Source organism: Lycium barbarum, chromosome 1 (assembly GCF_019175385.1).
Source record: "Lycium barbarum isolate Lr01 chromosome 1, ASM1917538v2, whole genome shotgun sequence".
Classification (NCBI taxonomy): domain Eukaryota; kingdom Viridiplantae; phylum Streptophyta; class Magnoliopsida; order Solanales; family Solanaceae; genus Lycium; species Lycium barbarum.
In genome coordinates this window covers 116,742,796-116,886,974 of record NC_083337.1, presented here as the reverse complement: position 1 = coordinate 116,886,974, position 144,179 = coordinate 116,742,796, and positions in this window count along the sequence as shown.

Below are 144,179 nucleotides of genomic sequence, written 5' to 3'. Positions count from 1 at the left end.
ACATATGACCACCGAACAGTGTTTATACACTAGTCTTGCTAAAACAAAATCCCCTACTGGTGTAGCTACCTCGAATGGTTTTATAGATTCATATTTTATCCCCATTTTACTAGCAACAAAAGGGGAAATATATGATAATGTGGAGCCTGGGTCTATCAATGCATATACGTCTCGGGAGAAAATCGATAGTATACCTGTAACCACATTTGGCGACGCTTCCTGATCCTGTTTGCTGGCTAAAGCATATATGCGGTTTGAAGGACCGCCAGAACTGGAAGCCCCTCCACAGCCTCTGCCACGGCCTACTGGTGTCGGAATACCTTGCCCCATACGGCACATAGCCACCGAAGAGGAAGAACCAGCAACTGATCCCGTAGGCTGAGCTGCGCCACCTGCACCACCCCCAAATCGACACTCCCTCATAGTATGGCCCTGACGGCCGCAAGAGAAACAAGCACCAGTAATAAAACGACATTCCCCTGGATGGCGTCTGCCACATCGAGGACACGGAGGTATAGGTGGTCTCATCTGGCCTGTATTCCTGTGCATCTGGGAACCTGAAGTCATGGAGCTTTGACCAGCTCCCGAATACCCCGTGCTATCACACCTCCTACCAGTAAATTGTGGAGGTGCACTCTGTGTCGGCTGGGAAGGATATCTACTATACTTCTGTTGGGGCTGCCTGCCCCGAAAGTCACCAGAAAAGTACCCAGCTGATCTAACTCTCTTACGCTGACCCCTGTCCTGCCTCCTATCAAATCGACGCCCTCTCTGTCGATCCTCAACCCCCTGGGCGTATGCCTGCACTCGAGCGATATCCATACCGGGCTGAGAAGCCATTGCCATACAACTATCAATCAAGTAATTATCCAGCCCCATTACGTAACGATGCACCCTATCTGCCATGTCAGCTACAATAGTGGGCGCGTACCTAGCCAGTGAATCAAACTCGAGGCTATAATATCGAACACTTCTGCCATTCTGCCTCAGGTGTAGAAATCTGTCAACTCTGGCTCGCCTCATCTCCGGAGGCAGAACGTGACCCAGAAAAGCCTCCACGAACTCATCCCATACTGCTGGTGGAGCATCCTCACCCCTGGACAACTCCCAGGACTCATACCAATTAACTGCCACATCACGCAACCGATATGAAGCCAATTCAACCGACTCAGTCTCGGAAGCTTTAGTCACCCGCAACGTACGCAACATCTGTCGAATAAACTCCTGTGGATCCTCCGCGGGCTTCGACCCAAAAAATTCTGGGGGGTTACAAGTCAAGAAATCACGGACCCTCAAACTATCGTGTCTGTCCGCATAATGACCTCCTAACCCGCGTCTGCGAGCCTGTCCCGATACCAACCTGGTCCATAACTGTACTGCGTCACGCATAGCCCTATCCTCCGCCCCTGGCTGGGGAGCTGGAGGCTCAGGTGCTGGAACCTCAGGAGCTGGTGGTAAATCTGTCTCCTGACCTGCAGCTGCTGCTACCCTAGGCTCCTCTGATAATGGTGGTGTAGCGGAGCTCGCTGACTGAAGCCTAATCTCAGGCACATATTGGGAATAAGCCCTAGAAACCCTCCAAGTCTGACTGGTCTCTCCAACTACCGACTTGCCCTTCTGGGCGGCTGTCGCCTTCTTTGGAGGCATCGCTGTAAACATAACAATCTATTAGGGAAAGATTATCCTGATAATACAGCTCTATCGCACGATCTAGAATGAGAAGGAAAGATGACATCCTAAATGTCCTGTAGCTTCCTGTTTATAAATGTGGTGCACAACACATCGATAAACAAGACTCTACTCGACACGGTCTGTAGACACTCCGAGGAATGAACCGCTCTAATACCACTTTTGTCACGACCCAACCCCGTAGGCCGTGACTAGTGCCCGAGTTGGACACTCATATCCCCTGTTAACTATAATCTTTTATAACCAGCATATTATGAACTTATTTGTATAAAAAGACAGGACGTTATTTTAAAGCTGTCACAATTCTGTATGTCGTAGGCACCTGTCTCCTGAGGAGTTACGATCTTCAACAACAACATATATATATATATCTACGCCAGCCGAAAAGGCTGCCACTACACGCAACATCCCAAACATATATATATATGCAAGCCGACAAGGCTGCCATTACGAATGGGTACGCCCCAAGCATAAGTCGTATTCATACAACGCAATATCAACTATATACAGACCCACACATATGTCCACAGACCTCTAAGAGTAATGACAGTATCATATGACGGGACAGGGCCCTGCCGTACCCCGAACAAACACTATATATACAACAAAAGGGAGTTATACCACAAGCTAGGCTCCGGAACAAAGGAGCACTCCAAAGTAGCTGAATAGATATCCTAGGCTGGCGGATCTCCGAAACGAGCGTTTGTACCTGCGGGCATGAACGCAGCCCCCCGAAGAAAAGGGGGTCAGTACGGAATATGTACTGAGCATGTAAAGCATGAAATATAGTAATAGACTCATACTGAGACAAGGTGTGTAGGACCCAATGCAACAAACAAAATTTCATAAAACTTGCCTTTGAACATATTTCATCTGTATCGTTCTCATACCAATATCAGCATAGAGTTTTGTAACCAAGGCTGAATAATCATTCTGTATATAACATATATAACGTGTCCCAGCCCTTTAGTGAGGGACTCGGTAATTATAATCATAGCATCATAACATAAACATATACGTGTCCCGGCCCTCTAGTGAGGGACTCGGTAATAAGGAATATATGCCCTCCTGGCCGCCATCTCCATATCATCATGTCAGCATATCATCATATCATCATCATATCATCATATATATATAACGTGTCCCGGCCCTCTAGTGAGGGGCTCGGTGAGTAATATAGTAAATATGCGCACGAAAACGTGTCCTGGCCCGGGACTCAGTAAAGGATATAGCGGTAAGCACGAGCAGAATAATAAGCAACCACATACATGCAAATCATCTTTTGAGACTCAATAGATAAGTAACTAACCAGCTCTAAGGTGTCAGGATAATAATCATATTCAGTTCTTTTTAAATCTCATTACAAGTTATAGCAAGGAACGTTTCAGATTTCATGTACATGTATCAACTTGACATGGTGTAACTTTTGATAGTCAAGTATGCCTCTAATTATGCAATTCTTTAAGAGTAGGAACTTCTATACATCATTCATTAGTCAATCATATAGTAGACTCGTGACCATAACATTACGGAATGAATAGAATCATAAGTCATGCTTGGAACTAGAGAGTAGAATTTACCCCAAGGATCATATCATTTCTTACTTACGTCTAGGACATGCCAAAAGAAAGAAGGAATAGGCTTTACATACCTTTAGCGTTTAGTCGTATTATAACTTGTACTTGCTGCCCAATAGTACTTATCCTATATCAAGATATCAAGAGCTACAATTAGTCTACGAGGGAATTCAATATGTATTTTAACGTTAGCAATCCCTTTCCAACATTTAGACGACGTTTCGTTCGCATTCAAACCAACTAGTACTACAAGCTAATATTGTTAGTCATTCTTTCATGTATCATTCCGAACTTGTTTAAACATGACTTAAGGGAACTTTGGACAGTCCGTACATTACTTAAAACAGGCCCTTATCAACGGCCAAACAGCACACACAACATTACCATCTTCGCTTCGCAATTTTCCAACTTCAACTACAACGACAACAACACGTTTACAACATTGCTTATACGATTATTGGAACTGTTTTAGCATCATATTAACTCTTACAACAGCCCACAAACCATTTCAATTTCAACTTGAATCATTAAACTTCACTTTCACTATACGTTCATAACAATAATCAACATTCAACATACACTAATTCACTCCCAACATCAAAACAGTCCACGGTTTGGACTGTTTTCCCCCTTCAACATGATTCATTTCTTTAACACCTCAATTCACATATTCATAATGCATACAATACACCACAATGTCCATAACAACAACAATTAAAACATGAGACAAAACAGTCCACAAATTCCTCTAAAATAGCCCCCTACACGGCTTCACCACCACTACAACAACTTCATGATTTTCATTCATTTATCCACACTACAACACATTCAATTCATTCCCAATACATGTACAAGAAGATTAAGCATGATTCCATTTAAGTCTACAACACACGGCCCACTTCAACTTCAAGAAAAACAGTCCAATACCAACATGCAACATCATAAACATTCAATTCACCACAAAACACATGAGAAGGCATCAATTCTTACCTTGTAACTCAACACTTCAATCGGCTAGCCCTTCACTTTCACTTCTTGAATTTTAACACTTGTTCTTGCTACCCCAATGAATGCTACACGTTATTATGCACCTATAAGGGAGTTGAATTGCTTGAAAACTGAGTTTTTTGGATCAACTTGGAGGAGGGTGTTCTCGGCCAGCTTGTAGCCGAGAGCCTCTCTCTCTATCACTATATTTTCTACACTTTGTAAATGTTGAAATGAGCTAGTTAGTTGATAATGAATCAGAATTTTGCCTTATATATGAGTTGCAAGGGTTGGACAAGTGTCCCACTCAATATTTGGGTCAAATATTCTTTGACCATCCCACTAAACCACACGGCCAACTATGGCTATTTTTAATGGACTGATTTAGTTTTCCAATCCCACTTAATAATCTAATCATGGTTAATTTAGTCCCAATTATCCATTAATGCTTCTATACCAAACGAAATTTGTAGGTAACTTGTGACTTAAAACGAAACCGGAAGTTAAAGTCTCCACTTCGTATCTTAAATAATCTTGTCTTTAACTTGTCGCGTTTAGTTTAAAATGTCCCAAAGTATGAAAATGTGCGATATAACACGCACGATCTAGAGTAAGAAGGAAAAGTAACATCCTAAATGTCCTGTAGCTTCCTGTTTATAGATGTGGTGCACAACACACCGATAAACAAGACTCTACTAGACACGGTCTGCAGACACTCCGAGGATGAACTGCTCTGATACCACTTTTGTCACGACCCAACCCCGTGGGCCATGACTAGTGCCCGAGCTGGACACTCCTATACGTACCTGTTAGCTATAATCAACCCGAAACTAAACATCATATGGAAACTTATAAAAACAAAACGTCGTCTCAGAACTGTTACATATATACATCAAGGTAACTTGTCTCCTGGGGAGTCACAATTAATCAAGCATGACATAATACGCAAGCCGACAAGGCTGCTTCTACATACGGGAACATCCCAAAATATATATATGCAAGCCGACAAGGCTGCTACTACATACAACATCCCTATATATATATATATATATGCAAGCCGACAAGGCTGCCACTACGTATAGGAACGTCCCAAATATAAGTCATGTTAACACAGCCGAACAACATCTGTACACAACCCACACATATCTCTACAGAGCTCTAAGAGTATCAACAGTGACATATGACGGGACAGGGCCCCGCCGTACCCCTGGATAAACTTATATATACATCAAAAGGATCTGTACCAAAATTCTAGGCTCCGGAACAATGGAGCACTCCAAGACAGCTGAGTAGAAGTCCTAAGCTGGAGGATCACCAAAGCGAGTATCTGCACCTGCGGGCATGAAACGCAGCCCCCCCCCCCCCCCCCGGAAGAAAGGGGGTCAGTACTGAGTATATAAAGCATGAAATACATTAAGGAAGATCACAATTGAAGTAGAGATTCCAGGAGACAAGTATGATAATCAAGAAATCACTGTACCTGTGCCTTACGAAGCAAAATCATGCATATCATTATCATATACCATACCCGGCCCATTATGGGACTCGGTGAATAAAGTCGTGTACACGTATACCATACCCGGCCCATCATGGGACTCGGTACCATAATCATATCATCATATCATCATATACCGTACCCGACCCTCTAGTGAGCGACTCGGTGAACAATGCAGTGAAACTGTGCACGAATACATACCCGGCCCATCAGAGGACTCGGTGAAAGATATAATAACAGCGTGCACGAGCAGAGTAGTAAGTAACCATATGCAAATCAAATCGTCATCTAAGACTCGATAGAATAGATAGAATGAACTAACACTTGAATATCAGGACAATAATCATATCAAGCATCCTTCGAATGTCACAGTGGATTATATCAAAATAAAACTTCAGGAATTATAGACATGTACCAAGATAATGTGAAATAGCTTATGGAAGTTAAGAACATTAGTTATCGTAGAGTCTCTAAGGATAGGAGCTTATACATACCGACTACTAACCAACAAATAGAAGACTTGAGAGGCAGTAGCTCAATCACCTTAAGAGTTCTAACATCAAGAAGTGAATAAGGATCATGAATCACACTCGAAACTTATGAGTGGAATTATCCCAAAGTTCATATTATACGTCACTTATATCTAAGACATGCCAAAAGAAAGAAGGGATAGCTTTACATACCTGTTATAGGTTAACCGTAACCAAGTTCGCTGTGTCGCCCCTTTAGCCTATTTAATATGAAAGTAACGCTATCGTTAGTAAACTATACTTTCTAGATTATAAACCTACAACCAATCACTTATAGGAATCATTCTTTAGTTCACACTTTCTTGGTTAGGATTTTTGTTAGTTAAGAACTTAACGGAAATCAGGCAGCATTTCCCCTATATGACTCGCCTAACCCGAGCTTCCAATTAATCTCCTGTTATCACAGCAATACCAACAACAATAGTAATAGAATATTCATATCAAATCCAGCCCACAAAATAATTCATAACAACCACCAAACAACCCACATGATAACAATAATAATTTATCCGATTTCCCGCAATTAATTTCGTAGTTCCCGTCTCACAATTTAACTATGCCCTGGACGAATTTAAATATATCTAGTAGAGGAGAATTCTTACCTTATTCTCCAAGAAATAATCTTCTTCCACTTTAATTCATATTGAAGGAAGCCCGAATTCAACCACGCGACAAACGGAACAACGAGATCGAAGCGATGCTCAAAACTCGAATATTGTTCTTGAGAAAAAATTATACATTTCATCTGTAAAATGCAACATCAAGTTGCTGCATATGAAAATAGCAGTACATTGCTGCTATAAAGGGAAATCATCATTGTTGCTACTAAGTATTTGGATGCTGCACATCAAGGGTTACTAAAAGAGAAAGAGGAAAAAGATCCTTCATTGTTTTCTCCGTATAGTTGCAGCCAACTTTTCTTATGAACTCTTTTAATTCTAGACAATTTTTGTATATGTTTATATCTAATAAGAGAAATGATCTCTCAAATGATGCCATATAATTATTGACCGTGGGGTCCACATCCTAGCAAGTTAAATCTCATCCTTTCCAATATGCCACTTACTGTCCATTAAATGCATAGTCACTTTGTTACTTTTCTCACATGGTGACACGTGGACATGTTGTCCCCTCACCAATTATCCAAACATAGCTTTAATTAACTCTTCTATCTCCCACTATAATTCTCCATTTAACTAACTACGCGCATAATTAATTTCTTGATCTCAATTCACTTAAATAGTGATAATTTTTAACACACTTCCGATACCCAATATCATAATCATGTGGTATAACTTTAGTCCATAGCCTCTTTATACGCACCAAAAATATATAATTTCCAATCACCGTAACCACAATTTTAAATCTTAAATCATTTTAGGACCCTCATCCTTTTATTCACCGATCTCTTTATTTGCATAGTTGTGTATGATCAAAACTCTCCGGTGCCAGCGGTTCGAACCATAGCTCAAAAGTACGAGTATAACATTGATAAACTTATACTCTCTAATTAGCTTAACCTCTAACCTTCACAACACTTACTTATCATTCGTTAAGCGTCACATAAATACTTATAACCTCAAAAATTAACCTTGCCCTTGAACTTATGTCGATTAACTTACGACAAATCAACGTACAAAAGTATAGGATGTAACAAAAAACATCTATAAACTCCTGCCAAATCGGGGGAGGTGTATTTTTCTTTCTCGAAGATATCCATTATACCATAAAACGGCGACATCCCGCAACCTATAGGAGGCAACTCTACTGAATCCATATCGGAAGCATGTATTATTCCCAACGTTCTCAACATTTCATCTATAAAACCTTGCGAGTCTTCATTCGGCTTTGACTCGAAAAAATCAGGAAGATTCAAACTCATAAAATCTCGAGCCCTTGCACTAGCCGCTCACTCACCTGGACCCGCACCCTGCCACTGAGCTTGAGTAGCAACTAGCTAGGGCAATAACTAAATAGCTTCGGTCATCTGCTAGCCCGAAGCACCCGGTGGAGGAACTAAAGGCTTTGGAGCTTGAGCTGAGGCCCCTTCATGCTCCTCTAAAACAGGTAGAGTGTGAGAAGTCCGAGATGGAGCCTCATTATAGGACTCACCCTCCTCTCTATTTATCGGTGGTTCTTGTTCAATCTGCCTTCCTGTCGCAGTCTTGCCCTTCTGGGCGGCTGTTGCTTTCCTTTTCATTAGCATCGCTGAAATCATAACGCACCATTAAGGAAAAGAGAAATCTTAAAATATAGGTCTATCGCACGATCTATGAAGAAGAAAGACGATCAATATTCCTAAATGCCCCGCAGCCTCTTGTTTATAAGTGTGGCGCGCTTCACACCCATAAACAAGACTCTACTGGACCCGGCTTGTAGACACACCCTAGGACAGAACTGCTCTGATACCACTTTTGTCACGACCCAACTAGAGGGCCATGATGGGTACCCGGAGCTGGCTACCAAGCACCACTTATCATGCTAACTATCACACCCATCCTGAACAGATATAGCTTCTCAAAGACATACTTACTATGAAATGATCACCAAACATCTCCCAAGAACATGCATATATACATAGGCCCATAAAGCTACAAAATGATGTACAAGGTATATGCTAAAGAGGTCATATAATATCTATTACCCACACATGAGTATCTACGAGCCTCTAACTGAAATACTGATATCATAAGGACGGGACAGGACCTCGCCATACCCATTATGTACACAAATGAATATACAATGAAGTGCCCAACTCCAGAGTAGTGGAGTGCTCCTGCAAATCTGCTGAATAAAGCTCCTAAGCATCTGTGTGGTCTCCCTGTCTACCTGTAGGCACGAACACAGCGTCCATAAAAGAAAAGGAAGTCAGTACGAACAATGTACTGAGTATGTAAGGCATGTAAAATAACATAATAGAGAACTAAGAGATCATAAGATAAAGAGATAACCTGCAACTGATTGCCTCTTAAGGCGGAGTCAGGCATGCTACTTTTATAACAAACATCATCATATCATGTATACATATATATAAGCTGCCTGACCGTATAGGTACGGTGTGATCATCACTAGCCCGCGTCCGGGGTAAACATCTTAAGCCGCCCACTAGTGGTGTCTGCCCGACCAATTAGGCACGGTGTAATCATCACCATAGCTACCCACTACGCTTATCATAGTGGTGACTGCCCGGCCAACTAGGCATGGTGTAATCTTACATATAAATAATATGAAGCATTCATGAGTGCTCAAGTAAAAGCTATAACTCCATCGGAGTGACGTAAGGTCGGGAACCTCCGATTATATTATGGATCTAACATCGTCGCTAGGTCTCACCTTGAAGGAACCAATATCATAAGGTGATACAACAACAAGAAATAACATCAATAAGATCGTGAAATAAGATTATCAACTCATAATAATCATTATCATAGGACATGTCTTATCTCTAGCTCATAAGGAACTCTTGATAATCTTAGACTTTCAACTTTGGAATATAAGAAGGTCATGGAAATGTTAGAAAGAAAATCATAGTAGAGGAGTCATGCCTTTGAATGGAAAGGGACTAGCCTTACATACCTTTACGTCTCCTTAACGACTAAGCATTCTCCTTCCAAGCTCACAACTCTACATTCAAAAGAATTCGTACTACATTAGATCATTTGAATCATGCTTAAATCTAATCTAAAGCGACTAACAGTTAACGAAAATAGGGCAGCATTTCCTTTGTTTCCACAATTTCTTCCATTTAATAAACAACTCCCAAACATCAATAACGACACCCATGATATCTTAATCAATAAAATTCTTCAAGTTAAACATTATTCAATCCTAACAATTCCCTTTCAAATCATCCAAAACCATAGCTACAACACAACACCATATTCGTTCTCATATAATACTTCCTCAACGTTATTAGTATAATTCAAAACAAGATTATACTCATCTCAGTCTAAGAATCATGACTCAAATTAACTTACTACTCAGAATACCATTATTTCCATATTTGAGCCCATATTCTACTTTCTTCTCTAATCCAAGTCTTTCAACCACTCAATACTTTTAATAACATGAAATAGATGTAATACTCACCTTTGATTATATAGGAATGACCTTTGGATGAAGATACTTCACTTGAGAAAACCCCAACTTCAATTCCAAAGGGAACCTTGACCTCCACAAACCCTAGTGATCTTCTCTACACTTGATTCTCTTGGTGTTTGATGTTAAATCTTTGATCTCTATTGAATTTGTGTTGATATGGTGTGTGGTATATTCTAGAGGTCTCAAGAAGTGTGGAGAAAGTGAAAAATGAGAAATAAGGACTTGGGTCTTATATTTATAAAAAGAGGACAAGGCTGCCCACTATGGATTATATGGACACTTATATGGTCCGTATAATTTTATACGATCCGTAAAAGTGACCGTATAATCTCTCCAATGATGACCCTTCATTGTGACCATTATATGGACCATTATACGGACTTTATAAAGTTATACGGACCGTATAATTGGTCGTATAACTCACCCTCTTCCCGAAATTGTTCTCGTTGCGTCGTTTGACCTCCAAACCTTATGGAACCTTCTTGGCACTTGTATAATACTTCATTAACCATCTAGGGAGCCTTATAGCTCCTCCTCAAAATGTTACTAAATCAACATTATCTTGGTTGTTACAAAACCCTTCTGAACACAACTTATACTTCACCTTCTTCAACGAACTTAGATTCACTGATTCATATAGCTTCAAAATCATGTAGTACGCACCTAAGGCTATCAATGTCACACCCTAATCTCGCTAGGGTGTGATGGGCACCCGACCCTTACTTAGGGCCGAGCGAACCCGCTAACTCTTACTACACACATAATCATTTTGGACTCTTAAATCAAATAAAATGAAATACATAGTAAGGCTTTCAGAACCATTCTCTTCATCATGTTCAAGTCAAATAAAATCTGTCATCACATGAAACATAATGACACATCGGCTGGTGGAGCCATTTACAATACTGACATTCTATACCCACGACTCTGTCTGCAAAGTCTCTAACATTAATCAGAAATCATAACACATATACTCCGACTCGGCAATACTACGGAAGGAAATGGAGCTTGCCAATTGTTATATCCCGCATTTTGTATGTTCGGATAGTTCAAGATAATTGCGGGAAGCTAAGAGTAAGGCTATGTTTTGATTTTGTTTAATATATATAAGTTGCTCATGAAAATATTGATGTGGAAATATTGAGGAAGGCTAAGGGAAAAATTGGAATTACAAAAATTAGTTTCATGAATTATAAAATACCAACCATAAGTAATTGGGCTCAAAAAAAAAAAGGCCCAACATTTGAAGGGTGGCCGGCCATGGCAAGTAAAAGGAAAAATAAAATTTGCCCAAGCCCATGTAATTTAAATCATGTGTTAAATAAGAAAAAGGGTCCATGAATTTCTTCATTTTTCAAGAAGTTTCAAGAAAACAAAATGAAGAGCAAACCAAAGGGGCCATTCGGCCAACCCATGGAAAAATTAGTCCTTGGAAATCTTGTTCCAAAAATTTGTTTCTTCATGCATTCTTACTAATTTGAAAGCCCTCTTCAACATGGTATAATTGTTGAAGAAAGAGAATCACTCTTTGTTGCAAACTTACAACCTTAGCCAAGAGGGAAGTTGAAGGAAAAAGGTAAGAATTCAACCTTCCTTTCTATGTTATGGATGCTTGTGAATGTTGTGGTGTGTAGAAATGAATGAAAATCATGAAGATAATGTGTGTTGGGTGTGTGGTCGTATGGTATGTTGCGGCCGTGTGCATGTGTGGTTGTAAGAACCATGATTCAATTATTTTATTTAGTGTTTTGGTTGTTGTTGTTGTGAATTCTATGTTGATAATAAGAGTTTAATGATTCAAGTTGAAATTGTAAGTATTGGGGAGTCGTTTTAGAAGTTGTGGTGAATTGTATATAGTGTTCTTGTGATTACGGAAGATCATGTTGTTAGTGTGAATTGTTGGTGTAATTCATGAAGTTGAAAGAAAGAAATGTGTTGTCTTTGTTCTTGTTGAGTTTGGAAGATTTTAGGTAGTATGTTGGTTTGGCCGTTGGAAATGTTGTGCGGGTTGTTGGAGTGTTCTTGAATATTGTTAAATGGTTTCGGATTCGTATCTGAATATGTGAACAATCATGAATTGAGTATAAAGGAAATGTTATTAAATTATGTAACGTAGCTATTAATGTTGTAATGTATTTTGAATAAATCGTGGAAGTCGGAAGATATGATTGTTGGTATTGTTGTTGGTAATGTTGTCAATACATTGGCCGAGTTCCATTCTCGGGTTTATTGTTGTGTTTTTGGCCGAGTTGAAATCTCGGGGATGGTATATTTACAGGGGAGATGCTGCCGAAATTTCGGCAGAATATAAGTGGATTTACTTGAGAAATTAAGACAAGTGTTGATTCAAGATTAAATTCCTGAAGGCTTATAATCATGTTTGGTATTTGTGACCAATTGTAGTTTTGAAGAATTTGGAACTTGAATTTGGAGAAGCTTAAGAAGCGGAAAAGGTATGTAAGGCTTCACTTTTCTTCTTTTGGCATGTCTTAGACATATTAGGTTTGGATACGAGCCTCGGGGACGATGCAATTCCTAGAAATCCAAGTTTGAATTTGACCCTTTTTCATTCAATAGAATTGAACTAAGTTCTACGTGCCTTGTTGAAACAATTGCATAAGCATCCATAACTTGCCCAAATGGAACTGAATGACACTAAGACATTCATAAATGACTTCATAAGGCCAAGTGTTCATAATTTAGGTACGCCACCTCAACTTGATCCGAGGTGGGCCCACAATCCCCGAGACCTATTTGTATTGCCCTATTTGACTCATTTCTGTACAATAAGTAAGGGAAACTTTTGGCTATTGTTCCGAGTTTGTTGTGATTCATATGCATCCTGTGAAATAAGCATCTAGAAACTCCGATATAAGTATTCTGATTTGACTATTCTGATATAAATAGTCTGATACAAGTCATTTGATATGAGTATTTGAATATAAGTATCCTGATATGAATATTTTGATACGAGTATTTCGATATGAATATTTTGATATAAGTATCTTGATATAAGTGCTCTAATATGAATATTCTGATATGGGTATGTAATCTGATATAAATAATCCGTTATGAGTATTCTGATACAAGAATTCTGACATAAGTATTGAGATACAAATATTTGGTTACCAGTATTTTGATATAAGTATTCTGACATACGTATTCTGATATAAGTATTCTGACATAAGTATTCTGATATAAATATGTTGGTATAAGTATTCTGTTATAAGTAATCTGCTACGAACATTCTGATGATACGTCGATTATTCTATCGAATCTTGATTTATTTGCATTTAGTTTCTCACTACTCTGCTCGTGCATATGTCATGGTTTCCTTCGCCGAGTCCCGGGCCGGTATGTATCGTGCGGATGGTTCGCCGAGTCCCTTGTTTGAGGGCCGGGTTCCATATATATAATTTCGGAGTATGAAGTGTTCGGTTCCAGGGTACTGTGGTATATGTCCGTCCCCGGTTACCGTGTATATGGAGTATGATGTGTTCGGTTCCGGAGTACTGTGGTATATGTCCGTCTCCGGTTACCGTGTATATGGATACCGGTCCCCGGGTTCTCGTGGTATCTGTCCGGTTCCCGGGGTACCGTGGATTCGGTTCTCGGGTTCTCGTGGTATCTGTCCGGTTCCCGGGATACCGTGTATATGTTATGATGTGTGACGGAGATGTTCGGAGATATGAAATCTTCTGCAGTATGATGTATTATGGCGCCAGAGACGGGAGTGGCGACCATGCTCCTGTGCCCTATGCATGACTTTGATATGCATCATTTGTGATTGAAAAGTAAGTATTCTGATATTCTGGATAAGCTACTTACCTTCTGTATTTCTCCTGATATATGATTTTGGCATACATGATTTGTGTTCTGAAAGTAAGCATTTTGATGTCTCGGATAAGGTACTTACCTTCTGTACTTCTGATTCTGATTATGGTTCTGTCTGTTATGCTTCTGTGCTCCTGACTCCGATTATGACTCTGTTAACTGCACTTCTTGCCTTACATACTCAGTACATATTCCGTACTGACCCCCTTTCTCTGGGGGCTGCATTTCATGTCGCGCAGGTACTCCCAGATGAGTTGAAGACATTATAGGAGATGTTCCAACGGAGATGGCAGGCTCCATTTTCTCCTGGAGGACTGCCGAGTCAGATTATATGTACTATAATTTCTAGATTGATGTTAGAGACTTTGCAGACAGAGTCGTGGGTATGGTATGTCGGGTTAGTAAGCGGCTCCATCAGCCGTTATGTCGTTTTGTATTATGTTATAAAGTCCGTGTGATTACAGATTTGTTTGATTTGAAAGCTACAAAAAAAAATATACAATATGTATATACATATTTCTGTGAGTTTTACTATGTATTACATTCTATTTGGTTTAAAAGTCCGAAAGCAGTATGTATGTAGTAAGAGTCCGTGGGTTCGCTCGGCTCCGGATATGGGGTTGGGTGCCCATCACACCCTAGTAAGGTTAGGGTGTGACAAAGTGGTATCAGAGCAGGTTTGTCCTAGGGGTTGTCTGCAAAGTCGTGTCCGGTAGAGTCCTGTTTATGGTGTGAAGCGCGCCACATTTATAAACAGGAGGCTACGGGGCATCTAGGGATTGTTGACCTTCTTTCCGTCACAGATCGTGCGATAGAGCCAAGTCATGGGAAAATGAAATTCCATGTGTAAGCCTTACATACGATGGAAGGAGGTAAGTAATAATATGGAAAGGTCATAAGGATAAATTTGGATATATTTGTTCTGCTACCTGAAACGGAAAACTCTGGATGGTTGGAATGTGATATATAGCTATATGTTCTGTGAGATATTGTTGGTATTTGCCATGTACAGACTCTGAATAGCAGGAATGGTAAAGGAGATTGTTATGTAAGAATAGTGAGTAAAAGTCTGAACGGGCCGACACTCGAAATATTCATAAGTAACGTGATGAAGGTATGTTCGCCACCATCGGGAATCTGGAAGCCCAGGACAGGCAATAATCATACACATAAGTGAAGAGTGAACATTGGGAATTGGAAAGGGTAAAAGAGTAATTGTACAAAGGACATGTTACGAGAATGTCTCGAAATCTGTAAGACCTCGACTAGCCCCAAATCATGTAATAAGGGTCATACGAGGAAGTGGACGCGATTATATCAGCATTAAGGCACTGAATCCCACTAAGGTTTCAGGGTTAAGCGTGCTAAGGTGGGAGGATGGGTGACCCCACTGGAAAGTATGCAAGAATTCTATATATTCAGACATAAGAGACGAATGGAAAGCTAGAATAGCCTGAGTGAACTTAGAATATACGAGATGGTTGGAGACCATAAAAGGCTACATAGAACGCGATAGGTTAGACTAGAGGAGACACAGAAAGTACATCACGGCTTTGGAATTTGGATAGGCGTGAATAGCGTTTCGAAGTATTTTGTGGGTTAGTTGGTAATAATTATATATATATATATATATATATATATATATATATATATATATATATGGATACGTGTCTCATCTGTGATTGTATCAGTGGACACGTGTGTCCCAACAACCTGTGCGACGGTAAGGGAAGGCCTCAATCGAGCAAAGGATACCGAAATCTGAGTAGTAGTGAGAAAATAAATGGTGCAAGTGTTATAAGATAAGCCGCTATTTTCACTACAGGTTAAGGATAGAAAAGTCTTAACAGTATGATATTTGAAAAAGACGTGAGTGAGTAAATGGGAGGTAAGGAGATCAAAATATCGGAAAAAGGTGAGAGGCAAGAAAACCTCGGTGAATGGAACCCTGAGAGAAAATTATCGGCAAGGTACGAGACTATTTGGATAAGTATTCAAAGGCAGACATGGGGAGAGGATAGAGTACGGTAATATGGAACAAGAGAGGAGTGTGTGAAATACGAGAACTAATTTCAATAAGTAAGGATGAAAGGATATGGAAATGTGGACAAAACGATGATATAAGCAAGAAGTAAAAGGGAAACTTGAGATGAGAAGTTTCGATATGTGATGCATAGAGTTGGAAAAAAAATGAGGGATGAAGGATAATTAAAGATGAGAGTACTCGAAGATCGTGGCATGTAAGGAATCCCTTAAGAAGGGGGGGAGAATATATTATATTAGGCCTCAAGTCCAAGAAGGAAATCTATTAGCTCGAGGCCGGAGCTCGAATATATCGGAATATCAATAGAATACATGGAAGAAAGAAAGAACGCAGCATCGGTGCAGGAGCAAGAAGGATTCGTCAAACACTAGAAAATAGTTCATGGGCCAGTAATTGTGCGGGATATGAGCATATACACTGTGAAAGTACATGAATCATTGGCGTGAAGCGATACTCAATTATATTGTAAAGAATTTACATCGAAGACAAGCATGCTTGCATCGATAGATGACCTGGGAAGGACAAGGAAAATAAGTTGGCACAATAGGTCAAGAACACCTACGATTCGGAATGAGGATTTATGTAAAGATCAAAGAATTCGACTATAAAGGGAGGACAAGCATGAAGAAAAAGATAACTATGCGAAGGAACCCTCCCGAACTACTACGACACCCCATAAGATCAGTTGAACATTCGAGGACGAATGTTCTAAAGGGGGGGAGGATGTTATATCCCGCATTTTGTATGTTCGGATAGTTCAAGATAATTATGGGAAGCTAAGAGTAAGGCTATGTTTTGATCTTGTTTAATATATATAAGTTGCTCATGAAAATATTGATGCGGAAATATTGAGGACGGCTAAGGGAAAAATTGGAATTTCAAAAATTAGTTTCATGAATTATAAATACCAACCATAAGTAATTGGGCTCAAAAACAAAGAAAAAGAGAGGCCCAACATTTGAAGGGTGGCCGGCCGTGGCTAGTAAAAGGGAAAAAAAATTGGCCCAAGCCCATGTAATTTAAATCATGTGTTAAATAAGAAAACGGGTCCATGAATTTCTTCATTTTTCAAGAAGTTTCAAGAAAACAAAATGAAGAGCAAACCAAAGGGGCCATTCGGCCAACCCATGGAAAAATTAGGCCTTGGAAATCTTGTTCCAAAAATTTGTTTCTTCATGTATTCTTACTAATTTGAAGGCCCTCTTCAACATGGTATAATTGTTGAAGCAAGAGAATCACTCTTTGTTGCAAACTTACAACCTTAGCCAAGAGGGAAGTTGAAGGAAAAAGGTAAGAATTCAACCTTCCTTTCTATGTTATGGATGCTTGTGAATGTTGTGGTGTGTAGAAATGAATGAAAATCATGAAGATAATGTGTGTTGGGTGTGTGTCCGTGTGGTATGTTGTGGCCGTGTGCATGTGTGGTTGTAAGAACCATGATTCAATTATTTTATTTAGTGTTTTGGTTGTTGTTGTTGTGAATTCTATTTTGATAATAAGAGTTTAATGATTCAAGTTGAAATTGTAAGTATTGGGGAGTCGTTTTAGAAGTTGTGGTGAATTGTATATAGTGTTCTTGTGATTACGGAAGATAATGTTGTTAGTGTGAATTGTTGGTGTAATTCATGAAGTTGAAAGAAAGAAATGTGTTGTCTTTGTTCTTGTTGAGTTTGGAAGATTTTAGGTAGTATGTTGGTTTGGCCGTTGGAAATGTTGTGCGGGTTGTTGGAGTGTTCTTGAATATTGTTAAATGGTTTCGGATTCGTATCTGAATATGTGAACAATCATGAATTGAGTATAAAGGAAATGTTATTAAATTATGTAACGTAGCTATTAATGTTGTAATGTATTTTGAATAAATCGTGGAAGTCGGAAGATATGATTGTTGGTGTTGTTGTTGGTAATGTTGTCAATACTTTGGCCGAGTTCCATTCTCGGGTTTATTGTTGTGTTTTTGGCCGAGTTGAAATCTCGGAGATGGTATATTTACAGGGGAGATGCTGCCGAAATTTCGGCAGAATATAAGTGGATTTACTTGAGAAATTAAGACAAGTGTTGATTCAAGATTAAATTCCTAAAGGCTTATAATCATGTTTGGTATTTGTGACCAATTGTAGATTTTGAAGAATTTGGAACTTGAATTTGGAGAAGCTTAAGAAGCGAAAAAGGTATGTAAGGCTTCACTTTCCTTCTTTTGGCATGTCTTAGACATACTAGGTTTGGATACGAGCCTCGGGGACGATTCTATTCCTAGAAATCCAAGTTTGAATTTGACCCTTTTTCATTCAATAGAATTGAACTAAGTTCTACGTGCCTTGTTGAAAGAATTGCATAAGCATCTATAACTTGCCCAAATGGAACTGAATGACACTAAGACATTTATAAATGACTTCATAAGGCCAAGTGTTCAAAATTTCGGTACGCCACCTGAACTTGATCCGAGGTGGGCCCACAATCCCCGAGACCTATTTGTATTGCCCTATTTGACTCATTTCCGTACAATAAGTAAGGGAAACTTTTGGCTATTGTTCCGAGTTTGTTGTGGTTCGTATGCATCCTCTGAAATAAGCATCTAGAAACTCCGATATAAGTATTCTGATTTGACTATTCTGATATAAATAGTCCGATACAAGTCATTTGCTATGAGTATTTGAATATAAGTATCCTGATATGAATATTTTGATACGAGTATTTCGATATGAATATTTTGATATAAGTATCTTGATATAAGTGCTCTAATATGAATATTCGGATATGGGTATGTAATCTGATATAAATAATCCGTTATGAGTATTCTTGTTATATCCCGTATTTTTGAACGTCAGATTAATTGCTGAGGTGGGACCCACACATCAAGATTTTTTTGGGACATCTGAAAATTAATATGAATCACATATGAGAAGTTAAACACAACTCAAGAAGGACCCTTGGGCCAAATCAAAGTGGAAGTCCTCCAAACGAATATTTTAAGAAAACGTTTTCGGGTGATCTGACTTCAAGGGGCAAAAACGGTATTATAAGTTTGGAATTTGGAAACGTTCCAAGAACTAGAAGTTGTAGATAATTGAATTAGCTTTCCAACCATAGGTCGTGGGTACCCAGGTGACTTCGGTACAAGGAGATATGAACGTTTTAAGGTCGAAAGGTCAGTGGGCTAGGCCCAACTCGGGACCAAACCGAGTTGGCCCAAAAAAATCAAAAAACAATAATAAGGCCCAAATTTGTGAGGCCCAACCGGCCATGGTTATGGCCCAAGCCCATATTAAATAAAGTTTGGTTAATAAATAAGATGACTAAGTCATCTTATTCCACATAATGTTCTAGAAATTTCAAGAAAAGCAAGAACAAGAGAGAGAGGAGAAAAACTTAAGGCCATTTCGGCCAAGAGCAATTTTCACAAGAAAAATTTGCAAAAATTCTCCAAAAATCATTTTCTACCAAGTAAAGGGTGATTAACAAGGTGGAGTTGTTGTTGGAGCAAGAAAAATTCAAAATCATACAAGTTGTCAAGTTGTAGTCAAGTGAGAAGTTGAAGAAGAAAGGTGAGTTTTGATCTTGTTTTATGTGTTATATATGGTTTATATGTTGTGTAGTATGCTAAAATGGATGAAATTCATGAAGGAGAGAAATATAGTACATGGCCGTGTGTATGTGTATATGTGTAGGAGTCATGCTTCAATTATTTTAATTAGTGTTTGGTTATTATTGTTGTGAATGATATGTGGAAAATGGAAGTTGAATGAATTTTGAGAAGTTGTAGTGTGTATGTTGGTGTTGGTCGTGTGGTTATGGTAAAAAAAAAATGGAAGAGAATGAGTTAATTTTATTTAGTATGATGTTGTTGGAATATAGATTATGAGGTTGTCATTGTTTTCATTAAAGTTAGAAAGTTTTTGGAAGAAGTAGTAAGTTGATTGAATATGGAAGTTGTTAGTATTGTTGTTGTTGGAATTGTGGTTGATATTTTGGCCGGGTTTGAATTCCCGGGATTGTTGTTGATTGAAATTAGCCAAGTTGAACTTGGTGGGATGGAGTATTTATAGGGGAAGTGCTGCCGAAATTTCGGTAGCCAAATGTTTCCTTAAGAATTCAACTCTATGTACCTTAATAAGAGTTTTGGTAAACATGACCAATTTGCAGATTTTGACGAGATTGCGACGTGAATTTGGAATAGCAAAAGGAGCGGAAAGAGGTATGTAAGGCTTCACTCTTCTTTCTATGGCATGTCTTAGATGTAATAAGTCGGGTACGAGCCTCGGGGACAACCCTAGCCCCCAGAATCCGCACCTAAATTTTTCCACTTTTTGTTCAATAGAATTGAACTAGAAAGTGTGCAAATGATGGAAAGACCTCTTAAACCCTTAGAACTTGTATAAATGGGACCCGATTACCCTAAGACCCTCACAAGTAACGCTATGACACGTAACATACGTAAATCGTATACGCTACCTCATCCGGCCCGAGGTGGGCCCGCTACTCTCGGATTGTTCCTTACAGTCTTGCTTGACTTACTTGTAGTGAATCCAAAGGGAACCTTTGATCCCGATTTCGATACCAAATGATAAATACTATGACTCCTCTAACGAGGGCACTTCCATGACGATAATGATAACAATGACGTTAGATAAGAGAATATGCCTATGATACGTACTACCGGAACGACTCTATGACTAAGATGACTAAGCTAAGTATCTTATGTAAACATGAAAATGATAAACTAATTTTTGAATCTTATTTATATTTCCTAGCTATGACTTTATTTTCTAAAAGATTTCAAAGTCTATGAACAGTCATCTATGATGCCCCGATTTCATTCTACGTTTACTTTAATATTATTCCCCGTTGGTAGTCTCACCTTAAAATACTCGTTCCTTCAAGGTGAGACAAAGCGATCATGAGTATTCTATAATATAATTGGAGGTCACCGACCTTACGTCACTCCGATGACTACATGATTCTTCTTTGGGCTTTCCTGCGTGCCTATGAGACATATGTATATAGGATACGTAAATGCATATAAGACATGTAAATGTATGTAAGATATGTGTATATATTTTTTTAAAACATGCACATGACGAAAGAGCTAGAGCGCTATAGACGCTGATGTACCTACACGACACACGTATATGATAAAAGAGCTAGAGCGCTATAGACGCTGATATATGTACATGATATATGCATGTGTATACGGGGAAAATGGAGGTAAAGGCAGAGCGTTATGAACGCATATCCACCTGATCAGTTGGCATTACATGATATGATATCGTCCCGGACGCGGGATGCCCGGACGCGGGATGCCCGGACGCGGGATGTGTATATTTATGGTTAAATGGATCGGCTGCCGACGCCTCGGCAATATGAGATGTCCTATATTATATGTATATGTATATGAACAAGGAAAGATTCTTAAAGGAAAGCTAAGTACACATAGCACCTGCCAAGGGTATATATATATATACAGGTTATGTTTCTATCCCAGGACATGTGTTGTAACTCTCTTATGTCATTATACATGATTCATATTTTCTGTATATTACTATTCATGCCTTACATACTCGGTACACTATTCGTACTGACGTCCCTTCTTGTGGACGCTGCGTTTCATGCCGCGCAGGTCAGCAGACAGGCGGATTTGATCCTTAGAAGCTCTACCAGCAGTGTTGACAGTGCTCCAGTTATTCCGGAGCCTCACTTCATTGGTACTATTTTGTGTATATATATTCGGGCATGGCAGTACTCAGCCCTTTCTATGTATAAGTGTACTACGTCTAGAGGCTCGTAGACATATATGTACAGTCAGTTAAGTATAGTTAGGTATATGGTGTTTTGGCATGCTAATGTTGATGTATAAGTGATAACGAAGTTTATTAGTCTATGTTCAGAATGACGCCGCTAGTGTTAATGTTCAAAAAAAAAATGGCTCTGTTTACATGGCTTGCTAAGAGGTAAAGGTAAAACGATAGACAAGGGGTGCTCGGTACAAGTATCGGGTACTCGTCACGGCCCCCTAGACGGGTCGTGACAGAAGTGGTATCAGAGCAGTTCGGTCCTAGGAGTTTGTCTAAGAGCCGTGTCCAGTAGAGTCTTGTTTGTGGGTGTGTTGCGCGCCACACTTATAAACAGGAGGCTACAGGGCATTTAGGAAATGTGACCTTCTTTGCATTCTGAAATCGTGCGATAGAGCTAAGTTGCCAGGCTTCCATATTCCTTTTCCTAAACCTGTGCTATGGTTTCAGTAATGCCGCCGAAGAAAAAGGCTACGATGGCCGAGAAAGCCAAGGGGGTGGCGGCCAGCAGAGTTGAACGAGAGCTAGAAGAAGAAGAATCTCATAATGAGGCTCCCCCTCAGACTGTTCCTGCTCCCCCTACACCAGCAGAGCAGGAAAGAGTTCCAGCTCCAGCCCCCGCACCTCCAGTTCCACCGCCAGCAGTTCCGGGCCAGCAGATGGCAGAGGCCATCCAGTTATTAACCCAGCTCGTTTCCGCACAGGCTCAGCGGCAAGATGTAGACCTGGGAGGCAGAGCGATAAGTGCAAGGGCCCGCGACTTTATCACCCTGAAGCCTCCAGAGTTTTATGGATCAAAACCAGAGGAGGACCCGCAGAGTTTTATAGATGAGATGCTGAGGACTCTGGGGATCATACATGCTTCGGATACGGAGTCCGTAGAGTTGGCTTCATACAGGCTGCGGCATGTGGCAGTTCTGTGGTACAGTAGCTGGATATCATCGAGGGGAGCAAATGCACCCCCTCCAGTTTGGCAGGAGTTCACTGAGGCGTTCCTGCGACATTTCCTACCGCCAGAGGTTCGACGGGCTCGAGCCGATATGTTCTTGAACTTGAGACAGGAAAATATGAGCGTTCGAGAATACAGCCTCCGTTTTAATTCATTATCCAGGTATGCCCCAGCCATGATAGCGGATAAGGGAGATCATGTACACCGATTTGTGAGTGGGCTAGGGCCACATTTGGTTAAGGAATGTTTGACAGCTTCACTCCAGGACGGGATGACTATTACTCGAATCCAGGCCCACGCCCAAAATTTGGAGGAACAATATCAGCCACGGCGAGAGGAGCTTTACCCAGATAGGGGTTCCAGAAAAAGGGGCAGGTTTTCCAGGACTAGAAGCGAGTACAGAGGGGGACAGGCACAAGAGCTATTCAGGCATTCAGAACAACCGGTGGCCAGTGCACCGCCTCGATTTACGGATAGGGGACTTGACCGTTCTACTCACTCACGACCAGATCAGGGTACTAAGGCGTCAGGATCCCAGTATAGAGCTGATTCTAGCAGGATGATGCCACCCCCGCCACGGTGTGCGCGATGTGGTAGACCACATTCTGGAGAGTGTCGCGCAGGTACAGGTGCATGTTATACTTGTGGGCGGGTTGGCCATTTGATGCGTGATTGCCCACTGAGGTATGAGGTAGACCAAGCCCAGCCCGTCGGGTCCGCGGTTGGTTCATCGTCGACCGTACGCCCTCTTGGACAGACCTCCCAAGCTCCAGCGGGCCACGACCGAGGTAGAGGAGGGACACCTAGTTCAGCTGGTCCTCCGCACCGCCTATATGCATTGACAGGACGACAGGACCCTGAACCTTCCGCAGACGCGGCCACAGGTACTTTTTCGGCACCTTCTATGATGTGTATGTTAATTGATTCGGATTCTATCCTATACTACGTTGCCTTTATATTGCTGATCATATTAAGAATTGAGAAATTAGGACGAAAGGTAGCCATACGCACAGGTAAAAAGACGAATACTAGAGATTGCGGAGGTTAGAACCGTAAATAAAAGAAGAGATGTGTTACGCGGCGTTTCGAAAACTGCTAAGACCCCAACTCGTTCCATAAAATGTGATATAAGTAGTGCGAGGGAGTGCGGGCGAAAATACTAACGCTAAGACGCTGAAATGCACTAAAGTTTCAAGGTTAAGCGTCCTAGGGTGAGAGTAATTTCATGATGGGTGACCCCCTGGGAAATATGCTGAAATTTTCACAAATGTGGGAACAAGAGACGAATGTGAAGCTAGGTAGTCCAATGTAAATTAGAGTGTGTGGAGTGGTTACAAACCCTATAAAAGTCATGTAGGCTGAGACGGACAAGACTAACGGAAGAGGAGAAAGCGTGACAGAAAGGGGACTTATTAACGTAGGGCCAACGTTCAGAGCTTACTCAATGGACTTACGACATAAAAGCGACCTAAGCGACATGTGAGATGTCTACGAAGGAGACCTCCCCGAAGTATTATGATACACTATGAGGCCAGTTTAACATTCGAGGACGAATGTTCTAAAGGGGGGGGGGGGGAGAATGTTATATCCCGTATTTTTGAACGTCAGATTAAATGCTGAGGTGGGACCCACACATCGAGATTTTTTTGGGACATCTGAAAATTCATATGAATCACATATGAGAAGTTAAACACAACTCAAGAAGGACCCTTGGGCCAAATCAAAGTGGAAGTCCTCCAAACGAATATTTTAAGAAAACGTTTTCGGGTGATCTGACTTCAAGGGGCAAACACGGTATTATAAGTTTGGAATTTGGAAAGGTACCAAGAACTCGAAGTTGTAGATAATTGAATTAGCTTTCCAACCATAGGTCGTGGGTGCCCAGGTGACTTCGGTACAAGGAGATATGAACGTTTTAAGGTCGAAAGGTCAGTGGGCTAGGCCCAACTCGGGACCAAACCGAGTTGGCCCAAAAAAATCAAAAAAAAATAATAAGGCCCAAATTTGTGAGGCCCAACCGGCCATGGTTATGGCCCAAGCCCATATTAAATAAAATTTGGTCAATAAATAAGATGACTAAGTCATCTTATTCCACATAATGTTCTAGAAATTTCAAGAAAAGCAAGAACAAGAGAGAGGAGAAAAACTTAAGGCCATTTCGGCCAAGAGCAATTTTCACAAGAAAAATTTGCAAAAATTCTCCAAAAATCATTTTCTACCAAGTAAAGGGTGATTAACAAGGTGGAGTTGTTGTTGGAGCAAGAAAAATTCAAAATCATACAAGTTGTCAAGTTGTAGTCAAGTGAGAAGTTGAAGAAGAAAGGTGAGTTTCGATCTTGTTTTATGTGTTATATATGGTTTATATGTGTTGTAGTATGCTAAAATGGATGAAATTCATGAAGGAGAGAAATATAGTACATGGCCGTGTGTATGTATATATGTGTAGGAGTCATGCTTCAATTATTTTAATTAGTGTTTGGTTGTTATTGTTGTGAATGATATGTGGAAAATGGAAGTTGAATGAATTTTGAGAAGTTGTAGTGTGTATGTTGGTGTTGGCCGTGTGGTTATGGTGAAAAAATGGAAGAGAATGAGTTAATTTTATTTAGTATGATGTTGTTGGAATATAGATTATGAGGTTGTCATTGTTTTCATTAAAGTTAGAAAGTTTTTGGAAGAAGTAGTAAGTTGATTGAATATGGAAGTTGTTAGTATTGTTGTTGTTGGAATTGTGGTTGATATTTTGGCCGGGTTTGAATTCCCGGGATTGTTGTTGATTGAAATTAGCCAAGTTGAACTTGGTGGGATGGAGTATTTATAGGGGAAGTGCTGCCGAACTTTCGGTAGCCAAATGTTTCCTTAAGAATTCAACTCTAAGTACCCTAATAAGAGTTTTGGTAAACATGACCAATTTGCAGATTTTGACGAGATTGCGACGTGAATTTGGAATAGCAAAAGGAGCGGAAAGAGGTATGTAAGGCTTCACTCTTCTTTCTATGGCATGTCTTAGATGTAATAAGTCGGGTACGAGCCTCGGGGACAACCCTAGCCCCCAGAATCCGCACCTAAAGTTTTCCACTTTTTGTTCAATATAATTGAACTAGAAAGTGTGCAAATGATGGAAAGACCTCTTAAACCCTTAGAACTTGTATAAATGGGACCCGATTACCCTAAGACCCTCACAAGTAACGCTATGACACGTAACATACGTAAATCGTATACGCTACCTCATCCGGCCCGAGGTGGGCCCGCTACTCTCGGATTTTTCCTTACAGTCTTGCTTGACTTACTTGAAGTGAATCCAAAGGGAACCTTTGATCCCGATTTCAATACCAAATGATAAATACTATGAATCCTCCAACGAGGGCACTTCCATGACGATAATGATAACAATGACGTTAGATAAGAGAATATGCCTATGATACGTACTACCGGAACGACTCTATGACTAAGATGACTAAGCTAAGTATCTTATGTAAACATGAAAATGATAAACTAATTTTTGAATCTTATTTATATTTCCTAGCTATGACTTTATTTTCTAAAAGATTTCAGAGTCTATGAACCGTCATCTATGATGCCCCGATTTCATTCTACGTTTACTTTAATATTATTCCCCGTTGGTAGTCTCACCTTAAAATACTCGTTCCTTCAAGGTGAGACAAAGCGATCACGAGTATTCTATAATATAATTGGAGGTCACCAACCTTACGTCACTTCGATGACTACATGATTCTTCTTTGGGCTTTCCTGCGTGCCTATGAGACATATGTATATAGGATACATAAATGCATATAAGACATGTAAATGTATGTAAGATATGTGTATATATTTTTTTTAAAACATGCACATGACGAAAGAGCTAGAGCGCTATAGACGCTGATGTACCTACACGACACACGTATATGTATATGATAAAAGAGCTAGAGCGCTATAGACGTTGATATATGTACATGATATATGCATGTGTATACGGGGAAAATGGAGGTAAGGGCAGAGCGTTATGAACGCATATCCACCTGATCAGTTGGCATTACATGATATAATATCGTCCCGGACGCGGGATGTGTATATTTATGGTTAAATGGATCGGCTGCTGACGCCTCGGCAATATGAGATGTCCTATTTTATATGTATATGTATATGAACAAGGAAAGATTCTTAAAGGAAAGCTAAGTACACATAGCACCTGCCAAGGGTATATATATATACAGGTTATGTTTCTATCCCAGGACATGTGTTGTAACTCTCTTATGTCATTATACATGATTCATATTTTTTGTATATTACTATTCATGCCTTACATACTCGGTACACTATTCGTACTGACGTCCCTTCTTGTGGACGCTACGTTTCATGCCGCGCAGGTCAACAGACAAGCGGATTTGATCCTTAGAAGCTCTACCAGCAGTGTTGACAGTGCTCCAGTTATTCCGGAGCTTCACTTCCTTGGTACTATTTTGTGTATATATATTCGGGCATGGCAGTACTCAGCCCTTTCTATGTATAAGTGTACTACGTCTAGAGGCTCGTAGACAGATATGTACAGTCAGTTAAGTATAGTTAGGTATATGGTGTTTTGGCATGCTAATGTTGATGTATAAGTGATAACGAAGTTTATTAGTCTATGTTCAGAATGACGCCGCTAGTGTTAATGTTAAAAAAAAAATGGCTCTGTTTACATGGCTTGCTAAGAGGTAAAGGTAAAACGATAGACAAGGGGTGTTCGGTACAAGTATCGGGTACTCGTCACGGCCCCCTAGACGGGTCGTGACAGAAGTGGTATCAGAGCAGTTCGGTCCTAGGATTTTGTCTACGAGCCGTGTCCAGTAGAGTCTTGTTTATGGGTGTGTTGCGCGCCACACTTATAAACAGGAGGCTATAGGGCATTTAGGAAATGTGACCTTCTTTGCATTCTGAAATCGTGCGATAGAGCTAAGTTGCCTGGCTTCCATATTCCTTTTCCTAAACCTATGTTATGGTTTCAGTAATGCCGCCGAAGAAAAAGGCTACGATGGCCGAGAAAGCCAAGGGGGTGGCGGCCAGAAGAGTTCAACGGGAGCTAGAAGAAGAAGAATCTAATAATGAGGCTCCCCCTCAGACTGTTCCTGCTCCCCCTACACCAGCAGAGAAGGAAAGAGTTCCAGCTCCAGCCCCCGCACCTCCAGCTCCACCGCCAGCAGTTCCGGGCCAGCAGATGGCAGAGGCCATCCAGTTATTAACCCAGCTCGTTGCCGCACAGGATCAGCGGCAAGATGTAGACCTGGGAGGCAGAGCGATAAGTGCAAGGGCCCGCGACTTTATCACCCTGAAGCCTCCAGAGTTTTATGGATCAAAACCAGAGGAGGACCCGCAAAGTTTTATAGATGAGATGCTGAGGACTCTGGGGATCATACATGCTTCGGATACGGAGTCCGTAGAGTTGGCTTCATACAGGCTGCGGGATGTGGCAGTTCTGTGGTACAGTAGCTGGATATCATCGAGGGGAGCAAATGCACCCCCTCCGGTTTGGCAGGAGTTCACTGAGGCGTTCCTGCGACATTTCCTACCGCCAGAGGTTCGACGGGCTCGAGCCGATATGTTCTTGAACCTGAGACAGGAAAATATGAGCGTTCGAGAATACAGCCTCCGTTTTAATTCATTAGCCAGGTATGCCCCAGCCATGATAGCAGATAAGGGAGATCATGTTCACCGATTTGTGAGTGGGCTAGGGCCACATTTGGTTAAGGAATGTTTGACAACTTCACTCCAGGACGAGATGACTATTACTCGAATCCAGGCCCACGCCCAAAATCTGGAGGAACAATATCAGCCACGGCGAGAGGAGCGTTACCCAGATAGGGGTTCCAGAAAAAGGGGCAGGTTTTCCAGGACTAGAAGCGAGTACAGAGGGGGACAGGCACAAGAGCTATTCAGGCATTCAGAACAACCGGCGGCCAGTGCACCGCCTCGATTTACGGATAGGGGACTTGACCGTTCTACTCACTCACGACCAGATCAGGGTACTAAGGCGTCAGGATCCCAGTATAGAGCTGATTCTAGCAGGATGATGCCACCCCCGCCACGGTGTGCGCGATGTGGTAGACCACATTCTGGAGAGTGTCGCGCAGGTACAGGTGCATGTTATACTTGTGGGCGGGTTGGCCATTTGATGCGTGATTTCCCACTGAGGTATGAGGGAGACCAAGCCCAGCCCGTCGGGTCCGCGGTTGGTTCATCGTCGACCGTACGCCCTCTTGGACAGACCTCCCAAGCTCCAGCGGGCTGCGACCGAGGTTGTTATACCCCGTACTTTCGCATATTCGGAAAATTCGAAATAAGTATGATTTGTGAGAAATAAGGTCATGTGTTGATTTGAATTTATATATGTGTGTTCTTCATGAAAAATATTGGTGTGAAAATACGGAGGATGGCCAAGGGAAAAATTGGAATTTTAGAAATTTGTTTCGGGAATTACAAACAAGATCTATAACCAATTGGGCTCAAAAAAAATGAATGAGGAATTAAGGCCCAAAAGAGATGGGGTGGCCGGCCAAGGCCTAGCCCAAATCCATGACTTAGTCATGTGATCAACTATTATAAAGGGACCAAATATTCATTAGGTTCTCTAGAAATTTCAAGACAAAGTGAGAAAGAGAAAAACAAAAGAAAACAAGAAGAACAAGAGAGGAAGGGTTCAGCCTAGTCCAAGAAAAAAACCAACCTTCAAAATCTTGATTCCAAAATTATTTTCTTGTGATTTTCATACCAATTCAAGGTCCCTTAACAACTTGGTGCAATTGGTTTGGAAGAATAAGCATTGATTTCTTCAATTCAACACTTGAGACAAGTGAAGAAGTTGGAAGGAAAAGGTAAGAATTCATCCCTTCTATTTATATTATGAAGGTTTGTTTGTGTTGTAGAGTATGTAAATAAGTAGAATATATGGGAATATGGAAGTTTGCATGGTGGTAGTGTAAGAGTGCATGTGGCCGTGTGTGTGCCTTAATGTGTAGTGTGGTTATGTTGAATTTTATGTTGTATTATGGTTGTAGTTGTTGTGGAATTCACATTGGGAATGAAAGTTGAATGAAAATGGAATGTAGTTGGAATTTGGCCTATGGCCGTGTGGTATATGGTAGGAGGAAACATGTCGAATTTATTTTGTTTAATGTGTTAGTTGCGTCGTCATAATCGTTACAATGTAAAGGCAGCATGTATAGGTTAAGATTCCATGAAAATGAGATGTAGAGAATTGTGTCGCATTACAGTGATTTTATGATATTAAGATAATGAGGTTGCTTGAGTGTAGATTATTGTTGTTGGTAATGAATTAGTGTGTAGAAAATGTGTCGGAAGGATTTGGTTGCATATATAAGAAGTTTAGATAGGATATAGAGGTATTGAATATTGGATTGTAAGATTTGAAATGTTCTTGGCTTGTGTTTGAATGATTGTAAATTAGTATGTGTGTATGGAAATATTGATATTGATTTGGAATTGTGAAGTCGGAATGGAAACCGTCGCATTATGTCGGAAAGTAAACTAGTTGTGTTATGTTGTGGCTTGTGGTGAATGCTGATGTTTTTGGTGTGGTCGTTGGGTTGTTGTTAGCTGTATTAAGCCGAGTTGAATCTCGGGGGTGTCATATTTATAGGGGAAGTGCTGCCGAAATTTCGGTAGCCAAATAGTAACCAAAGATTAAAATGTCAATTTGCATGAATAGTAACTGGTAAGGATGACCATTTGCAGATTTTTGACGAAACGGGATCGGAGTTTCGACGAGCCTGACAAGTGCGGAAGGTATGTAAAGCTTGCCTATTTCTTCTCTTGGCATGTCTTAGAGTATTAGGCTCGACTTTGGACCTCGGGGATATTCCTACTCCTCGGAATCTACGTCCGAAATCTTCCCCTTTTCTTTCAGTAGAATTGAATTGGTTAGGTTCCAAACGACTAGAAAAGTGATCTAAACCTCCACAACTTTTGCAAATGAAACCCGATTATCTTAAAACCCTCGTAAATGATATTATAAAGTTTAGCATACGTAATTTACGTCCGCCACCTCAACTGACTGAGGTGGGCCCACTATTCCCGATTTTACCTCTTTCGTATCTATGACTTGTCTTCGAGCGGCTTTCAAAGAAATGTTTTAACTAATAAATAAAAATTATTTTAAATAATCCATTAAGTCCTATAAACTAATTTGGGACATGAAAGCGATCGTAGAAATATTATTTCTCCGTACTCCATCATGACATCTGAAATATACTTATTATGATTCTGTCCGATTTCACTATTTCGATTGGTCATCTGATATGTCTTATTGAGTCTCTGGGAACGTATGATATTTTGTATTGCATTTAGTGTCTCACTACTCCACTCGTGGATGCCTCAATGCTTCCTTCACTGAGCCCGGGCCAGGATATGTTATCAAGCGTATTCCATTGCATTGTTCGCCGTGCCTCGATGTGAGGGGGCAGGTATGACACGTACATGGGTCCGGAGTATGATGTGCCATGTACATATATTTTGATATCTGATGATGTGATGTGGTATGGCCGTTTGGTATGTTATGATGTGTTTCGGAGATATTCCCTACTCTGAAGTATGATGTGTTATGGCGCCGGAGACGGGGGCGCCCATGTTCTGTTCACCGAGTCCCATAGCGGGGCCGGCTTTGGCATATGTTTTCTGCATGCATTACTTCTGACTTTTGATATGAAATTTTTGATTTCCTATGTATCTTGTTCATTCTCCGTACATTCTGTTCTGTCTTTAATTTTATTTATTACAGTCTCTGCTTTACATACTCAGTACATTTTTCGTACTGACCCCCTGTTCTTCGGGGGCTGCGTTTCATGCCACGCAGGTACAGACGCGCGTTTTGCTGACCCGCCCTCCTAGGTTATCTGCTCAGCTGCTTGAAGTGCTCCTTTGTCCGGAGCCATATTTTGGTACCGACTTTTCTGTTACATATGTGTATGTTCATTCAGGGGTGCGACGGGGCCCTGTCCCGTCTTATGATTATATTTTCGTTCTGTAGAGGTCTGTAGACATGTGATGTGGGTTGTGTATATGTTCTGTGTGTTTTGCATACGTTGGGGTTGTTTATATATTTTGTGTCGGCCTTATCGGCCATCGTGCGTTATATCCACTCCTATACGCTATTTAGCGATGTCATTTAATTATTACAGCTACTTATTCTGTTATTATGCGAATTTGGGATAAGGGTACGTAAGAGTGCCCAACTTGGGCACAAGTCGCGGCCTACGGGGTTGGGTCGTGACAGAGGTAGAGGAGGGACACCTAGTTCAGCTGGTCCTCCGCACCGCCTATATGCATTGACAGGACGACAGGACCCTAAGCCTTCCGCAGACGCGGCCACAGGTACTTTTTCGGCACCTTCTATGATGTGTATGTTAATTGATTCGGATTCTATCCTATCCTACGTTGCCTTTATATTGCTGATCATATTAAGAATTGAGAAATTAGGACGAAAGGTAGCCATACGCACAGGTAAAAAGACGAATACTAGAGATTGCGGAGGTTAGAACCGTAAATAAAAGAAGAGATGTGTTACGCGGCATTTCGAAAACTGCTAAACCCAACTCGTTCCATAAAATGTGATATAAGTAGTGCGAGGGAGTGCGGGCGAAAATACTAACGCTAAGACGCTGAAATGCACTAAAGTTTCAAGGTTAAGCGTGCTAGGGTGAGAGTAATTTCATGATGGGTGACCCCCTGGGAAATATGCTGAAATTTTCACAAATGTGGGAACAAGAGACGAATGTGAAGCTAGGTAGTCCAATGTAAATTAGAGTGTGTGGAGTGGTTACAAACCCTATAAAAGTCATGTAGGCTGAGACCGACAAGACTAACGGAAGAGGAGAAAGCGTGACAGAAAGGGGACTTATTAACGTAGGGCCAACGTTCAGAGCTTACTCAATGGACTTACGACATAAAAGCGACCTAAGCGACATGTGAGATGTCTACGAAGGAGACCTCCCCGAAGTATTATGATACACTATGAGGCCAGTTTAACATTCGAGGACGAATGTTCTAAAGGGGGGGAGAATGTTATATCCCGTATTTTTGAACGTCAGATTAATTGCTGAGGTGGGACCCACACATCGAGATTTTTTTGGGACATCTGAAAATTCATATGAATCACATATGAGAAGTTAAACACAACTCAAGAAGGACCCTTGGGCCAAATCAAAGTGGAAGTCCTCCAAACGAATATTTTAAGAAAACGTTTTCGGGTGATCTGACTTCAAGGGGCAAAAACGGTATTATAAGTTTGGAATTTGGAAAGGAACCAAGAACTTGAAGTTGTCGATAATTGAATTACCTTTCCAACCATAGGTCGTGGGTGCCCAGGTGACTTCGGTACAAGGAGATATGAACGTTTTAAGGTCGAAAGGTCAGTGGGCTAGGCCCAACTCGGGACCAAACCGAGTTGGCCCAAAAAAGTCAAAAAACAATAATAAGGCCCAAATTTGTGAGGCCCAACCGGCCATGGTTATGGCCCAAGCCCATATTAAATAAAATTTGGTCAATAAATAAGATGACTAAGTCATCTTATTCCACATAATGTTCTAGAAATTTCAAGAAAAGCAAGAACAAGAGAGAGAGGAGAAAAACTTAAGGCCATTTCGGCCAAGAGCAATTTTCACAAGAAAAATTTGCAAAAATTCTCCAAAAATCATTTTCTACCAAGTAAAGGGTGATTAACAAGGTGGAGTTGTTGTTGGAGCAAGAAAAATTCAAAATCATACAAGTTGTCAAGTTGTAGTCAAGTGAGAAGTTGAAGAAGAAAGGTGAGTTTCGATCTTGTTTTATGTGTTATATATGGTTTATATGTGTTGTAGTATGCTAAAATGGATGAAATTCATGAAGGAGAGAAATATAGTACATGGCCGTGTGTATGTATATATGTGTAGGAGTCATGCTTCAATTATTTTAATTAGTGTTTGGTTGTTATTGTTGTGAATGATATGTGGAAAATGGAAGTTGAATGAATTTTGAGAAGTTGTAGTGTGTATGTTGGTGTTGGCCGTGTGGTTATGGTGAAAAAATGGAAGAGAATGAGTTAATTTTATTTAGTATGATGTTGTTGGAATATAGATTATGAGGTTGTCATTGTTTTCATTAAAGTTAGAAAGTTTTTGGAAGAAGTAGTAAGTTGATTGAATATGGAAGTTGTTAGTATTGTTGTTGTTGGAATTGTGGTTGATATTTTGGCCGGGTTTGAATTCCCGGGATTGTTGTTGATTGAAATTAGCCAAGTTGAACTTGGTGGGATGGAGTATTTATAGGGGAAGTGCTGCCGAAATTTCGGTAGCCAAATGTTTCCTTAAGAATTCAACTCTAAGTACCCTAATAAGAGTTTTGGTAAACATGACCAATTTGCAGATTTTGACGAGATTGCGACGTGAATTTGGAATAGCAAAAGGAGCGGAAAGAGGTATGTAAGGCTTCACCCTTCTTTCTATGGCATGTCTTAGATGTAATAAGTCCGGTACGAGCCTCGGGGACAACCCTAGCCCCCAGAATCCGCACCTAAAGTTTTCCACTTTTTGTTCAATAGAATTGAACTAGAAAGTGTGCAAATGATGGAAAGACCTCTTAAACCCTTAGATCTTGTATAAATGGGACCCGATTACCCTAAGACCCTCACAAGTAACGCTATGACACGTAACATACGTAAATCGTATACGCTACCTCATCCGGCCCGAGGTGGGCCCGCTACTCTCGGATTTTTCCTTACAGTCTTGCTTGACTTACTTGAAGTGAATCCAAAGGGAACCTTTGATCCCGATTTCGATACCAAATGATAAATACTATGACTCCTCTAACGAGGGCACTTCCATGACGATAATGATAACAATGACGTTAGATAAGAGAATATGCCTATGATACGTACTACCGGAACGACTCTATGACTAAGATGACTAAGCTAAGTATCTTATGTAAACATGAAAATGATAAACTAATTTTTGAATCTTATTTATATTTCCTAGCTATGACTTTATTTTCTAAAAGATTTCAAAGTCTATGAACCGTCATCTATGATGCCCCGATTTCATTCTACGTTTACTTTAATATTATTCCCCGTTGGTAGTCTCACCTTAAAATACTCGTTCCTTCAAGGTGAGACAAAGCGATCACGAGTATTCTATAATATAATTGGAGGTCACCGACCTTACGTCACTCCGATGACTACATGATTCTTCTTTGGGCTTTCCTGCGTGCCTATGAGACATATGTATATAGGATACGTAAATGCATATAAGACATGTAAATGTATGTAAAATATGTGTATATTTTTTTTTTAAAACATGCACATGACGAAAGAGCTAGAGCGTTATAGACGCTGATGTACCTACACGACACACGTATATGTATATGATAAAAGAGCTAGAGCGCTATAGATGCTGATATATGTACATGATATATGCATGTGTATACGGGAAAAATGGAGGTAAGGGCAGAGCGTTATGAACGCATATCCACCTGATCAGTTGGCATTACATGATATGATATCGTCCCGGACGCGGGATGTGTATATTTATGGTTAAATGGATCGGCTGCCGACACCTCGGCAATATGAGATGTCCTATTTTATATGTATATGTATATGAACAAGGAAAGATTCCTAAAGGAAAGCTAAGTACACATAGCACCTGCCAAGGGTATATATATATACAGGTTATGTTTCTATCCCAGGACATGTGTTGTAACTCTCTTATGTCATTATACATGATTCATATTTTCTGTATATTACAATTCATGCCTTACATACTTAGTACACTATTCGTACTGACATCCCTTCTTGTGGATGCTGCGTTTCATGCCGCGCAGGTCAACAGACAGGCGGATTTGATCCTTAGAAGCTCTACCAGCAGTGTTGACAGTGCTCCAGTTATTCCGGAGCCTCACTTCCTTGGTACTATTTTGTGTATATATATTCGGGCATGGCAGTACTCAGCCCTTTCTATGTATAAGTGTACTACGTCTAGAGGCTCGTAGACAGATATGTACAATCAGTTAAATATAGTTAGGTATATGGTGTTTTGGCATGCTAATGTCGATGTATAAGTGATAACGAAGTTTATTAGTCTATGTTCAGAATGACGCCGCTAGTGTTAATGTTCAAAAAAAAATGGCTCTGTTTACATGGCTTGCTAAGAGGTAAAGGTAAAACGATAGACAAGGGGTGCTCGGTACAAGTATCGGGTACTCGTCACGGCCCCCTAGACGGGTCGTGACAATTCTGATACAAGAATTCTGACATAAGTATTCAGATACAAGTATTTGGTTACCAGTATTTTGATATAAGTATTCTGACATACGTATTCTGATATAAGTATTCTGACATAAGTATTCTGATATAAATATGTTGGTATAAGTATTCTGTTATAAGTAATCTGCTACGAACATTCTGATGATACGTCGATTATTCTATCGAATCTTAACTTATTTGCATTTAGTTTCTCACTACTCTGCTCGTGCATATGTCATGGTTTCCTTCGCCGAGTCCCGGGCCGGTATGTATCGTGCGGATGGTTCGCCGAGTCCCTTGTTTGAGGGCCGGGTTCCATATATATAATTCCGGAGTATGAACTGTTCGGTTCCGGGGTACTGTGGTATATTCCGTCCCCGGTTACCGTGTATATGGAGTATGATTTGTTCGGTTCCGGAGTACTGTGGTATATGTCCGTCTCCGGTTACCGTGTATATGGATACCGGTCCCCGGGTTCTCGTGGTATCTGTCCGGTTCCCGGGGTACCGTGGATTCGGTTCCTGGGTTCTCGTGGTATCTGTCCGGCTGCCGGGATACCGTGTATATGTTATGATGTGTGACGGAGATGTTCGGAGATATGAAATCTTCTGCAGTATGATGTATTATGGCGCCAGAGACGGGAGTGGCGACCATGCTCCTGTGCCGTATGCATGACTTTGATATGCATCATTTGTGATTGAAAAGTAAGTATTCTGATATTCTGGATAAGCTACTTACCTTCTGTATTTCTCCTGATATATGATTTTGGCATACATGATTTGTGTTCTGAAAGTAAGCATTTTGATGTCTCGGATAAGGTACTTACCTTCTGTACTTCTGATTCTGATTATGGTTCTGTCTGTTATGCTTCTGTGCTCCTGACTCCGATTATGACTCTGTTTACTGCACTTCTTGCCTTACATCCTCAGTACATATTCCGTACTGACCCCCTTTCTCCGGGGGCTGCGTTTCATGTCGCGCAGGTACTCCCAGATGAGTTGAAGATATTATAGGAGATGTTCCAACGGAGATGGCAGGCTCCATTTGCTCCTGGAGGACTGCCGAGTCAGATTTTATATACTATAATTTCTGGATTGATGTTAGAGACTTTGCAGACAGAGTCGTGGGTATGGTATGTCGGGTTAGTAAGCGGCTCCATCAGCCGTTATGTCGTTTTGTATTATGTTATAAAGTCCGTGTGCTTACAGATTTGTTTGATTTGAAAGCTACAAAAAAAAAAATATACAATATGTATATATATATTTTTGTGAGTTTTACTATGTATTACATTCTATTTGGTTTAAAAGTCCGAAAGCAGTATGTATGTAGTAAGAGTCCGTGGGTTCGCTTGGCTCCGGATATGGGGTTGGGTGCCCATCACACCCTAGTAAGGTTAGGGTGTGACAAAGTGGTATCAGAGCAGGTTTGTCCTAGGGGTTGTCTGCAAAGTCGTGTCCGGTAGAGTCCTGTTTATGGTGTGAAGCGCGCCACATTTATAAACAGGAGGCTACGGGGCATCTAGGGATTGTTGACCTTCTTTCTGTCACAGATCGTGCGATAGAGCCAAGTCATGGGAAAATGAAATTCCATGTGTAAGCCTTACATACGATGGAAGGAGGTAAGTAATAATATGGAAAGGTCATAAGGATAAATTTGTTCTGCTACCTGAAACGGAAAACTCTGGATGGTTGGAATGTGATATATAGCTATATGTTCTGTAAGATATTGTTGGTATTTGCCACGTACAGACTCTGAATAGCAAGAATGGTAATGGAGATTGCTATGTAAGAATAGTGAGCAATAGTCCGAACGGGCCGACACTCGAAATATTCATAAGTAACGTGATGAAGGTATGTTCGCCACCATCGGGAATCTGGAAGCCCAGGACAGGCAATAATCATACACATAAGTGAAGAGTGAACATTGGGAATTGGAAAGGATAAAAGAGTAATTGTACAAAGGACATGTTACGAGAATGTCTCGAAATCTGTAAGACCTCGACTAGCCCCAAATCATGTAATAAGGGTCATACGAGGAAGTGGACGCGATTATATCAGCATTAAGGCACCGAATCCCACCAAGGTTTCAGGGTTAAGCGTGCTAAGGTGAGAGGATGGGTGACCCCCCTGGGAAGTATGCAACAATTCTATATATTCTGACATAAGAGACGAATGGAAAGCTAGAATAGCCTGAGTGAACTTAGAATATACGAGATGGTTGGAGACCATAAAAGGCCACATTGAACGCGATAGGTTAGACTAGAGGAGAGACAGAAAGTACATCACGGCTTTGGAATTTGGATAGGCGTGAATAGCGTTTCGAAGTATTTTGTGGGTTAGTTAGTAATAATTATATGAATATATATATATATATGGATACGTGTCTCATCTATGATTGTATCAGTGGACACGTGTGTCCCAACAACCTGTGCGACGGTAAGGGAAGGCCTCAATCAAGTAAAGGATACCGAAATCTGAGTAGTAGTGAGAAAATAAATGGTGCAAGTGTTATAAGATAAGCCGCTATTTTCACTACAGGTTAAGGATAGAAAAGTCTTAACAGTATGATATTTGAAAAAGACGTGAGTGAGTAAATGGGACGTAAGGAGATCAAAATGTCGGAAAAAGGTGAGAGGCAAGAAAACCTCGGTGAATGAAACCCTGAGAGAAAATTATCGGCATGGTACGAGACTATTTGGATAGGTATTCAAAGGCAGACATGGGGAGAGGATAGAGTACGGTAATATGGAACAAGAGAGGAGTGTGTGAAATATGAGAACTAATTTCAATAAGTAAGGATGAAAGGATATGGAAATGTGGACAAAACGATGATATAAGCAAGAAGTAAAAGGGAAACTTGAGATGAGAAGTTTCGATATGTTATGCATAGAGTTGGAAAAAAAAATGAGGGATGAAGGATAATTAAAGATGAGACTACTCGAAGATCGTGACATGTAAGGAATCCCTTAAGAAGGGGGGGGAGAATATATTATATTAGGCCTCAAGTCCAAGAAGGAAATCTATTAGCTCGAGGCCAGAGCTCGAATATATCGGAATATCAATAAAATACATGGAAGAAAGAAAGAACGCAGCATCGGTGCAGGAGCAAGAAGGATTCGTCAAACACTAGAAAATAGTTCATGGGCCAGTAATTGTGCGGGATATGAGCATATACACTGTGAAAGTACATGAATCATTGGCGTGAAACGATACTCAATTATATTGTAAAGAATTTACATCGAAGACAAGCATGCTTGCATCGATAGATGACCTGGGAAGGACAAGGAAAATAAGTTGGCACAATAGGTCAAGAACACCTACGATTCGGAATGAGGATTTATGTAAAGATCAAAGAATTCGACTATAAAGGGAGGACAAGCATGAAGAAAAATATAACTATGCGAAGGAACCCTCCCGAACTACTACGACACCCCATAAGATCAGTTAAAAATTCGAGGACGAATGTTCTAAAGGGGGGAGGATGTTATATCCCGCATTTTGTATGTTCGGATAGTTCAAGATAATTGCGGGAAGCTAAGAGTAAGGCTATGTTTTGATCTTGTTTAATATATATAAGTTGCTCATGAAAATATTGATGTGGAAATATTGAGGATGGCTAAGGGAAAAATTAGAATTTCAAAAATTAGTTTCATGAATTATAAAATACCAACCATAAGTAATTGGGCTCAAAAAAAAAGAAAAAGAGAGGCCCAACATTTGAAGGGTGGCCGGCCGTGGCTAGTAAAAGGGAAAAAAAATTGGCCCAAGCCCATGTAATTTAAATCATGTGTTAAATAAGAAAAAGGGTCCATGAATTTCTTCATTTTTCAAGAAGTTTCAAGAAAACAAAATGAAGAGCAAACCAAAGGGGCCATTCGGCCAACCCATGGAAAAATTAGGCCTTGGAAATCTTGTTCCAAAAATTTGTTTCTTCATGTATTCTTACTAATTTGAAGGCCCTCTTCAACATGGTATAATTGTTGAAGCAAGAGAATCACTCTTTGTTGCAAACTTACAACCTTAGCCAAGAGGGAAGTTGAAGCAAAAAGGTAAGAATTCAACCTTCCTTTCTATGTTATGGATGCTTGTGAATGTTGTGGTGTGTACAAATGAATGAAAATCATGAAGATAATGTGTGTTGGGTGTGTGGCCGTGTGGTATGTTGTGGCCGTGTGCATGTGTGGTTGTAAGAACCATGATTCAATTATTTTATTTAGTGTTTTGGTTGTTGTTGTTGTGAATTCTATATTGATAATAAGTGTTTAATGATTCAAGTTGAAATTGTAAGTATTGGGGAGTCGTTTTAGAAGTTGTGGTGAATTGTATATAGTGTTCTTGTGATTACGGAAGATAATGTTGTTAGTGTGAATTGTTGGTGTAATTCATGAAGTTGAAAGAAAGAAATGTGTTGTCTTTGTTCTTGTTGAGTTTGGAAGATTTTAGGTAGTATGTTGGTTTGGCCGTTGGAAATGTTGTGCGGGTTGTTGGAGTGTTCTTGAATATTGTTAAATGGTTTCGGATTCGTATCTGAATATGTGAACAATCATGAATTGAGTATAAATGAAATGTTATTAAATTATGTAACGTAGCTATTAATGTTGTAATGTATTTTGAATAAATCGTGGAAGTCGGAAGATATGATTGTTGGTGTTGTTGTTGGTAATGTTGTCAATACTTTGGCCGAGTTCCATTCTCGGGTTTATTGTTGTGTTTTTGGCCGAGTTGAAATCTCAGGGATGGTTTATTTACAGGGGAGATGCTGCCGAAATTTCGGCAGAATATAAGTGGATTTACTTGAGAAATTAAGACAAGTGTTGATTCAAGATTAAATTCCTAAAGGCTTATAATCATGTTTGGTATTTGTGACCAATTGTAGATTTTGAAGAATTTGGAACTTGAATTTGGAGAAGCTTAAGAAGCGGAAAAGGTATGTAAGGCTTCACTTTCCTTCTTTTGGCATGTCTTAGACATATTAGGTTTGGATACGAGCCTCGGGGACGATTCTATTCCTAGAAATCCAAGTTTGAATTTGACCCTTTTTCATTCAATAGAATTGAACTAAGTTCTACGTTCCTTGGTGAAACAATTGCATAAGCATCCATAACTTGCCCAAATGGAACTGAATGACACTAAGACATTCATAAATGACTTCATAAGGCCAAGTGTTCATAATTTAGGTACGCCACCTCAACTTGATCTGAGGTGGGCCCACAATCCCCGAGACCTATTTGTATTGCCCTATTTGACTCATTTCCGTACAATAAGTAAGGGAAACTTTTGGCTATTGTTCCGAGTTTGTTGTGATTCGTATGCATCCTCTGAAATAAGCATCTAGAAACTCCGATATAAGTATTCTGATTTGACTATTCTGATATAAATAGTCCGATACAAGTCATTTGCTATGAGTATTTGAATATAAGTATCCTGATATGAATATTTTGATACGAGTATTTCGATATGAATATTTTGATATAAGTATCTTGATATAAGTGCTCTAATATAAATATTCTGATATGGGTATGTAATCTGATATAAATAATCCGTTATGAGTATTCTGATACAAGAATTCTGACATAAGTATTCAGATACAAGTATTTGGTTACCAGTATTTTGATATAAGTATTCTGACATACGTATTCTGATATAAGTATTCTGATATAAATATGTTGGTATAAGTATTCTGTTATAAGTAATCTGCTACGAACATTCTGATGATACGTCGATTATTCTATCGAATCTAGGTTTATTTGAATTTAGTTTCTCACTACTCTGCTCGTGCATATGTCATGGTTTCCTTCGCCGAGTCCCGGGCCGGTATGTATCGTGCGGATGGTTCGCCGAGTCCCTTGTTTGAGGGCCGGGTTCCATATATATAATTCCGGAGTATGAAGTGTTCGGTTCCGGGGTACTGTGGTATATGTCCTTCCCCGGTTACCGTGTATATGGAGTATTATTTGTTCGGTGCCGGAGTACTGTGGTATATGTCCGTCTCCGGTTACCGTGTATATGGATACCGTTCCCCGGGTTCTCGTGGTATCTGTCCGGTTCCCGGGGTACCGTGGATTCGGTTCCCGGGCTCTCGTGGTATCTGTCTAGTTCCCGGGATACCGTGTATATGTTATGATGTGTGACGGAGATGTTCGGAGATATGAAATCTTCTGCAGTATGATGTATTATGGCGCCAGAGACGGGAGTGGCGACCATGCTCCTGTGCCCTATGCATGGCTTTGATATGCATCATTTGTGATTGAAAAGTAAGTATTCTGATATTCTGGATAAGCTACTTACCTTCTGTATTTCTCCTGATATATGATTTTGGCATACATGATTTGTGTTCTGAAAGTAAGCATTTTGATGTCTCGGATAAGGTACTTACCTTCTGTACTTCCGATTCTCATTATGGTTCTGTCTGTTATGCTTCTGTGCTCCTGACTCCGATTATGACTCTGTTTACTGCACTTCTAGCCTTACATACTCAGTACATATTCCGTACTGACCCCCTTTCTCCGGGGCTGCGTTTCATGTCGTGCAGGTACTCCCAGATGAGTTGAAGACATTATAGGAGATGTTCCAACGGAGATGGCAGGCTCCATTTGCTCCTGGAGGACTGCCGAGTCAGATTATATGTACTATAATTTCTGGATTGATGTTAGAGACTTTGCAGACAGAGTCGTGGGTATGGTATGTCGGGTTAGTAAGCTGCTCCATCAGCCGTTATGTCGTTGTGTATTATGTTATAAAGTTCATGTGATTACAGATCTGTTTGATTTGAAAGCTACAAAAAAAAATATACAATATGTATATATATTTTTGTGAGTTTTACTATGTATTACATTCTATTTGGTTTAAAAGTCCGAAAGCAGTATGTATGTAGTAAGAGTCCGTGGGTTCGCTCGGCTCCGGATATGGGGTTGGGTGCCCATCACACCCTAGTAAGGTTAGGGTGTGACAAAGTGGTATTAGAGCAGGTTTGTCCTAGGGGTTGTCTGCAAAGTCGTGTCCGGTAGAGTCCTGTTTATGGTGTGAAGCGCGCCACATTTATAAACAGGAGGCTACGGGGCATCTAGGGATTGTTGACCTTCTTTCTGTCACAGATCGTGCGATAGAGCCAAGTCATGGGAAAATGAAATTCCATGTGTAAGCCTTACATACGATGGAAGGAGGTAAGTAATAATATGGAAAGGTCATAAGGATAAATTTGTTCTGCTACCTGAAACGGAAAACTCTGGATGGTTGGAATGTGATATATAGCTATATGTTCTGTAAGATATTGTTGGTATTTGCCACGTACAGACTCTGAATAGCAAGAATGGTAATGGAGATTGCTATGTAAGAATAGTGAGCAATAGTCCGAACGGGCCGACACTCGAAATATTCATAAGTAACGTGATGAAGGTATGTTCGCCACCATCGGGAATCTGGAAGCCCAGGACAGGCAATAATCATACACATAAGTGAAGAGTGAACATTGGGAATTGGAAAGGATAAAAGAGTAATTGTACAAAGGACATGTTACGAGAATGTCTCGAAATCTGTAAGACCTCGACTAGCCCCAAATCATGTAATAAGGGTCATACGAGGAAGTGGACGCGATTATATCAGCATTAAGGCACCGAATCCCACCAAGGTTTCAGGGTTAAGCGTGCTAAGGTGAGAGGATGGGTGACCCCCCTGGGAAGTATGCAACAATTCTATATATTCTGACATAAGAGACGAATGGAAAGCTAGAATAGCCTGAGTGAACTTAGAATATACGAGATGGTTGGAGACCATAAAAGGCCACATTGAACGCGATAGGTTAGACTAGAGGAGAGACAGAAAGTACATCACAGCTTTGGAATTTGGATAGGCGTGAATAGCGTTTCGAAGTATTTTGTGGGTTAGTTGGTAATAATTATATGAATATATATATATATGGATACGTGTCTCATCTATGATTGTATCAGTGGACACGTGTGTCCCAACAACCTGTGCGACGGTAAGGGAAGGCCTCAATCGAGTAAAGGATACCGAAATCTGAGTAGCAGTGAGAAAATAAATGGTGCAAGTGTTATAAGATAAGCCGCTATTTTCACTACAGGTTAAGGATAGAAAAGTGTTAACAGTATGATATTTGAAAAAGACGTGAGTGAGTAAATGGGAGGTAAGGAGATCAAAATGTCGGAAAAAGGTGAGAGGCAAGAAAACCTCGGTGAATGAAACCCTGAGAGAAAATTATCGGCAAGGTACGAAACTATTTGGATAAGTATTCAAAGGCAGACATGGGGAGAGGATAGAGTACGGTAATATGGAACAAGAGAGGAGTGTGTGAAATATGAGAACTAATTTCAATAAGTAAGGATGAAAGGATATGGAAATGTGGACAAAACGATGATATAAGCAAGAAGTAAAAGGGAAACTTGAGATGAGAAGTATCGATATGTGATGCATAGAGTTGGAAAAAAAAATGAGGGATGAAGGATAATTAAAGATGAGACTACTCGAATATCGTGACATGTAAGGAATCCCTTAAGAAGGGGGGGAGAATATATTATATTAGGCCTCAAGTCCAAGAAGGAAATCTATTAGCTCGAGGCCAGAGCTCGAATATATCGGAATATCAATAGAATACATGGAAGAAAGAAAGAACGCAGCATCGGTGCAAGAGCAAGAAGGATTCGTCAAACACTAGATAATAGTTCATGGGCCAGTAATTGTGCGGGATATGAGCATATACACTGTGAAAGTACATGAATCATTGGCGTGAAACGATACTCAATTATATTGTAAAGATTTTACATCGAAGACAAGCATGCTTGCATCGATAGATGACCTGGGAAGGACAAGGAAAATAAGTTGGCACAATAGGTCAAGAACACCTACGATTCGGAATGAGGATTTATGTAAAGATCAAAGAATTCGACTATAAAGGGAGGACAAGCATGAAGAAAAATATAACTATGCGAAGGAACCCTCCCGAACTACTACGACACCCCATAAGATCAGTTGAAAATTCGAGGACGAATGTTCTAAAGGGGGGGAGGATGTTATATCCCGCATTTTGTATGTTCGGATAGTTCAAGATAATTGCGGGAAGCTAAGAGTAAGGCTATGTTTTGATCTTGTTTAATATATATAAGTTGCTCATGAATATATTGATGTGGAAATATTGAGGATGGCTAAGGGAAAAATTAGAATTTCAAAAATTAGTTTCATGAATTATAAAATACCAACCATAAGTAATTGGGCTCAAAAAAAAAAAAAAAAGAGGCCCAACATTTGAAGGGTGGCCGGCCATGGCTTGTAAAAGGGAAAAAAAATTGGCCCAAGCCCATGTAATTTAAATCATGTGTTAAATAAGAAAAAGGGTCCATGAATTTCTTCATTTTTCAAGAAGTTTCAAGAAAACAAAATGAAGAGCAAACCAAAGGGGCCATTCGGCCAACCCATGGAAATATTAGGCCTTGGAAATCTTGTTCCAAAAATTTGTTTCTTCATGTATTCTTACTAATTTGAAGGCCCTCTTCAACATGGTATAATTGTTGAAGCAAGAGAATCACTCTTTGTTGCAAACTTACAACCTTAGCCAAGAGGGAAGTTGAAGGAAAAAGGTAAGAATTCAACCTTCCTTTCTATGTTATGGATGCTTGTGAATGTTGTGGTGTGTAGAAATGAATGAAAACCATGAAGATAATGTGTGTTGGGTGTGTGGCCGTGTGGTATGTTGTGGCCGTGTGGTATGTTGTGGCCGTGCGCATGTGTGGTTGTAAGAACCATGATTCAATTATTTTATTTAGTGTTTTGGTTGTTGTTGTTGTGAATTCTATGTTGATAATAAGAGTTTAATGATTCAAGTTGAAATTGTAAGTATTGGGGAGTCGTTTTAGAAGTTCTGGTGAATTGTATATTGTGTTCTTGTGATTACGGAAGATAATGTTGTTAGTGTGAATTGTTGGTGTAATTCATGAAGTTGAAAGAAAGAAATGTGTTGTCTTTGTTCTTGTTGAGTTTGGAAGATTTTAGGTAGTATGTTGGTTTGGCCGTTGGAAATGTTGTGCGGGTTGTTGGAGTGTTCTTGAATATTGTTAAATGGTTTTGGATTCGTATCTGAATATGTGAACAATCATGAATTGAGTATAAAGGAAATGTTATTAAATTATGTAACGTAGCTATTAATGTTGTAATGTATTTTGAATAAATCGTGGAAGTCGGAAGATATGATTGTTGGTGTTGTTGTTGGTAATGTTGTCAATACTTTGGCCGAGTTCCATTCTCGGGTTTATTGTTGTGTTTTTGGCCGAGTTGAAATCTCGGGGATGGTATATTTACAGGGGAGATGCTGCCAAAATTTCGGCAGAATATAAGTGGATTTACTTGAGAAATTAAGACAAGTGTTGATTCAAGATTAAATTCCTAAAGGCTTATAATCATGTTTGGTATTTGTGACCAATTGTAGATTTTGAAGAATTTGGAACTTGAATTTGGAGAAGCTTAAGAAGCGGAAAAGGTATGTAAGGCTTCACTTTCCTTCTTTTGGCATGTCTTAGACATATTAGGTTTGGATACGAGCCTCGGGGACGATTCTATTCCTAGAAATCCAAGTTTGAATTTGACCCTTTTTCATTCAATAGAATTGAACTAAGTTCTACGTGCCTTGTTGAAACAATTGCATAAGCATCCATAACTTGCCCAAATGGAACTGAATGACACTGAGACATTCATAAATGACTTCATAAGGCCAAGTGTTCATAATTTAGGTACGCCACCTCAACTTGATCCGAGGTGGGCCCACAATCCCCGAGACCTATTTGTATTGCCCTATTTGACTCATTTCCGTACAATAAGTAAGGGAAACTTTTGGCTATTGTTCCGAGTTTGTTGTGATTCGTATGCATCCTCTGAAATAAGCATCTAGAAACTCCGATATAAGTATTCTGATTTGACTATTCTGATATAAATAGTCCGATACAAGTCATTTGCTATGAGTATTTGAATATAAGTATCCTGATATGAATATTTTGATACGAGTATTTCGATATGAATATTTTGATATAAGTATCTTGATATAAGTGCTCTAATATGAATATTCTGATATGGGTATGTAATCTGATATAAATAATCCGTTATGAGTATTCTGATACAAGAATTCTGACATAAGTATTCAGATACAAGTATTTGGTTACCAGTATTTTGATATAAGTATTCTGACATACGTATTCTGATATAAGTATTCTGACATAAGTATTCTGATATAAATATGTTGGTATAAGTATTCTGTTATAAGTAATCTGCTACGAACATTTTGATGATACGTCGATTATTCTATCGAATCTTAATTTATTTGCATTTAGCTACTTACCTTCTGTATTTCTCCTGATATATGATTTTGGCATACATGATTTGTGTTCTGAAAGTAAGCATTTTGATGTCTCGGATAAGGTACTTACCTTCTGTACTTCTGATTCTGATTATGGTTCTGTCTGTTATGCTTCTGTGCTCCTAACTCCGATTATGACTCTGTTTACTGCACTTCTTGCCTTACATACTCAGTCCATATTCCGTACTGACCCCCTTTCTCCGGGGGCTGCGTTTCATGCCGCGCAGGTACTCCCAGATGAGTTGAAGACATTATAGGAGATGTTCCAACGGAGATGGCAGGCTCCATTTGCTCATGGAGGACTGCCGAGTCAGATTATATGTACTATAATTTCTGGATTGATGTTAGAGACTTTGTAGACAGAGTCGTGGGTATGGTATGTCGGGTTAGTAAGGGGCTCCATCAACCGATGTGTCGTTTTGTATTATGTTATAAAGTCCGTGTGATTACAGATTTATTTGATTTGAAACCTACAAAAAAAAATACAATATTTATATATATATTTCTGTGAGTTTTACTATGTATTACATTCTATTTGGTTTAAAAGTCCGAAAGCAGTATGTATGTAGTAAGAGTCCGTGGGTTCGCTCGGCTCCGGATATGGGGTTGGGTGCCCATCACACCCTAGTAAGGTTAGGGTGTGACAAAGTGGCATCAGAGCAGGTTTGTCCTAGGGGTTGTCTGCAAAGTCGTGTCCGGTAGAGTCCTGTTTATGGTGTGAAGCGCGCCACATTTATAAACAGGAGGCTACGGGGCATCTAGGGATTGTTGACCTTCTTTCTGTCACAGATCGTGCGATAGAGCCAAGTCATGGGAAAATGAAATTCCATGTGTAAGCCTTACATACGATGGAAGGAGGTAAGTAATAATATGGAAAGGTCATAAGGATAAATTTGGATATATTTGTTCTGCTACCTGAAACGGAAAACTCTGGATGGTTGGAATGTGATATATAGCTATATGTTCTGTGAGATATTGTTGGTATTTGCCATGTACAGACTCTGAATAGCAGGAATGGTAAAGGAGATTGCTATGTAAGAATAGTGAGTAATAGTCCGAACGGGCCGACACTCGAAATATTCATAAGTAACGTGATGAAGGTATGTTCGCCACCATCGGGAATCTGGAAGCCCAGGACAGGCAATAATCATACACATAAGTGAAGAGTGAACATTGGGAATTGGAAAGGATAAAAGAGTAATTGTACAAAGGACAGGTTACGAGAATGTCTCGAAATCTGTAAGACCTCGACTAGCCCCAAATCATGTAATAAGGGTCATACGAGGAAGTGGACGCGATTATATCAGCATTAAGGCACCAAATCCCACCAAGGTTTCAGGGTTAAGCGTGCTAAGGTGGGAGGATGGGTGACCCCCCTGGGAAGTATGCAAGAATTCTATATATTCTGACATAAGAGACGAATGGAAAGCTAGAATAGCCTGAGTGAACTTAGAATATACGAGATGGTTGGAGACCATAAAATGCCACATAGAACGCGATAGGTTAGACTAGAGGAGAGACAGAAAGTACATCACGGCTTTGGAATTTGGATAGGCGTGAATAGCGTTTCGAAGTATTTTGTGGGTTAGTTGGTAATAATTATATGTATATATAAATATATATATATATATATATATATATATATATATGGATACGTGTCTCATCTGTGATTGTATCAGTGGACACGTGTGTCCCAACAACCTGTGCGACGGTAAGGGAAGGCCTCAATCGAGTAAAGGATACCGAAATCTGAGTAGTAGTGAGAAAATAAATGGTGCAAGTGTTATAAGATAAGCCGCTATTTTCACTACAGGTTAAGGATAGAAACGTCTTAACAGTATGATATTTGAAAAAGACGTGAGTGAGTAAATGGGAGGTAAGGAGATCAAAATGTCGGAAAAAGGTGAGAGGCAAGAAAACCTCGGTGAATGGAACCCTGAGAGAAAATTATCGGCAAGGTACGAGACTATTTGGATAAGTATTCAAAGGCAGACATGGGGAGAGGATAGAGTACGGTAATATGGAACAAGAGAGGAGTGTGTGAAATACGAGAACTAATTTAAATAAGTAAGGATGAAAGGATATGGAAATGTGGACAAAACGATGATATAAGCAAGAAGTAAAAGGGAAACTTGAGATGAGAAGTTTCGATATGTGATGCATAGAGTTGGAAAAAAAAATGAGGGATGAAGGATACTTAAAGATGAGAGTACTCGAAGATCGTGACATGTAAGGAATCCTTTAAGAAGGGGGGGGGGGGAGAATATATTATATTAGGCCCCAAGTCCAAGAAGGAAATCTATTAGCTCGAGGCCGGAGCTCGAATATATCGGAATATCAATAGAATACATGGAAGAAAGAAAGAACGCAGCATCGGTGCAGGAGCAAGAAGGATTCGTCAAACACTAGAAAATAGTTCATGGGCCAGTAATTGTGCGGGATATGAGCATATACACTGTGAAAGTACATGAATCATTGGCATGAAACGATACTCAATTATATTGTAAAGAATTTACATCGAAGACAAGCATGCTTGCATCGATAGATGACCTGGGAAGGACAAGGAAAATAAGTTGGCACAATAGGTCAAGAACACCTACGATTCAGAATGAGGATTTATGTAAAGATCAAAGAATTCGACTATAAAGGGAGGACAAGCATGAAGAAAAAGATAACTATGCGAAGGAACCCTCCCGAACTACTACGACACCCCATAAGATCAGTTGAACATTCGAGGACGAATGTTCTAAAGGGGGGGAGGATGTTATATCCCGCATTTTGTATGTTCGGATAGTTCAAGATAATTGCGGGAAGCTAAGAGTAAGGCTATGTTTTGATCTTGTTTAATATATATAAGTTGCTCATGAAAATATTGATGTGGAAATATTGAGGATGGCTAAGGCAAAAATTGGAATTTCAAAAATTAGTTTCATGAATTATAAAATACCAACCATAAGTAATTGGGCTCAAAAAAAAGAAAAAGAGAGGCCCAACATTTGAAGGGTGGCCGGCCGTGGCTAGTAAAAGGGAAAAACAATTGGCCCAAGCCCATGTAATTTAAATCATGTGTTAAATAAGAAAAAGGGTCCATGAATTTCTTCATTTTTCAAGAAGTTTCAAGAAAACAAAATGAAGAGCAAACCAAAGGGGCCATTCGGCCAACCCATGGAAAAATTAGGCCTTGGAAATATTGTTCCAAAAATTTGTTTCTTCATGTATTCTTACTAATTTGAAGGCCCTCTTCAACATGGTATAATTGTTGAAGCAAGAGAATCACTCTTTGTTGCAAACTTACAACCTTAGCCAAGAGGGAAGTTGAAGGAAAAAGGTAAGAATTCAACCTTCCTTTCTATGTTATGGATGCTTGTGAATGTTGTGGTGTGTAGAAATGAATGAAAATCATGAAGATAATGTGTGTTGGGTGTGTGGCCGTGTGGTATGTTGTGGCCGTGCGCATGTGTGGTTGTAAGAACCATGATTCAATTATTTTATTTAGTGTTTTGGTTGTTGTTGTTGTGAATTCTATGTTGATAATAAGAGTTTAATGATTCAAGTTGAAATTGTAAGTATTGGGGAGTCGTTTTAGAAGTTCTGGTGAATTGTATATTGTGTTCTTGTGATTACGGAAGATAATGTTGTTAGTGTGAATTGTTGGTGTAATTCATGAAGTTGAAAGAAAGAAATGTGTTATCTTTGTTCTTGTTGAGTTTGGAAGATTTTAGGTAGTATGTTGGTTTGGCCGTTGGAAATGTTGTGCGGGTTGTTGGAGTGTTCTTGAATATTGTTAAATGGTTTCGGATTCGTATCTGAATATGTGAACAATCATGAATTGAGTATAAAGGAAATGTTATTAAATTATGTAACGTAGCTATTAATGTTGTAATGTATTTTGAATAAATCGTGGAAGTCGGAAGATATGATTGTTGGTGTTGTTGTTGGTAATGTTGTCACTACTTTGGCCGAGTTCCATTCTCGGGTTTATTGTTGTGTTTTTGGCCGAGTTGAAATCTCGGGGATGGTATATTTACAGGGGAGATGCTGCCGAACTTTCGGCAGAATATAAGTGGATTTACTTGAGAAATTAAGACAAGTGTTGATTCAAGATTAAATTCCTAAAGGCTTATAATCATGTTTGGTATTTGTGACCAATTGTAGATTTTGAAGAATTTGGAACTTGAATTTGGAGAAGCCTAAGAAACGGAAAAGGTATGTAAGGCTTCACTTTCCTTCTTTTGGCATGTCTTAGACATATTAGGTTTGGATACGAGCTTCGGGGACGATTCTATTCCTAGAAATCCAAGTTCGAATTTGACCCTTTTTCATTCAATAGAATTGAACTAAGTTCTACGTGCCTTGTTGAAACAATTGCATAAGCATCCATAACTTGCCCAAATGGAACTGAATGACACTAAGACATTCATAAATGACTTCATAAGGCCAAGTGTTCATAATTTAGGTACGCCACCTCAAATTGATCCGAGGTGGGCCCACAATCCCCGAGACCTATTTGTATTGCCCTATTTGACTCATTTCCGTACAATAAGTAAGGGAAACTTTTGGCTATTGTTCCGAGTTTGTTGTGATTCGTATGCATCCTCTGAAATAAGCATCTAGAAACTCCGATATAAGTATTCTGATTTGACTATTCTGATATAAATAGTCCGATACAAGTCATTTGCTATGAGTATTTGAATATAAGTATCCTGATATGAATATTTTGATACGAGTATTTCGATATGAATATTTTGATATAAGTATCTTGATATAAGTGCTCTAATATGAATATTCTGATATGGGTATGTAATCTGATATAAATAATCCGTTATGAGTATTCTGATACAAGAATTCCGACATAAGTATTCAGATACAAGTATTTGGTTACCAGTATTTTGATATAAGTATTCTGACATACGTATTCTGATATAAGTATTCTGACATACGTATTCTGATATAAGTATTCTGACATAAGTATTCTGATATAAATATGTTGGTATAAGTATTCTGTTATAAGTAATCTGCTACGAACATTCTGATGATACGTCGATTATTCTATCGAATCTTGATTTATTTGCATTTAGTTTCTCACTACTCTGCTCGTGCATATGTCATGGTTTCGTTCGCCGAGTCCCGGGCCGGTATGTATCGTGCGGATGGTTCGCCGAGTCCCTTGTTTGAGGGCCGGGTTCCATATATATAATTCCGGAGTATGAAGTGTTCGGGTCCGGGGTACTGTGGTATATGTCCGTCCCCGGTTTCCGTGTATATGGAGTATGATGTGTCTGGTTCCGGAGTACTGTGGTATATGTCCGTCTCCGGTTACCGTGTATATGGATTTCGGTCCTCGGGTTCTCGTGGTATCTGTCCGGTTCCCGGGGTACCGTGTATATGTATATGGAGTATGATGTGACCGGTCCCCGGGTTCTCGTGGTATCTGTCCGGTTCCCAGGGTACCGTGTATCCGGTTCCCGGGTTCTCGTGGTATCTGTCCGGTTCCCGGGATACCGTGTATATGTTATGATGTGTGACGGAGATGTTCGGAGATATGAAATCTTCTGCAGCATGATGTATTATGGCGCCAGAGACGGGAGTGGCGACCATGTTCCTGTGCCCTATGCATGACTTTGATATGCATCATTTGTGATTGAAAAGTAAGTATTCTGATATTCTGGATAAGCTACTTACCTTCTGTATTTCTCCTGATATATGATTTTGGCATACATGATTTGTGTTCTGAAAGTAAGCATTTTGATGTCTCGGATAAGGTACTTACCTTCTGTACTTCTGATTCTGATTATGGTTCTGTCTGTTATGCTTATGTGCTCCTTACTCCGATTATGACTCTGTTTACTGCACTTCTTGCATTACATACTCAGTACATATTCCGTACTGACCCCCTTTCTCCGGGGGCTGCATTTCATGCCGCGCAGGTACTCCCAGATGAGTTGAAGACATTATAGGAGATGTTCCAACGGAGATGGCAGGCTCCATTTGCTCCTGGAGGACTGCCGAGTCAGATTATATGTACTATGATTTCTGGATTGATGTTAGAGACTTTGCAGACAGAGTCGTGGGTATGGTATGTCGGGTTAGTAACCGGCTCCATCAGCCGATATGTCGTTTTGTATTATGTTATAAAGTCCGTGTGATTACAGATTTGTTTGATTTGAAAGCTACAAAAAAAATATACAATATGTATATATATATATTTCTGTGAGTTTTACTATGTATTACATTCTATTTGGTTTAAAAGTCTGAAAGCAGTATGTATGTAGTAAGAGTCTGTGGGTTCGCTCAGCTCCGGATATGGGGTTGGGTGCCCATCACACCCTAGTAAGGTTAGGGTGTGACACTAATCCCGCTGGAACATCTTCTAGCAATATCTTCTACTCATCTGGGTGTACCTGCGTGGCATGAAACGCAACCCCCGAAGAAAGGGGGTCAGTACGGAATATGTACTGATCATGTAAAGCATGAAATACCGTAAAGAGGATCATAATCAAAATGGAGATTTATTAGAAACAAGTATGACTTTTAAAACATCTATACATATGCCTTTTAAAATGAAAATCATGCATACCATTATCATATACCGTCTCCAGCCCATTATGGGACTCGGTGGACAAAGTCATGTCATCATGTCAGCATACTATCATATCATCATGCATATATATACCATACCCGGCCCTCTAGTGAGGGACTCGGTGGATAAAATCATGTCATCATACTATCATATCATCATACATGCATATATATATATATATATATATATATATATATACCGTACCCGGCCCTCTAGTGAGGGACTCGGTGAATAAAATCATACCGTACCTGGCCCGTCTTGGGACTCGGTGCCATAATCATGTCATCATATACATATACCGTACCCGGCCCATCATGGGACTCAGTGCCATAATCATATCATCATATATACATATACCGTACTCAGCCCATCATGGGACTCGGTGAACAATGCAGTGTAACACGCACGATAACATATCCTGGCCCGGGACTCAGTGAAAGACATATTGAGGCATGCACGAGCAGAGTAGTGAGAAACTATATGCACATAAACCCATTTTAAGACTCGATGGGTAAGTACGCTAGCCGACACTTGAAGGATCACAAACACGTTTCGAGGCAATCCGAGTTAGTATAAGAAAGTTATGGACATTTTACTACAGAAACTTCTACGAACGTTTCAGAAGCTATTTTGGAAAAATCAATGCAACAATCATATCAAGTACCTTTCGAATATCGCTATGGATCAAATCAAATAGAACTTTTGGAACCACACACACGTATCAAGACGTAGCAAAACAGTTTTCGGGAGTCAAGAACATTAGCCATCCTAGTGGCTCTAAGAATGGGAGTTTCTTTGAAATCATACATATACATTGTCTGTTTGTTTCACAAGGATCATACCAAAAGAAAGAAAGGGTAAACCTTACATACCTGGAAGATGATTCTCGACTTTCAACTTACTTCCCATCTTGCAACTCGCGTAAGAATTATTCGTAGCCTCGTACTCTACATATGGAATCATTCATAATATCATTAGGATCATCGTCGCACGTTCGTCTCGAAACTTTAATTAAAACCCTTTTAAATTCTGCCGAAATTCGGGCAGCATTTCCCCTGTTTATATGCCTAGCCCGAAATTCCAATTCAACAACCAACAACATCAACAACAATACCAATAGTATTAACATCATTTCCAATACCGACGTATGCCATAAAACAGCCCGCACACTGTTTTCTAATTTTCTCAACCAACCAAATTTGCGATATAACTATTTAATAATTTTATTTCCGTAAAGAAGCTGAAATTAATACCAATAACATTAATAACAACATCCTCCACATTTTACAAGTTAAATACATTTATTATCATCCAAAATTTTCTTCAAGTTTCATTCCATAATTCACAACACCAACAAACGAATTTATCAGGCTATTCTCTCTGTGCAAATCCGTCGAAACTCTAAATAAACTCGTTAACAATGAAAAGGAATCTTTTTCATACCTTAAGCATGCAGTCACCAAGTTATCACTCTTCTCCTTGGTTGATCTTTAGCTCAAATTGAAGACAACGCAGCGTACAACACTTTTCCCTTCACGGGCTTTGGGATTCGGGGCTCAGATTTCGATCAAAATTGGTTTTTCTTCTCCAAGACTCTTTTTCTCTCTCTCCCCAGAATTTTCTGGGCGTTCCTGGTCTTAAAATGAGGAGGAAGGACGAAATTTGCACTTATAAAGACATGGGTAATGGGCCTAACCAGGTTGGGCTCGGATTGGGGCTAGCCCACTGACCTTTCTGCCTTAAAACGTCCATATCTCCTTATCCCGAAGTCACCTATGGACCCACGACCTATGGTTGGAAAGCTAATTCAATTATCTACAACTTATATGGCTTGTTATGTTTCCAAATTCCAAACTTATAATACCGTTTCGCCCCTCGAATTCAGATCACCCGAAAACGTTACTTAAAAATATTTGTTTGGAGGACTTCCACTTTGATTCGGCTCAAGGGTCCTTCTTGAGTTGTATTCAACTTCACATATGTGCTTCATATAATTTGTCATGTGTCCTAAAAAAATCTCGACGTGTGGGCCCCACCTCAACTTATGAATAATCCGACGTACAAAACTACGGAATACAACATTATCAACGTGAGTTTAAATTATGTGGCAACAACATGATTGTCAATTTTGAGGAAGCGCGTGTCACGCTCATGCTCTGAAAATGCGGGGTATAACATCCTCCCCCCCTTTAAAAACATTCGTCCTCGAATGTTGAGGTAGAGTTCGCTCCGAGGTAGATATCGATGTTTTTACCTGTATTTGTCCGTATCTACTTTACTTACTTGCAGTCTTACTTGCTCGTTAAAACTGAACTTATCTGAATTATGCAATCTATTCTTCTTCCTTTGTGGCCAAAGTTTACGCCTGAACTCAAGGTCATCCCTTTTTCTTATTATTCATTTGTCCACTAACTCTTTACACTTTATCGCTTTCATCGTCTCTTCAGTCTTCATTGTTTACATTCTTGTATGCCCCTTTCATGTCGTGCTTACCACATACTTTTATCTAATTCGATCTCATTTTCTTTTTGTTCAGAAATTCTTGTTCTCTTCGATCTCCACGTATCTTTCTTATGTTGCACAGATATTCCAAGCCTTTATCTCCTTGGAGTTGACTTATTCCTATTCTTACTTCCTTAAAGATAAACTCAAGACTGGTCATATCTAGCGTCCCCTACTTAACTAGTTTAACACTGAAATGTCCCGCTTAATTTCTCTTCCCTTCAATCAGACTCCCGGCAATTGGCTAGCTAACGGTAATTTTTGCACTTATGTCGAAAATATTTCAAACATCTTCTTTAATGATTTATTTCCTTCAGTTTATTCTGAAAGTTTCTAATCCTTATTTTGGCTAATAACTTAGGGGTGAATTCAGAAGTTTGTCGAAAAATAACCAAGATTCTTGAATCATGCGGCGAATTCAGATCTTTTCATTCTTGCTTTTGTCTGTATCCTCCATTTGTCCCTTTTCCAATAAGATCCATCATATTGCTTCTCCAGTGATACTTTATATTCATATCATTTCATCTTTTTTTTAATACTTTTGTCGTACTTCTTAATTCCTTACAATGTCATCATAATTCCGCCGATGGTAGCGCCCAGATGGCTTGCAATAGCACTTCCTTGCTAATGACGGATCATTCTCATTAACTACCTTACCTCAGGTTACTCATCCAATGCGTCGAAAATACCGTAGCTAAGGGATTTATAGTCAAATGAGACTCAATTCGACCCATACAACGATCCTCAGCACCATTTCTTATACTCTTGTATATAATGTTTTCTCATCATCATTGTTATCCCTCAAGACACAAGAGTATACTTACAACATACTATTCCACTATTCAAAATATTTTCAAATCCTTGTATGAATCTTTCCTCCAACCTCTTCTCCTCTGATCTGAACGTCATTACAAAATAACTCATAAGTAGGAGGCTAATAGAGATTTAACGATATTCCGTTCTTCTTCAAATATTTATTGTCGCTTCCACACTATTTTACTAGTCATTTCGTCAGGACGATCATTTATGTGGTCCTATGACATATACTCCCACGATTTGATACATAAACGGTGACCTATGATTTCATGATGCAGGAGGTGTTTTCCAAATCTCAGGTAGTACTGCTATCGTGCTATCCATAGGCATATTGCCTTTTTTCCTTTTAACAAGCATTGAGATTCCTATAAATATTCCTCTTTTAAAACTCTCATTCCTTCCAACGTCGCGATTTTTCTTTAGTAATATCCTGATACTTATCCTTGGTTACTCGTATGCGTTTCTCACTTCCTCCGTTACCTTTTTGGAGTATGCCTGCTACATATTTATTTGCAACAAAATTTCTCCGGTACGAGCGATTCGAATCATAGCCCGGGACACAACGTATTGCTTGACAAAACTTATTTCCTTGATTCTTCTAAACCTTTATTATCTTGTCATGCCTCCTTTCCCATGTCTGTTTCGTAATATACCTGAATTTAGTCCAATTTCACTTTTTTTTTAGTTGACTTCCTCTTTCATCATGCTTGCTATCAGTCCTGACATTGCAAAACCTCTTAAGTCGTTTCCTCGCTGTACTTTACTTACTTTGTATTGTAGTTCTTGATACGTTCTCATTATATCCCAATCATAATCAACTCTATGGAGTACCATTTCTTGATCTCATTCGTAACACTGCTTATAAAACAGAATAAAGCTTGTGGAGTAAGCTTACTTAACCGGTAACTCTTTCTAATTGACCCTATTACACTTACCACATAAGTTGTCTTACCAAGTTATTCACATTCATTACAAACCGTAGTATTCTATGCCCCTGTCCCCGTCACACTGTTACTTCGTTTTACTAATAGACTCGTCGCATTTCCCTTGTAGTTATCCATCCCAATCAATCCTTTATTAATCTTTTTGATGCCACGGCCAAGTTTGTCTTCTCCTCCACGCACGTTTCTTACATTTAATTCTATTTCCTTTATAATCGAACCTCTCGGTCTTTACAGAAGTTCTTGCCTCATATCACTAATTTTCTAATCAATTGTGTCAACTCACCGTCCTCGTTCTTTCCTTGATGAGTAATCGGTCTCCTACCATCATTTAGTTAAAGTATCCTTCTTACTCCCATGGTTAGAGATTTCTAGTTACTCCACTCCTAAATGCTCTCCTCTTCCTTCGACCAACCCATTAGTATACCTTTCCTACATTCATCCTTAACCTTCCTTGGGTCTATTCCTCCTCGAGTACCTTTCTTCTCTTGTTATTTATAACATCGGCTCTGAAGTTCGTGAAATATTCCTTTAGACGTGCAAATCCGTCCTATTCTTAAGTCATTCTTTCAGTAAAGCTCCTCCATGTCTGAGGCAACCACATTAATATGGCCGCACATTTATCCCTTTATATACTTTTCAAGGGCCGAAATCTCCTAACATCGACTCAAGGCTTAATCATTCCTTCTCTTACTTCATATTCCACTTTTGTTCCATATTACCATACTCTATCCCCTTCATATGCCTACCTTCGAATTTTTACACAAATAGTGTCGTGCTTTGCCCGTCGTTTCTTTTGGAGGCTTTGCTCAATCATGTTTCTTTGTCACACCCCGATCTTACTAGGGTGTGATGGGCACCCGACCCCATACTCGGAGCCGAGCGAACCTGCTGACTCTTATTACACACATGGTCTCTTTGAACTCTTAAACCAAATATAATGAAATACATAGTAAAGCTTTCAAGATCTTTCCTTTCATCGTACTCAATTCAAATAAGTTCCATTGTCACATGAAACTTGTAACAGGAAAGACAATAACCCATCGGCTGGTGGAGCCGCTTACAGGGCTGACATACTATACCCACGACTCTGTCTGCAAAGTTTCTAACTTCGAACAAGACATCATAGCATAGTACTCTGACCCGGCAACACTCAAGAACAAATGGAGCTTGCCAACTCATACACTCCTCTCCTGTCTCCTTTTACCACACTCTATCCCTTTTCACATGCCTACTGTTATAGCCCGTATATTGCACGTTTGAAAATTCTAAAGTCGCCGTGGAAAGTTGAGGACGAGACTATCTTCAAAAAGGGTTGTAATGTGCAAGTTGTTTATAAATATTATTCATGAATATTATTGCATGGAAATGTTGAGAAGGGTTGAGGGTGAAAAAGGAAATTCGTAAAAATGGTTTATGGAAATATTGCGGAAAGAATAAGGGCAAAAGGAGAAAATCCGCAAAACGATCAATGGAAATAATGTGGGAACTTAGGGGCAACATGGTAATTTCACAAGGCATGCATAAAAGGCCACATTGGCCGAAAATGGAAGGGAAATTGTGCATGTGGTCAAAGCTTGCAAGGCAAGAATAATTAAGTCATCATTTTTTAAAAAAATTCAAGAAAGCTCTAGAAAAAAAATGGAAAAAGAAGAGAGAACTCTAGAGAGGGGCATGTGCCCCTCACATGCCTCTATAATTATATATATATATATATACATGTAAGTCTTGAAAGAACAAGACAATCCATCATTTTAAGTTCTAGAAAATTCAAGAGAAAAGGGAGAGAAAAAGAGAGGGAGAGAAACGGCCAAGAGGGGCTGGCCGAACCAGCCCCTAGTTGTGATCATGGAGAAATTATTTTCTTCATGCTTTTATACTAATTGGATGATGCTTTTTAACATGGTGGAGTTGTTGGAGCAAGTAGAGCACTCATTCTTGCAAAAATATGGCTTAGCCGAGAAGTGGAAGAAGATGAATGGAAAGGTATGGTTCAATCCTCTCTTGCATGTTTTATAGATGTTTGGACGTGCTATAGTGTATGAAAATGGATGGTATTCATGAAAATGTGGATATTGAAGTGTGGCCGTGTGTGTGTTGTTGTGTAGGAGGGGAGAGTTAAGTGAATTTAGCATGTTTATGTGTTGTTGTAATGTGTAGAAAATATATGAAATCCATGAGACTATGTGTGTAGATGTTGGGCCGTGACTAAGGGCGGATTGGTGTGTAATGAATCAGCTAATGTTGTCTAGCATGTTGGTTGTCGCCGTTGTGAATTTTATGATGGAAAATGAAGTTTTAATAATCCAAGTTAAGATTATAATCGTATGGGCCGAATTGGAAGGAAATGTAGTCTTGATATGGTTTCTTGAATTTATGAAAAGAAGTTATAAATGTATGTATGTGTGAACTTGGAAGGAAAGAATGTGTGGTGTTGTTCTCGGGTTTGGAGATGAATTCGGGTATATTGGAGTGTTGGTTGGGTTGTTTGAAATATTGTGTGAATTTTTTAAAGGGTTTTGAATATTGTTTTGAATGGTTTCGGATTGGTGATTGAATGTATGAACGTTGATGTTGGTTTGAATGTAAGTAGTTGAATTGAATAGGAGTTATGTTGTTGAATTGTGTAGGAGCGCTTAATGTTAGAATGTTTGTTGACGTTGCTCTTGATATTGTGGCCGGGTTAAATTCCCGGATTGTTGTTGTTGTTGATTTGGAGCCGAGCCATATTCTCGGGGTTGGTATGTTTACAGGGGAGGTGCTGCCGAAATTCCGGCAGGATATAAGTGAATGTGTTTGAAGGGTTAAAGCAAGTATTTGATAATGAAACTAACGAATGGACGAACTCTCTTGCATGTAGACAAACAAGTTGGAGGCAGAAGCGTAACTAGTTGGTCGCGGCGCAGGTATGTAAGGCTTACCCTTTCTTTCTTGGGCATGTCCTAGAGCCACATAAGGTATGATATAATATGCGCTTTGGGGAAATTCTACTCTAGAATTCTGAGTTTTGTCCCTAAAGAGTTCCGTATGCGTAAATGTTCAAAGTTTTGTTTGATATGTTTTTGAACGGCATTTGAAAGACAATTGGTATGATTAACATTTTGATTTCCAAATGATAATACGTTTAACTATTCCATTGAGTCTTTAATGTATTTTAATATGTACATATGATTCTAAAAGTTATATTTGATTTGATCCTTACGATATCCGGAAGAGATTTGTTCTGAAGTTCTATTTAATATGTTTCTGAGTCTGCCTATGATTCTGATTCACCTCTGATATAAGTCTGTCTGATATGAATGAGTTGTTATACGATTGGGTAACGAGATAAGTATAAAGAGTTTTGTTTCTGAAAGAGTTATGTGAGTCTTAATGTCCCTAACCTTCGAAAAAGATCTCAGATTTGCTTTAAAACGCTTATAGAATGTTCTGTACTTCAAACGTTGGTAACTTTCTCATACGACGTCGGATTGACTTGAAACTTGTTTCTGAGCCTTCAGATGTCAGTAAATGTACGTACCTATCGAGTCTTGAATTGTGTGCATATGGTTTCGTACTACTCTGTTCGTGCAAGTCTCTGTATGTCTGTTCACTGAGTCCCGGGCCAGGACATGTTCTCGTGCGTACTCCACTACATTATTCACCGAGACCCACCAGTAGAGGGCCGGGACACGTTATATGATGATGGCGCCAGATCCGGACCGGATCCCCTCTACCGAGTCCCTTACTGAAGGGCCGGGACACGTTATCCACCGAGTCCCTCACTGGCGGGCCGGGACACGTTACATGCATACATGACATTTGATGTGATATACATGGTTCTATTCACCGAGTCCCTCACCGAGGGCCGGGACACGTTATGCATATGTGATATACGATGATGATGTACATGATTCTATTCACCGCGCCCCTCACCGAGGGCCGGGGCACGTTATATGTTTATATGATATATGATTTACCGCGCCCCTCACGGGAGGGCCGGGGCACGTTATATGCATATGTGATACATGATTTTGACATGCATGATCTGTGTTTGGAAAGTTAGCGTTCGGACAGTCTGTACGTTCTGTATCCCTTCTGACATATGACATTATCTGTGTTTGGAAAGTAATCAGTTTGGTATCCTGTACTTTCTGTACTCCTTCTGACAGATGACATTGGTATACATGATTTGTGTCTGGAAAAAAAGAATTTTGGTACTCTGGGCAACGTACTTACTTTCGTACTGTCTGTTCCGTTATGGTTCTGTTTTCTGTATTCCATGCTTTACATACTCAGTACATATTCCGTACTGACCCTCTTTCTTCGGGGGCTGCGTCTCATGCCGCGCAGGTACCCACAGGTTGATAGATGAAGTAGCCGAAGATGATCCAGTGGATTGGCGGGCTCCATTCCCTCCAGGAGTGCTGCCGAGTCAGAGTATGTATGTTGTGATGTCTGATCAGTATTAGAGACTTTGCAGAAAGCGTCGTGGGTAACGGTTGTCAGTCTGTAAGCGGCTCCATCAGCCGATACGTCATTTTGTGTTATGTAGTCAGTTTGACATAATTATAGATTTGTTAAATTTTGGAAATAGTAAGAAGAAAATTTTGAAAGCTCAACATGTATTTTATTTGTAATTGGTTTTCAGAATTCTAAGAAAATAGGTGTGCATTCAGAGTCTGCGGGTTCGCTCGGCTCTGTATGTGTGGTCGAGTGCCCATCACACCCTAATAAGGTTAGGGTGTGACACCTACTTTGAGTTCTTACCCAAATAATCTCGTGTTTAGCCAATAGTTTCTCTCGGGAGCTTCACTCACTGAGGTTTCTTAGCTTTCACCTTCTTCCGACACTTTGATCTCTTTGTTTTCAATCTACTCACTCTCTTTCTTTTCCAAAAATCGTTATATTAGAACTTTCCAATCTTAACCTGTAGTGAAAATGACATCAATTTACCTTGTAACAATTGTATCATTTATTTCTGTTGTCACTTGAACTTCGGTACCCTTACTCTATTGATGCCTGCCATACCGTAGTACTGGTTGCTGGGACACACACGCCCACCGATACAATCACATATGGGATATATATATATATATATATATATTCTAGTCTGCCTCTTCCTGCGCGACTTCTTATGGTCTCCAACCATCCCGTATACTCTAGTTTCCCTTAGGCCTCTCTAACTTCTCATTTGTCTCTTATGTCTGGATATATAGTATTTCTTGCATACTTCCCAGGGGGTCACCCATCCAAAAATTGCTCCCACCTTAGCACGCTTAACCTCGTAACTTTGATGAAATATGGTGCCTTAATGCTGATATAACCGCGTCCACTTCCTCGCATGACCTTTATTACATGATCTAGAGCAAGTCGAGGTCTTATAGATTCCGAGACATTCCCATAACACGTCCTTCCCTTTACAATTACTATTTTACCCTTCACCTTCGTGTATCACTACCTTTCGTCCTAGATTCCCAGATTCCTGATGGTAGTGAGCGCACCTTCATCGCCATGCCAAATCCATAACCTTTCTGAAACAACGCATCTCACTTATTGCCTATTTACAGTATTTCCTTCCCACGCTTCTTCCTGTTAGGCGTACCCATTCTGGCAGAATCTCCTTTACCATTCCTACTATTCAAAATCTCCACGCAGCAAGTACCAATAATGCCTCACAGGGGATACAGTCATACGACATATTCCAGCCACCCAGAGCTTCCAATTTCAAGTAACAGAACAAAATATCAAGGCTTACTTCTATAACTTTTCATATCATCACTTACCTCCTTCCGTCGTATGTAAGGCTTATATAAAGAATTTCATTCTCCTATGACTTGGCTCTATCGCACGATCTAAGACAGAAAGAAGGCCAACAATCCCTAGATGCCCCGCAGCCTCCTGTTTATAAATGTGGCCAGCTTCACACCCATAAACAGGACTCTACTGGACATGACTTTGCAGACAACCCCTAGGACGACCTGCTCTGATACCACTTTGTCACACCCCGATCTTACTAGGGTGTGATGGGCACTCGACCCCATACTCGGAGCCGAGCGAACCCGCTGACTCTTATTACACACATGGTCTCTTTGAACTCTTAAACCAAATATAATGAAATACATAGTAAAGCTTTCAAGATCTTTCCTTTCATCGTACTCAATTCAAATAAATTCCATTGTCACATGAAACTTGTAACAGGAAAGACAATAACCCATCGGCTGGTGGAGCCACTTACAGGGCTGACATACTATACCCACGACTCTGTCTGCAAAGTTTCTAACTTCGAACAAGACATCATAGCATAGTACTCTGACCCGGCAACACTCCAGAACAAATGGAGCTTGCCAACTCTGCTGGAACATCTTCTACAATAGCTTCTACTCATCTGGGTGTACCTGCGCGGCATGAAACGCAACCCCCGAAGAAAGGGGGTCAGTACGAGCAATGTACTGAGTATGTAAGGCATGAATAGTAACATAGTAAGGGATATAAATATGAATAATAACATAATGGAAATATAGAGCATATCATGAGGTAGAAGTGTAACCTGTACATATGAGTGCCTCTTAGGGCGGATGCCATGCATGCTTATCTTTCCTTTGAAAACATTTATTTTTCATATACATAGAAAACAGAACATGTCATAGCGCCGAACAACGTCGACTCCCCCACATATATCCCGCGTCCGGGCATCCCACGTCCGGGATGATAAATTACGCCAGCTGACCAGGTGGCAACGCGTCTAAGCGCAACATATGTCCCTTTTCCCCATATTCCCCATATACATATACATATGTCATGTCCATGTGTCATATACATATATCATATAACAACATGCATGAGAGCCCAAAGAAAGTCATGTATCCATCGGAGTGACGTAAGGTCGGTAACCTCCGATTACATTATGGAATAACCGTGGTCGCTTTGTCTCACCTTGAAGGAACAATTATTATAAGATGAGACTGGCAATGAATAACAGTGTACATAAACCGACACTTGAAGACTCAGAAACAAGTTTCGGGTCGATCCGATTTAGTATAAGAAAGTTATGAGCGTTTGAAGTACAGAACCTTCTACGAACGTTTCAGAAGCTATTTTTGGAAAATCAATGCAATAATCATACCTAGTACCTTTAAACATAAAGTCATTCTTATCATAGTCATCATAGAAACATTCTCATCCTTGACATCATCAATGTCATTGTACAACATATCCATCGTTATTGTCATAAAATCTTACAAAATCAAAAACCTCTGTTTTGGTAGAATACGGACACTTTGGAAAAACATTTACGAGTTATTGGGAAGAGAATCATGCCTTGGAATCATAAACATCTAACTTTTGAAAAACAAGTAAGATATGGATACAATTTTGAAATCATAACATCGGGATCATGCCTTTCAAAGAAAGGGGCAAGCCTTAACATACATGTTCCACGTCCTATTAGCTACGCTTAATTGTCCAAGCTCGTTATCGCTAGTCTACATTCAAGAAGATTGACGCAATCATTAGATTCATCACCATATACTTGTCTTAATCTTTCAAGTAAATTCACTTATGATCTGCCGAAATTTCGGCAGCATCTCCCCTGTACATACACCATCCCCGAGAATCTAACTCGGCCCAAATCATCAATCAACAATCCGAGAATTCAACTCGGCCAAACTATCAACAACAATATCATCAATCATACCAACAACATCAACAATCAATTCAAGACGCATTCTAACATTAACAACCTTTGTCATACAATTTAACGACATTTCATTTATATTCAATTCAATTCACATAACATTCAAAACGACTCAATCAACACACTACTTCACCCGACACCTTCCAAATTCAACAAGAACAATAACAACCTATTTCCTTCTTTCAAATTCAATCACAATAACCCAACTTACAATCTTCCAAACAAATGTCTCACTTCCAAATTCATAAACTACACCAACAATCTATACTTTAGCAATATCACTCATACAAATGTAAGAAACCATACTAGTGTCACTTTAACTCATTCAATAATCCCACAACAACTACAAATTCATTTCAAGTCATCAAACCTTTATTCTCTTCATGAAATCCATAACAACAACAATCAAACTACTAACTAAAATTCAATTCATCACATCCTACCATCATCACTCTCATTCGGCCATGGCACACACATACCTATTTCATGAATTTCATTTATTTCCCAATACTATAACATGCATAAATCATTCCTACAAATATAAGAAACCATACTAAGGTCACACTAACTTCTTCCATAATCCACAAACAATCACAACTTCATTTCAAGCCATTAAATACTCATTTTACATCATAGAATCCACAACGACAACAATCCAAAATACTAAATAAAATCAATTCATTTGTTCTACACCACACAACTATATTCGGCCACAACATCAACAAACACATGTACCATGAATTCCATCCATTTCTTCATACAACAACATACATAATCACCTCTAACATATGTAAAAGAAGATTGAACCTTACCTTTCTTCACTTATCTTCTCACTTGGCTAGGGTTTATAAATCACCCAAATAAATTATGGGCTTGCTCCAACAACTCCTTCATATTAATGAGGACCTTCCATTTAGTGGAAATACTAGAAGAAAACAATTTTTCTTGAACAATTTCTATGGACCATTTTTTGAACCATGGTCGAATGGCCTTATTCTTCTTTCTCCAAGTTTTCTTCTTGGAGTTTTTCATGAATAATTGTCTTACTTTAGGGGCAATTGTCCATATATATTTAGCCTCACCAAATAGCATGTGGACACATGCCCCTTCTTTATTTTTCTTGAAGTTTCTTAAAAATAGTCAAAGAAGACTAATTGTCTTCTTAAGCAAGCTTTGGTCCATATATCTTTATAATTTGCCCCATTAAATAAAAATTGTGGACATATGCTTATATGTCACACGGCCAACATGGCCCCTTCAAGAACCCTCTTGAATATTTTGTGAAATTCCCATTTTGCCCCTAGCCTTCCGCAATATTACCATGAGCCATTTTGTGAATTTCCCTTTTTACCCTTAACCTTTCTCTATATTTCCATACTAATAGTATTCATAAATAATATCCATAACCAACTTGTACATTAAAATAATTTTGGACAATGGTCTTGCCCTTCACTTACCACGACTTCCTCGAAATATCCGAACGTACAAAATACGAGCTATAACATCCTCTCCCTCCCCTTTAGAACATTCGTCCTCGAATGTTCAACTGATCTTATGGGGTGTCATAATACTTCGGGAGGGTCCCTTTTATAGTCGTTCTTCTCTTCATGCCCATTCCTTATCCCTCACCCTATTCTCCTTATACTCGAACTCCTGGGTCTTTACACGAGTCCTCATTCCACGTCATGGGTTTCCTTTTCTGGTACTTGAAAATATTGTGATCCCTTTTTGGCCTAATATAATATGGTCTCCCCCCCCCCCCCCTTAAGGGGATCCTTATATGCCAACAGTCCTTTTATGAAGTCTTCGTTTATACCTTATTCCTCATCTCTCTTTCCAGCTCTGTGCATAACATATCGAAACTTCTTATCCCAAGTTTTTCTTTTACTTTCTGTCTATGTCATCCCTTTGTCCACATTTCCATACCTTTCCATCCACTATTCGTTCTTTCACTTGCTTAGCTCACTTGCTCATAATTCTTCTTAGCTACGCGTTTGTGCTGAAGCTGGGCGTCCATATTTCTCAAGCGTTCTGCTACTTTTGTTCTTAGCACAGAATCCTTACAATTTTAACTCTCCCTATCCTTGTTCATCGAACCTTTAACTATATTAATATAGCTACACATTTATTCTTTTATATATCTCTCACCTTAACATCATCGCAAGGCCTAAGCACTCTTTCTCTTACTTCACATCCCCCTATCCTAGTCACTATTCCTTTAGCCCCACTTATTGAAAGCGGTTCTCGAACCTCATACACTCCTCTCCTGTCTCCTTCTACCACACTCTATCCCTTTTCACATGCCTACTTTGAGTTCTTACCCAAATAGTCTCGTGTTTGGCCAATAGTTTCTCTCGGGAGCTTCACTCACTGAGGTTTCTTAGCTTTCACCTTCTTCTGACACTTAGATCTCTTTGTTTTCCATCTACTCACTCTCTTTCTTTTCCAAATATCGTTGTATTAGAGCTTTCCAATCTTAACCTGTAGTGAAAATGACATCAATTTACCTTGTAACACTTGTATCATTTATTTCTGTTGTTACTTGAACTTCGGTACCCTTACTCTATTGATGCCTGCCATACTGTAGTACTGGTTGCTGGGACACACATGTTGTTACACCTCGAAAAAAAAATCGTTGGTACGCAAGAGAATGAAGTAGTGATGAATATGAGTGCATGATGTGCATGAGCAAGAAACGCCGTTTGATGACCTTAGGCGAGATTTTGAAAGTATCTGATTTGAGATGAGGAAGTTGGCTAAGTTAAGATGAGATACAAGGTGAGCAATGCATGTGCATGGACGGGGCTGATTAAAATGAGAAGTCTAAGAAATATGGGAAGTTGCAGAATTGCAACTGCCCAGTGGTCGTATATTGCAAAATACGGACCGTAAAGTGCAATACGGTCTGTAAACTGGCAGTCGTAAACTGCCATGCAAGGCTTCGACTTTCTGCCAGCCGAGGAAATGGTTAAATACGACCTGGTGGCCGGACCGTAAAGTGATTTACGGCCCGTAAACCATGGTCTTTGTTATATCCCATATTTTCATACATTGGGACGTTTTAAACTAAACGCGACAAGTTAAAGACAAGACTATTTTAAGATACGAAGTAGAGACTTTAACCTCCGGTTTCGTTTCAAGTCACAAGTTACCTATAAATTTTGTTTGGTATAGAAGCATTAATGGAAAATTGGGATTAAATTAACCATGATTAGACTATTAAGTGGGATTGGAAAACTAAATCAGCCCATTAAAATAGCCATAAGTGGCCGTGTGAGTTATGTTGAGTTGGTCAATGAAAATTGACTCAAGTTTGGGTGGGACACATGTCCAACCCATGGACATCATATATAAGTGAAAATGCTGATTCATTATCAACTAAACAAGTCATTTGCATCTTTACAAAGTAGAAAACTTAGTGATAGAAAGAGAGGCTCTCGGCTAGAGCAAGCCGAGAATGGTGAAGTGAAATTGATCCAAAAATTTCAGTTTCTCAAGCAATTCAACTGCCTTGAAGGTGTATAATAACGTGTAGTATTCATTGGAATAGCAAGAACAAGTGTTAAAATTCAAGAAGTGAAATTGAAGGGTTAGCCGATTGAAGTGTTTAGTTACAAGGTAAGAATTGATCCCTTCTTATGTGTTTTGTGGTGAATTGAATGTATATGGTTGTGCATGTTGGTATTGGACTGTTTTTCTTGAAGTTGAAGTGAGCCGTGCACATTGACTTATGTGAAATGATGCTTAATCTCCTTGTACATGTATTGGGAATGGATTGAATGTGTTGTAGTATGGATAAATAGATGAAAATCATGAAGTTGTTCTAGTTGTGTTGAAGTCGTGTAGGGGACTGATTTAGGATAAGTTATGGACTGTTTTGTGTCATGTTTTAATTGTTGTTGTTATGGACATTGTGGTGTATTGTATGCATTATGGAAAGATGAATTGGGGTGTAAAAGAAATGAATTATGTTGAAGTAGGAAAACAGTCCCAAACCGTGGACTGTTTTAATGATAGGAGTGGATTAGTGCATTTTGAATGTTGATTGTTGTTATGAACGTATAGTGAAAGTGAAGCTTAATGATTCAAGTTGAAATTGAAATGGTTTGTGGGCTGTTGTAAGAATAAATATGATGCTAAAACAGTTCCAATAATCGTATAAGTAATGTTGTAAACGTGTTGTTGTCGTTGTAGTTGAAGTTGGAAAATTGCGAATTGAAAATGGTAATGTTGTGCGTGCTATTTGGCCGTGAATAGGGGACTGTTTTGAATGATGTACGGACTGTCCAAAGTTCCCTTAAGTCATGTTTAACCAAGTTCGGATTGATACTTGAAAGTATGATTAGCAATATTAGTTTGTAGTACTAGTTGGTTTGAATACGAACGAAACGTCGTCTAAATGTTAGAAAGGGATTGTTAACGTTAAAATACATATTGAATTCCCTCGTAGACTAATCGTAGCTCTTGATATCTTGATATAGGATAAGTACCATTGGGCAGCAAGTACAAGTTATAATACGACTAAACGCTAAAGGTATGTAAAGCCTATTCCTTCTTTTTCTTGGCATGTCCTAGACGTAAGTAAGAAATGATATGAACCTTGGGGTAAAGTCTACTCTCTAGTTCCAAGCATGACTTATGATTCTATTTATTCCTTAATGTTATTGTCACGAGCCTACGATATGATTGACTAACAAATGATGTATGGAAATTCCTACTCTTAAAGAATTGCATAATTAGAGTCATATTTGACTTTCAAAAGCCATGTCATGTTAGATTGATACAAGTATATGAATCCTGAAACGTTCCTTACTATGGTTTGTAATAAGATTTAGAAAGAACTGAATATGATTATTATCCTGACACTTGAAAGCTGATTAGTTACTTATCTATTGAGTCTCCAAAGATGATTTGCATGTATGTGGTTGCTTATTATGCTGCTCGTGCTTACCGTTACATCCTTCACTGAGTCCCGGGCCAGGACACGTTTTCGTGCGCATATTTATTACATTATTCACCGAGTCCCTCACTAGAGGGCCGGGACACGTTATATATATATATATATATATATATATATATATATATATATATATATATATATATATATATATGATGATATGATGATATGATGATACGATGATATGATGACATGATGATATGGGGATGGCGGCCAGGAGGGCATATGTTCATTATTCACCGAGTCCCTCACTAAAGGGCCGGGACACGTATATGTATATGTTTATGATGCTATGATTGTAATTACCGAGTACCTCACTAAAGGGCCGGGACACGTTATATATGTTATATACAGAATGATTATTCAACTTTGATTACAAAACTCTATATTGATATTGATATGAGAACGATACCGATGAAATATGTTCAAAGGCAAGTTTTATGAAATTCTGTTTGTTGCATTGGGTCCTACACACCTTGTCTCAGTATGAGTCTATTACTATATTTCATGCTTTACATGCTCAGTACATATTTCGTACTGACCCCCTTTCTTCGGGGGCCTGCGTTCATGCCGGCAGGTACAGACGCTCGTTTCGGAGATCTGCCAGCCTAGGATATCTATTCAGCTACTTTGAAGTGCTCCTTTGTTCCGGAGCCTAGCTTGTGGTATAACTCCCTTTTGTTTTATATGTATGTGTTTATTTGGGGTACGGCGGGGCCCTGTCCCATCATATGATTCTGTCATTACTCTTAGAGGTCTGTGGACATTTGTGTGGGTTTGTATATAGTTGTTGTTGCGTTGTATGAATACGACTTATGTTTGGGGCGTACCCATTCGCAACGGCAGCCTTGTCGGCTTGCATATATATATATATATGTTTGGGATGTTGCGTGTAGTGCCAGCCTTGTCGGCTTGCGTAGATATATATATGTTGTTGTTGAAGATCGTAACTCCTCAGGAGACAGGTGCCTACGACATACAGAATTATGACAGCTTTAAAATAGCGTCCTACCTTTGTATACAAATAAGTTCATAATATGCTGGTTATAAAAGATTATAGTTAACAGGGGATATGAGTGTCCAACTCGGGCACTAGTCACGGCCTACGGGGTTGGGTCGTGACAGTCGTAAACCACCATGAAGGCAGCCCAGCTTCTGGTTCTGGAAATGGCTAAATACGCCCATGGAGGACGAGCCGTATAGTGGAATACGGTCCGTAAACCTCCATGGACGACCACTGTTCACCCAGCACAGATCTCACAAGTCATTAAATAAAGGGACCAACACTTGTTTTATTTCATTACAACATTACACCCCTTCTCTCAAAAACTTCTCTCTACATTTATTATATGAGTTTTCAAGGATTATAAGCCATCAATAACATTAAGACAAGTGAATCAAGGATAAGGGAATCATCAAGGATCATCCAAGTCAAGAAATCCAAATGGAGAAAAACTAGGGTTTGGCTCAAAGTGGGGTATTATCAACCAAATCTTGTTCCTACAACTTCTAAGGTAAGATTCATGATTTTTACATGATGTTTAAGGTATTGGAGGATTAAAATACATGGATTGTAGAAAATGTGGTCAACTAGGTCATGAATGGTGAATAGTGACATTTTGCGGAATAGTTTGAATTGAATTATGAATGTTGTTGTGTTACGATATGAATGTATTATAAATGGTACTAAGATCATGAACTCGACACTTTAGACGAATGGACGAAGTTGGAGGTCATGACCATAAATATGGGAGAATTAGAAGCAAATTGAGAAATCTAGATAATGTGGATGATGTGAATGACTAATGGCCATTGTTATGATATTAATGAAGGTATAAACTCTAGCATTGGAAGGGAACGTGCAAGTGTAGAATAGTTCGACGGAAAGGTATGTAAGGCTAACCCTTCTTTCATAAGGCTTGGTTTTTGGCCAAATTCCTAATTCCTCTATATGAGTATGTTGTCTTCACATGGTTGACTTTCCGAGCTCATAAGCTCACGACCCTTGATATGTACTATGATTATACTATGTTACTCGTATGACGAGTAAGTCTATAATGTAGATGTAACGATAATGATGAGGATAGTAATGATGATGAGAGTAAAATGAGATTAGAGATGCTTACGAGCTATGAGATATGTATATGTATGCCTATGAAGGGCTATGATAAGACCCCGAGCTTATGATGCCGGGTAAGACTATATGTATATGACTATGTATAAAGTATGTATACGATTACAAAACGCGCACACACCTCTGCAGATGGTACGGATAACCCTGACGCCTTGGTAGGGCCAGGTATGTATGATCTTGAGCCTTGGTTGGCCAAGTATGTATGACACACCGATCCTACGAGGTTGGGTATGCTATGTAAATACTATGTATATGATATGACCATGTATATAATATGAATATGAGTGTGATAAGACTTAGTAAGGGCATGTATACGAATATGAACACAAAGTGGTATGGCTATTATTATGGGATACGAACGACGATGTATGCAAGTAAGCGACATGATGATGATGATATTACTGTTTCCCCTCTTATGCTATTTCATATGATATTTATTATGCTTCTATATTAATGTTGATCATGCTTTGCATACTCAGTACATTCTTCGTACTGACGTCCTTTTGTTTGTAGACGCTGCGTCATGCCCGCAGGTGCACAGGGAGACAGACTTGATCCATAGCGGCTTATTCAGAGATTGCATAGCAGAGCTCCATTTCTTTCGGAGCCGTAGCTTTTGGGTACTTATTCTTTTGTGTATATAATTATGGGCATAGCAGGGTCCTGTCCCGCTCATACGATATGTCATACTCTTAGAGGCTCGTAGTCATGTGTTTGTGGGTAGAGATGTTCGGCCATGTCGGCCCATGTTTTGTATATCTTTTGTTAGCCACGTCGGCCTTGTACTTATGATGTGGCATAGATGCCTATGATATGTTAAATGATGATGGTCGTCTAATGGGATCAATATGATTAACGATAAGAAAAGCACGAATTGACTTATGGTTCACCTAGATGTTATGTTATGTACGATAAGGGGGTGCCCGGGTGGGGTAGTACCGGGTGCTCATCGCGGCCCCCTAGCCGGGTCGTGACACACGCCCACCGATACAATCACATATGGGATATCATACGCATTTATATATATATATATATATATATATATATATATATATATATATATATATATATATATATATATATATATATATTATTACTACCAACTTGCCCACAAAATACTTCCAAACGCTATTCAAGCCTATCCTAATTCCAGAGCTGTGACACACTTTCTGTCTTTTCACCAGTCTAGTCTGTCTCGTCCTGCGCGACTTCTTATGGTCTCCAACCATCCTGTATACTCTAGTTTCCCTTAGGCCACTCTAACTTCTCATTTGTCTCTTATGTCTGGATATATAGAATTTCTTGCATACTTCCCAGGGGGTCACCCATCCAAAAATTGCTCCCACCTTAGCACGCTTAACCTCGTAACTTTGATGAAATCCGGTGCCTTAATGCCAATATAATCGCGTCCACTTCCTCGCATGACCTTTATTACATGATCTGGAGCAAGTCGAGGTCTTATAGATTCTGAGACATTCCCATAACACGTCCTTCCCTTTACAATTACTATTTTACCCTTCACCTTCGTGTATCACTACCTTTCGTCCTAGATTCCCAGATTCCTGATGGTAGTGAGCGCACCCTCATCGCCATGTCAAATCCATAACCTTTCTGAAACAACGCATCTCACTTATTTCCTATTTACAATATTTCCTTCCCACGCTTCTTCCTGTTAGGCGTACCCATTCTGGTAGAATCTCCTTTACCATTCCTACTATTCAAAATCTGCACGCAGCAAGTACCAATAATGCCTCAAAGGGGATACAGTCATACGACATATTCCAGCCACCCTGTTATATCCCGCATTTTTGTGCACTTGGAAAATTTGGAACAATTTTGTCTTGTAGGAAATGAGGGCTATATTTTAGTTTATTTCATATATGTGTGTTATTTATGAAAAATATTGTTGCGGAAATACGGAAGAAGGCCAAGGGCAAAATTGGAATTTTGGGAATTTGTTCCATGAGTTACAAACAAGACTTATAATTAATTGGGCTCAACAAAAATAAGAAAAATAAGGCCCAAGTATTAGGGGGTGGCCGGCCATGTGCCTTTGGCCCAAGCCCATAATTAAATGGTTCATGTGATTAATTAATATAAGGGGACAATTATACATGTTCATCCATACAACATTCAAGAAATCAAAAAAAAAAAAAAAAAGTGAGAGTCCAAGGCCATTCGGCCGAAACCCCTCCCAAAACAAAAAACAAAAAATTCTAGTCTTTCAACTTTGATCCTAAAATCTTGTTCTTCTTGAATTCTTAGCAAGTGCAAGATGCTCTCCGACGCGGTATAATTAGTTTAGCAAGAGGACCACGTTTGAGGCAAGTTGAAATTTGAAGGAAAAGGTAAGAATTATATTCATTTATGTTATGGAAGGGGTATATATGTTATGATGATTACAATTGAATGAAAATTTTGGAATTGTGATGTGTGTGTGTGCATGGCCGTGTGGGTGTATGAAGGGTAGGTGGCCGTGTGGTAGGGTGGTAGTGAAGGGAATGTGAAATGAAATTCATTTAGTGTGTTAGTTGTGTCGTTGTGACATTTATGACGTAAATAAAGGTTTAACGACTTAAGTTGGCGTTGAAATTGCATGTATGTCGTTATGGGAAATTATGTGTTTTAATATAATTTTTAGGTAATTATGGAAATGGAATTTTAAAGTGTGAATTATTGTTGCCATTAATGAATTTGGAAGAACACAATGCAATTTAGTAGTTTCATTGTAATTGTAGAAGTTTCGGATGGAAGATGGAATTGGCGGGATTGCTTGAATCCTTGAGGATTGCTTGAAATGTTATTGAATTATGTTTGAATAACTTTGAATTGGTAAATGAATATGAGAACGTTGATATTGGGTTGGAAGTATGAAGTTGGAATGGGAATTGTTGCATAATGTAGAAAGGAAGAACATTTATGTTAGAATGTATTTTGTTGTGATTGTTGATGTTGTTGGTATTGTTGTGTTATTGTTGTTGATATTTTGGGCCGAGATGATTCTCGGGGATGTTGAATTTATAGGGGAAATGCTGCCGAAATTTCGGTAGAAAAATATGAATTTTAGATTGAAATTCTAAAAGCGTATAACTTATATTTGGCAACTATGACCAATTGTAGATTTTGGAGCAAACGGGATTTGAGTTTGGGCGAGCGTAAGAAGTGAAAAAGGTATGTAAGGCACTACCTTTCCTTCTTTTGGCATGTCCTAGGTGTACTAGGTTTGAATTTGAGCCTCGGGGAATATCCTGTTCCTAGAAATCCGAATTTACTTTTAGTACTATTTCATTCAATGAAATTGAATTAGAATCATATGTTTGTTGGAAAGAAATGCTCAAGCACTCGTAACTTTCACATACGTAATCGAATCGCTTTGAAACTTTCATGGATGACTCCATAGAGTCTAACGTTTGTAAATTACGTACACCACCTCGACTTTACCCGAGGTGGGCCCACTAGTCCCGAGACCTCCTTCGTTTGTCCTACTTGATCTATTTTTGTATGATATAAAAAGGGGACTTTTTCCTATGAATTTAAGACTCCGTTTGATTTTCTCCATAAGTTATTTGAAAGCTCCTTAATGTGAATGATACTAAATTTTCAGGAAATGGCCTATGAGGTATTTTTCGAAAGTTTTATAAATCTAAAGGCTCACACCTTTTATATACTAATTCCGACAGACTCGATACTTGCTTTGAGCTTTCTGATCTCAATATATATGTATATGTAGTTATTTGTCGAGTCTTGGAATTTATTTGTGTATATGCATATGGTTTCCGCACTACTCTGCTCGTGCCTACTACTATGATATCGTTCGCCGGTTCTCGGGCCGGTTTTGTGATCGTGCGTATTATGACATATTCGGCAGTATGATGTGTTACGGTTCCCGAGACCTCGCCATAGGGCCGGGTACCGTTTATGGAGTTATGCTGTGATATGGCTTACGATATGTTGCGATGATATGTTATGTTCGGGGTTGTACGGAGATTTGAAACCTTCTGGAGTATGTTGTGTTGTGGCACCAGCGTCGGAGTGGTGACCACGTTCCTGAGCCTTATGCATGATTTGTATTTGCATTATATATATACATACATTTTCAGCACGGACTTTGATGTACTGGTTCGGTATTTACTTCCTGTACCCTTTTATGTCAGTTATGGTTTGGATTTTTGTATTCTATGCTTTACATACTCAGTACATCTTTCGTACTGACCCCCTTTCTTCGGGGGCTGCGTTTCATGCCCGCAGCTACAGAGGTTCGAGATTCGCCAGTGTAGGCCACACATTCCGCTACTACAGAGTGCTCCTTTTGATTCGGAGCCCATCTTTTGGTATATATCTTCTGTCATGTATATGTTTCTGTATATTCGACTATTTGGGGTACGGCGGGGCCCTGTCCCGTCATGTGTTTCCGTTTTGATTTGTAGAGGCATGTAGTCATATATGTGGGTCGTGGGTCCTATATGTGTTTGCTTTGTTTATGATTTGCGTCTTAATGCGGTCCGATCTGTTATGGCGGCCATGGTGGCCCATATATTTGTATATGTGTATACATTCGGCGATGTGTATTCCGCCGCCCCTTTTGGCTTTGATATGATATCTTTGCACGCGCGACCGCTTAAGATAATATTTAATTTCAGATCTGTTTAAAATGATTAATATGAAATCTGATTTTAATTAAAATATGACGAGTTAGTATGTAAGTCTGTTTAGGGTGTCCAAATAGGGCACCAGTCGCGGCCAACGGCGCTGGGTCGTGACAAAAGTGGTATCAGAGCGGTTTGTCCTCAGAATGTCTACAGGCCGTGTCTCGTAGAGTCTTGTTTATCGGTGTGTCGTGCACCACATCTATAAACAGGAGGCTACAGGACATTTAGGATGTTACCTTTCTTTGAATCTTAGATCGTGCGATAGAGCTGTGCTATTAGGATGACTCTTTTCTGACCGGTTGTTGTGTTTTTCAGTGATGCCTCCGAAGAAGGCAACGGCTGCCCAGAAGGGCAAGGCGGTGGTAGGAGAGACTAGTCAGGTGCAGAGAGTTACCCGGGCTCGTGCTCAGGTTTTCCCCGACGTTGTGCCCCAATCAGAGGGTTCAGCTACACCACCACCGGCGGAGCCTGGAGCAGGCCCATCATTAGCTTCAGAGGCTCCAGCGCCCGAGCCTCCAGCGCCCGAGCCTCCAGCTCCTCAGCCAGGGGCGGAGGATAGGACATTGAGGGAGGCCGTACATTTAATGCTTTTCCATCAACTGAAGCGGGAAGAGACTTTGGTAGCGGGACAGGCTCGCAGACGCGGGCTGAGAGGTGATGATGATGACAGGCGTGATAGCCTGAGGGTTCGTGATTTTCTGACATGTAAGCCGGAGGAGGATCCCCAGGACTTCATTCGGCAGATGCGGCGCTCATTGGGACTGGTCAGGGCTTCAGAGACCGAGTCCGTTGAGTTAGCTTCGCACAGATTACGAGATGTCGTGGCTAATTAGTATGAGTCCTGGGAGCTATCCAGAGGTGAGGGTGCTCCCCCAGCTACATGGGACGAGTTTATGACCGCTTTTCTCCACCACTTTTTGCCCCCGGAGTTGCGAAGGGCGAGGGTTGATAGATTTTTGCAGTTGCGGCAGAGAGGTCGGAGTGTTCGTGAGTATAATTTAGAGTTTGATTCCTTGGCTCGATATGCACCTGCTATAGTAGCGGATATGGCCGACCGGATGCACCGGTACGTGATAGGGTTGGACCGCTACCTGGTGGACAGCTGTATGGCGATGGCATCGCAGACTGACATGGACATCGCCGATTACAGGCCTATGCCCAGGGGATGGAGGACCGGCATAGGGGAGAGCAGCCCAGTAGAGATCGACACAGGAGGCCGCCCAAGAGGGCCAGATCAGCGGGATATTCTGGAGATTTTTTAGGCGGGTAGCCTCAGTCACAGCAGTCAGGCAGATATCCTCCTCCGTCAGGCCGGGGCATACAGTCCACCGGTAGACGATTTGATGGTGCAGGACCGTCTGGGGCCGGCCAGAGTTCTAGAGCACCCGGTTCGCAGATGCCCAGAGGTTCCAGCCAGTCCAGACCACCCAGGCCCCGTTGTTCTTATTGTGGGAGATCGCACCCAGGGGAGTGCTACCGAGCCACAGGAGCTTGTTTTTCTTGCGAGATTGTCCGTTAGCGAGTGGTTCTGGTAGTACAGTTCAGCCGACGGGATCAGCCGCTGGTTCATCCTCTACTCCCTCAGCTATGCGCCCTGCGGGGCGAGGTATGCCGGCACCGGCGGGCCGCGGTCGAGGACGTGGCGGGGTTTCAGATTCTAGCGGTCCTTCGAACCGCATATATGCATTGGCTAGCCGCCAGGACCAGGAGGCTTCGCCAAATGTTGTCACAGGTACATTACTGGTTTTCTCCCGATCTGTGTATGTATTTATTGATCCCGGTTCTACTTTATCATATATCTCCCCGCTCGTTGCTAGTAAAATTGGAATAACACCCGAACCTATAGAACCATTCGAAGTGGCCACACCGGTTGGGGATTTTATTATAGCGAGACAGGTATATAAAGATTGTTCTGTGATTATATATGATCGTTGCACTAAAGCTGATTTGGTAGAATTAGATATGCTAGAATTTGATGTTATTATGGGCATGGACTGGTTAGCTTTCTGTTACGCTAATGTTGACTGCCAAAAAAAGGTAGTTCATTTCCAGTTTCCAGGGGAACCAGTGATAGACTGGTCAGGGAGTACAGCATCGCCGAGGGGTAAGTTTATTTCATACCTCAAGGCCAAGAAGATGATTCAGAAAGGCTATATCTATCATTTGGTCCGTGTGCACGATACTCAAGCCGAGACACCTACCCTTCAGTCAGTTCAGGTTGTCAATGAATTCCCGGATGTATTCCCAGATGAGCTTCCAGGTCTTCCGCCTGAACGGGAGATAGATTTCTCGATAGATTTGTTGCCAGATACGCAGCCTATATCTATTCCTCCTTACAGAATGGCGCCTGCAGAATTGAAGGAATTGAAGCAGCAGTTGAAAGATCTATTAGACAAAGGCTTCATCAGACCCAGTACATCGCCCTGGGGAGCGCCGGTATTATTTGTAAGAAAGAAAGACGGGTCACTGCGAATGTGTATTGATTATCGACAGCTGAATAAGGTGACCATAAAGAATAAATATCCCCTCCCCCGGATTGATGATTTATTTGATCAGTTGCAGGGTGCTAAATATTTTTCGAAGATAGATTTGCGATCGGGCTACCATCAGGTACAGGTACGAGAGGCAGATATTCCGAAGACTGCTTTCAGGACCCGGTACGGGCATTATGAATTCAGAGTGGTGTCTTTTGGGCTGACTAATGCTCCAGCGGTATTCATGGATTTGATGAATCGGGTATTCCGGCCGTTTCTTGATATGTTCGTGATTGTATTTATTGATGATATTTTGGTTTATTCACGATCAGCAGAGGAGCATTCAGATCATCTGAGAACAGTACTTGGCACACTTCGGCAACAAAAATTATATGCTAAATTTTCCAAATGTGAATTCTGGTTGACCTCAGTGGCATTCTTGGGGCATATTGTCGGAGCAGATGGTATTCGGGTCGATACACAGAAGATTGAAGCTGTACAGAATTGGCCTAGGCCTACTACACCGACCGAGGTACGCAGTTTTCTGGGGCTGGCCGGTTATTACAGAAGGTTCGTGGAGAATTTTGCTTCTATTGCGGCACCATTAACGAAGCTCACTCAGAAAACAGCAAAATTTCAGTGGACCGATGCCTGTGAGCGCAGTTTCCAGACGCTGAAGGAAAAATTAATTACAGCTCTAGTCTTAGCTCTTCCAAAAGGGTCAGACGGGTATGTCATTTATTGTGATGCTTCTGGTATTGGGATAAGTTGTGTGTTAATGCAGCACGGTCGAGTCATAGCCTATGCTTCCCGGCAGCTCAGACCGCATGAAAGAAATTATCCCACTCATGATCTGGAATTGGCCGCGGTGATTCATGCTTTGAAGATATGGCGGCATTATTTATATGGGGTCCACGTTGATATTTATACGGACCATAAGAGCCTCCAGTATATTTTTAAACAGAAGGAGCTGAATTTGCGGCAGAGAAGATGGCTCGAATTATTGAAAGATTATGACGTTGATATTTTGTATCATCCTGGGAAAGCTAATGTGGTAGCCGACGCACTGAGCCGCAAGTCCATGGGTAGTTTGACTGATGTGCAGCCTGATAAGAAAGAATTAGTTCGTGAAATTCGTCAGTTAGCTAGCCTTGGAGTTCGCTTGGCAGATTTTGGAGATGCTGGGGTTTTTGTTCGAGAGGTTGCTGAGTCATCCATTATAGAAGAGGTAAAGCAGCGTCAGTTCGGAGATCCTGTTTTGGCACAGTACAGAAATGTGGCCCTCAATAAAGAAAAGACTCTATTCGAAATTTCACCTGAAGGGGTATTATTATATGGAGGCAGATTATGTGTACCGGACGTTGCAGGGTTACGACGGCAAATTATGGGCGAAGCACATAATGCTCGGTATTCTATTCATCCTGGGTCTACTAAGATGTACCATGATCTTAAATGCTTATACTGGTGGGACGGTATGAAAAGGGATATTGCAGAGTTCGTTGGCCAGTGTCCAAATTGTCAGCAAGTCAAGATCGAGCATCAAAAGCCTGGCGGATTACTACAGGAAATGCAAATCCCAGCCTGGAAATGGGAAATTATTAATATGGATTTCGTTACAGGTCTACCGCGTACTCCACGCAGGTATGATTCCATTTGGGTTATTGTTGATAGATTGACGAAATCAACCCATTTTCTTCCGGTCAGGACTACGTATTCGGCTGAGGACTATGCCAGATTGTATCTTAAAGAGATAGTAAGACTTCACGGGGTTCCTGTATCTATTATCACTGACAGAGGTGCCCAGTTCACAGCAAATTTCTGGAGATCATTCCAGGAAGGATTGGGGACTTAGGTGAGTCTTAGTACAACATTTCATCCTCAGTCCGACGGACAGGCCGAGCGCACCATTCAGACATTGGAAGATATGTTGCGGGCCTGTATTATTGATTTCAGAGGTAGCTGGGATGATCATTTTCCCCTTATTGAATTTTCTTATAATAATAGTTATCATTCTAGTATCCAGATGGCACCGTACGAAGCCCTATATGGTAGAAAATGCAGATCTCCGATTGGTTGGTTCGATGTGGGCAAAACTAAATTAATTGGTCCAGATGTGATTTAGCAAGCAGTTGACAAAGTGAAACTGATTCGAGAGCGACTATTAGCGGCCCAGAGTCGACAGAAATCTTATGCTGATAAACGACGTCGACCATTGGATTTCCAAATTGGCGACTGGGTATTTCTGAAGGTATCGCCTATGAAGGGTGTAATGAGATTCGGTAAAAAGGGTAAGCTTAGCCCACGGTACATCGGGCCATATCAGATTATTCGAAAGATAGGCGAGGTCGCCTATGAGCTAGACTTACCATCCGATTTGGAGGCAGTGCACCCGGTATTTCATGTATCCATGCTTCGTAAATGTGTTGGTGATCCTTCCAGAATATTTCCAGTAGACGATATTCAGGTAACGGAGGACTTGTCTTATGAAGAGCAACCTGTAGCCGTTCTGGATCGTCAGGTGAGGAGACTGCGCACCAAGGATGTGCCTTCTATTAAAGTCCTGTGGTGGAACAACAACCGGGAAGAAATGACCTGCGAGGCGGAAGATGAGATGAAAAAGAAGTATCATCACTTGTTCCTTATACTTACAGGTAATTTGAATTTCTAAATCTGCTATATTGATTGACAAATGATTTATGTGTGCTATTCATAAAGAGAGACTCCCCCGCCATGCTTATAAGTCCCTATGAGGCCAATTTAACATTCGGGGATGAATGTTCTAAAGGGGGGGGGGGGGGGGGGAGGATGTTATATCCCGCATTTTTGTGCACTTGGAAAATTTGATACAATTTTGCCTTGTAGGAAATGAGGGCTATATTTTAGTTTATTTCATATATGTGTGTTATTTATGAAAAATATATGTATATGTAGTTATTTGTCGAGTCTTGGAATTTAATTGTGTATATGCATATGGTTTCCGCACTACTCTGCTCGTGCCTACTACTATGATATCGTTCGCCGGTTCCCGGGCCGGTTTTGTGATCGTGCGTATTATGACATATTCGGCAGTATGATGTGTTACGGTTCCCGAGACCTCGCCATAGGGCCGGGTACCGTTTATGGAGTTATGCTGTGATATGGCTTACGATATATTGCAATGATATGTTATGTTCGGGGTTGTACGGAGATTTGAAACCTTCTGGAGTATGTTGTGTTGTGGCACCAGCGTCGGAGTGGTGACCACGTTCCTGAGCCTTATGCATGATTTGTATTTGCATTATATATATACATACATTTTCAGCACGGACTTTGATGTACTGGTTCGGTATTTACTTCCTGTACCCTTTTATGTCAGTTATGGTTTGGATTTCTGTATTCTACATACTCAGTACATCTTTCGTACTGAACCCCTTTCTTCGGGGGCTGCGTTTCATGCCCGCAGCTACAGAGGTTCGAGATTCGCCAGTGTAGGCCACACATTCCGCTACTACAGAGTGCTCCTTTTGATTCGGAGCCCATATTTTGGTATATATCTTCTGTCATGTATATGTTTCTGTATATTCGACTATTTGGGGTACGGCGGGGCCCTGTCCCGTCATGTGTTTCCGTTTTGATTTGTAGAGGCATGTAGTCATATATGTGGGTCGTGGGTTCTATATGTGTTTGCTTTGTTTATGATTTGCGTCTTAATGCGGTCTGGTCTGTTATGGCGGCCATGGTGGCCCATATATTTGTATATGTGTATACATTCGGCGATGTGTATCCGCCGCCCCTTTTGGCTTTGATATGATATCTTTGCACGCGCGACCGCTTATGATAATATTTAATTTCAGATCTGTTTAAAATGATTAATATGAAATCTGAGTTAAATTAAAATATGACGAGTTAGTATGTAAGTCTGTTTGGGGTGTCCAAATAGGGCACCAGTCGCGGCCCACGGCGCTGGGTCGTGACACACCCAGAGCTTCCAATTTCAGGTAACAGAACAAAATATCAAGGCTTACTTCTATAACTTTCCATATCATCACTTACCTCCTTCCGTCGTATGTAAGGCTTATATAAAGAATTTCATTCTCCTATGACTTGGCTCTATCGCACGATCTAAGACAAAAAGAAGGTCAACAATCCTTAGATGCCCCGCAACCTCCTGTTTATAAATGTGGCCGACTTCACACCCATAAACAGGACTCTACTGGACACGACTTTGCAGACAACCCCTAGGACGACCTGCTCTGATACCACTTTGTCACACCCCGATCTTACTAGGGTGTGATGGGCACCCGACCCCATACTCGGAGCCGAGCGAACCCACTGACTCTTATTACACACATGGTCTCTTTGAACTCTTAAACCAAATATAATGAAATACATAGTAAAGCTTTCAAGATCCTTCCTTTCATCGTACTCAATTCAAATAAATTCCATTGTCACATGAAACTGCTAACAGGAAAGACAATAACCCATCGGCTGGTGGAGCCGCTTACAGGGCTGACATACTATACCCACGACTCTGTCTGCAAAGTCTCTAACTTCGAATAAGACATCATAGCATAGTACTCTGGCCCGGCAACACTCCAGAACAAATGGAGCTTGCCAACTCCGCTGGAACATCTTCTACAATAGCTTCTACTCATCTGGGTGTACCTACGCGGCATGAAACACAGCCCCCGAAGAAAGGGGTCAGTACGAGCAATGTACTGAGTATGTAAGGCATGAATAGTAACATAGTAAGGGATATAAATATGAATAATAACAGAATGGAAATATAGAGCATATCATGAGGTAGAAGTGTAACCTGTACATATGAGTGCCTCTTAGGGCGGATGCCATGCATGCTTATCTTTCCTTTGAAAACATTTCTTTTTCATATACATAGAAAATAGAACATGTCATAGCGCCGAACAACGTCGGCTCCCCCACATAGCGCCGAACAACGTCGGCTCCCCCACATATATCCCGCGTCCGGGCATCCCACGTCCGGGATGATAAATTACGCCAGCTGACCAGGTGGCAACGCGTCTATAGCGCAACATATGTCCCTTTTCCCCATATTCCCCATATACATATACATATGTCCCTTTTCCCCATATTCCCCATATACATATACATATGTCATGTCCATGTGTCATATACATATATCATATAACAACATGCATGAGAGCCCAAAGAAAGTCATGTATCCATCGGAGTAACGTAAGGTCGGTAACCTCCGACTACATTATGGAATAACCGTGGTCGCTTTATCTCACCTTGAAGGAACAATTATTATAAGATGAGACTGGCAACGAATAACAGCGTACATAAACCGACACCTGCAGACTCAGAAACAAGTTTCGGGTCGATCCGATTTAGTATAAGAAAGTTATGAGCGTTTGAAGTACAGAACCTTCTACGAACGTTTCAGAAGCTATTTTTGGAAAATCAAAGCAATAATCATACCAAGTACCTTTAAACATAAAATCATTCTTATCATAGTAATCATTGAAACATTCTCATCCTTGACATCATCAATGTCATTGTACAACATATCCATCGTTATTGTCATAAAATCTTACAAAATCATAAACCTCTGTTTTGGTAGAATACGGACACTTTGAAAAAACATTTACGAGTTATTGGGAAGAGAATCATAAACATCTAACTTTTGAAAAACAAGTAAGATGTGGAAACAATTTTGAAATCATAACATCGGGATCATGCCTTTGAAAGAAAGGGGCAAGCCTTAACATACCTGTTCCACGTCTTATTAGCTACGCTTAATTGTCCAAGCTCGTTATCGCTAGTCTACATTCAAGAAGATTGACACAATCATTAGATTCATCACCATATACTTATCTTAATCTTTCAAGTAAATTCACTTATGATCTGCCGAAATTTCGGCAGCATCTCCCCTGTACATACACCATCCCCGAAAATCTAACTCGGCCCTAATCATCAATCAACAATCCGAGAATTCAACTCAGCCAAACTATCAACAACAATATCATCAATCATACCAACAACATCAACAATCAATTCAAGACGCATTCTAACATTAACAACCTTTGTCATACAATTTAACGACATTTCATTTATATTCAATTCAATTCACATAACATTCAAAACGACTCAATCAACACACTACTTCACCCGACACCTTCCAAATTCAACAAGAACAACAACAACCTATTTCCTTCTTTCAAATTCAATCACAACAACCCAACTTACAATCTTCCAAATAAATGTCTCACTTCCAAATTCATAAACTACACCAACAATCTATACTTTAGCAATATCACTCATACAAATGTAAGAAACCATACTAGTGTCACTTTAACTCATTCAATAATCCCACAACAACTACAAATTCATTTCAAGTCATCAAACCTTTATTCTCTTCATGAAATCCACAACAACAACAATCAAACTACTAACTAAAATTCAATTCATCACATCCTACCATCATCACTCTCATTCGGCCATGGCACACACATACCTATTTCATGAATTTCATTTATTTCCCAATACTATAACATGCATAAATCATTCCTACAAATATATGAAACCATACTAAGGTCACACTAACTTCTTCCATAATCCACAAACAATCACAACTTCATTACAAGCCATTAAATCCTCATTTTACATCATAGAATCCACAACGACAACAATCCAAAATACTAAATAAAATCAATTCATTTGTTCTACACCACACAACTATATTCGGCCACAGCATCAACAAACACATGTACCATGAATTCCATCCATTTCTTCATACAACAACATACATAATCATCTCTAACACATGTAAAAGAAGATTGAACCTTACTTTTCTTCACTTGTCTTCTCACTTGGCTAGGGTTTATAAATCACCCAAATAAATGCTTGGCTTGCTCCAACAGCTCCTTCATATTAATGAGGACCTTCCATTTGGTGGAAATACTAGAAGAAAACAATTTTTCTTAAACAATTTCTCCAAGTTTTCTTCTTGGAGTTTTTCATGAATAATTGTCTTGCTTTAGGGGCAACTGTCCATATATATTTAGCCTCACCAAATAGCATGTGGACACATGCCCCTTCTTTATTTTTCTTGAAGTTTCTTAAAAATAGTCAAAGAAGACTAATTGTCTTCTTAAGAAAGCTTTGGTCCATATATCTTTATAATTTTCCCCATTAAATAAAAATTGTGGGCATATGCTTATATGTCACACGGCCAACATGGCCTCTTCAAGAACCCTCTTGAATATTTTGTGAAATTCTCATTTTGCCCCTAGCCTTCCGCAATATTACCATGAGCCATTTTGTGAATTTCCCTTTTTACCCTTAACCTTTCTCAATATTTCCATACTAATAGTATTCATAAATAATATCCATAACCAACTTGTACATTAAAATAATTTTGGACAATGGTCTTGCCCTTCACTTACCACGACTTCCTCGAAATATCCAGACGTACAAAATACGGGCTATAACATTCTTACTTTTCACTTTTTCCAACATTTTGATCTCCTTGCCTTCTATTTACTCACTCTCTTTCTTTTCCAAATATCGTTGTATTAGAACTTTCCAATCTTAACCTGTAGTGAAAATAGCATCAGCTTACCTTGTAACACTTGTACCGTTTATTTTTGTTGTCACTTGAACTTTGGTACCCTTACTCTATTGATGCCTTCCATACTGTAACACTGGTTGCTGGGATACACATGCCCATCGATACAGTCATAAATAGGATACCATATGCATACATGTATATATATTTACTACCACCTCGCTTACAAAATATTTCCAAATGCTAATCAATCTCATCCTAGTTCTAGAGTCGTGGTGCACCTTCTTTCTCTTCACCGGTCTAGTCTACCTCGCCCTATGCGACCTCTTAAGGTTTCCAGCCATTCCGTATACTCTGATTTCCCTTAGGCTACTCTAGCTTCTCATTTTTCTTTTATGTTTGCTTTTGCAGAACCTTTAGTGCACTTCCCATGGGGTCACCCATCCTAAGATTTCTCTCACCCTCGCACGCTTAACCTTGAAACTCCGATGAAATCCGGTGCATTAGTGCTGGTATAATCGCACCCACCTCATTGCATGACCTTCATTACATGATCTGGAGCAAGTCGAAGTCTTACAGATTCCAAGACATTCTCGTAACACGTCCTTCCCTTTACAATTACTATTTTACCCTTTTCAATCCTCAATATTCACCTTTCACATATGTGTATAACTACCTTCATCCTAGATTCCTAGATTCCCGATGGTAGTGAACACACCTTTGTCGCCGTTACTTATGAATACTCGGGTATCAGCCTGTTCGGATTCCAACTCACCATCCTTATATAATAACCTAAAGCAAAACTGATTGCCGACTTTCTCTAAATCCTCCAACAAACCTTGCTCCTACTAAACCTCGAATGTTGTCCATCTTAATCCTTCGGGCTGCTAATCGTCTTTCTCGCAATTACTCTTTATGCCATGCCAAATCCATAACTCCTCTAGAACAACGCACCTCACTTATTTTCTATTTACAATATTTCCTTTCCACGCTTCCTTCTGTTAGGCGTACCTAACTAAATGACCTGATTTTGAACAATTCTGGCAGAATCTCCTTTACAATTCTTACTATTCAGAATCTGCACGCAGCAAATGCCAACAATGCCTCACAGGGCGTACATACGTATACGGCACATTTCAGCCACCCAGAGCTCCCAATTTCAGGTAAAAGAATGAAAATATCAGAACTTACCCCTGTGACCTTCCATATCGTCACTCATCTTCTCCCGTCGATACTGTGCTTCTGCTGAGGTCAAAAGTTAGTGCAAGGGATCTCATTTCCTATGACTTGGCTCTATCGCACGATCTAAGATAGCAAGAAGGTCAACAATCCCTAGATGCCCTGCAGCCTCCTGTTTATAAATGTGGCCAGCTTCACACCCATAAACAGGACTCTACTGGACACGACTTTGCAGACAACCCCTAGGACGACCTGCTCTGATACCACTTTGTCACACCCTAATCTCGCTAGGGTGTGATGGGCACCCGACCCTTACTTAGGGCCGAGCGAACCCGCTAACTCTTCCTACACACATAATCGTTTTGGACTCTTAAATCAAATAAAATGAAATACATAGTAAGGCTTTCAGAACCATTCTCTTCATCGTGCTCAAGTCAAATAAAATCTGTCATCACATGAAACTTGTAACATGAAACATAATGACACATCGGCTAGTGGGCCATTTACAATACTAATATTCTATACCCATGACTCTGTCTGCAAAGTCTTTAACATTAATCAGAAATCATAACACATATACTCTGACTCGGCAATACTCCGGAAGGAAATGGAGCTCGCCAATCCCGCTGGAACATCTTCTAGCAATATCTTCTACTCATCTGGGTGTACCTGCGTGGCATGAAACGCAATCCCCGAAGAAAGGGGGTCAGTACGGAATATGTACTGATCATGTAAAGCATGAAATACCGTAAAGAGGATCATAACCAAAATGGATATTTACTAGAAACAAGTATGACTTTTAAAACATCAATACATATGCCTTTTAAAATGAAAATCATGCATACCATTATCATATACCGTACCGGCCCATTATGGGACTCGGTGGACAAAGTCATGTCATCATGTCAGCATACTATCATATCATCATGCATATATATACCGTACCCGACCCTCTAGTGAGGGACTCGGTGGATAAAATCATGTCATCATACTATCATATCATCATACATGCATATATATATATACCGTACCCGGCCCTCTAGTGAGGGACTCGGTGAATAAAATCATACCGTACCCGGCCCGTCTTGGGACTCGGTGCCATAATCATGTCATCATATACATATACCGTACCCGGCCCATCATGGGACTCAGTGCCATAATCATATCATCATATACATATACCGTACCCGGCCCATCATGGGACTCGGTGAACAATGCAGTGGAACACGCACGATAATATATCCTGGACCGGGACTCAGTGAAAGACATATTGAGGCATGCACGAGCAGAGTAGTGAGAAACTATATGCACATAAACCTATTTTAAGACTCGATAGGTAAGTACGCTAGCCGACACTTGAAGGATCACAAACACGTTTCGAGGCAATCCGAGTTAGTATAAGAAAGTTATGGACATTTTACTACAGAAACTTCTACGAACGTTTCAGAAGCTATTTTGGAAAAATCAATGCAACAATCATATCAAGTACCTTTCGAATATCGCTATGAATCAAATCAAATAGAACTTTTGGAACCACACACACGTATCAAGACGTAGCAAAATAGTTTTCGGGAGTCAAGAACATTAGCCATCCTAGTGGCTCTAAGAATGGGAGTTTCTTTGAAATCATACATATACATTGTCTGTTTTTTTCACAAGGATCATGCCAAAAGAAAGAAAGGGTAAACCTTACATACCTGGAAGATGATTCTCGACTTTCAACTTACTTCCCGTCTTGCAACTCGCGTAAGAATTATTCGTAGCCTTGTACTCTACATATGGAATCATTCATAATATCATTAGGATCATCGTCGTACGTTCATCTCGAAACTTTAATCAAAACCCTTTTAAATTCTGCCGAAATTCGGGCAGCATTTCCCTTGTTTATATGCCTAGCCCGAAATTCCAATTCAACAACCAACAACATCAACAACAATACCAATAGTATTAACATCATTTCCAATACCGACGTATTCCATAAAACAGCCCGCGCACTGTTTTCTAAATTTCTCAACCAACCAAATTTGCGATATAACTATTTAATAATTTTATTTCCGTAAAGAAGCTGAAATTAATACCAATAACATTAATAACAACATCCTCCACATTTTACAAGTTAAATACATTTATTATCATCCAAAATTTTCTTCAAGTTTCATTCCATAATTCACAACACCAACAAACGAATTTATCAGGCTATTCTCTCCGTGCTAATCCGTCGAAACTCTAAATGAACTCGTTAACAATGAAAAGGAACCTTTTTCATACCTTAAGCATGCAGCCACCATGTTATCACTCTTCTCCTTGGTTGATTTTTAGCTCAAATTGAAGACAACGCAGCGTACAACACTTTTCCCTTCATGGGCTTTGTGATTCGGGGCTCAGATTTCGATCAAAATTGGTTTTTCTTCTCCAAGACTCTTTTTCTCTCTCCCCAGAATTTTCTGGGCGTTCCTGGTCTTAAAATGAGGAGGAAGGCCGAAATATGCACTTATAAAGACATGGGTAATGGGCCTAACCCGGTTGGGCTCGGATTGGGCCTAGCCCACTGACCTTTCTGCCTTAAAACGTTCATATCTCCTTATCCCGACGTCACCTGTGGACCCACGACCTATGGTTGGAAAGATAATTCAATTATCTACAACTTCCATTTCTTGGTATTGTTCCAAATTCAAAACCTATAATACCGTTTTTTCCCCTCGAATTCAGATCACCCGAAAACGTTACTTAAAAATATTTATTTGGAGGACTTCCACTTTGATTTGGCTCAAGGGTCCTTCTTGAGTTGTGTTCAACTTCACATATGTGCTTCATATAACTTGTCATGTGTCGTAAAAAAATCTCGACGTGTGGGCCCCACCTCAGCTTATGAATAATCCGACGTACAAAAGTACGGAATACAACATTATCAACGTGAGTTTAAATTGTGTGGCAACAACATGATTGTCAATTTTGAGGAAGCGCGTGTCACGCTCATGCTCTGAAAATGAGGGGTATAACAATCAAGTACTCTCCTTAAGGTCATATGGACTCCATGTTCTCCTTGAGCTCACGTTAATCCATTCATAGCACATCACCTCAAAATGTCCGAGGTGTAACAAGAGCGACGGTATGTATCAGTCGGTTGCCGTTCAGCTGATATTGGAGCACTCCTCTTGTCCCGAAGTTGCTGTCGCCTTTTGGTACGCTATATTTTTGTTGTACATATGGGTATGGGGGGCCCTGTCCCGACCTTATCATGTCATGCACTCTAGTAGAGGCTTGTAGACAGTTGTGGTACAGTAGACATTGTATCGCCCTCTTGGCCTAGATTTTGTTGTATAGATGTCCATGATGGCCTTGTCGGTGCGTACATTTTTGTCCAGCATGATTACATACGTATGTCCTTTTTGGGCTCGCTCCTTTCCAGTATAGTTCTCTTATGATCTAGCAGGTTTCCATTTGATGACCCGCATGGTCCCTCCTTGTTTATGATTATGATATGAAAGCATGATTAGTGGTGCTCGGTAGGTAGGGCTCGGGTGCCAACCATGGCCCTCCGGTTTGGGTCGTGAAAATTATCGCGGCTACTTAAACCAACCTCAAATTTCTTGAATCTCACTTACACTATTCCTTCACCTTGGAACCGAATCGGAAATTTTAAAATATCCAAATTCTCTTCTAGGTTTTATAAACCCTTTTCTCCTATACATTAACAAAACTCCCTCAACCTTACAGTGTACTATCCAATTTTTTCTCCTTAATCCACCTCTCCCGATTACACACATGAGTATAGCCACAAAGATGGTGAAAGAAGGATGTGAGATAATTGTGAGATGAGCTCTTGTTTTTTCATTGACATGACCTTTATAGCCAAAGCCTCTCCACATCTTCCAGATAGGACTTTCTAGAATTTGGCCTAGAAAATTACTTTCCTTGTAACAATTCTTAATGTCTAATTTCCAAGTCTAGTCAAATAATATGATGTATATAATTGTACTCAAGGGACTGTAATTATACTTATTGATGTTAATAAAAAGGACTTTGATTAATTGTTGCATATCGTACAAATCTGTGCCTCATCTATGTGACTTGAATGTTTTGACTTAAATGAGTGATTGTTCTTATCTTGTGTATATGAGATAGCCCCAGTGGCCATGAGTTCAATATTGATTAAAATTTACTGGCCATAATCTGAGTTAACTTTGTAATGATGCCAAAAAGGGGAAGATGATCACTGTGCTTACTTGGTTTATGACTCACACGCTAACTTGGTCCTATCTCAATGTAAATACTAGGCTATGAAATTTTTGGAACAAGTGGTACATGAAATAAAGAGCACAGGGTTTGTCCTCATCAAAAGGGAGAATTTGTTGGCATAAAGCCATGTGTGAAGTTTTGATGATTGACAAAGTGAGCCTACAATGAAAAGAAACCAAGTCTAGATATAGGAGATAATTGAAAAAGGTAATTAAGCAAAGCTAGACAGTGGTTGAGATAAAGAAAAGGTTCCAGACAATGTAAAAGGCCTGAAAATGAAAGCCGCACAGGATGGTTAGAACAAGTCCATAGACATGTTCCATTGCAAAGAAGCTACCAAAAATAGCATCCACATGAATTCAAATTGCAACATGTGTGCCAATGCAAAGACAAGTGCAATGATCATATCAGAGAGAGAATGAACCATCTACATACATGATCTATCACTGATACAGATGCAGAGTAAAGGAGATAAAGATGACTCAAATCACAGAGTAGTTCATTGAAAAATTGAACAAGCATGAAAAACATGTTCTATCTCAAGTAGTCATCAGGTGCAGTTGATGAATGAATCGGAAGAAAAGAGATCATGAGGATAAAAGGTGAAGATTACTGAAGTATTTTGTTCGAATAAAGAGGGTTGCAGACAAAGCACATGAACTAGGTATGCAAATATGCTCCAACACAGAGCAAGAACATGATCAGAGTCACAAAGCTAGACAAGACTGAAGACATGATTTATTCCAGCAATGAATAAATCCAAGTGAAGAATGCATACACAGAGCAAAGAGCATGATGCTATGAAATAGGTCTTTCAACATGTTCCATCATCCATCACAAAAGAAGGCTTAAGATAGGGTCGGAGGAATGAACGAGAAGGGGATGGTGAAACAGGTTCATAAACATGTTCCATCTCAAACAGTGCAGAGATTCAGAGACGGACGAACCAGGTGGATGAAACAGGTTCGTGAACATGTTCCAATGCAAGTCCTACAGCAACTAGCATTTGCAGATTTAGGGCAAAGACTTGGCGGTCAATTTTATAGGATTTGATGTGCCGCGTAATTTCGGCACATCTGATGCTTTTTAACAACGAGTTTTACTTGTTTTAGAGCAAGTTTGTGTCATTGTGATGTTGAACTTTATAAATACCTAATGTAGGGTTTTTGTGGTGTTACACCTCAAAAAACTTCATGTCATCGTGTGAAGGATAGACTAACGCGGGGTGAGATGTACGTGATGTCCCTACTAGTAAGAAAGGCTACTTAATGGTTCTCATTAAGATTCCAAAGACATTTGCAGCAAAGAGAGAAAATTCACTGAAGAATGTTAGGTATAAGTTGTGTTTCGAAAGGGGTTGCACGTACCGAGCTAATGTTAATCTAATGGTGTCTTGAGGAAAAGTTATAATGCTCTTTGAGTTGTTAATAAAGTGCGAAATAAGTGATAAAAAGGTTCCATAAGGATTGAAGATAAAACGGTACGACGGAAATCATTTCAGAGAAGTGGAGTTATACGACCACTTATACGGTCCATATAACTTTATACGGTCCGTATAAGAGTCCGTATAACTCAACAGAAATCATGTTTTCCCCGATGGTGAAGTACGGACACTTATACGGACCGTACAATGTTATACGGACCGTATAAGGGTCCGTATAAGTCCGACGGGCTGAGCATTTTCAAGTATATAAATGTGTTCCCACTTTTATTTTTTCATTCTTTCCACTTCTCCATTTCTCTCAAGACTTATAGAGTGTTCTACATATTTCATCAACATAAATCCAAGGCAAATCAAAGATCAATATCATCAATCCAAGGAAAACAAGAGTAAGGAAGCTCTCTAGAGTTCCTTGAGGTCAAGAAATCTCTTTGAATTGAAGCTAGGGTTTTCTTCAAGTGAACCATATCCATCCAAAACCCATTCCTACGCAATCAAAGGTAAGTTTTATGATCATTTCATGTTATTTGGAATATTGAGGGGTTGAAAGACTTGGATTATGAAAGAAGATAGAATATGGAGCTCAAAGGTGAAAATAATGGTATTCTTGAATAGTACTTGACATGAATCATGACTCTTGACGTATTATGAGTATAATTATGTTATAAATGATATTGAAAATATGGTACAAATATTGTATGAGGACGAATGTGATGTTATAATATAGCCATGGTTATGAATGACTTTGACAGGGAATTGTGGGAATTGGATAGTGTCGAACTTGTCAACTTATTGATTATGATATTATGAATATTGCTATTGATGTTTGGGAGTTGTTTTAACATATGGAGAAAGTTGTAGAAAAAAAGGAGATGGTGCCAAATTTTTGTTAGCTTTAGCTTAAGTATAAGTACGTTATCGATTATCTAATCTTAGCACGAATTCCTTTGAAGGTAGAATTATGAACTTGGATGGAAGCCTATAGTTGGCTAGTTAGAAAGGTGTAAAGGTATGTGAGGCTAGTCCCTTATTTTCTAGGGCATGATTCTTATAACATAACTCCCTTCATCTTTCCATGACTTTCTTACATTCCGGAAACTATGAGCCTATGTTTATAAAGAGCTTCTCATGAGATAAAGATAAAAGATATATTATGAATATGATAATGCTGATGATGAGTCTAAGTCTAAAGATTCTAAAGCTCATGATATGATATTTCTACGAAGCTAATGATCCTTAAATGATCCTTTGATGTGGTCCATTATTGTTACACCCACCTTACAATGCTTGTTCCTTCAAGGTGAGGTAGGATGCTCCTAATTACGCCATAATGGAATCGACGGCTCTCGACCTTACGTCACCCCGATAGAGTTATAGTTGTCCTTGAGTTCTTATGCATGATTTATGACAAGTATATGATGATGAGATTACACCATGCCTATATGGCCGGGCATACACCGCTAAGGCACGCGGCATATACACCATGTCTAGAGGGCATGGGCAGACACCACTAGTGGGCGGCATGAGATGTTTACCCCGGATGCGGGAGGCCTGGACGTGGGCTAATGATGATCACACAGCACATATATGGTCGGGTAGTTTATATATACATATAAAATGATCTTCAGTTACTGGTTGTTCCTTACTTGATGTTCCCTTGTTTCTTCGATATGTTATTATTGTTCGTGCCTTACATAATTAGTACAATGTTCGTACTGACGTCCTTTTCTTTTGGACGCTGTGTTCATGCCCACAGGTAGATAGAGAGGTGGCCCAGATTCTTATAAGCTATTCAGCAGATTTACAGGAGCACTCCACTATTCCGGAGGTGACATTTTCGAGATATTATTTTGTTTATATATTTGGGCATGACGGGGTTCTGTCCCGTCCTTATGTCACAGTATTCTAGTAGAGGCTCGTAGATGCGTATATGTGGGTAGTAGATGCTTCATGATGACTACATTGTACATTTGTATTTTATTTTTGCAGCTGTGAGGGCTTATATATATATGCATGTGTTGCCTTCGAGATTATATGAGTTCAGGATAAGGATGGTGATTGGCATGATGAGTGGTGCTCAGTAGTCAACTAAGGGTACGCGTCATGGCTCCCTAATCGAGTCGTGACAAAAGTGGTCTCATAGCAGCTCCATCCTATGGTGTGTTTACGAGTTGTGTCCAGCAGAGTCTCGTTTATGGGTGTGAAGCGCGCCACACTTATAAAAAAGAGGCTGCAAGGCATTTAGGATAAATGGCCATTCTTCTTCTCATTAGATCGTGTCGTAGAGCCATGTTATAAGATTTTCTCCTCTTTAATTGTGCGTTATGATTTCAGCAATGCCGGTAAAGAGAAAAGCTACAGCCGCCCAGAAGGGCAGGGCTACGACAGAAAGGCGGATATTAAGGGAGCCGCAAATAGGTATAGAATAAGTTGAATCTCATAATGAGGATCCATACAATACCACTTACACTCCGCCTATTCTAGACAAAAAGGAAGGTGTTTCTGCTCTGGCTCCTATGCCTCCAGTTTCTCCATCAGGTGGTTCGGGTCAACAAATGATCGAAGATATTCAGCTATTGACACAGCTAGTTGCCGCTCAGGCTCAGTGGCAGAGTACGGATCAAGGTGACACGGCGACTAGTGCTAGAGCCCGTGATTTCATGAGTTTAAATCCTCCAAAATTTTTCAAGTCAAAGCCGGATAAAGATCCACAAGGTTTTATAGATGAGATGCTGAGAACGTTGAGAATCATCCATGCCTCCGATACTGAATCTGTCGAGTTGGCATCTTATAGACTTTGGGATGTGGCGGTTCTTTGGTATAATAATTGGATATCTTCAAGGAAGGAAAATGCACCTCCCCTGGTTTGGTAAGAGTTCATGAAAGCTTTTATTGGCCATTATCTGCCACCCGAGGTCCGTCAGGCCAGAGCTGATAAATGTTTGAATCTTAAGCAAGGGAATGTGAGTGCCCGGGAGTATAGACTTCACTTTAATTCATTAGTTAGGTATGCTCCAACTATGGTGGCTGACATGGGAGATAGAGTGCACAGATTTGTGAGTGGCTTAGGGCCGCATTTGTTCAAAGATTGCTTGACAGATTTATTGCAGGAGGGGATGGATATTTCCTGTATTCAGGCCCACGCCCAGAATTTAGAAGAGCAGCAACAGCCACAGAGGGGTGAGCGTGATATTGATAGAGGACAGAGCAAGAGGGCCAGATCTGCCGGTGCTAGTAGTAAGTATAGAGGGGGTTAGCGACAACAGTATTCTAGATATTCAAGCCAGTCCGCGACGAGTGCACCTCATCGATTTTCGGGCAGGAGATTTGATCGCCCCATTTATTCTAGACAGGGTCAGAGTTCGAGAGTCTCAGGTTCTCAGTTTGCAGGTGATCCTAGCCAGCGGAGACCACCGGTGCCGCGATGTAGCTAGTGCGGTAGATTACATTCCGGTCAGTGTCGCCGAGGTTCAGATGCTTGCTATGCCTGTGGTCAGGTTGGGCATATGATACGCGATTGTCCATCGATGGGTGGTAGAGTTGGGGCCCAGCCCATAGGATCAGCAGTTGGTTCTTCTTCGTCTGTACGTCCGATGGGGTAGACTCCCCAGATTCCAGCAGACCGTGGTAGAGGTAGAGGGGGAGCATCTAGTTCAGGTGGTACCCATCCCCGTATTTATGCTCTAGCCGGACAACAGATCTTGAGTCCTCCCCAGATGTAGTTACAGGTATACTATCCATATTCCCTCATGACGTTTATGCATTGATAGATCCGGGTTCTATGTTGTCTTACATTACTCCCTATGTTGCTGGCCGTATTGGGGTGAAATCCGAGCCAATTAAACCTTTCGAGGTATCTACTCCGGTTGGTGATCCTGTAATAGCGAGGCAGGTGTATAAAAATTGTGTGATTGTGGTGCGTGACTGCCAGATTACAGTTGATTTGATTGAACTAGAAATGTTAGATTTTGATGTGATTATGGGCATGGATTGGTTGGCCTCTTGTTATGCTAATGTGGATTATAGAATGAATGTAGTCCGATTCCAATTCCCGGGAGAACCAGTGCTTGAATGGAAAGGTAATACAGCTTTTCCAAGATGTAGGTTTATTTCCTACCTTAAGGCGAGGAAGATGATAGCTAGAGGCTATATTTATCATCTAGTACGAGTTCATGACACCGAAGCAAAGCCGCCGACTTTTCAATTCATCCCGGTAGTGAATGAATTTTCGGATGTATTTTCAGATGAATTTGAAGGCCTTCCTCCGGAAAGAGAGATTTACTTTGCTATTGATGTGTTGCCAGACACCAAGCCTATATCTATTTCTCCTTACTGAATGGCTCCTGCAGAATTGAAAGAGCTGAAGGCACAACTGAAAGATTTACTTGAGAAGGGATTCATTAGGCCTAGATCGTCACCGTGGGGAGCACCTATCCTATTTGTGAGGAAGAAAGATGGTTCCCTACGGATGTGCATTGATTATAGGCAACTGAACAGGGTGACGATAAAGAATAAATATCTGCTTCCAAGAATCGATGACTTGTTTGACCAATTACAGGGTGCCAAGTGGTTTTCCAAAATAGATCTGAGGTTAGGTTATCATCAAGTGAGAGTTAGAGAAGAAGATATTCCTAAAACAACTTTCAGAACGAGATATGACCATTATGAATTTCGGATGATGTCATTTGGGTTAACTAATGCTCCGACAGTATTTATGAATCTGATGAATAATGTATTCAGGCCTTTTCTGGATTTATTTGTGATCGTATTCATTGATGACATCTTAGTATATTCTCGGTCAGAAACAGAGCACGCAGACCATTTGCGTATTGTCCTTGGAATTCTTCGGACTCGAGAGTTGTATGCAAAATTCTCAAAATGTGAGTTCTTGTTAAATTATGTGTCTTTTCTGGGCCACATTATTTCAGCTGACAGCATTCGAGTAGATGTTCAGAAAATTAAGGCTGTGAAGACTTAGCCAAGGCCTACGACGCCTACAGAAGTCTGTAGCTTTTTGAGACTGGTAGGTTACTATAGAAGATTTGTGGAAGGGTTTTCCTCTATTTCAACACCATTGACGAAGCTAACCCAGAAATCCGCAAAATTTCAATAGACTAATGCTTGTGAATGCAGTTTTCAGGAATTGAAGGATAGATTAACTTCAGCCCCAGTTCTAACACTCTCAGAAGGACCAGACGGTTATGTTGTGTATTGTGATGCCTCTGGTGTTGGGTCAGGCTGTGTTTTGATGCAACACGGAAAGGTTATTGCCTACGCTTCAAGGCAGTTGCGGAAACATGAAAAGAATTATCTGACTCATGACCTTGAATTGGCCGCGGTTATTCATGCACTAAAGATGTGGAGACGCTATTTGTATGGCGTTCATGTCGATATTTATACAGATCACAAGAGTCTCCAATATATTTTCAAGCAGAAAGAGTTAAATCTACGGCAGAGGCGATGGTTAGAATTGCTGAAGGATTATGATGCGAGTATTTTATACAACCCCGGGAAGGAGAATGTAGTAGCTGATGCACTTAGCCACAAATCAATGGGTAGTTTATGCGATGTCCCTCCGGAGAAGAAAGAATTAGTCCGTAAGCTTCATCAGCTAGCCAGCCTTGGAATTCGTCTAATTGATTCAGGCAATGCAGAAATTAGTTTTCACAACCCAGCTGTTTCATCCTTAGATATGGAGGTGAGAGAACGCTAATATGAAGATCCTCAGTTGAATCTTGAGATACACTCCAGGAAAAAGAGAAGTCGTCGTTTGAAATTTCTGCAGATGGAGTCCTTAGATACCGAAACAGGCTATGTGTTCCAAATGTTGCAGGATTACCTCATCGGATTCTGGAAGAAGCTCATTACACTCGATATTCCATTCACCCAGGAGCGACAAAGATGTATCATGACCTGAAATTAATATATTGGTGGGATGGAATGAAGAAAGACATAGCAGAATTTGTAGCTCAATGTCCGAATTGCCAACAAGTGAAAGTTGAACATCAAAAACCAGGAGGGTTGTTACAAGTCATGGAAATCCCAACCTGGAAATGGGAAGTAATCAACATGGATTTTATTGTAGGTTTGCCTCGTTACCGATGCAAGTATAACTCCATATGGATGATCGTGGACAGATTGACGAAAACAGCTCATTTTCTTCCAGTCAGAACCACATATTCAGCAGAAGATTATGCAAGGTTGTATCTTAGAGAGATTGTGCGACTTCATGGCATCCCAATATCTATAATCACAGACAGAGGAGCACAATTACTGCTAAATTCTGAAAGTCCTTTCAAGAAAGCTTGGGTACTCAGGTGAAACTTAGCACAATGAAGCTCTATATGGAAGAAAGCGTAGATCCCCAATTGGGTGGTTTGAAGTAGGAGAGGTACAGCTAATAGGCCCTGAGTCGATTCAAAAAGCGGTGGAAAAGATCAAGGTTATCCGAGAGCGATTATTGATAGCCCAAAGTCACCAGAAATCTTATGCGGACAACCATCGATGAGACTTAGAATTCCAAGTTGATGATTTGGTATTCCTGAAGATATCACCGATGAAAGGCGTAATGAGATTTGGTAAGAAGGGAAAATTAAGTCCTCGATACATTAGGCCTTATAAGATTGTCCGCAAGATAGGCCAAGTGGCTTATGAACTGGACTTACCTCCAGAACTTAAATCAGTCCATCCATTTTTTCATGTGTCAATGCTCCGCAAATGTGTTGGAGATCCCACTAGAATCATGCCGGTATATGATGTTCAAGTAACGAAAAAGTTGATTTATGAAGAGGTAACCATTTCCATACTAGATAGGCAAGTACGGAAACTTAGAAATAAAGAGATGGCTTCGGTCAAAGTCTTGTGGCGAAACAATAATCGAGAGGAAATGACTGGGGAAGCAGAAGAATACATGAAGTCCAAATATCCACACTTGCTTCCACCACCGGAACAGAATCAAGATGAGACATCAATATTATGAGGTATGTATGCTTTCTTTTTATGCTTTTGGGTCGTGTGTGGCCATAATTCCTTGATATTGTGTTGTAGCCCTGTGAGTCATTGTTATTGTGGGTTATTGTGACAGGATGGTAGCGCCATATTACAGGGGAAACTCTGGCGAAATGTTTGTAGAATTTCCGAGAACTTAACATTCGAGGACGAATATTTTTAAAGGGCAGAAGAGTGTTACACCTCGAAAAACTTCATGTCATCGTGTGACGGATAGGATAACGCAGGGTGAGATGTATGTGATGTCCCTACAATTAAGAAAGTCTACTTAACGGTTCTCATTAAGATTCCAATGACGTTTGAAGCAAGAAGAGAAAGTTCGCTGAAGAATGTTAGGTATAAGTTGTGTTTCGAAAGGGGTTGCATGTACCGAGCTAATGTTGATCTAATGGTGTCTTGAGGAAAATTTATAATTCTCTTTGAGTTGTTAATAAAGTGCTAAACAAGTGCTAAGAAGGTTCCATAAGGATTGGAGATCAAACGGAACGACAGAAATCATTTCAGAGAAGTGGAGTTATACGACCACTTATATGGTCCGTATAAGGGTTCGTATAACCCAACAGATATCATGTTTTCCCTGATGGTGAAGTACGTACACTTATACGAACCGTACAATGTTATACGGACCGTATAAGGGTCTGTATAAGTCCCGACAGGCTGAGCATTTTCAAGTATATAAATGTGTTCCCACTTTTATTTTCTCATTCTTTCCACTTCTCCATTTCTCTCAAGACTTCTAGAGGGTTATACATATTTCATCAACATAAATCCAAGGCAAATCAAAGATCAATATCATCAATCCAGGGAAAACAAGAGTAAGAAAGCTCTCTATGGTTCCTTGGGGTCAAGAAATCTCTTTGAATTGAAGCTAGGGTTTTCTTCGAGTGAACCATCTCCATCCAAAATCAGTTCCTACGCAATCAAAGGTAAGTTTTATGATCATTTCATGTTATTTGGAATATTGAAGGGTTGAAAGACTTGGATTATGAAAGAAGATAGAATATGGAAAGGTGAAAATAATGGTATTCTTGAATAGTACTTGACATGAACCATGACTCTTGATGTTTTATGAGTATAATTATGTTATAAATGATATGGAGAATATGGGAGAAACATTGTATGAGGACGAATGTGATGTTATATTATAGCTATGGTTATGAATGACTTTGAGAGGGAATTGTGGGAATTGGATAGTGTCGAACTTGTCAAGTTATTGATTATGATATTATGAATATTGTTATTGATGTTTGGGAGTTGTTATAACATATGGAGGAAGTTGTAGATATAATGGAGATGCTGCCCAATTTTCGTTAGCTTTAGCTTAAGTACGTTATCGATTATCTAATCTTAGCACGAATTCCTTTGAACGTAGAATTACGAACTTGGAAGGAAGCATATAGTCGGCAAGTTAGAAAGGTGTAAAGGTATGTGAGGCTAGTCCCTTATTTTCTAAGGCATGATTCTTACGACATAATTCCCTTTATCTTTCCATGACTTTCTTACATTCCGGAAACTATGAGTCTATGTTTATAAAGAGCTTCTCATGAGATAAAGATAAGAGATATATTATGAATATGATAATGATGATGATGAGTCTAAGTCTAAAGATTCTAAAGCTCATGATATGATATTTCTATGAAGCTAATGATCGTTATATGATCCTTTGATGTGGTCCATTATTGTTACACCCAGATTACAATGCTTGTTCCGTCAAGGTGAGGCAGGATGCTCATAATTACGCCATAATGGAAATCGGGGGCTCTCGACCTTACGTCACCCCGATAGAGTTATAGTTGTCCTTGAGTTCTTATGCATGCTTTATGACAAGTATATGATGATGAGATTATACCGTGCCTATATGGCCGGGCAGACACCGCTAAGGCGGGCAGCATATACACCATGTCTAGAGGGCATGGGCAGACACCACTAGTGGGCGGCATGAGATGTTTACCCAGGACGCGGAAGGCCTAGACGCGGGCTAATGATGATCACACCGCACCTATATTGTCGGGCAGTTTATATATGCATACTTGATATGATGATGATGTTCATGATGTAAGTTAGCATGCATTGTTTCGTTTAAAATGATCTTCAGTTACAGGTTGTTCCTTACTTGATGTTCCCTTGTTTCTTCGATATGTTATTATTGTTCATGCCTTACATACTCAGTACAATGTTCGTGCTGACGTCCTTTTCTTTTGGACGTTGTGTTCATGCCCACAGGTAGACAGGGAGGTGGCCCAGATTCCTATGAGTTATTCAGCAGATTTACAGGAACACTCCACTATTCTGGAGGTGCCATTTTCGATATATTATTTTGTGTATATATTTGGGCATGACGGGGTCCTGTCCCGTCCTTATGTCACAGTATTCTAGTAGAGGCTCGTAGATGCGTATATATGGGTAGTAGATGCTTCATGATGACTACATTGTACATTTGTATATCATTTTTGCACCCATGAGGACTTATATATATGCATGTGTTGCCTTCGAGATTATATGAGTTCAGGATAAGTAAGGTGATTGGCATGATGAGTGGTGCTCGGTAGTCAGCTCCAGGTACCCGTCATGGCCCCCTAATCGGGTCGTGACATGTGGTTCATTCTTAGTCAGATTTTAGTCTCTTTCTTCTTGGCATTTAATACTTTATAGTTTTTGAAGCTTTTGAGGACAAGATTACAACTTTTCATCTTTATTATTCAATAGTAAGGATTAATGACTTCTTCAATATCTTGTTTTGCATTAAATATTATGAGTAGCTAAATTTAATACTAAGGTTGTGAACTCAAAGATGGGTGTTATGTGATTGGATGTTTGTGATTAGTATATGCATAATGGGTCGTTAGGATTTACTTCTTTATTCTTCAATGTTACTTGATGGTTGCAAAAATTAACTTAAGTCGTAAACCTTACTTTATTTGGGAAAATAAGTTAGGGTTTCGTAAGAATAAGTAACAAGCACTCGGGGCGTTAACTCTCGTTTAATAAATTCGCTTAGGAATAAAAGGAATTTACTTGGGACATATTAACCGTTCTTCATATCAAATCTTTTGTATTTGGGAAAATCATAATGAGACATACTTTCTAACTATTGAAAAATATTAGGGAGTCAATTAGAGGTTAAGTGCATTCCTACAACAATCCATTGGACTTGTATCATATCGACATCTGTAGCATTACACTTCATCTAAAAGGGGACACAACCTTGGTTTCTTTATTCCAATTAGTTACAATCAAAGCAAAATAGTTAGTAAACAAAACACTCTTTTACAAACTCACCGAAATACAAAATTAGACCACTACTAAGTACTCAACTACTTAGTAACCATATCAATCCTATTCCCTGTGGGATTCGACCCCAACCTAGTTGGTTACTATATTTGACAACTTCCTATTTACACCATTAAGTAGGCGTAATTTGAGCATAACAGGATTCCTTGTCATAATTAAACAAGGTTCTTCAGAATCCTACAAGGACAATGAAGTCAATCCAAAAGGCAAGAATCCAAATTCAACACACCCCCTAATATATCTCATAGGCCTACTCGAAGTGGGTTTTGTGTTTGTAGACCTGTTGTGCACTCAATGCTATATATAACAAAGTCTTACCAAGAAGAAGGTTTACGCTCCCACAAAGAGAGATTTCATAATATTGAGCGATCAACGAAGATATCAAGAATATTCAGAATCAAGGTGTGCGTCCCTAGTACGGGAAGAAGATTGAAGAAGCTGTAGAATATGGTGATGTTTTACAGTTCTTGATTCTAGAAAACTTTTATTAGGTTGTTTATCGAGTTGTATCTTTATTCGCTTTATTAGAAGCATTACAATTAGATACAAAACGTTGTAAAATCAACTTCAAGTTGGGGATCGACTTGAAGGTTGCTTACTAGTATAGGGAGATTAGTGAGATAGGAAATAGAGGTTAGTTCCTAGGTTACAGAGTCTGTAACTTTAATTTGCAGAGGCTCACCATTGTAGTGAAGTTTGGGCTAAATCCTACAGAGGTGTAGGTCGTGATTTTTATCGTCCATGTGAGCCGGGTGGTTTCCACGTAAAAATCATTATGTTCTTTACTTAACTGTAACTTATATTCTGCAAGAAGCTAGCATAGAACAGGTAGAGTAACATGTTCCATCCTATAGGCGAGAATTGGATACTACATAGGATAGGAAGTAGGTCGTGCAACCTAACATGGATGCAATGGTGTTCCTCGATCATCGTGAAATCATATAAAATCACCTCCTTATGAAATCTGAGATACCATTGCCTTGAACACTGCTTCTGGCCATAAATAAATCTTTTCAAATTTACAAACTTTCTATTTTTGGCCTTTAATGATGAAACCTACATGTTGTTCAATGTAGATTTTATCGTTTAGTTCTCCATTGAGAAAAGATGTCTTCACGTCCATTTAGTGTAATTCTAGACCCAAAGGTGCAACAATAGCCAAAAGTAAGCAAATTGAGGTAAACTTCACAACTGGTGCAAAAGGTTTCCTCATAATCTATTCCAGCTTCTTGAGTAAAATATTTTGCCACCAATCGTGTCTTATATCTTTTAATTGATCCATCTGCTTTGTGTTTAACTTTGAGAACTCATGAATTCTCAATAGCTCTACACCCAAGAGGAAAGTCAACTAGATCCCAAACTTTGTAGGTTCTCATGAACTCTAATTCTTCATTCATTACTTTCATGCACTTATCTTTTTCAAGGCTCGTCAAAGCCTCAATCACAGAATTAGGCTCATCTAATTCTGTGGGTGATACTAAGATAATGTAATCCTCAATCTGGTAAGATCGTTTAGATGTACCTTTTTTAGCACTCTTACGTAAAATGAAGTTAGATTCATCAAGAGGGTTTTTGGATTCATAGCTCCCACTTGGATCAGAAATCAATCTTTCATCTACTTGATTATTGAACAATAAATGGTGTTAAATCAAAGCCATTGCTTAAAATTTTTTGACAAACTACTGTATCAAAGTAAATTTTTTACTTTTAACATCATTACATACATGTCCAGTTAGTGGGAGGAATGGCTGAAACAATTAATCTCAAATAAAATTCCACTTGTCATTTGAATTTTTTTTTTAAAAAAATGGCACGAAAATACGTAAACCAATGCAGAGAGCTATTATTCTAAATCAGTGAAGAGGACTTTTAGCAAATACATAAAAGGCATTATTATTTGCAATAAAATAGAAGATGTCTCACATGTCTAGGCCTCTCTGCCTTTTTCTTCTCATTAGTATTAGCGTGCGTGCGTTGCACGTGTCAATAACTTACAAATTCTATACGAAAAGAATAAATTAAGTGAAATAACAATGAATGTTAAAATGATGCAACATTCACTTAAATGACATAATAATATTATTACATTGACTTAGTTGCTGAATTACCGGTAATTATAATAAGTATTTAGATTTTTCCTTGAGTCCTTTGATATGATAAAATTATAATCTTAAATAATATATTTCTTCTTCTCTAAGGTTAGATACATTTTGAGAAAATGAGAATAAAAATATTTATCCTAAAAAATAGTACTTTGTGTAAGTATTAGATGTCGTACCAATAATAATTTGACCAACGATTTTCACATTATGCTAGAATTTATGTAATTGGTTATTTCATCAAAGTATAAAAATTAACTTCTGGATATAAATATATTATTTTTTTGTTTATTCGTATATACACTGTGATATCTCTAACTATTTATTTCTTGAAAATTTAATCTATTAAATTCTGCAATTTAATTATCCATATAATTAGAATCTTGATAAAAATAATAATGGGTTAGTGCACAATACATCAAATTAATAACATGAACAAAAACATAAAAGTTGAGAGTGTTCTATTAATCACGTCAAACATCAAAAAAGAAGTTCAATTAAAGAAACATGTCTTGGTTAGAATATTTCTTTTATTTTTTTCTCTCGGGTTGGTTCTTATTATTGTTTTTTTCTTTTGATATTTATGTCTATTCTTAACATGGTGAAGAAATTTGTTCATTGTAACCTATGGTGCATAGAATTCTTGTTTGTTCATTCAAAGTACATCAAAATTATAGGTAAGTTAAGTTGACATCTTGGTCCACTTATTTACACCCTCTTTATCACATTCATCCTAGATCAAATACAATTTTAGGCATATCATTACACTTCTAAAAAGATCTATCATTAAAATTATCCAAAAAATAAAAGCAACAATTAGAATGAATATAGGGCAGAGAGCGAAAAGATTGAACTTATTATAAGATGAAGTATGATACCTTAATGTTACATCCGACATTTTTGTTTATTCGAAAGATTCAAGATAAATTGATTTGTGATGAATAAGGCCACAATTGGACCTTACTTGGTATGAATGTGTAGGTTATGAATTCAATGGGGTGGAATTACGAAAGGTGGCCAAGGGCAAAAATTGGAATTTTGAAAACTTGCCCATGAACTACAATATGTAACCAACCATTTTGGGCTCAAAAAAAAAAAGTGAAGTAAGGCCCAATTTAAGGGGGCCCAACCGGCAATGCCATGTGGAAAATGGCCCAGGTCCACAATTAAATTAAGTGGTAATATAAGCCATATTTATCCTAAGAACATTCAAGAAAAAGCAAAGCAAGAACAAAGAATAAAAGATAGGGGTTTCGGGTTTGAGAGGAAAGAAAGAAAGAAAAGGAAAAAAAAAATTTGGAGCCAATTCCTTGGTTCAAAAGTTCATCTTTTGTGAAATTATTACCAAGTGCAAAGCCCTCTACAAGTTGGTACAAGTATTGTGGCAAGAAAGCAATCTTATCCCACAAGTGAAGAACTTGAAGAAAGGTGAGGATTTCATGCTTTTGTTATGTTATAAATGGTATATGTATGTTGTAGTATGTGTGAATGAATGAAAAATATGGAAATTTTGTGTGTTGGAACTAAGGGTGTGTTGGCCGAATGTATGTGTATGAATTACATGTCTTGGATGGTTTGAATTCATGTTAGAATCTAGTATGTTATGGTAGAAATTGTATTAGGAATGAAAGTGGGATGAATTAATGGAAGTTGGAAGGTATTGCATGTTGGTCGTGTGGTGCCTTTCATGAAAGTGGATGAATTGAAGTTATTTAATGTAATACTTATGTTGTTGTGGCCATATGATGTGAGTGGAAGGTTAATGATTCTTATTGTCTTGGAAAAATGGTTATTAAGTTGTTGTAGGAGAATATGCAACTTTGTTAGGATTTATGTAACAATGGAAATAAAAGTATCAAGAGGCAAATTATGATCATTGTTGATGAATTTGGGAGATGGAATTGCATAATGAACTTGTATGTGGAAGGTTAGGAAAAATTGAAAAAAACAAGTAGTGGCTTAATGGAAAGTTTGAATGTTGTGTATCTTATGAATATTATGTGAAAATGGTATGGATGCCCCCGATGTATGTCGTAATGATTTTGATGGATAATGGATATGAAAATAATAAGTTTGGTTTGGAAATGCAAGTTTGAAACGAAAAATGTTTCGTTATGACGAAAGATGGCTAATGATGCCTTAGTGTATGTCTTGATGTTTGTTGTTGTTTGGATGTCATTTCTGGGTTGTTGTGTTGATGAATTGAGCCGAGCTAAGTCTCGGGGATGTCTTATATATAGAGGAAATGCTGCCGAAATTTCGGTAGGCAAGTATGTGTTAAGTTGGATTATTGAAAAGTTTGAAACTAACCAAATGGTAAACTTGACCATTTCCAGATTTTGGACGAAATTTGGATTGACGCCAAGCGAGCGTAACGCGTCATCGAGGTATGTGAAGCATTCCCCTATGTTCCTAGGCATGTTCAGGATGTGGTAGGCTCGGCCGCGAGCCTTAAGTACGACTCCGTTCCCCGGAATTCGAGACGGAAAACCGCTCCAATTCCTTCAATTCAATTGAAGCTATTTTCTTACAAATTGCCTTTAAAGTGAATTTTTGTACAAAACTTCCCTAAACGGAGTCGGAACACTTCCAAACGACTATGGATGACCTCATAAGGTCTATTATCAATAATCTACGTATGCAGCCTCGAGTTGGTCCGAGGCGGGCCCACAAGGCCCGATACTTTCTGTAAAATTTTAAATACTTCCGTTTTGGTCGGATTTTCTCTAAAAACTTCTGGACTATTATTTCGTGTATGATATGGCTATTTTTGTGTAATTTATACAAAATGATTTCTGAACATCTGAGAATCCGATTCTGATAATAATCTGTCGTGCCTTCCCAACTAGGATATAGGCGCGTATTATGCATACTATCTGGATATTCTGATTTTGGCTCGCCGTTTGACACCCTTCAGTTTGATTGAGTCTGTATGTTGAGTCTGTATGTAAGTAGTTTCTCATTTATCGGTTCGTGTCTGTCTCAATGCATTCTTTCACTGCGACCCGGGCCAGGTTCTGTTATCGTGCATATTTCTCTGCATTGTTCACTGCGTCCCTCGGCGTACGGGCCGGGATCTGTATGTATGTATAACATGATGATTTGTGTATGGGGATGGCGGCCAGGATGGCATATGATCTGATCTGATTCTGTCTGTCCACCGCGTCCCGTACTAAGAGGGCCGGGTTCTGTTACCGCGCCCCCAGACAGGGTCGGGATCTGTATGAATGTGTGTGTGTGCCATCTATATTTATATAAGCACATGCCTCTGTATGATTCTGTATGACTCTGTACTACTCTGCATGCATAATTCTGTCCAATATACTTCTGTCTGTCCGTCTGAATTACGACTATGTCTGTATGTCCGTATGGATTCTGATGCTGCTCATCTGTCCGTATTATGATTCCGTCTGTCTGTCCGAACCATGATTCTGTTTATCTGTAAAGAAAACGATTCTGTATGTCTGTCTGGATCATGACTCTGTCCGTCAGTCTGATTTATGGTTCTGTTCGTTATATTTCTGTGACTCCGGTTCGGACTATGTTTATATCTGTTATGTTCTGCTTTACATACTCGGTACATTTTTCGTACTGACCCCCGTTCTTCGGGGGCTGCGCTACATGCCCGCTGGTACCGACGCACCAGGTGATACGCCGCCAGCGTAGGTTTCTGATTCAGCTGTTTTGAAGAGCTCCTTTGATCCGGAGCGTATATTTTTGGTATATATCTCCTGTCTTCTGTATACTCTGTATGTATGGATATTCTGGGTACGGCGGGGCCCTATCCCGTCATATGACTCTGTATGTCTGTAGAGGCCTGTAGATAGATGTGTGGGTTACGGGTTTCGTCTGTATGTTAGCCTTGTCGGCTTATCCGTATGTTTCTGTATGTTCAGATATATATATGTTGCGCGCGTGCCGTAGTTGTATCGGCCTACTTTTGGTAATTTCTGTTTCAAAAAAAAATCTGTACGATACGAAATTCGGTCGGGTAGGTATGTACGGGTACCCAGCTAGGGTACCAGTCGCGGCCCACGGGGTTGGGTCGTGACAAAAGTGGTATCAGAGCGGTTAGTCCTCGGAATGTCTACAGGTCGTGTCTAGTAGAGTCTTGTTTATCGATGTGTTGTTTACCACACCTATAAACAGGAAGCTACAGGGCATTTAGGATGTTACCCTTCTTTGGATTCTTAGATCGTGCGATAAAGCTATATGATTAGGATGATTCTCCCCTACGAATTGCTGTATCTACAGCGAGGCTCCAGAAGAGCAGAAGTGTCTGTATTTGGGGAAAATGTTTCTGACCCTCTTCCTGCAGGTGATCGTAGGTTGATAAATAATGAAGAGGAGCGCTTCGGATGATGGGGATGGGGGTGCTAATAAGGCCCCTAGGACATCACCAGGACCGAGTAGGCAGATCCCCAGCTACTCGATTGAGACAGACCCTTCGGAGGATCCAGAGACAATTCCTCCAGAGTTTTTGATCCCCAGAGCAGAGGCTCCCAGGGAAGACAGTTATGACACCGACCCTTCGGAGGACCCAGCGACGATACCTCCAGAGTTTCTTACTCCCAGGGAGGAGGATAGCCCCGAGGCTGAGCCACTAGAGCACTCCTCTAGGATGCCGGAGGAGGAGATTCCCGAGGATGTGCCAGCAGCTCCGGTAGTGGAGCAGTATGTTAGACAGGCTTCCCCAGAGAGTGTCACGCCCTATTCCAGCCCTTTGTCCTGGCCGTCGGTGAACCAGGAATTGCCAGGCTAGCTACACTCCTCCGATTCAGATGCAGGTAACAGTGGGGGCTAGACCGACGACGATGATGAGGGACACAGCTCCCACGACAGCTCCCCAGGTTAGACCCGAGTTGATCAGTTATGAGTACGTAAGTTTCCTAGAAATTTCGATATGTGTATGATATCTATAAAACGTTGTTCTATGAAGACGACGGAAATTTAAAAGGATTAGAGACCTAGTGACCAAAGGCAAGGGCGACTGAGATGTCCCCACCGTCAATGTGAGTCTAGAAATCCCGGATGAAAGTAAACAGGAAAGTGCCTCCGATGCTGTTTGAGTTGGGCACGTGTGGTAAGTGTCGACGACGTTATAGTTCTTATTTGAAGTTGTCAGCCCGTGTGGCTGCGATACGACATGATATGATATGTATGTGTGTGTATATGTGTTGGCCCTGTGAGGCATGATTGGTATTTCTGGTGTACAGGTTTTGGGTAGTAAGAAAAACAGAGGAACCTCTGCCCAAATTTTTCCAGAAATATGGAAGTAAATATGTAGACTAAGTTCAAAAAGGTCCCGCGATACTTGTCCGACTTTAGTTTTCTTCTGTCGGTGGCCGGAGAACACCACGATGATATTTTATCAGATTCCACCGACTATTTGGAGGCGGAATTCGTGGGATGAAGACTTAAATCTGTGGGTTATCCGTAATCATATGTATATGTGTATGAAAGTGAATGTTTAAGATTCAGAAAGGCGACATGGTAAGGGTACGATTTAGCCGGGGGTGGGACCCGCTACAAAAATTTTCCGAAAAATTGTTAAGACCCCGATTTGCCCAAAAATTACGTGACAGAGGTCGTGCGGGGCGATCGACGAAATTATATCAGCCCTAACGCGTCGGAATGCATGAATGTTTCGGAGTTAAGCGTGCTCAAGCCAGAGCAATTCTGGGATGGGTGACCCCCCTGGGAAGTGACATAAAAATTTCTCATAAGAGTAAGTATGATAGATATAAATGGAAATTTGGGGTAATCTATAGGAAAAGAGAACGTGTGGAGTAATTAGTGCCTTTACAAAAGCCACACAGACCGACGCGGATTAAATGGGCAAAAAGGAAAGGTGCGATACCGCTCGGGAAATTGAGCGAATTCGAATAACAGTCAGAGACGTTCGCCAGTAAGATAGTAGTAAATATATGTGTATGTGTATGTGTGTATGTATAATTTTCGTCTAGTGCCCATATGGATTGAAAGCCGAGTCCCGGCAACTAATATTGTGATCGGCGAAAGGTTTTACTAAACCGAATACGTGAAACGAAGCGGGGGTGAGGGCACAAATGATGTCAAGGACTAGAACAACCCCTATTCCATTATAACTCAGTCTGGTATGACGATGTCTCAAACAAAAAAAAAAAAAAAAAAGATAATGAGTATGGATGGTAGGAAAGATGAAGGATAAGAAGTGCGAATAAGCGGAATCTTTGTAAGAGTCGATAAGCGACGCGAGACGATTTGTATGACAACTTGGCTAACCAGGTTACCAATAAGGGAATTTTCCAAATATCACTGGAGCCTTACTAAGAGTGATCTGATTCGGCTTCAGATTCTATCCGTTATACTTCTACACTTCGATTCTGCTAAAGCTCTGCCTATTACGTCTCTGTACTTCTGAACTTGATCATGTTTCCAATCTGATAAATTTTTGTATGTCTGATTCTGAATATGTTCCTGGTTGACATACCTCTGTATGATTGATTCTGAATACGTCTCTGTCTGACATATCTCTGTACGATTAACTCTGATTACGAATCTGTCTGACACACCTCTGTATGTCTGACTCCGTCTGATATGCCTCTGTACGTCCGATTTAAACTGCACGCCTGTCCGATACATCTCCGTATGTCTGATCTTGACTATGACTCTATCTAATACATTTCTGTCCGTCTGACTTTGATCATGATTTTGTATGATACATTTCTGTACGTCTGACTCCGATCTCAGATCTGTCTGACATATTTTCGTGCCCCTGACTTTGACTACGAATCCGTTCGCCATGGTTGAGTACGTCTACCTCCGATTACGAATCCGTCCGATATGCTTCTACGCGTCTGGTTCTAGTTCTGGATCCGTTGGTATGAAGTGTCTGGTATGAAGTGGGATTACGATAATGTGGTAGGGAACTCAGGAGTGTAACAAGAAATTATATGGACTATGATGTCTGAAAAGCATCCGTTTGTTACGAGAATATAGTTTATGGTCCAATAATTATGTGGGGTATGAAAAAAATATAGATTATGAAGTTATTTGAATCAGTGACGAGAAGAATTACCCCCTCATGTAGGTGAAGAAATCATGTCGGAAAGTCCACGAAGGACAATTATAAAGAGGACCCTCCCGAAGTAGTATGACGCCCCATAAGGTCAATTTAACATTCGAGGACGAATGTTTCTAAAGGGGGGGAGGATGTTACATCCGACATTTTTGTTTATTCGAAAGATTCAAGATAAATTGATTTGTGATTAATAAGGCCACAATTGGACCTTACTTGGTATGAATGTGTAGGTTATGAATTCAATGGGGTGGAATTACGAAAGGTGGCCAAGGGCAAAAATTGGAATTTTGAAAACTTGCCCATGAACTACAATATGTAACCAACCATTTTGGGCTCAAAAAAAAAAATAAGTGAAGTAAGGCCCAATTTAAGGGGGCCCAACCGGCAATGCCATGTGGAAAATGGCCCAAGTCCACAATTAAATTAAGTGGTAATATAAGCCATATTTATCCTAAGAACATTCAAGAAAAAGCAAAGCAAGAACAAAGAAAAAAAGATAGGGGTTTCGGGTTTGAGAGGAAAGAAAGAAAGAAAAGGAAAAACAAATTTGGAGCCAATTCCTTGGTTCAAAAGTTCATCTTTTGTGAAATTATTACCAAGTGCAAAGCCCTCTACAAGTTGGTACAAGTATTGTGGCAAGAAAGCAATCTTATCCCACAAGTGAAGAACTTGAAGAAAGGTGAGGATTTCATGCTTTTGTTATGTTATAAATGGTATATGTATGTTGTAGTATGTGTGAATGAATGAAAAATATGAAAATTTTGTGTGTTGGAACTAAGGGTGTGTTGGCCGAATGTATGTGTATGAATTACATGTCTTGGATGGTTTGAATTCATGTTAGAATCTAGTATGTTATGGTAGAAATTGTATTAGGAATGAAAGTGGGATGAATTAATGGAAGTTGGAAGGTATTGCATGTTGGCCGTGTGGTGCCTTTCATGAAAGTGGATGAATTGAAGTTATTTAATGTAATACTTATGTTGTTGTGGCCATATGATGTGAGTGGAAGGTTAATGATTCTTATTGTCTTGGAAAAATGGTTATTAAGTTGTTGTAGGAGAATATGCAACTTTGTTAGGATTTATGTAACAATGGAAATGAAAGTATCAAGAGGCAAATTATGATCATTGTTGATGAATTTGGGAGATGGAATTGCATAATGAACTTGTATGTGGAAGGTTAGGAAAAATTGAAAAAAAAAGTAGTGGCTTAATGGAAAGTTTGAATGTTGTGTATCTTATGAATATTATGTGAAAATGGTATGGATGCCCCCGATGTATGTCGTAATGATTTTGATGGATAATGGATATGAAAATAATAAGTTTGGTTTGGAAATACAAGTTTGAAACGAAAAATGTTTCGTTATGACGAAAGATGGCTAATGATGCCTTAGTGTATGTCTTGATGTTTGTTGTTGTTTGGATGTCATTTCTGGGTTGTTGTGTTGATGAATTGAGCCGAGCTAAGTCTCGGGGATGTCTTATATATAGAGGAAATGCTGCCGAAATTTCGGTAGGCAAGTATGTGTTAAGTTGGATTATTGAAAAGTTTGAAACTAACCAAATGGTAAACTTGACCATTTCCAGATTTTGGACGAAATTTGGATTGACGCCAAGCGAGCGTAACGCGTCATCGAGGTATGTGAAGCATTCCCCTATGTTCCTAGGCATGTTCAGGATGTGGTAGGCTCGGCCGCGAGCCTTAAGTACGACTCCGTTCCCCGGAATTCGAGACGGAAAACCGCTCCAATTCCTTCAATTCAATTGAAGCTATTTTCTTACAAATTGCCTTTAAAGTGAATTTTTGTACAAAACTTCCCTAAACGGAGTCGGAACACTTCCAAACGACTATGGATGACCTCATAAGGTCTATTATCAATAATCTACGTATGCAGCCTCGAGTTGGTCCGAGGCGGGCCCACAAGGCCCGATACTTTCTGTAAAATTTTAAATACTTCCGTTTTGGTCGGATTTTCTCTAAAAACTTCTGGACTATTATTTCGTGTATGATATGGCTATTTTTGTGTAATTTATACAAAATGATTTCTGAACATCTGAGAATCCGATTCTGATAATAATCTGTCGTGCCTTCCCAACTAGGATATAGGCGCGTATTATGCATACTATCTGGATATTCTGATTTTGGCTCGCCGTTTGACACCCTTCAGTTTGATTGAGTCTGTATGTTGAGTCTGTATATAAGTAGTTTCTCATTTATCGGTTCGTGTCTGTCTCAATGCATTCTTTCACTGCGACCCGGGCCAGGTTCTGTTATCGTGCATATTTCTCTGCATTGTTCACCGCGTCCCTCGGCGTACGGGCCGGGATCTGTATGTCTGTATGACATGATGATTTGTGTATGGGGATGCCGGCCAGGATGGCATATGATCTGATCTGATTCTGTCTGTCCACCGCGTCCCGTACTAAGAGGGTCGGGTTCTGTTACCGCGCCCCCAGACAGGGTCGGGATCTGTATGAATGTGTGCGTGTGCCATCTATATTTATATAAGCACATGCCTCTGTATGATTCTGTATGACTCTGTACTACTCTGCATGCATAATTCTGTCCGATATACTTCTGTCTGTCCGTCTGAATTACGACTATGTCTGTATGTCCATATGGATTCTGATGCTGCTCATCTGTCCGTATTATGATTCCGTCTGTCTGTCCGAACCATGATTCTGTTTATCTGTAAAGAAAACGATTCTGTATGTCTGTCTGGATCATGACTCTGTCCGTCAATCTGATTTATGGTTCTGTTCGTTATATTTCTGTGACTCCGGTTCGGACTATGTTTATATCTGTTATGTTCTGCTTTACATACTCGGTACATTTTTCGTACTGACCCCCGTTCTTCGGGGGCTGCGCTACATGCCCGCAGGTACCGACGCACCAGGTGATACGCCGCCAGCGTAGGTTTCTGATTCAGCTGTTTTGAAGAGCTCCTTTGATCCGGAGCGTATATTTTTGGTATATATCTCCTGTCTTCTGTATACTCTGTATGTATGGATATTCTGGGTACGGCGGGGCCCTGTCCCGTCATATGACTCTGTATGTCTGTAGAGGCCTGTAGATAGATGTGTGGGTTACGGGTTTCGTCTGTATGTTAGCCTTGTTGGCTTATCCGTATGTTTCTGTATGTTCAGATATATATATGTTGCGCGCGTGCCGTAGTTGTATCGGCCTACTTTTGGTAATTTCTGTTTCAAAAAAAAAATCTGTACGATACGAAATTCGGTCGGGTAGGTATGTACGGGTACCCAGCTAGGATACCAGTCGCGGCCCACGGGGTTGGGTCGTGACACTTAACCAAGATAAATTACTAAGAAAATAAGTCTTAAAACCCCAAGATTACAGAGATTGCAATAATAGGAAAAAGGGTAACTATTAGCTTAAATTATGGTTAAATAGAAACAATTATTTTTTACCTCTCTGCCCACCATTTCCTTTTTCCGATCTCCAATTCTCCTCGATTTGTTCCTCAATCAGTAAATATACTGTAGCATTAACTTTGTGGCATGATTTAACCAAATCACTGAAAAAATCTGTATAAGCTAAAATAAACAAAAAATAATCAAATAATCATTCACTAAAAGGACAAAAATATGAAGGAATCAAATAGAAGTAGAAGCTTTATAACCTGTAAAACAAAAAGGCATAAATAGAAGCCAACGTTCGGAATTTTAAAAAAAACTATACTATGCGAAGATATAAAAGTGTATAGAGGTTAATGAAGAAAAAATGAGAAAAGAAGACAACTCAACAAAAAGCACTGTCCTAGAGGTGTATATACTACAAATATCTAAACAAAAATAACAAAGTGATCCGTGAAAATCTCTAAACAGTTTCATTGACAAATATGGAGATATAGGGATACCTTAAAATTCCATGACCTTTCCAATCCTTGTTCTAATAAAAAATTTGGCAAAGAGATTAACGACAATAGCGTAGACTCGAATGGTAGCGACGGTTAGAAGAAGTATGATGATTGGATGTGCGATGTTTGCAGACGGTTTATTCTTTTATGGAACCAACCATACAACTATAACCTAGTGTAAATTATTTAAATAAGGTAACAATGAAAAAGAATACACTACAAAAAAACTACACTACATAAAAACTCTAACCTTTTCTGCCTTCGAGCTAGGTAGCAAGGTAGACGGAATCAGCAGGCTGTGACATGAATCAACCAATCTATGGAAAAATAAGAAAACAGTCAAATTATTAATTAAACATCTATCCACCATATACAATATTAACGCATGTAAATTATAAAAAGATTGTATAATTGAAAAGAACACTATTTAAGAAAAGAAAAAAGAAAAAGAAGAAGTTGTCGATCATAGTCTTAAGGAGGTTTTCTTTCTCTATTATTTCACCCATTGATAAAATTCTTTTATAGTTATACAGATGCACTTTTCTAACTCTAATAGAATTTTATTTGCAGATACACTTTTCTAGCCCTAATAAGATTTTATTTGCCATCAAAATATGAAAATAGTACTCAATAACAATTCTATTCCTTAAAATAAATATATGAAAATACCAAAAAATTACCTTCAGTCCTTCACATTGTATTAGCACGCCTAGCTTTAACTTATTACTTTATTTACACAAACTTGCCAACAAAATTATAGGAATAGGAGTCTAGGATGGAAAGTAATTGAAAGCAATTTTTCCTTTTATTTTTCTTTTTTTGATTTAAATTTTTGAAATTATATAAATGGAATGTCAGAGTGGCATATTTTTAGTTGAATTCAAAATAACAAAAATATAATTGCACGTTGATTTTTTAGAGTTTTTTTTTTTTTTGGACTTCAATAGTTTATAGGATACCTAAAAGAAAGGCTAAATATTAGGAAAAATCTTAAGTTACATGGAAATTATTTTGAAAAATGTCACGAACGATTTTCTAGAATTTAATAACCAAGATTTAATGGTTTTGAAGTCCTAAATATTAGGTGAATAATAAATGTCTATTTTAAATAAATATAATTTTTATTTTGAAAGGACTCCAATTGGGAATTTGGCATGGTATGACACCGTGGGAGACTAATTGGCATAAAAAAGCCTACGTTTTAGAAAATTGGCATCTGATAACCAAATATACATCTCTTATAAAATGTTTGACATTTTCTAGTTAATTCCTTCACCGGAAAAATAGATCATTTTCTCTCTCATCTTTAATGTATTTATCCTTAAATAAGCCTCGTTACACGTTAACCTCTCCATGAAAATCTCTACAGTTATTTATTCTTCCCCCTTAATTGCTATATTCTCCAAAATTTCCAGTGGATTTGATATAGGCTTTGGCGAGTTTTTAGTCTTTTAATTTGTTTTATTGAGAAGTACCATATATACTTTCAGATATATATTTTAAAGTATCATGTATAAGTTCTGATATATATTATGAAATACTATGTATACATTCAGATTTATATTGTGAAAAATACTATGTATACATTCAGATATATATATTTTAAAATACCATGTATACATTCAGATATATATATTTTAAAGTACAATGTATACATTGATTATATATTTTAAAGTATCATGTATATTAATACATATGACGTACGATGTATACATTCTCTAATATATATATTTTAAAGTACCATCTATGCATTCTGCTATATATTGTGAAGTACCATGTATAAGTTCTGATATGTATTGTGAAGTACTATGTATACATTGTTATATATATTGTGAATTCATGGAATGTATACAATGTATTAATTTCACACATAAGAAGGTGAACTAACTTTGGATTCTGCCCCTATTATTACGTTATATTAATTTTTAAGAATGCCTAATATAGCGTGAATTTAAGGGGAAAATATTATGCTCAGAGTGATTTTAGGAGAAAGGATATTCCACTTAGCATGATTTTAGGGGTTAGATACCAGATTGGCTACACAATGCCATTATTTTTAGGCCTACTTTTGCTAAATACGTTTTGGGTCAAAAGAATGCCAATTTTATGTATGACTTGTACCTATGTGTCAATTCCCCAATAAAGGAATAAATAAATGAGAGAATTTTGACTACTCAATTTAGGAAATCTCTAGTCCAAACGACACTTTAAGAAGACAATGATGTAGACTAGCACAAAGAATGTGTCTCTGATACCAATAACAAGAATCGTATACCTGTTGACAACAATGAAATAACATCACCACCAAATATTTTCCCCAAGTCTAAACCTTAATTCTGTAGGAAACAAAGTTATAATCCACAAACTAGACGTCCTCTTCTGTTCTTGTGTGTTTGTTGGAGAGAATTTTATGCATTCAATTCTCTGTCTGCGAAGAGAGACAATTACTCCAAAGAGAGCCTCTGCTCCTTTATAAAAGAGGAGTTATGTGTGTAGCGACTAATCTTTCGTTCCTGAAAATAATAATCAAGACAAGAAAAATAGCGACAAAGAATAATATTTGATTTCAAGAATTTGCGCGGGGGTTACAATCTTTATGAAATCTTAAATAAAAAGATGTAATCCTCTGATTCTTCTCCTCATGATACGGCCGTCAATCAAGGGCTTTTGCTTGTTCTTGAATGGACGAATCACTTGTTGTTGATATTTCACTACGAATGCGGAGCCGAGCTTTAATCACAAACGTAGAGGTATGGAAACTTGCGGCTCACCACTTGGAGCGAAGACTTCTTAGTATGTGGAAGACTTGCGGCTGAGAGCTTCTCTATGTATATTTCTTCTTCTTTTGGCTTTGTGAAGACCCCTATTTATAGTTGCAGGGGAGAGCTAGGGTTTGTATATGATTGGTTGAACCATGTCATTTGAACACTTGGCGACATTTGATTGGTTCTTCTATTGACTTGACATGCTGCGTCACTTATGCACGTGGCATGATTTTAGTGGTCCTTGACTTGAATTGTCACATCATTTGACACGTGGCATGGACCTTGGGCTAATAGAGTGGGCTTATTATGTGAAGTCCGACAAGATAGACTAGCCCAATTGAATTGGTCTTTCAATTAAATCCATACATGTTGGACTTAAGCAATAAATCTGATTATGTTAGCTCATAATATTTGTTTGGACCAATACATCTTGAATTTAGAATATGATCCACAAATTAATTTATGGATTTAAGTCCGACTAAATTTCAGTGCCTACAAATGCCCCCAGCTTCAAGGCTTGTCGAGGTGCATGACTTGTCGAACCTTTAAAGACGAGACTTGAAGTATTCATGAAGCAAATGTTTTTTTTTAACATTGCATCCACAAGCTCAACTTGATGATGTGTCTAATAATCGACGATAATTCTGACAGACCCTTTTGCTTCTTTGAGTCACCACGCAGACTTTACGACATCCGTATATAAGCCTAACCTGACTTTTCATACATAAACACTTTCCATACACAAATACTTTCCATATATAACAGAAAATGTGCAACAAGAACGGAAGCATCCTTTTTCCTTTTTCTTTAATTTTTTGTTTGCTGCACCCTAGGAAATACACAGCCCTTGACCTTGATATTCATTAAACTAGGTAAGGCTGCTGCTAGTATTGCACGAGTTAGCCTCATATTTCATGTTGCAAAGTGGTCACTTTCCATAAATAAGCTTAATCGCCACATATATCCCAAACTTCCCATAATTTGCATGGTATTCATTTCCCTATTTTACGAGAGAACATGGACTTTTCATAGGCTTTAGATCTTCCATATATAAGCCCTTTCCCATATTAGGACAGAATAGTGACTTTCCATATATAAGTCTAAACCTTCCATAATTTGATTCCTACTAGGGCGAGGATTTCTTTGTGTAGTCCATGTAGGAACCAGATTTTGACATCTATAAATACCCCGCATTATCATGGTGGTTTGACGTCAATTTGCAGAATCATCGAGTTGGTTCGAACGCATCTCTTTCAGGTAATTCTCTTCTTCAATATGAATTTTCGTCACTTTATCACAGCTTTGCATGTCTGTGGTAGAAAATCCATATCTCGATGTAGGAACATCGAAATCATGATCCGCTTGATGTTTCGGAAACTAGACTCGTAGAGCTACGTCATACGTGGAAACCATGACCAAATTGCTTATATATTTACTCAGATATTGATCGAGAATCAGACCTTCAGTTCTGGTTCACTGGTTCATTAGTTTTGTGCGTCCTGACGAAAAATCTTATATCTTGACTTAGGAACATCGCAATCACGAACGGTTTGTGGCGTCGGAAAGCAGACTCATAGAGCTACGTCATATACGAAAACCACAATCAAATTGCTTCTATATTGGCTCAGGTATGTTTTTTTAATCAGCCACAGAATCTGATTTTGCTTTCTTGGCTTTGGACATGCTCTACGAAACTTACCTGTCCCTTTTTTATTTCTTTTGCAGGTATTTGGGCGCATCTGTATTATCATGGTGGTTTGACGTCAATTTGAAGAATCATCGAGTTGGTTCGAACGCATCTCTTTCAGGTAATTCTCTTCGTCAATATGAATTTTCGTCACTTTATTCACAGCTTTGCATGTCTGTGGTAGAAAATCCATATCTCGATGTAGGAACGTCGAAATCATGATTTGCTTGATGTTTCGGAAACTAGACTCGTAGAGCTACGTCAAACATGGAAACCATGACCAAATTGCTTATATATTTACTCAGATATTGATCGAGAATCAAACCTTCAGTTCTGGTTCACTGGTTCATTAGTTTTGTGCGTCCTGACGAAAAATCTTATATCTTGACTTAGGAACATCGCAATGATGAACGGTTTGTGGCGTCGGAAAGAAGACTCATAGAGCTACGTCATATACGAAAATCACAATTAAATTGCTTCTATATTGGCTCAGGTATATTTTTTTTAATCAGCCACAGAATCTGATTTTGCTTTCTTGGCTTTGGACATGCTCTACGAAACTTACCTGTCCCTTTTTTTTTATTTCTTTTGCAGGTCTTTGGGCGCATCTGTACGGATTTAAATTTAAACAATTATGATGCACTTTCGTGATCGCGATACGCCGCGTCCTCATCTAGAGATAGTGAGCGACAAACGAAATCCGAACGCCAAAGTCCTTGCCTTGGAGGTTCAACCTCCAGTGATCGGTGCCTTCTCGCTTCACGGAGAGCTTTCTACGCTTCATCTTGCTGAATGGTCTAAAAAAAAGACCAAAGACGTCATGAGAAACTTCTCAGGCAAAGCCACTGTTATGGACGTCCCTCTGTTGAAGTCCGCAATTCATCGAGAAGTCGCGCCCACCGAATCTTCTCATCCCCATGGATGTTTCAACAACTGGAGTGTCCCTCCTTCTGGTTTCGGCAAAGTTTGCTACACACCCGGCTACTGAGAGTGGGTGGAAGATGTGCTTCCTCGCTATAAGGAAGTCTTGGAGCGTGTCAAAGTTTATGATGCCATCTACGTGTCACACCCTGATTCCCCTAGGGTGTGATGGGCACCCGACCCCATATCCGGAGCCGAGCGAACCCACAGACTCTTATTTCATGCATGATCTTTCCGGACTTGTTAAGTCAAATAAGCATGACATACATATTAAGGCTCCCAGATTTTTTTTTCTTTTGCTTATCAAATTCAACAAAATCTGTAATTATATAGAATTCACATTATAATACAAACTAACACATCGGCTGATGGAGCCGCTTACTGAACCGACATACCATACCCACGACTCTGTCTGCAAAGTCTCTAACATTAACCAGAAACCATATCACATATACTTCTGACTCGGCAGTCCCCCAGGAGCAAATGGAGTTTGCCATCTTCGCTGGAACATCTTCTATAATGTCTTCAACTCATCTGGGAGTACCTGTGTGGCATGAAACGCAGCCCCCGAAGAAAGGGGGTCAGTACGGAAAATGTACCGAGTATGTAAGGCATGAAATACAGAACAGAGAATCATAGCCAAAAATGGAAACTCTACAGAGCCAATAAAACTGTGAAGAGTCATCAATACGTTTTCTTTGTATAATAAAGTAGTAGGTCTCAAATCATAATTCAGATACATATACATATTTATGCACATTACGTGTCCCGGCCCTTTAGTGAGGGACTCGGTGAATAAGGTCAGACATATCAGTATCACATACCATATATACCTATGACGTGTCCCGGCCCTCTTGTGACGGACTCGGTAAATGGAATTACGAATATCAATATCATGTATAGCATATGCATATAACGTGTCCCGACCCTTTATTAAGGGACTCGGTGGATAGGATCATGTATAGCAAAATCATATACCATATATACATAACGTGTCCTGGCCCTCGAATGAGGGACTCGGTGAATAGAATCGTATATGTCACATCAAATGTCATGTATGCATATAACGTGTCCCGGCCCGCCAGTGAGGGACTCGGTGGATAACATGTCCCGGCCCTTCATTAAGGGACTCGGTAGAGGGGATCCGGTCCGGATCTGGCGCCATCATCATATACGTGTCCCGGCCCTCTACTGGTGGGTCTCGGTGAACAATGCAGTGGAGTACGCACGAGAACATGTCCTGGCCCGGGCTCAGTGAATAGACATATCCAAAACTTGCACGAACAGAGTAGTGCAAAACCATATGCATACAAATCAGGACTCAGTATATATACACACTTACCGACAATCCGGAGATTCAATATAATAATCGTACGTGCTGTCTTCTGACAACCAAAACATCAGAGTTTACAGAAGATATTCCTATCAAAATGTTCGTAGCGAATTATCCATAACAGATTACTCATATTATAATTCTCATATCAGATTAGATACCGAGATCAGAATACTCTTATCGGATACTTTTATCAGAATACTCATGTCAAAGTACATATATCATAATACTTATAGAAGAGTACTTTTATCAACACACTTATATCAAATTACATACTCACATCAGAATTTTCACATCAGAGTGCTTATATCGGAATACTTATGTCGAAATATTCATGTCAACATACTTATACCCAAATGCTTATATCAAAATGCTCAAATCGGAATGTTCATATCTGAACACTTATATCAGAATTGGAAGCACTCATATCGGATTAGTTGTACCGGAATAGTTATATCAGAATAGTCGAATCAATGTACTCATAATATTCTTTCCGACACAAATTCTTTATACTTATTTCGTTACTCGATCATGTCGTAAAATGGGTCATGTCAAACATACTTCTACTCATATAGGTCAGAATCATAGGCAGACTCGGAACATATTAGATAGCACTTTAGAAGCGAATTCCTTCCGGATATCTTACGGATCGGACCAAATATAACTTATAAGATCGCGTGCACATATCAAGATATAGATTAAGGACTCAATGGGATAGTAAAACAACCAAGAGTTTCCTTTAATTATTGTACGGAATTAAGCCAGATAGAACAATAGGGGAAGATTTCGGGAGTAGTGGGTCCACCTCGGATCAAGTCGAGGCAACGGACATGAAGCATGGACATTAGGGTCTATAGAGTCATCCAAGGAAGTTTCAAGTCGACTTGATTACATTTACAAAAGTTTCGGACGTTTGATTTCCTTTCGACCAAAACATGAGATTTATAGTTCAATTAAATTGAATGAATAGTGCTCAAATTCAATTTCGGATTTCAATGAATAGAATTGCCCCCGAGGCTCAAGTATCGACCTAGTATACCTAGGACATGCCAAAAGAAGGAATAGGGTAGCCTTACATACCTTTCTCGCGGCTTATGCTCGCGCAAAATCAAACCCCGTTTCGCCCAAAATCTGCAATTGGTCATAAGTGCCAAATATGAGTTGGAAACTCTTAAGAATTCAACTTAGATTCTTATTTGTCTACCGAAATTCTGGCATGTAACACCCCGTAAACTTGAACTAGGTGTGAGTATGTAAATATCTAGTGTCAATATGATATTTTATCTATGTGAACCTATTCTTGATGATTTCGGGTGGAAAATGGTCGTTTTGAAGTCAAACCAACAATCGAGGTTCTTAAGGGCTCTTAAATTGGCCTAAGTTTTGATAGGTCTGCCTTCTAGGCGATTTTCGTGAAACTCTATTAAGAATTTGGAAAATGTTCCTCAAATACAAGTTGTAGATCTTTGAAAGAGCTTTCCAACGGTATATTATGGGCCTTGAACGGAGCTATGTACAAAAAGTTATGACCGTTTTACTGAAGCCTGTCCGCACTGGAATTTTGGTCTGCGTTACGGACCGTCCCTTGGGGCCGTAACACAAGTTACGGACCGTCCCTTGGGGCCGTAACGTCCCAAAAATTTCCAGAAACTCACTGGAAATTTTCACCAAGTTACGGTGCCAAGTTACGGGCCGTAACACGTGTTACGGACCGTCCCTTTGGGCCGTAACTTGGCCCGTCAAGTACGTTTTTGGCTGATCTGACTTCGGGAGGCCATAACCCCATTATTTATTGAGAATTTGGGAATACTCAAAGAACGAAAGTTGTAGATAATCGAAATACCTTTCCAACCATAGGTCGTGGGACTCCATGTGATATCGGGATAAGGAGATATGAACGTTTTAAGACAGAAAGGTCAAGCTGTTGGCCCAACCCAATTCAAAATCGGGTCAGGCCCATTTCCCTTGGTATTTAAGGGAAATGTTCAGCCCTAGCAGCCACATTTCCCCTACCAAAGGTTCAGAATTTTTAGAGAGAGAGAGAGGATATTTAGAGAGAGAAAGTGGAGAATCGATCAAGTTCAAGGCCCCGAATCCCGAGGCTCGTGAAGGATAAAGTGTAGAACAAGTTGTTGCCGTCGTTCTAAGCTAAAAATTGAACTTGGGGGATGTTGTTTTCGTGGTATCTGCTCATATAAGGTATGCCTAAGATTTTAATGATATTTTTATCCTTACCATCGATAGATTTGAAGAGTTAGAATAGAGAAAATGACATTGGAAGTTCGGTTATAATTTTTGGATATCAAATGATTTGTGGGCTGTTTTGGTATGATTAAATGGATAGGATTAGTTGGATATTGATATAAAATAATTGTTGATATTGTTATTGATGTTGTTGATAAGTTGTTGTTTTTTTAATTGAGAGAATAAAGTGTATGAATATATTGTATACAAAGCGTATACCGGGCTGTTTTGTGACGATATATTTGGGGGCTGTTTATATGATTTCGTGGCTGTTTTGTGACAATATTTTGGGGCTGTTTGATATGATTTTCGTGTATTTTGGGGCTGTTTGATATGATTTTCGTGTATTTTGGGGCTGTTTTATATTTTGTTGTTGTTATACTATGGATATACGGAAATAAAGAAGTGTATACAAGCATTGGCATCCGAAGGTATAGTGGGCTGTTTTGGAAGTAATTTAAGGATGGATTTAATTTCAAGATCCTTTAATGAATCAAATGAAAAGCAATCTTTTCATGTTCCTTGAACCCTAATTCATGTTTTAAATGGTGGTTAATGTGTGTGAGGGGACAAACCCACATTAAACCTAGATTGTAATAAACTCTATTTATGTATAAGATATTATGAATGTTTTCCTCTATGAGAGATGCTTAGTAATGCTAGTTAAGAGTTGGTAATGACATTCCCATTGGTGAATTAGGACATGGAAATCTTTGTAAAGAAGTTGTATGTTTTCAAAACATTGATTGGAATGATTTATCTTTACGATATGGCATAACGAACCTTAATGGTAAATGGTGATGTGACTGCTTTAAGATGAATTGTAATTCGGCTTTTAAGCTATGAACTCTGTTGATGTATTTATTCCTAGCCATTCGGGAGGATGAGTGGTCACCGGGAATTTCATATTCCGGTGTGCTTATGCCTAGCCATTCGGGAGGATGAGTGGTCATCGGGAATTTCATATTCCGATGTGCTTACGCCTAGCCATTCGGGAGGATGAGTGGTCACCGAGGTTTATATTCCGGTGTGCTTACGCCTAGCCATTCAGGAGGATGAGTGGTCACCGGGGATTTCATATTCCGATGTGTTTATGCCTAGCCATTCGGGAGGATGAGTGGTCATCGAGACTTTGTAATTTGGTGTGGTGCGTTGTGACAAGGGAACCCTACGGTCATCCCCTCGATGTGATTGATTCTTGGGCTTGTGTTGGTGTGTGTAATATTCGTAATCTCTCATAGAACTGTTGTTGACAATCATGATCAATTTGAAAGGCATAATTAAAAGTTGTAACTTAACAAAAGACTTCATAATCGGTTTTGATAATTCTTATGGAGATACACATGTTGAATACTTGTTTCTATATTGATAAATGACTTTGTAAACTGTTTAACAAATGATATTGAGAATCACAAAGTGGAATGACTGTTTTTATGCTATCTTTTCAGAACTGATTTCTTTATATATCATTATATTTTATTTTCATAACACTTGTTGTCCCGAGGCACTCACTGAGTACGAAAGTACTCAGGCATACCATTGTTGTTTTTGATGGTATGTTAGGTAACGAAGAAGAGCAGGTTCGTGATACTTTCGACGCTTAAGAGGACTTGCTACTGCTGTGGATTCGGTGAGCCCACATCCTTGTTCGTGGGACACTTCCTGTTTAATTTATTATTCTAGATTTCCGGGCTGCGTCCCGAAGTTTGATGATTGTTATGTCTCTTAGAAGCTCCATAGATAGTTGTCAGAATTGTGGGTAGATTGTCAAAAGTCTCGTACGACTTAATGGGTGTTTACCACGTTGATGGCTATTACTTATAAAGACTTCCGCTGATTTAATTCATGGGTTCATGATGTGTTGCATTTAATTTATAAATTGTTGGAGGCGAATGTTGAACCTGGCGGGTTCAAGTATCATTATTGTGTTGTTTAGGTTCTTCCGATGTTGTTCGTGACGTCGGATGCCGGTCACGTCTAGGGTGGGTTTTGGGGCGTGACACGGCAGCATTTCCCCTGTAAATACACCATCCCCGAGGGTACAACTCGGCTAATTCAACAACAACAAGCCCGAGAATGGAACTCGGCCACATTATCAACAATAACACCAACAATTATGGCAACAACATCATCAATCATTTCAAGAATATTTCAAACAATTCACATAGTATACCAAACAACCCAAACGACCTACTTCTTCACCCAAGACCTTCCAAATTCCACAAGGACATTAATAATCTATACTTCAACAATATCCTTCATTCTTATAATCGCAAGAAACCATGCTAATATCGCATTAACTTCTTTTATAATCCACCAACAAATTACAACTTCATTTCAAGTCATTTATTCTTCATTTAACATCATAGAAACCGCAACACAACAACCAAAATACTTAGATAAAAATTGATTCATTCACTTCTATACCACATAGCAACTCACGGCCATATCACTACATCTATGATTCCATATATTCCATCCATTTCTTCATCCTACAACATATACAAATCACCCATAATATCAACAACAATCAAAATACTAACTAAAAATTTATTCATCACATTCTATACCACACCACCATTTTCGGTCACCCTTCACCCATACATATTTAATGAATTTCACTTATTTCCACATACTACAACATAGAATAACCCTTCATAATACATAAAAGGGTATGAATTCTCACCTTTGCTCTTCAACTTCTTCACTTGACTAGAACGCGGAAACGACGAAACGGATGACTTATCTTCCGAAATAATTATACCATGTTGTAGAGGACCCTTGAATTAGTAGGAATACCACAAGAAAATGATTTTTAGAACAAGATTTCTCATGGTCAAATTCCCATGGGTTGGCCGAAATGCTCCCCTTTGTTTCTCTTCTTCTTTGTTTCTTTACTTCTCTCATTATCTCTTGAAAGTTCTAGGGGATTTTAATGAATAATTGGCCCCTTTTTATTAATTTAAACACATGACTTAATATTTGGGGCTTGGGCCAAGCATATGGCCGGCCACCCCATGCCATTTGGGCCTCTTTTCCTATATATTCTTTTTAGCCCAATTGATGTAGTCCGTATTTTGTAATTCCCGAAACTAATTTCCAAAATTCCAATTTTTGCCCTTGGCCTTCCTCCGTATTTCCACACCAATACTTGTCATGATCAACACACACATATGTGAATTCCAATCAACATATGACCTTATTCCTTACAAATCAAAGTCATTTCAAATTTTCCCGAACGCGCGAAAGTACGGGATATAACATCCTCCCCCCCTTTAGAACATTCGTCCTCGAATGTTCAACTGACCTTAGGGGGGTCTCGTGCCACTTCGGGGTGGTTTCTCTCTATAGTTATCCTTTGTTAACTCTCCAATGTGGGTTCTTTACAAATATGATTGAGTAATTATTCACTTCACTGATTCATATACTTTCATAGCGTATTTTCTCATATCCCACACAGTCATTGGGACATGAACTATCTTCTAGTAACCGATTAATCCTTTTCGCTCTTTCACAGACGCTGTGTTCCTTCTTTTTTCAAGAAATTTCAAACCAAACATAGATACAATAGTCGTCATCGTCCGAAATATCCTTTTAGTCCTTATCATTCTCTCCATTATCCTTTTTGTATGCCGACATGTTAAGGGGTCCTTTATATGTCACAATCTTCGAGTATCCTCGTTTTCGATTATATTTCATTTCTCGTCTTACTTCCGAACTCTACGCATAACATACCGAAACTTCCTACCATAGGTTTTTTTCTACCCCCACCGTTCTTATCAATATTCCTACACCTTTTCACCCACTATTAACCTTTTCACTTATTTGACTCACTTAATCGTGATTCTTCTTAACCACGCCATCTATTTCCTTATATACCTTTCGGGAGTTTAATTCTCCCATCATTGTCACAGAGCCTTTCCATTCCATTTCTCACTTCATATTTCTTGTCGTGGTCACGATTCCTTTGGTCTCGCTTGCTTAAGTCAATTTTCAAACCTCACACACTTTTCCCTCGTTCATATAACCACATTTTTTTTATCCTTCTTCACGTGTCCATACTTACAGTTTGTCCAAATAGTTTCGTGCTTTACCCGTCGTTCCTTTTCTGGAGGCTCTGCTCGGTCATGTTTCCTACCTTTCGCTTCCTTCCAATGTTTGACCCTTTCGCTTTTCCTTTACTTACTCTCTTTCCTTTCCATATATCATTGTACTGGAACCTTCCAGTCTTAACAAATAGAGAAAATAACAGCAGCCTACCTCATAACATTCGCACCATTTACCCTTGCTATTGTTACTTGGAGTCCGGCACCCTTATTCGATTGGTGCCTTTCGCATTCTAGCACCGGTCGCGGGGACACACGTATTCATTAGTAAAATCACAGATAAGGCATCATACACATTCATATGTGCATACATAATTATTTTCAGCTAGGCCACACATTACCTCCAAACATCGTTCAAGCCTATTCTGATTCCAAAGTTGTAGCGTTCTTTCTGTTTCTTCTCTAATCTAACTGATTGCGTGTTGTGTGGCCCTTTTATGGTCTCCAACCATCTCGTATATTCTAATTCCACTCAGGCCATTTTAGCTTTCCATTCGTATCTTATATCGGAATATATAAAATTCTGACATACTTCCCAGGGGGGTCACCCATCCTGAAATTGCTCCCACCTGAGCACGTTTAACCTCGAAACCTTGGTGCGTTTCGGTGCCTTAACGCTGATATAATCGCGTCCACTTCCTCGTATGTCCTTTACCACATAGTCTAGAGCAAGTCAAAGTTTTATAGATTCCGAGACATATTCGTAACACGTGCTTTCTCGTGCAATTACTATTTTACCCTTTTCGGTCTTTCGCACCACCTTTATAAATTCTTATCATTCGAAATCTGTACGCAGAACATACCAACAGTACTTTATAGAGCATACGGCTATATGTCACATCCTAGCCGCCCAGGATTCGATTTCAGGTAACAGAACGAATATTTCAAGACTTGCCCTTCTGACCTTTCCATATCGTCATTTGCCTTTTACCGTCGTAGGTAAGGCTTACAGATGGAATTTCATTCACCTATGATTTGGCTCTATCGCACGATCTGAGACAGAAAGAAGGTCAACAATCCCTAAATGCCCCGTAGCCTCCTGTTTATAAATGTGGCGCGCTACACACCATAAACAGAACTCTACCGGACACGACTTTGCAGACAACTCCTAGGACAGACCTGCTTTGATACCACTTTGTCACACCCTGATTCCCCTAGGGTGTGATGGGCACCCGACCCCATATCCGGAGCCGAGCGAACCCACAGACTCTTATTTCATGCATGATCTTTCCGGACTTGTTAAGTCAAATAAGCATGACATACATATTAAGGCTCCCAGATTTTTTTTTCTTTTGCTTATCAAATTCAACAAAATCTGTAATTATATAGAATTCACATTATAATACAAACTAACACATCGGCTGATGGAGCCGCTTACTGAACCGACATACCATACCCACGACTCTGTCTGCAAAGTCTCTAACATTAACCAGAAACCATATCACATATACTTCTGACTCGGCAGTCCCCCAGGAGCAAATGGAGTTTGCCATCTTCGCTGGAACATCTTCTATAATGTCTTCAACTCATCTGGGAGTACCTGTGTGGCATGAAACGCAGCCCCCGAAGAAAGGGGGTCAGTACGGAAAATGTACCGAGTATGTAAGGCATGAAATACAGAACAGAGAATCATAGCCAAAAATGGAAACTCTACAGAGCCAATAAAACTGTGAAGAGTCATCAATACGTTTTCTTTGTATAATAAAGTAGTAGGTCTCAAATCATAATTCAGATACATATACATATTTATGCACATAACGTGTCCCGGCCCTTTAGTGAGGGACACGGTGAATAAGGTCAGACATATCAGTATCACATACCATATATACCTATGACGTGTCCCGGCCCTCTTGTGAGGGACTCGGTAAATGGAATTACGTATATCAATATCATGTATAGCATATGCATATAACGTGTCCCGGCCCTTTATTAAGGGACTCGGTGGATAGGATCATGTATAGCAAAATCATATACCATATATACATAACGTGTCCTGGCCCTCGAATGAGGGACTCGGTGAATAGAATCGTATATGTCACATCAAATGTCATGTATGCATGTAACGTGTCCCGGCCCGCCAGTGAGGGACTCGGTGGATAACATGTCCCGGCCCTTCATTAAGGGACTCGGTAGAGGGGATCCGGTCCGGATCTGGCGCCATCATCATATACGGGTCCCGGCCCTCTACTGGTGGGTCTCGGTGAACAATGCAGTGGAGTATGCACGAGAACATGTCCTGGCCCGGGCTCAGTGAATAGACATATCCAAAACTTGCACGAACAGAGTAGTGCGAAACCATATGCATACAAATCAGGACTCAGTATATATATACACTTACCGACAATCCGGAGATTCAATAGAATAATCGTACGTGCTGTCTTCTGACAACCAAAACATCAGAGTTTACAGAAGATATTCCTATCAAAATGTTCGTAGCGAATTATCCATAACAGATTACTCATATTATAATTCTCATATCAGATTAGATACCGAGATCAGAATACTCTTATCGGATACTATTATCAGAATACTCATGTCAAAGTACATATATCATAATACTTATAGAAGAGTACTTTTATCAACATACTTATATCAGATTATTCATAACAGATTTCTTATATCAAATTACATACTCACATCAGAATTTTCACATCAGAGTGCTTATATCGGAATACTTATGTCGAAATATTCATGTCAACATACTTATACCCAAATGCTTATATCAAAACGCTCAAATCGGAATGTACATATCTGAACACTTATATCAGAATTGGAAGCACTCATATCGGATTACTTGTACCGGAATATTTATATCAGAATAGTCGAATCAATGTACTCATAATATTCTTTCCGACACAAATTCTTTATACTTATTTCGTTACTCGATCATGTCGTAAAATGGGTCATGTCAAACATACTTCTACTCATATAGGTCAGAATCATAGGCAGACTCGGAACATATTAGATAGCACTTTAGAAGCGAATTCCTTCCGGATATCTTACGGATCGGACCAAATATAACTTATAAGATCGCGTGCACATATCAAGATATAGATTATGGACTCAATGGGATAGTAAAACAACCAAGAGTTTCCTTTAATTATTGTACGGAATTAAGCCAGATAGAACAATAGGGGAAGATTTCGGGAGTAGTGGGTCCACCTCGGATCAAGTCGAGGCAACGGACATGAATCATGGACATTAGGGTCTATAGAGTCATCCAAGGAAGTTTCAAGTCGACTTGATTACATTTACAAAAGTTTCGGACGTTTGATTTCCTTTCGACCAAAACATGAGATTTATAGTTCAATTAGATTGAATGAATAGTGCTAAAATTCAATTTCAGATTTCAATGAACAGAATTGCCCCCGAGGCTCAAGTATCGACCTAGTATACCTAGGACATGCCAAAAGAAGGAATAGGGTAGCCTTACATACCTTTCTCGCGGCTTATGCTCGCGCAAAATCAAACCCCGTTTCGCCCAAAATCTGCAATTGGTCATAAGTGCCAAATATGAGTTGTAAACTCTTAGGAATTCAACTTAGATTCATATTTGTCTACCGAAATTCCGGCAGCATTTCCCCTGTAAATACACCATCCCCGAGGGTACAACTCGGCTAATTCAACAACAACAAGCCCGTGAATGGAACTCGGCCACATTATCAACAATAACACCAACAATTATGGCAACAACATCATCAATCATTTCAAGAATATTTCAAACAATTCACATAGTATACCAAACAACCCAAACGACCTACTTCTTCACCCAAGACCTTCCAAATTCCACAAGGACATTAATAATCTATACTTCAACAATATCCTTCATTCTTATAATCGCAAGAAACCATGCTAATATCGCATTAACTTCTTTTATAATCCACCAACAAATTACAACTTCATTTCAAGTCATTTATTCTTCATTTAACATCATAGAAACCGCAACACAACAACCAAAATACTTAGATAAAAATTGATTCATTCACTTCTATACCACATAGCAACTCACAGCCATATCACTACATCTATCATTCCATATATTCCATCCATTTCTTCATCCTACAACATATACAAATCACCCATAATATCAACAACAATCAAAATACTAACTAAAAATTTATTCATCACATTCTATACCACACCACCATTTTCGGCCACCCTTCACCCATACATATTTAATGAATTTCACTTATTTCCACATACTACAACATAGAATAACCCTTCATAATACATAAAAGGGTATGAATTCTCACCTTTGCTCTTCAACTTCTTCACTTGACTAGAACGCGGAAACGACGAAACGGATGACTTATCTTCCGAAATAATTATACCATGTTGTAGAGGACCCTTGAATTAGTAGGAATACCACAAGAAAATGATTTTTAGAACAAGATTTCTCATGGTCAAATTCCCATGGGTTGGCCGAAATGCTCCCCTTTGTTTCTCTTCTTCTTTGTTTCTTTACTTCTCTCATTATCTCTTGAAAGTTCTAGGGGATTTTAATGAATAATTGGCCCCTTTTTATTAATTTAAACACATGACTTAATATTTGGGGCTTGGGCCAAGCATATGGCCGGCCACCCCATGCCATTTGGGCCTCTTTTCCTATATATTCTTTTTAGCCCAATTGATGTAGTCCGTATTTTGTAATTCCCGAAACTAATTTCCAAAATTCCAATTTTTGCCCTTGGCCTTCCTCCGTATTTCCACACCAATACTTTTCATGATCAACACACACATATGTGAATTCCAATCAACATATGACCTTATTCCTTACAAATCAAAGTCATTTCAAATTTTCCCGAACGCGCGAAAGTACGGGATATAACACTACGCTTCTTTGTTCACATATGATTACGATGACAACGTACTGCATGCTTTTTGTGAGCTTTGGCGTCCGTCTACCAACACGCTTTCCACTTTTGTCGGGGAGATGTCTATCTCGCTTTGGGACTTACGAACAATTGCAGGACTTCCCATTCACGGATCTTTTTATGACGAAGTTATTCCTTCGGCGAAAGAATTGACGCAAATGGACAATCAGGGGAAACCATGGCTCCCCAAGAGCTGCCTATACTTGTTTTCAGCCTTTTACAAACTTGCCGAAGGTCACCGTCATGAGGTGTCCATCCATGATTGGGTGAAATTTTGGTTTAGAGGACCAAGCAGGTATGTGGAGCCTCCACAAAAGGCGTCGAAGGGTCGTGCAACGAAGCCAAGATTGAATCACAATCCTTCTGGGTATATTGACATGAATTACTTACCACGAACCGATGAGGAGCATGCCCCCTTCGTCGAGCTAGGAGTGGAAGATCACTTAGAGATGAGACGAATTTGTCGGCTTTCCTAACATGTTGGCTCTGCAAGTTTGTTCTCCCCCATAAGAAAATTGACTATGTGTGTGCTAGCGTTCTTAAAGTAGCGAGCTTGATGGCTCATGGAGAGAAATTCTCTTTGGCAGTCCCAGTCCTTGCGAGCATATATCGTGGCTTGAGAGAGATCTCTACTTGTCCAGACTTGAAGCAGGGGAATATAATTTTCCCCATACACTATGTATATGGCTGGCTAGGAGAATATTTTAAGACCCATCATCGTGCCAATCACTCACATCGGAGTATACCTTTATGCAAGATTTCTGGCGAGAAGATGGCCAAATAATTCAATTTTTCTGACGCCCGAAAGTTATTTCAACAAGATGATGCCCGCCACCTCCATCATTTGGCGTTGCCACAAGGTAGGGAATTATACTTCACCGATACTGGCGATCTCTCAGATTCATGGAACGATACTATCATAAGCCTTCGTTCGAGCTATGTTACACTTAGGCATGATGCGGATCTCATCGTGAAGTCCTATAGCCCTTATAGGTTTAGCAGACAATTTGGTTTTTGTCAAGACATCCCTGGAGACCTCATGGAGCGACCATACGATGGCACATTGCTAACACTAGCACAACTTTGGAATTCTTCAATTCGCCTTGGAACCTCTTCAAAAGTCATAATTCTGGTGCGCCCATCAGAAGGTAGTTCGCCTTTAATGACTCGTGAGTACATGGAATGGTGGCTAGCCAATCGGACAAATCCATCAGAAATGAGTCCTCGAATTATTTCACAGAAATCAAAGCAAGATCATACACCTATGTTTTCCAAAAGAGGTCCGACTCGAATGAAAGAAAAATTGCATCCTTCTTCTAAGTCCGAGGTGCAACTTAATGATACTCCGCAAGCTCATGAAACTTCTTCTAAATCCAAAACCTTGAAGGATGTTGAAATCCCTATGGACAAAGGAGTTAAACGCGTCTGACTAGTCTCCAAGACAAGTGCTACGGCTCCTAAGGTGACCAACAATACTTCCAAAAGAAGGGAGCCTTCGAGTTCATTGGACAAGGGCGCCAAAGAAACATCAAGTCTCGCACCATCTTGCAACAAAAAGTCTCGTCCCTCCTCTCTTCCTATCGATGTTGGAAATACCATCGCATCCTCTAGTTCGACGGAGAGTAATACAAGTGGAGATCGGCATTGGAATTGTTTAGAAAGGAAATCGAAGGAGTCCGACGATCACCATAATGAATTCGCTGATTTGGACGCTATTAGCATTGGATCTGATATCCATCTGGATGGGGATCCAAACTCGATGATGGGCTTGGAAGAAGTAGTAGAACAAGTAATATTTCTTCTCTCCATATTTTCTGCATTTACACTTTTTGTTTTTAAATCTGATTTTTTTTGTTTTGTTTTGTAGTTGGGTTTCCAGAAACTAGACGCGATGAACGCAGCTGAAGTTTTCATTGATCAGATTACACATCCGAAGACCTTCAGACCTTCCTCACAGCCATTGCAACCTAGCGCGTCGAGCTTTGATCCACAAGGGACTATTTTTCGCTTCAAATCAACCTTCGTCTCTGAGATATGGGGTGCATTGTGCGGATGGATTACACAATTTTCTTTAGGTTCCTTAGACAGCTTTATGGTGTTGGAGGCAAGTATTGCTTCGACTCTTGAGGAACTTAGGAAAATCAATATTATCGATGTTTCTGCTTTGGAGGGTCTTGTCGAGAACTTCTTCAAGGCGTATGCAGAGTATGACTCTTTGAAATCGTCGAAGATGACTAAAGAATTACACCAAGAATCACTTTCAGATGCACAACAACGCCTCGATGATGCTAAACAAGAACATGGAAAGCTAGATGGGTCCATGAAGGATCTTCAGGCAAATCTTGCGAATGTGGAGAAAGACTTAGCAGCCTTGAACTCTAGGAAGGAGCAACTTATTGCATTCCTTGACAAACACCAAGAGGAGTTGTCCAAAAATCAAGAGAAAATCACCATTACAGAGGGCGAGATTTATACTATTGAAGCTAATCATGTGCTATCTGATGAAGAAGCAGAGAGACTATCCAAGCTTGAAGAGGCGGTTGAGAAGAGTCGTCAACAAATCCTATGCTTCAAGCTTTTTCCGTGACTTAGATTCTTGCTTAGGATTTTTACTTTTTAATTGCTTGTTATGATGTAGTGACATTTCCTTCTTGAAGCAATAAAAGTAGTCGCCTTTATTTTAACATGAATTATTTCATCTTGTTATTTGGATCAATTTTCTCTCCACCTTTTTTTGAAGATAGCTGAAGAATCGTTTTTTTTCTCTCTCTCGAAATTTAGCTCGAATTCTGCCTTGTTCGACTTTTCAGCTTCGCGCTTCAGCGGGAGAAAATTCATAACATGGAGTACGAGCGTTGGAATCACAATATTCCAATTTATATGGAAAGAGGACTCATTGATCTACAATATATATAAAAATCGCGGCCAAATTCCTTTTAGATTTGTACAGATAATTCTCCAAATTTCAACTCCGATGCTGCCTTGTTCTATTTTTCAGCTTTGCGCTTCGGTGGGAGAAAATTCATAACTCGGGGTACGAGTGCCGAAATGACGAGATTACAATTTATATGGAAAGAGGACTCATTGATCTATAATATATATAAAAATCACGGCCAAATTCCTCTTATATTTGTACAGATAATTCTCCAACTTTCAACTCCGATGCTACCTTGTTCTATTTTTCAGCTTTGCGCTTCGGTGGGAGAAAATTCATAACTCGGGGTACGCGTGCCGAAATGACGAGATTCCAATTTCTATGGAAAGACGACTCATTGATCTACAATATTTATAAAAATTACGGCCAAATGCTTTCTACATCTGTACAGATAATTCTCCAAGTTCAGCTTAGAATCTATCTTGTTCGAATCTTCAGCTTTGCGCATTTGTGGTAAAAGAAATCTCAACTCGTCATAGGAGCGACATTCTAGCTTTGGCGAGCGACTACTTGAAGCATCCATCAGATTATTTAGTGGCATCATTCTTTGAAGAAATAGTGCCTACTTGACAGAAGCGTTTAAAACAAACTGCAATCATCTTCGGCTTCAACTGCCATCACGAATAGCTTAGATATTTTGCAAGGGATGTTGTATAGATATTTCCATCCTTTATTTCAAATCATTGATGTATCAAATTCTTTCAAGCATGAACCTATAAAATGTTCTCACTTGCTGTGAATTGTCTTCTTCTTTCCAGTTATGTTTGTCTCCTCGCTCGGTAAAGAGGATCAAATCATTTCGTAGTTCCGAACAAGAAAGAAGGATTTTTTTTTTGGTGCGACTGAACTTAGAATGAAACTCTAAGCGCCTACGCACCTCGGTGAAGAGGATCAAGTCATTTCGTAGTTCCGAACAAGAAAGAAGGATTTTTTTTTTGTGCGACTGAACTTAGAATGAAACTCTAAGCGCCTACGTACCTCGGTGAAGAGGATCAAGTCATTTCGTAGTTCCGAATTTTTTTTATTTTTTTTTGTCCTAACTTTTCCCTAGGCCGCCCCTTTCGAGGTTTTCAACCTAGCGGACATTTTTTGTTTGTCCTAAATTTTGCCTAGGCCGCCTCTTTCGAGGTTTTCAACCTAGCGGACTTTTTTTTTTTTGGGCCGTACACAGTTTAAACTCATGCGGGCCAGGAGTATCATCTTGCTTCAAGGATAGTACATCTTCAAGAATTTCCCGTTGATGGGACCGATCCGCAAGCCATCTGCATCTATAAGCTTGTAAGCACCACTTGTATAGGCTTCTTGGACAACATATGGCCCATCCCACTTTGAAGTGAACTTGCTTCTAGATTTATGAGATATGATAATAGGTCTTCTTACCGCCAGGACTTGATCACCAACTTGGAAGGACCTCAGGCGAACCTTTTTATTGAAAGCACGGGAAAGACAAGCTTGATAACATTCAAGGCTTTGCTGAGCTTCCAGCCTTTTCTCATCAAGGGCCTCTAACTCTTCAAGGCGTAGACGAGCATTTTCTTCTTCAGTAAGCCCTTCTTGGATAGCGAGCCGCAATGAAGGTATTTGTCGTTCAAGTGGAAGGACCGCTTCAGCTCCGTAAACAAGAGAATAAGGAGTGGCTTGAGTCGGTGTGCGATGAGTCGTTCGGTATGCCCAAAGAGCTTCTTCCATTCTATCATGCCAATCTCTTTTAGACTTGGAGACGACCTTCTTTAGCAAGTTGCACAAGGTCTTGTTAAATGCTTCAGCTAGTCCATTTGCAGCAGCATAATACATAGACGAGTTTCGTTGCTTGAAGCCAAAAAGCTCGCAAATCTTAGTCATCAATTTGTTGGAGAACGGCTTGCCATTATCTATTATGATATAACTAGGAATTCCAAAACGATAGATGATGTTTACTCGAATGAAGTTTGCCACATTCTCCTTTTTTACTTCTTTGAAGGCGACAGCCTCAGCCCATTTTGAGAAGTAATCCGTTGCAGCTAAGATGTACAAGTGGCCACCAGAAGATTTTGGTAGCGGTCCAACCACGTCTAGCCCCCAAGCGTCAAATGGCCAAGATGCAACAGTTGGATGTAACACCTCAGGAGGTTGGTGTATAAAATTTGCATGAAATTGGCATGCTTTGCAACTTCGCGTATAGTCCAAACAATCTTTCACCATTGTTGGCCAATAATACCCCATCCTTTTTATATGAAAGTGCAGTTTTGGCCCAGATTGATGTGCTCCACAAACTCCAGAGTGGGCTTCTTGCATAGCTTGAGTTGCTTCTTCTTCCCCCAGACAACGCAAGAGAACTCCCTCGAACGATCTACGATACAAAGTATCTTTGTAGTAAAGGAAGCGAGGGGCACGACGATGAATTTCGGTCTTTCTTTTTGGATCTTCTGGAAGAATGCTATAACACAAGTAATCGATCATGGTTTGTCGCCAATCGACTTTCTCAACTTCAGTAACGGCCACAAGAAGCTTGAGTTTTCTTTCTTCATCCTCATCGTCCTCCGGCGGTACTATCCATTTCTGGCAGATAGTGATTCGCGCTTGGTCAGGAAAAGTCAATGTTGAAGCCAAAGTAGCCAAAGCATCAGCCTTCTTATTTTCCTTTCTTGGCACGTGCTGGAGAGTTACGTTGCCGAGCCACCCAATTAATTTTTGTGCATAGTGATGATAGGGACGCAATTCTGGCTTTTTGACCTCGTAGATACCCAACAATTGATTGATTACCAATTCAGAATCTCCAAAGACTTGTAATTGTAACTGCTTCATATCAACAGCCATTTCAAGCCCAAGAATGAGTGCCTGATATTCTGCAACATTGTTGGAGCAACATTGTGTTAAAGTGAAGGAATACGGTAAGACCTCCTCCTGAGAAGTGACAAATATCACACCAGCGCCAGCTCCTTCGCGATGTGCAGCACCATCAAAATACATCTTCCAAGGCTGTTGAATCTCAATGACCATCGCATCCTCATCGAGTAGTTCATCAGTTAATTTCCAGTCATCGGGTATCAGATGGTCTGCTAGAAAATCCGCCAATGCTTGCCCTTTCACAGCTTTTTGAGGAACGTACACAATCTCAAATTGTTGAAATTGGAGATACCACCTTGCTAGTCGGTCGCTAAGGACAGGTTTCGACATCACAAATTTGATGGGGTTTGCTTTGGAAATAAGACGAACTACATGAGCTTGAAAGTAGTGTTTCTCTTCTGAATCGAGAAGACTAAGGCCAGACACAACTTTTCAATCGGCGAATACTTCAACTCATTTGGCGTCATCATCCTACTCAAGTAGTAAAGGGCATTTTCTTTCCCTTTGCTATTCTCTTGGGCTAAGAGTGCTCTAACTGAACTTTCTTGTGCCGATATGTATACTATCAATGGCTTTCCAGGCACAGGAGCCGCTAGAACTGGAGGTTTGTTCAAGTAAATTTTGATGCTGTCAAAGGCGTTGGCACAAGCTTGGTCCCATTCGAAAGGAGCACCTTTCTTCATGAGACGACTGAACGGCCGACACTTCCCTGCTAGATTTGAGATGAATCTCCTAAGATACGCCAGCTTCCCTTACAAACTTTTCAACTCATGGATGTTTCTTGGCTCGGCCATCTTCACGATTGAATCTACTTTGGCTTGATCAATTTCTATCCCCCGATGTCGAACGACAAAGCCAAGGAATTTTCCGGAGGCTAACCCCAAATGCACACTTCAAAGGATTCATTTTGAGTTAGTGCCTTCGTAGTAGGTCAAACACCATTCTCAGGTCTTGCAAGTGATCACTTTTTTTTCTTGATTTTACCACCAGATCGTCAACATAACATTCGACGTTTTTGTGTAGCATGTTATCGAAGATATTTTGCATAGCTCTTTGGTATGTTGCTCCAGCATTCTTCAAGCCAAAAGGCATTACTTTGTAGCAATAAATACCTTTAGGAGTGCGGAATGCGGTAAGCTCTTCATCCTTAGGTGACATGCGAATCTGGTTATAGCCGGATGAGCCGTCCATGAAGGACATCACCTCGTATCCAATAGTAGCATCAATCATAAGCTCAGCAATGGGAAGTGGAAATTCATCCTTAGGGCATGCATTGTTGAGATCCCTAAAGTCAACACATACTCGAATTTGTCCATTCTTCTTTCTCACAGGGACAATGCTCGAAATCCATGTGGGGAACTTAACTTCGCGAATGAAACCAGCCTCAATAAGCTTGTTAACTTCATTTTCGATCAAGGGAACCAATTCTGGCCTGAAACGTCGCTGTGCTTGTTTAACAGGACGTGTGTCGTTCTTGACAGCGAGATGATGGACCGCAACTTTAGGGTCTAAGCCAGGCATCTCTTTGTAACCCCAGGAAAATACATCCTTATACTCTTTAAGTAATTCAACATAAGCACTCTCTTCATCGACTGCAAGTAAAGAATTTACTTAAGTAGGCCTTGGATCTTCATCAGTGCCAAGGTTGATTTCTTTCAATGCGTCGACTGACGTTTTACCCCTTCTTCAAATTCGGGCGGAGCATCCTTAGCGTCTTCATCTTCTTGAGGTTCGCCATCATCGACAGATATATGGTAACACGAAGAAACATCCTCCAACTCTTCACCAACCCTTATTGGAGATAAAGTATCCCTTTCATCTTGTACAGTAACGTGATATGAAGAGCCAACACTTTCTTTATCTTCATCCCGCTCCTTGGTGTAGACCACAACATGAGACTTTGCTTTTAGCACTTCTCCACATGAGACCACAAGACTCGTTTGCCGCCTCATCCTAGAAGGGATCAGACTTCGGAAGTCTTTGGAGATATTTTGAGATTTGGGAAAAACTGATGATTTCATACGTTTGTGGTTTCTCCGAATCTTGCTTCCATTCTTCATTGGTCCTAACCTCTCAAATACAGAAACTCTTGCGGTCGACTTTCCCAGTCGGTCGAAGACAGACGGCCTTTTGTTAGAAGCAAGAGGTTCCTCTTCTGCAGTGATGTAGTTATTACTTTCCCTTCTTATGGAGATGCGAACTGGTGGGGGTTGTTTATACCCCAAACCTTCACGTTTTTGCCTCGCCGCAGGTTCCATCGAAAGCTTCCCTAATTTTGATGGTTCGCTAGGATTGTATCCAGCCTTTGCGAGTAGTTTGTAAGCATTTGGATCGAAACCTTCACCTGTACGCCTCGTAGGGAGTGCTTCATTTTGTAGCGAGCTGCTAGCCACAAATTGTCCGAGTAATTTCGTAGATGACATT